Genomic DNA, 144179 nt, shown 5'->3' with positions numbered 1-144179 from the left:
GTCCTAGGGTTCGGTCCATCTGTTATTTTGGGAGTTTTTTTTGTTTCTTTGTTTTAACTCAAAACTTTTTTTTTTTCCATAATTTTTTCTTAATGATTTTTTTCTTATTTACATTTAAAAAAATGAAATACATTTTTTCTTAAGAAGTTTTATTTATTTTTTGTTTTAAACAACTAAAAAAATTTTTTCTACATAATTTCATAATAATATTTTTCTTATATTTATTTGAAACAATTAAAAATCTTTTTTCTCTAATAAATTTTTTTAAATAATTATTTCGTATTCTTTATTTTTAAAAATTTAAAAATTTATTTTAAAAAATTAATAATCTTTTATTAATAATTTTTTAAATAATATTTTTCTTATTTTTATTATACTAAATTTATTTTATTTTCTCTTATTTTATTTTATTTTATCCTCTTTATTTCTTTCTTTCTATTTTTTCTCCCTTTTGTTCTGAGCCGTGTGGATGAAAGGCTCTCGGTGCTCCAACCAGGCATCAGGGATGTGCCTCTGATGTGGGAGGGCCAACTTCAGGTCACGGGTCCACAAGAGACCTCCCCAGCTCCACGTAATACCAAACGGCAAAAATCTCTCAGAGATCTCCGTCTCAACACCAAGACCCAGCTTCACTCAACGACCAGCAAGCTACAGTGCTGGACACCCTATGCCAAACAACTAGCAAGACAGGAACACAGCCCCATCCATTAGCAGAGAGGCTGCCAAAAATCATAATAAGGCCACAGACACCCCAAAACACACCACCAGACGTGGACGTGCCCACCGGAAAGACAAGATCCAGACTCATCCACCAGAACACAGGCACTAGTCCCCTCCACCAGGAAGCCTACACAACCCACTGAGCCAACCTCCGCCACTGGGGACAGATACCAAGATCAACAGGAACTACGAACCTGCAGCCTGTGAAAAGGAGACCCCAAACACAGTCAGATAAGCAAAATGAGAAGACAGAAAAACACACAGCAGATGAAGGAGCAAGATAAAAACACACCAGACCTAACAAATGAAGAGGAAAAAGGCAGTCTACCTGAGAAAGAATTCAGAATAATGATAGTAACGATGATCCAAAATCCTGGACATGGAATAGGCAAAATGCAAGAACCATTTAACAAGGACGTAGAAGAACGAAAGAGGAACCAAGCAACGATGAAAAACACAATAAATGAAATTTAAAATATTCTAGAAGGGATCAATAGCAGAATAACTGAGGCAGAAGAACGGGCAAGTGACCTGGAAGATAAAATAGCGGACATAACGACTGCAGAAGAGAAGAAAGAAAAAAGAATGAAAAGAACTGAGGACAGCCTCAGAGACCTCTGGGACAACATTAAACGCACCAACATTCGAATTATAGGGGTCCCAGAAGAAGAAGAGAAAAAGAAAGGGACTGAGAAAATATTTGAAGAGATTATAGTTGAAAACTTCCCTAATATGGGAAAGGAAATAGTTAGTCAAGTTCTGGAAGCACAGAGAGCCCCATACAGGATAAATCCAAGGAGAAACACGCCAAGACACATATTAATCAAATTATCAAAAATTAAATATAAAGAAAACATGTTAAAAGCAGCGAGGGAAAAACAACAAATAACACACAAGGGAATCCCCATAAGGTTAACAGCTGATCTTTCAGCAGAAACTCTGCAGGCCAGAAGGGAGTGGCAGGATATAGTAAAAGTGATGGAGAAAAACGTACAACCAAGATGACTCTACCCAGCAAGGATCTCATTCAGATCTGATGGAGAAATTAAAACCTTTACGGACAAGCAAAAGCTGAGAGAGCTCAGCACCACCAAACCAGCTTTACAACAAATGCTAAAGGAACTTCTCTAGGCAAGAAACACAAGAGAAGGAAAACACCTACAACAACAAACCCAAAACATTTAAGAAAATGAGAATAGGAACATACATATCCATAGTTACCTGAAATGTAAATGGACTAAATGCTCCCACCAAAAGACACAGACTGGCTGAATGGATACAAAAACAAGACGCGTATATATGCTGTCTACAAGAGACCCACTTCAGACCTAGGGGCACATACAGACGGAAAGTGAGCGGATGGAAAAAGATATTCCACGCAAATGGAAATTAAAAGAAAGCTGGAGTAGCAATTCTCGTATCAGACAAAATTGACTTTAAAATAAAGACTATTTCAAGAGACAAAGAAGGACACCACATAGTGATCAAGGGATCGGCCCAAGAAGAAGGTAGAACAATTGTAACTATTTATGCACCCAACATAGGAGCACCTCAATACATAAGGCAAATACTAACAGCCATAAAAGGGGAAATCGACAGTAACACAATCATAGTAGGGGACTTTAACACCCCACTTTCACCAATGGACAGATCATCCAAAATGATACACTACTTAATACACTAGTTAATAACCAAGTGATCACGAAGAAATCAAAGGGGAAATCAAAAAATACCTAGAAACAAATGACAATGGAGACACGACGACCCAAAACCTGTGGGATGAAGCAAAAGCAGTTCTAAGAGTGAAGTTTATAGCAATACAAGCCTACCTCAGAAAACAGGAAACATCTCGAATAAACAACCTAACCTTGTACCTAAAGCAATAAGTCAAAGAAGAACAAAAATATCCCAAAGATAGCAGAAGCAAAACAATCATAAAGACCAGATCAGAACTACATGAAAAAGAAATGAAGGAAACAATAGCAAAGATCAATAAAACTAAAAGCTGGTTCTTTGAGAAGATAAACCAAATTGATAAACCAGTAGCCAGACTCATCAAGAAAAAAAGGGAGGGGTCTGGGCAAGAGGGCGTAAGAGTAAGACGCAGAGATAACCTTTCTCCCCACAGATACATCAGAAATACATCTACACGGGGAACTGCTCCAATGGAACTCCCACTGAACGCTGGAAGAAGAATTCAGACCACCCAAAAGGCAAGAAACTCCCCACGTACCTGGGTAGGGCAAAAGTAAAAAGAAGTAACAGGTACAAAAGAATAAGGACGGGACCTGCACCAGTGGGAGGGAGATGTGAAGGAGGAAAGGTTTCCACACACTAGGAAGCCCCTTCATGGGCGGACACTGCAGGTGGCAGAGGGGGGAAGCTTCAGAGCCACGGAGGAGAGCGCAGCCACAGGGGTGCAGAAGGCAAAGCGGAGAGATTCCCGAAGAGAGGACCGGTGCTGAGCAGCACTTAACAGCCCGAGAGGCTTGTCTGCTCACCCGCCGGAGCAGGCGGGGGCTGGGAACTGAGGCTCGGGCCTCGGTCGGATCCCAGGGAGAGGACTGGGGTTGGCAGCGTAAACACAGCCTGAAGGGGGCTAGTGAACCACAGCTAGCCGGGAGGGAGTCCGGGAAAAGGTCTGGAGCTGCCGAACAGGCAAGAGCCTTTTTCTTGCCTCTTTGTTTCCCGGTGCATGAGGAGAGGGGATTCAGAGCGCCCGCTAAACGAGCTCCAGAGACGGGCGCAAGCCACGGTTATCAACGCGGACCCCACAGACGGGCATGAGTCGCTAAGCCTGCTGCTGCCGCCACCAAGAAACCTGTGTGCGAGCACAGGTCACTATCCACACGGCCCTTCCCGGGAGCCTGTGCAACCCCCCACTGCCAGGGACCAGTGATCCAGGGACAACTTCCCCGGGAGGACACACGGCGCACCTCAGGCTGCTGCAACCTCACGCCTGCTTCTGCCGCCGGAAGCTCGCCCCGCATCCATACCCCTCCCTCCCCCAGGCCTGAGTGAGCCAGAAGCCCCGAGTCAGCTGCTCCTTTAACCCCGTCCTGTGTGAGCGATGAACAGATGCCCTCAGGGGACCTACACGCAGAGGTGGGTCCAAATCCAAAGCTGAAACCCGGGAGCTGTGCGAACAAAGAAGAGAAAGGGAAATTACTCCCAGCAGCCTCAGAAGAAGTGCATTAAAGCTCCACAAACAACTTGATGTACCTGCCTCTGTTGAATACCTGAATAGACAATGAATCACCCCAAATTGAGGAGGTGGACTTTGGGAGCAGGATATTTTATTTTTTCTCCTTTTGCTCTTTTTGTGAGTGTATATGTGTATGCTTTTGTGTGAGATTTTGTCTGTATAGCTTTGCTTTCACCATTTGTCCTAGGGTTCGGTCCATCTGTTATTTTGGGAGTTTTTTTTGTTTCTTTGTTTTAACTCAAAACTTTTTTTTTTTCCATAATTTTTTCTTAATGATTTTTTTCTTATTTACATTTAAAAAAATGAAATAAATTTTTTCTTAAGAAGTTTTATTTATTTTTTGTTTTAAACAACGAAAAAAATTTTTTCTACATAATTTCATAATAATATTTTTCTTATATTTATTTGAAACAATTAAAAATCTTTTTTCTTAATAATTTTTTTTAAATAATTATTTCGTATTCTTTATTTTTAAAAATTTAAAAATTTATTTTAAACAATTAATAATCTTTTATTAATAATTTTTTAAATAATATTTTTCTTATTTTTATTATACTAAATTTATTTTATTTTCTCTTATTTTATTTTATTTTATCCTCTTTATTTCTTTCTTTCTATTTTTTCTCCCTTTTGTTCTGAGCCGTGTGGATGAAAGGCTCTCGGTGCTCCAGCCAGGCATCAGGGATGTGCCTCTGATGTGGGAGGGCCAACTTCAGGTCACGGGTCCACAAGAGACCTCCCCAGCTCCACGTAATACCAAACGGCAAAAATCTCTCAGAGATCTCCGTCTCAACACCAAGACCCAGCTTCACTCAACGACCAGCAAGCTACAGTGCTGGACACCCTATGCCAAACAACTAGCAAGACAGGAACACAGCCCCATCCATTAGCAGAGAGGCTGCCAAAAATCATAATAAGGCCACAGACACCCCAAAACACACCACCAGACGTGGACGTGCCCACCGGAAAGACAAGATCCAGACTCATCCACCAGAACACAGGCACTAGTCCCCTCCACCAGGAAGCCTACACAACCCACTGAGCCAACCTCCGCCACTGGGGACAGATACCAAGATCAACAGGAACTACGAATCTGCAGCCTGTGAAAAGGAGACCCCAAACACAGTCAGATAAGCAAAATGAGAAGACAGAAAAACACACAGCAGATGAAGGAGCAAGATAAAAACACACCAGACCTAACAAATGAAGAGGAAATAGGCAGTCTACCTGAGAAAGAATTCAGAATAATGATAGTAACGATGATCCAAAATCCTGGACATGGAATAGGCAAAATGCAAGAACCATTTAACAAGGACGTAGAAGAACGAAAGAGGAACCAAGCAACGATGAAAAACACAATAAATGAAATTTAAAATATTCTAGAAGGGATCAATAGCAGAATAACTGAGGCAGAAGAACGGGCAAGTGACCTGGAAGATAAAATAGCGGACATAACGACTGCAGAAGAGAAGAAAGAAAAAAGAATGAAAAGAACTGAGGACAGCCTCAGAGACCTCTGGGACAACATTAAACGCACCAACATTCGAATTATAGGGGTCCCAGAAGAAGAAGAGAAAAAGAAAGGGACTGAGAAAATATTTGAAGAGATTATAGTTGAAAACTTCCCTAATATGGGAAAGGAAATAGTTAGTCAAGTTCTGGAAGCACAGAGAGCCCCATACAGGATAAATCCAAGGAGAAACACGCCAAGACACATATTAATCAAATTATCAAAAATTAAATATAAAGAAAACATGTTAAAAGCAGCGAGGGAAAAACAACAAATAACACACAAGGGAATCCCCATAAGGTTAACAGCTGATCTTTCAGCAGAAACTCTGCAGGCCAGAAGGGAGTGGCAGGATATACTAAAAGTGATGGAGAAAAACGTACAACCAAGATGACTCTACCCAGCAAGGATCTCATTCAGATCTGATGGAGAAATTAAAACCTTTACGGACAAGCAAAAGCTGAGAGAGCTCAGCACCACCAAACCAGCTTTACAACAAATGCTAAAGGAACTTCTCTAGGCAAGAAACACAAGAGAAGGAAAACACCTACAACAACAAACCCAAAACATTTAAGAAAATGGGAATAGGAACATACATATCCATAGTTACCTGAAATGTAAATGGACTAAATGCTCCCACCAAAAGACACAGACTGGCTGAATGGATACAAAAACAAGACGCGTATATATGCTGTCTACAAGAGACCCACTTCAGACCTAGGGGCACATACAGACGGAAAGTGAGCGGATGGAAAAAGATATTCCACGCAAATGGAAATCAAAAGAAAGCTGCAGTAGCAATTCTCGTATCAGACAAAATTGACTTTAAAATAAAGACTATTTCAAGAGACAAAGAAGGACACCACATAGTGATCAAGGGATCGGCCCAAGAAGAAGGTAGAACAATTGTAACTATTTATGCACCCAACATAGGAGCACCTCAATACATAAGGCAAATACTAACAGCCATAAAAGGGGAAATCGACAGTAACACAATCATAGTAGGGGACTTTAACACCCCACTTTCACCAATGGACAGATCATCCAAAATGATACACTACTTAATACACTAGTTAATAACCAAGTGATCACGAAGAAATCAAAGGGGAAATCAAAAAATACCTAGAAACAAATGACAATGGAGACACGACGACCCAAAACCTGTGGGATGAAGCAAAAGCAGTTCTAAGAGTGAAGTTTATAGCAATACAAGCCTACCTCAGAAAACAGGAAACATCTCGAATAAACAACCTAACCTTGTACCTAAAGCAATAAGTCAAAGAAGAACAAAAATATCCCAAAGATAGCAGAAGCAAAACAATCATAAAGACCAGATCAGAACTACATGAAAAAGAAATGAAGGAAACAATAGCAAAGATCAATAAAACTAAAAGCTGGTTCTTTGAGAAGATAAACCAAATTGATAAACCAGTAGCCAGACTCATCAAGAAAAAAAGGGAGGGGTCTGGGCAAGAGGGCGTAAGAGTAAGACGCAGAGATAACCTTTCTCCCCACAGATACATCAGAAATACATCTACACGGGGAACTGCTCCAATGGAACTCCCACTGAACGCTGGCAGAAGAATTCAGACCACCCAAAAGGCAAGAAACTCCCCACGTACCTGGGTAGGGCAAAAGTAAAAAGAAGTAACAGGTACAAAAGAATAAGGACGGGACCTGCACCAGTGGGAGGGAGATGTGAAGGAGGAAAGGTTTCCACACACTAGGAAGCCCCTTCATGGGCGGACACTGCAGGTGGCAGAGGGGGGAAGCTTCAGAGCCACGGAGGAGAGCGCAGCCACAGGGGTGCAGAAGGCAAAGCGGAGAGATTCCCGAAGAGAGGACCGGTGCTGAGCAGCACTTAACAGCCCGAGAGGCTTGTCTGCTCACCCGCCGGAGCAGGCGGGGGCTGGGAACTGAGGCTCGGGCCTCGGTCGGATCCCAGGGAGACGACTGGGGTTGGCGGCGTAAACACAGCCTGAAGGGGGCTAGTGAACCACAGCTAGCCGGGAGGGAGTCCGGGAAAAGGTCTGGAGCTGCCGAACAGGCAAGAGCCTTTTTCTTGCCTCTTTGTTTCCCGGTGCATGAGGAGAGGGGATTCAGAGCGCCCGCTAAACGAGCTCCAGAGACGGGCGTAAGCCACGGTTATCAACGCGGACCCCACAGACGGGCATGAGTCGCTAAGCCTGCTGCTGCCGCCACCAAGAAACCTGTGTGCGAGCACAGGTCACTATCCACACGGCCCTTCCCGGGAGCCTGTGCAACCCCCCACTGCCAGGGACCGGTGATCCAGGGACAACTTCCCCGGGAGAACACACGGCGCACCTCAGACTGCTGCAACCTCACGCCTGCTTCTGCCGCCGGAAGCTCGCCCTGCATCCATACCCCTCCCTCCCCCAGGCCTGAGTGAGCCAGAAGCCCCGAGTCAGCTGCTCCTTTAACCCCGTCCTGTGTGAGCGATGAACAGATGCCCTCAGGGGACCTACACGCAGAGGTGGGTCCAAATCCAAAGCTGAAACCCGGGAGCTGTGCGAACAAAGAAGAGAAAGGGAAATTACTCCCAGCAGCCTCAGAAGAAGTGCATTAAAGCTCCACAAACAACTTGATGTACCTGCATCTGTTGAATACCTGAATAGACAACGAATCACCCCAAATTGAGGAGGTGGACTTTGGGAGCAGGATATGTTATTTTTTCTCCTTTTGCTCTTTTTGTGAGTGTATATGTGTATGCTTTTGTGTGAGATTTTGTCTGTATAGCTTTGCTTTCACCATTTGTCCTAGGGTTCGGTCCATCTGTTATTTTGGGAGTTTTTTTTGTTTCTTTGTTTTAACTCAAAACTTTTTTTTTTTCCATAATTTTTTCTTAATGATTTTTTTCTTATTTACATTTAAAAAAATGAAATACATTTTTTCTTAAGAAGTTTTATTTATTTTTTGTTTTAAAGAACTAAAAAAAATTTTTTCTACATAATTTCATAATAATATTTTTCTTATATTTATTTGAAACAATTAAAAATCTTTTTTCTTAATAAATTTTTATAAATAATTATTTCGTATTCTTTATTTTTAAAAATTTAAAAATTTATTTTAAAAAATTAATAATCTTTTATTAATAATTTTTTAAATAATATTTTTCTTATTTTTATTATACTAACTTTATTTTATTTTCTCTTATTTTATTTTATTTTATCCTCTTTATTTCTTTCTTTCTATTTTTTCTCCCTTTTGTTCTGAGCCGTGTGGATGAAAGGCTCTCGGTGCTCCAGCCAGGCATCAGGGATGTGCCTCTGATGTGGGAGGGCCAACTTCAGGTCACGGGTCCACAAGAGACCTCCCCAGCTCCACGTAATACCAAACGGCAACAATCTCTCAGAGATCTCCGTCTCAACACCAAGACCCAGCTTCACTCAACGACCAGCAAGCTACAGTGCTGGACACCCTATGCCAAACAACTAGCAAGACAGGAACACAGCCCCATCCATTAGCAGAGAGGCTGCCAAAAATCATAATAAGGCCACAGACACCCCAAAACACACTACCAGACGTGGACGTGCCCACCGGAAAGACAAGATCCAGACTCATCCACCAGAACACAGGCACTAGTCCCCTCCACCAGGAAGCCTACACAACCCACTGAGCCAACCTCCGCCACTGGGGACAGATACCAAGACCAACAGGAACTACGAACCTGCAGCCTGTGAAAAGGAGACCCCAAACACAGTCAGATAAGCAAAATGAGAAGACAGAAAAACACACAGCAGATGAAGGAGCAAGGTAAAAACACACCAGACCTAACAAATGAAGAGGAAATAGGCAGTCTACCTGAGAAAGAATTCAGAATAATGATAGTAACGATGATCCAAAATCCTGGACATGGAATAGGCAAAATGCAAGAACCATTTAACAAGGACGTAGAAGAACGAAAGAGGAACCAAGCAACGATGAAAAACACAATAAATGAAATTTAAAATATTCTAGAAGGGATCAATAGCAGAATAACTGAGGCAGAAGAACGGGCAAGTGACCTGGAAGATAAAATAGCGGACATAACGACTGCAGAAGAGAAGAAAGAAAAAAGAATGAAAAGAACTGAGGACAGCCTCAGAGACCTCTGGGACAACATTAAACGCACCAACATTCGAATTATAGGGGTCCCAGAAGAAGAAGAGAAAAAGAAAGGGACTGAGAAAATATTTGAAGAGATTATAGTTGAAAACTTCCCTAATATGGGAAAGGAAATAGTTAGTCAAGTTCTGGAAGCACAGAGAGCCGCATACAGGATAAATCCAAGGAGAAACACGCCAAGACACATATTAATCAAATTATCAAAAATTAAATATAAAGAAAACATGTTAAAAGCAACAAGGGAAAAACAACAAATAACACACAAGGGAATCCCCATAAGGTTAACAGCTGATCTTTCAGCAGAAACTCTGCAAGCCAGAAGGGAGTGGCAGGATATACTAAAAGTGATGGAGAAAAACGTACAACCAAGATGACTCTACCCAGCAAGGATCTCATTCAGATCTGATGGAGAAATTAAAACCTTTACGGACAAGCAAAAGCTGAGAGAGCTCAGCACCACCAAACCAGCTTTACAACAAATGCTAAAGGAACTTCTCTAGGCAAGAAACACAAGAGAAGGAAAACACCTACAATAACAAACCCAAAACATTTAAGAAAATGGGAATAGGAACATACATATCCATAATTACCTGAAATGTAAATGGACTAAATGCTCCCACGAAAAGACACAGACTGGCTGAATGGATACAAAAACAAGACGCGTATATATGCTGTCTACAAGAGACCCACTTCAGACCTAGTGGCTCATACAGACGGAAAGTGAGCGGATGGAAAAAGATATTCCACGCAAATGGAAATCAAAAGAAAGCTGGAGTAGCAATTCTCGTATCAGACAAAATTGACTTTAAAATAAAGACTATTTCAAGAGACAAAGAAGGACACCACATAGTGATCAAGGGATCGATCCAAGAAGAAGGTAGAACAATTGTAACTATTTATGCACCCAACATAGGAGCACCTCAATACATAAGGCAAATACTAACAGCCATAAAAGGGGAAATCGACAGTAACACAATCATAGTAGGGGACTTTAACACCCCACTTTCACCAATGGACAGATCATCCAAAATGATACACTACTTAATACACTAGTTAATAACCAAGTGATCACGAAGAAATCAAAGGGGAAATCAAAAAATACCTAGAAACAAATGACAATGGAGACACGACGACCCAAAACCTGTGGGATGAAGCAAAAGCAGTTCTAAGAGTGAAGTTTATAGCAATACAAGCCTACCTCAGAAAACAGGAAACATCTCGAATAAACAACCTAACCTTGTACCTAAAGCAATAAGTCAAAGAAGAACAAAAATATCCCAAAGATAGCAGAAGCAAAACAATCATAAAGACCAGATCAGAACTACATGAAAAAGAAATGAAGGAAACAATAGCAAAGATCAATAAAACTAAAAGCTGGTTCTTTGAGAAGATAAACCAAATTGATAAACCAGTAGCCAGACTCATCAAGAAAAAAAGGGAGGGGTCTGGGCAAGAGGGCGTAAGAGTAAGACGCAGAGATAACCTTTCTCCCCACAGATACATCAGAAATACATCTACACGGGGAACTGCTCCAATGGAACTCCCACTGAACGCTGGAAGAAGAATTCAGACCACCCAAAAGGCAAGAAACTCCCCACGTACCTGGGTAGGGCAAAAGTAAAAAGAAGTAACAGGTACAAAAGAATAAGGACGGGACCTGCACCAGTGGGAGGGAGATGTGAAGGAGGAAAGGTTTCCACACACTAGGAAGCCCCTTCATGGGCGGACACTGCAGGTGGCAGAGGGGGGAAGCTTCAGAGCCACGGAGGAGAGCGCAGCCACAGGGGTGCAGAAGGCAAAGCAGAGAGATTCCCGAAGAGAGGACCGGTGCTGAGCAGCACTTAACAGCCCGAGAGGCTTGTCTGCTCACCCGCCGGAGCAGGCGGGGGCTGGGAACTGAGGCTCGGGCCTCGGTCGGATCCCAGGGAGAGGACTGGGGTTGGCGGCGTAAACACAGCCTGAAGGGGGCTAGTGAACCACAGCTAGCCGGGAGGGAGTCCGGGAAAAGGTCTGGAGCTGCCGAACAGGCAAGAGCCTTTTTCTTGCCTCTTTGTTTCCCGGTGCATGAGGAGAGGGGATTCAGAGCGCCCGCTAAACGAGCTCCAGAGACGGGCGCAAGCCACGGTTATCAACGCGGACCCCACAGACGGGCATGAGTCGCTAAGCCTGCTGCTGCCGCCACCAAGAAACCTGTGTGCGAGCACAGGTCACTATCCACACGGCCCTTCCCGGGAGCCTGTGCAACCCCCCACTGCCAGGGACCGGTGATCCAGGGACAACTTCCCCGGGAGGACACACGGCGCACCTCAGGCTGCTGCAACCTCACGCCTGCTTCTGCCGCCGGAAGCTCGCCCCGCATCCATACCCCTCCCTCCCCCAGGCCTGAGTGAGCCAGAAGCCCCGAGTCAGCTGCTCCTTTAACCCCGTCCTGTGTGAGCGATGAACAGATGCCCTCAGGGGACCTACACGCAGAGGTGGGTCCAAATCCAAAGCTGAAACCCGGGAGCTGTGCGAACAAAGAAGAGAAAGGGAAATTACTCCCAGCAGCCTCAGAAGAAGTGCATTAAAGCTCCACAAACAACTTGATGTACCTGCATCTGTTGAATACCTGAATAGACAACGAATCACCCCAAATTGAGGAGGTGGACTTTGGGAGCAGGATATTTTATTTTTTCTCCTTTTGCTCTTTTTGTGAGTGTATATGTGTATGCTTTTGTGTGAGATTTTGTCTGTATAGCTTAGCTTTCACCATTTGTCCTAGGGTTCGGTCCATCTGTTATTTTGGGAGTTTTTTTTGTTTCTTTGTTTTAACTCAAAACTTTTTTTTTTTCCATAATTTTTTCTTAATGATTTTTTTCTTATTTACATTTAAAAAAATGAAATACATTTTTTCTTAAGAAGTTTTATTTATTTTTTGTTTTAAACAACTAAAAAAAATTTTTCTACATAATTTCATAATAATATTTTTCTTATATTTATTTGAAACAATTAAAAATCTTTTTTCTTAATAAATTTTTTTAAATAATTATTTCGTATTCTTTATTTTTAAAAATTTAAAAATTTATTTTAAAAAATTAATAATCTTTTATTAATAATTTTTTAAATAATATTTTTCTTATTTTTATTATACTAAATTTATTTTATTTTCTCTTATTTTATTTTATTTTATCCTCTTTATTTCTTTCTTTCTATTTTTTCTCCCTTTTGTTCTGAGCCGTGTGGATGAAAGGCTCTCGGTGCTCCAACCAGGCATCAGGGATGTGCCTCTGATGTGGGAGGGCCAACTTCAGGTCACGGGTCCACAAGAGACCTCCCCAGCTCCACGTAATACCAAACGGCAAAAATCTCTCAGAGATCTCCGTCTCAACACCAAGACCCAGCTTCACTCAACGACCAGCAAGCTACAGTGCTGGACACCCTATGCCAAACAACTAGCAAGACAGGAACACAGCCCCATCCATTAGCAGAGAGGCTGCCAAAAATCATAATAAGGCCACAGACACCCCAAAACACACCACCAGACGTGGACGTGCCCACCGGAAAGACAAGATCCAGACTCATCCACCAGAACACACGCACTAGTCCCCTCCACCAGGAAGCCTACACAACCCACTGAGCCAACCTCCGCCACTGGGGACAGATACCAAGATCAACAGGAACTACGAACCTGCAGCCTGTGAAAAGGAGACCCCAAACACAGTCAGATAAGCAAAATGAGAAGACAGAAAAACACACAGCAGATGAAGGAGCAAGATAAAAACACACCAGACCTAACAAATGAAGAGGAAAAAGGCAGTCTACCTGAGAAAGAATTCAGAATAATGATAGTAACGATGATCCAAAATCCTGGACATGGAATAGGCAAAATGCAAGAACCATTTAACAAGGACGTAGAAGAACGAAAGAGGAACCAAGCAACGATGAAAAACACAATAAATGAAATTTAAAATATTCTAGAAGGGATCAATAGCAGAATAACTGAGGCAGAAGAACGGGCAAGTGACCTGGAAGATAAAATAGCGGACATAACGACTGCAGAAGAGAAGAAAGAAAAAAGAATGAAAAGAACTGAGGACAGCCTCAGAGACCTCTGGGACAACATTAAACGCACCAACATTCGAATTATAGGGGTCCCAGAAGAAGAAGAGAAAAAGAAAGGGACTGAGAAAATATTTGAAGAGATTATAGTTGAAAACTTCCCTAATATGGGAAAGGAAATAGTTAGTCAAGTTCTGGAAGCACAGAGAGCCGCATACAGGATAAATCCAAGGAGAAACACGCCAAGACACATATTAATCAAATTATCAAAAATTAAATATAAAGAAAACATGTTAAAAGCAGCGAGGGAAAAACAACAAATAACACACAAGGGAATCCCCATAAGGTTAACCGCTGATCTTTCAGCAGAAACTCTGCAAGCCAGAAGGGAGTGGCAGGATATACTAAAAGTGATGGAGAAAAACGTACAACCAAGATGACTCTACCCAGCAAGGATCTCATTCAGATTTGATGGAGAAATTAAAACCTTTACGGACAAGCAAAAGCTGAGAGAGCTCAGCACCACCAAACCAGCTTTACAACAAATGCTAAAGGAACTTCTCTAGGCAAGAAACACAAGAGAAGGAAAACACCTACAACAACAAACCCAAAACATTTAAGAAAATGAGAATAGGAACATACATATCCATAGTTACCTGAAATGTAAATGGACTAAATGCTCCCACCAAAAGACACAGACTGGCTGAATGGATACAAAAACAAGACGCGTATATATGCTGTCTACAAGAGACCCACTTCAGACCTAGGGGCACATACAGACGGAAAGTGAGCGGATGGAAAAAGATATTCCACGCAAATGGAAATCAAAAGAAAGCTGGAGTAGCAATTCTCGTATCAGACAAAATTGACTTTAAAATAAAGACTATTTCAAGAGACAAAGAAGGACACCACATAGTGATCAAGGGATCGGCCCAAGAAGAAGGTAGAACAATTGTAACTATTTATGCACCCAACATAGGAGCACCTCAATACATAAGGCAAATACTAACAGCCATAAAAGGGGAAATCGACAGTAACACAATCATAGTAGGGGACTTTAACACCCCACTTTCACCAATGGACAGATCATCCAAAATGATACACTACTTAATACACTAGTTAATAACCAAGTGATCACGAAGAAATCAAAGGGGAAATCAAAAAATACCTAGAAACAAATGACAATGGAGACACGACGACCCAAAACCTGTGGGATGAAGCAAAAGCAGTTCTAAGAGTGAAGTTTATAGCAATACAAGCCTACCTCAGAAAACAGGAAACATCTCGAATGAACAACCTAACCTTGTACCTAAAGCAATAAGTCAAAGAAGAACAAAAATATCCCAAAGATAGCAGAAGCAAAACAATCATAAAGACCAGATCAGAACTACATGAAAAAGAAATGAAGGAAACAATAGCAAAGATCAATAAAACTAAAAGCTGGTTCTTTGAGAAGATAAACCAAATTGATAAACCAGTAGCCAGACTCATCAAGAAAAAAAGGGAGGGGTCTGGGCAAGAGGGCGTAAGAGTAAGACGCAGAGATAACCTTTCTCCCCACAGATACATCAGAAATACATCTACACGGGGAACTGCTCCAATGGAACTCCCACTGAACGCTGGCAGAAGAATTCAGACCACCCAAAAGGCAAGAAACTCCCCACGTACCTGGGTAGGGCAAAAGTAAAAAGAAGTAACAGGTACAAAAGAATAAGGACGGGACCTGCACCAGTGGGAGGGAGATGTGAAGGAGGAAAGGTTTCCACACACTAGGAAGCCCCTTCATGGGCGGACACTGCAGGTGGCAGAGGGGGGAAGCTTCAGAGCCACGGAGGAGAGCGCAGCCACAGGGGTGCAGAAGGCAAAGCGGAGAGATTCCCGAAGAGAGGACCGGTGCTGAGCAGCACTTAACAGCCCGAGAGGCTTGTCTGCTCACCCGCCGGAGCAGGCGGGGGCTGGGAACTGAGGCTCGGGCCTCGGTCGGATCCCAGGGAGAGGACTGGGGTTGGCAGCGTAAACACAGCCTGAAGGGGGCTAGTGAACCACAGCTAGCCGGGAGGGAGTCCGGGAAAAGGTCTGGAGCTGCCGAACAGGCAAGAGCCTTTTTCTTGCCTCTTTGTTTCCCGGTGCATGAGGAGAGGGGATTCAGAGCGCCCGCTAAACGAGCTCCAGAGACGGGCGCAAGCCACGGTTATCAACGCGGACCCCACAGACGGGCATGAGTCGCTAAGCCTGCTGCTGCCGCCACCAAGAAACCTGTGTGCGAGCACAGGTCACTATCCACACGGCCCTTCCCGGGAGCCTGTGCAACCCCCCACTGCCAGGGACCAGTGATCCAGGGACAACTTCCCCGGGAGGACACACGGCGCACCTCAGGCTGCTGCAACCTCACGCCTGCTTCTGCCGCCGGAAGCTCGCCCCGCATCCATACCCCTCCCTCCCCCAGGCCTGAGTGAGCCAGAAGCCCCGAGTCAGCTGCTCCTTTAACCCCGTCCTGTGTGAGCGATGAACAGATGCCCTCAGGGGACCTACACGCAGAGGTGGGTCCAAATCCAAAGCTGAAACCCGGGAGCTGTGCGAACAAAGAAGAGAAAGGGAAATTACTCCCAGCAGCCTCAGAAGAAGTGCATTAAAGCTCCACAAACAACTTGATGTACCTGCCTCTGTTGAATACCTGAATAGACAATGAATCACCCCAAATTGAGGAGGTGGACTTTGGGAGCAGGATATTTTATTTTTTCTCCTTTTGCTCTTTTTGTGAGTGTATATGTGTATGCTTTTGTGTGAGATTTTGTCTGTATAGCTTTGCTTTCACCATTTGTCCTAGGGTTCGGTCCATCTGTTATTTTGGGAGTTTTTTTTGTTTCTTTGTTTTAACTCAAAACTTTTTTTTTTTCCATAATTTTTTCTTAATGATTTTTTTCTTATTTACATTTAAAAAAATGAAATAAATTTTTTCTTAAGAAGTTTTATTTATTTTTTGTTTTAAACAACTAAAAAAATTTTTTCTACATAATTTCATAATAATATTTTTCTTATATTTATTTGAAACAATTAAAAATCTTTTTTCTTAATAATTTTTTTTAAATAATTATTTCGTATTCTTTATTTTTAAAAATTTAAAAATTTATTTTAAAAAATTAATAATCTTTTATTAATAATTTTTTAAATAATATTTTTCTTATTTTTATTATACTAAATTTATTTTATTTTCTCTTATTTTATTTTATTTTATCCTCTTTATTTCTTTCTTTCTATTTTTTCTCCCTTTTGTTCTGAGCCGTGTGGATGAAAGGCTCTCGGTGCTCCAGCCAGGCATCAGGGATGTGCCTCTGATGTGGGAGGGCCAACTTCAGGTCACGGGTCCACAAGAGACCTCCCCAGCTCCACGTAATACCAAACGGCAAAAATCTCTCAGAGATCTCCGTCTCAACACCAAGACCCAGCTTCACTCAACGACCAGCAAGCTACAGTGCTGGACACCCTATGCCAAACAACTAGCAAGACAGGAGCACAGCCCCATCCATTAGCAGAGAGGCTGCCAAAAATCATAATAAGGCCACAGACACCCCAAAACACACCACCAGACGTGGACGTGCCCACCGGAAAGACAAGATCCAGACTCATCCACCAGAACACAGGCACTAGTCCCCTCCACCAGGAAGCCTACACAACCCACTGAGCCAACCTCCGCCACTGGGGACAGATACCAAGATCAACAGGAACTACGAATCTGCAGCCTGTGAAAAGGAGACCCCAAACACAGTCAGATAAGCAAAATGAGAAGACAGAAAAACACACAGCAGATGAAGGAGCAAGATAAAAACACACCAGACCTAACAAATGAAGAGGAAATAGGCAGTCTACCTGAGAAAGAATTCAGAATAATGATAGTAACGATGATCCAAAATCCTGGACATGGAATAGGCAAAATGCAAGAACCATTTAACAAGGACGTAGAAGAACGAAAGAGGAACCAAGCAACGATGAAAAACACAATAAATGAAATTTAAAATATTCTAGAAGGGATCAATAGCAGAATAACTGAGGCAGAAGAACGGGCAAGTGACCTGGAAGATAAAATAGCGGACATAACGACTGCAGAAGAGAAGAAAGAAAAAAGAATGAAAAGAACTGAGGACAGCCTCAGAGACCTCTGGGACAACATTAAACGCACCAACATTCGAATTATAGGGGTCCCAGAAGAAGAAGAGAAAAAGAAAGGGACTGAGAAAATATTTGAAGAGATTATAGTTGAAAACTTCCCTAATATGGGAAAGGAAATAGTTAGTCAAGTTCTGGAAGCACAGAGAGCCCCATACAGGATAAATCCAAGGAGAAACACGCCAAGACACATATTAATCAAATTATCAAAAATTAAATATAAAGAAAACATGTTAAAAGCAGCGAGGGAAAAACAACAAATAACACACAAGGGAATCCCCATAAGGTTAACAGCTGATCTTTCAGCAGAAACTCTGCAGGCCAGAAGGGAGTGGCAGGATATACTAAAAGTGATGGAGAAAAACGTACAACCAAGATGACTCTACCCAGCAAGGATCTCATTCAGATCTGATGGAGAAATTAAAACCTTTACGGACAAGCAAAAGCTGAGAGAGCTCAGCACCACCAAACCAGCTTTACAACAAATGCTAAAGGAACTTCTCTAGGCAAGAAACACAAGAGAAGGAAAACACCTACAACAACAAACCCAAAACATTTAAGAAAATGGGAATAGGAACATACATATCCATAGTTACCTGAAATGTAAATGGACTAAATGCTCCCACCAAAAGACACAGACTGGCTGAAGGGATACAAAAACAAGACGCGTATATATGCTGTCTACAAGAGACCCACTTCAGACCTAGGGGCACATACAGACGGAAAGTGAGCGGATGGAAAAAGATATTCCACGCAAATGGAAATCAAAAGAAAGCTGCAGTAGCAATTCTCGTATCAGACAAAATTGACTTTAAAATAAAGACTATTTCAAGAGACAAAGAAGGACACCACATAGTGATCAAGGGATCGGCCCAAGAAGAAGGTAGAACAATTGTAACTATTTATGCACCCAACATAGGAGCACCTCAATACATAAGGCAAATACTAACAGCCATAAAAGGGGAAATCGACAGTAACACAATCATAGTAGGGGACTTTAACACCCCACTTTCACCAATGGACAGATCATCCAAAATGATACACTACTTAATACACTAGTTAATAACCAAGTGATCACGAAGAAATCAAAGGGGAAATCAAAAAATACCTAGAAACAAATGACAATGGAGACACGACGACCCAAAACCTGTGGGATGAAGCAAAAGCAGTTCTAAGAGTGAAGTTTATAGCAATACAAGCCTACCTCAGAAAACAGGAAACATCTCGAATAAACAACCTAACCTTGTACCTAAAGCAATAAGTCAAAGAAGAACAAAAATATCCCAAAGATAGCAGAAGCAAAACAATCATAAAGACCAGATCAGAACTACATGAAAAAGAAATGAAGGAAACAATAGCAAAGATCAATAAAACTAAAAGCTGGTTCTTTGAGAAGATAAACCAAATTGATAAACCAGTAGCCAGACTCATCAAGAAAAAAAGGGAGGGGTCTGGGCAAGAGGGCGTAAGAGTAAGACGCAGAGATAACCTTTCTCCCCACAGATACATCAGAAATACATCTACACGGGGAACTGCTCCAATGGAACTCCCACTGAACGCTGGCAGAAGAATTCAGACCACCCAAAAGGCAAGAAACTCCCCACGTACCTGGGTAGGGCAAAAGTAAAAAGAAGTAACAGGTACAAAAGAATAAGGACGGGACCTGCACCAGTGGGAGGGAGATGTGAAGGAGGAAAGGTTTCCACACACTAGGAAGCCCCTTCATGGGCGGACACTGCAGGTGGCAGAGGGGGGAAGCTTCAGAGCCACGGAGGAGAGCGCAGCCACAGGGGTGCAGAAGGCAAAGCGGAGAGATTCCCGAAGAGAGGACCGGTGCTGAGCAGCACTTAACAGCCCGAGAGGCTTGTCTGCTCACCCGCCGGAGCAGGCGGGGGCTGGGAACTGAGGCTCGGGCCTCGGTCGGATCCCAGGGAGAGGACTGGGGTTGGCAGCGTAAACACAGCCTGAAGGGGGCTAGTGAACCACAGCTAGCCGGGAGGGAGTCCGGGAAAAGGTCTGGAGCTGCCGAACAGGCAAGAGCCTTTTTCTTGCCTCTTTGTTTCCCGGTGCATGAGGAGAGGGGATTCAGAGCGCCCGCTAAACGAGCTCCAGAGACGGGCGCAAGCCACGGTTATCAACGCGGACCCCACAGACGGGCATGAGTCGCTAAGCCTGCTGCTGCCGCCACCAAGAAACCTGTGTGCGAGCACAGGTCACTATCCACACGGCCCTTCCCGGGAGCCTGTGCAACCCCCCACTGCCAGGGACCAGTGATCCAGGGACAACTTCCCCGGGAGGACACACGGCGCACCTCAGGCTGCTGCAACCTCACGCCTGCTTCTGCCGCCGGAAGCTCGCCCCGCATCCATACCCCTCCCTCCCCCAGGCCTGAGTGAGCCAGAAGCCCCGAGTCAGCTGCTCCTTTAACCCCGTCCTGTGTGAGCGATGAACAGATGCCCTCAGGGGACCTACACGCAGAGGTGGGTCCAAATCCAAAGCTGAAACCCGGGAGCTGTGCGAACAAAGAAGAGAAAGGGAAATTACTCCCAGCAGCCTCAGAAGAAGTGCATTAAAGCTCCACAAACAACTTGATGTACCTGCATCTGTTGAATACCTGAATAGACAACGAATCACCCCAAATTGAGGAGGTGGACTTTGGGAGCAGGATATTTTATTTTTTCTCCTTTTGCTCTTTTTGTGAGTGTATATGTGTATGCTTTTGTGTGAGATTTTGTCTGTATAGCTTTGCTTTCACCATTTGTCCTAGGGTTCGGTCCATCTGTTATTTTGGGAGTTTTTTTAGTTTCTTTGTTTTAACTCAAAACTTTTTTTTTTTCCATAATTTTTTCTTAATGATTTTTTTCTTATTTACATTTAAAAAAATGAAATACATTTTTTCTTAAGAAGTTTTATTTATTTTTTGTTTTAAACAACTAAAAAAATTTTTTCTACATAATTTCATAATAATATTTTCCTTATATTTATTTGAAACAATTAAAAATCTTTTTTCTTAATAATTTTTTTTAAATAATTATTTCGTATTCTTTATTTTTAAAAATTTAAAAATTTATTTTAAAAAATTAATAATCTTTTATTAATAATTTTTTAAATAATATTTTTCTTATTTTTATTATACTAAATTTATTTTATTTTCTCTTATTTTATTTTATTTTATCCTCTTTATTTCTTTCTTTCTATTTTTTCTCCCTTTTGTTCTGAGCCGTGTGGATGAAAGGCTCTCGGTGCTCCAGCCAGGCATCAGGGATGTGCCTCTGATGTGGGAGGGCCAACTTCAGGTCACGGGTCCACAAGAGACCTCCCCAGCTCCACGTAATACCAAACGGCAAAAATCTCTCAGAGATCTCCGTCTCAACACCAAGACCCAGCTTCACTCAACGACCAGCAAGCTACAGTGCTGGACACCCTATGCCAAACAACTAGCAAGACAGGAACACAGCCCCATCCATTAGCAGAGAGGCTGCCAAAAATCATAATAAGGCCACAGACACCCCAAAACACACCACCAGACGTGGACGTGCCCACCGGAAAGACAAGATCCAGACTCATCCACCAGAACACAGGCACTAGTCCCCTCCACCAGGAAGCCTACACAACCCACTGAGCCAACCTCCGCCACTGGGGACAGATACCAAGATCAACAGGAACTACGAATCTGCAGCCTGTGAAAAGGAGACCCCAAACACAGTCAGATAAGCAAAATGAGAAGACAGAAAAACACACAGCAGATGAAGGAGCAAGATAAAAACACACCAGACCTAACAAATGAAGAGGAAATAGGCAGCCTACCTGAGAAAGAATTCAGAATAATGATAGTAACGATGATCCAAAATCCTGGACATGGAATAGGCAAAATGCAAGAACCATTTAACAAGGACGTAGAAGAACGAAAGAGGAACCAAGCAACGATGAAAAACACAATAAATGAAATTTAAAATATTCTAGAAGGGATCAATAGCAGAATAACTGAGGCAGAAGAACGGGCAAGTGACCTGGAAGATAAAATAGCGGACATAACGACTGCAGAAGAGAAGAAAGAAAAAAGAATGAAAAGAACTGAGGACAGCCTCAGAGACCTCTGGGACAACATTAAACGCACCAACATTCGAATTATAGGGGTCCCAGAAGAAGAAGAGAAAAAGAAAGGGACTGAGAAAATATTTGAAGAGATTATAGTTGAAAACTTCCCTAATATGGGAAAGGAAATAGTTAGTCAAGTTCTGGAAGCACAGAGAGCCCCATACAGGATAAATCCAAGGAGAAACACGCCAAGACACATATTAATCAAATTATCAAAAATTAAATATAAAGAAAACATGTTAAAAGCAGCGAGGGAAAAACAACAAATAACACACAAGGGAATCCCCATAAGGTTAACAGCTGATCTTTCAGCAGAAACTCTGCAGGCCAGAAGGGAGTGGCAGGATATACTAAAAGTGATGGAGAAAAACGTACAACCAAGATGACTCTACCCAGCAAGGATCTCATTCAGATCTGATGGAGAAATTAAAACCTTTACGGACAAGCAAAAGCTGAGAGAGCTCAGCACCACCAAACCAGCTTTACAACAAATGCTAAAGGAACTTCTCTAGGCAAGAAACACAAGAGAAGGAAAACACCTACAACAACAAACCCAAAACATTTAAGAAAATGGGAATAGGAACATACATATCCATAGTTACCTGAAATGTAAATGGACTAAATGCTCCCACCAAAAGACACAGACTGGCTGAATGGATACAAAAACAAGACGCGTATATATGCTGTCTACAAGAGACCCACTTCAGACCTAGGGGCTCATACAGACGGAAAGTGAGCGGATGGAAAAAGATATTCCACGCAAATGGAAATCAAAAGAAAGCTGGAGTAGCAATTCTCGTATCAGACAAAATTGACTTTAAAATAAAGACTATTTCAAGAGACAAAGAAGGACACCACATAGTGATCAAGGGATCGATCCAAGAAGAAGGTAGAACAATTGTAACTATTTATGCACCCAACATAGGAGCACCTCAATACATAAGGCAAATACTAACAGCCATAAAAGGGGAAATCGACAGTAACACAATCATAGTAGGGGACTTTAACACCCCACTTTCACCAATGGACAGATCATCCAAAATGATACACTACTTAATACACTAGTTAATAACCAAGTGATCACGAAGAAATCAAAGGGGAAATCAAAAAGTACCTAGAAACAAATGACAATGGAGACACGACGACCCAAAACCTGTGGGATGAAGCAAAAGCAGTTCTAAGAGTGAAGTTTATAGCAATACAAGCCTACCTCAGAAAACAGGAAACATCTCGAATAAACAACCTAACCTTGTACCTAAAGCAATAAGTCAAAGAAGAACAAAAATATCCCAAAGATAGCAGAAGCAAAACAATCATAAAGACCAGATCAGAACTACATGAAAAAGAAATGAAGGAAACAATAGCAAAGATCAATAAAACTAAAAGCTGGTTCTTTGAGAAGATAAACCAAATTGATAAACCAGTAGCCAGACTCATCAAGAAAAAAAGGGAGGGGTCTGGGCAAGAGGGCGTAAGAGTAAGACGCAGAGATAACCTTTCTCCCCACAGATACATCAGAAATATATCTACACGGGGAACTGCTCCAATGGAACTCCCACTGAACGCTGGCAGAAGAATTCAGACCACCCAAAAGGCAAGAAACTCCCCACGTACCTGGGTAGGGCAAAAGTAAAAAGAAGTAACAGGTACAAAAGAATAAGGACGGGACCTGCACCAGTGGGAGGGAGATGTGAAGGAGGAAAGGTTTCCACACACTAGGAAGCCCCTTCATGGGCGGACACTGCAGGTGGCAGAGGGGGGAAGCTTCAGAGCCACGGAGGAGAGCGCAGCCACAGGGGTGCAGAAGGCAAAGCGGAGAGATTCCCGAAGAGAGGACCGGTGCTGAGCAGCACTTAACAGCCCGAGAGGCTTGTCTGCTCACCCGCCGGAGCAGGCGGGGGCTGGGAACTGAGGCTCGGGCCTCGGTCGGATCCCAGGGAGACGACTGGGGTTGGCGGCGTAAACACAGCCTGAAGGGGGCTAGTGAACCACAGCTAGCCGGGAGGGAGTCCGGGAAAAGGTCAGGAGCTGCCGAACAGGCAAGAGCCTTTTTCTTGCCTCTTTGTTTCCCGGTGCATGAGGAGAGGGGATTCAGAGCGCCCGCTAAACGAGCTCCAGAGACGGGCGCAAGCTACGGTTATCAACGCGGACCCCACAGACGGGCATGAGTCGCTAAGCCTGCTGCTGCCGCCACCAAGAAACCTGTGTGCGAGCACAGGTCACTATCCACACGGCCCTTCCCGGGAGCCTGTGCAACCCCCCACTGCCAGGGACCGGTGATCCAGGGACAACTTCCCCGGGAGGACACACGGCGCACCTCAGGCTGCTGCAACCTCACGCCTGCTTCTGCCGCCGGAAGCTCGCCCCGCATCCATACCCCTCCCTCCCCCAGGCCTGAGTGAGCCAGAAGCCCCGAGTCAGCTGCTCCTTTAACCCCGTCCTGTGTGAGCGATGAACAGATGCCCTCAGGGGACCTACACGCAGAGGTGGGTCCAAATCCAAAGCTGAAACCCGGGAGCTGTGCGAACAAAGAAGAGAAAGGGAAATTACTCCCAGCAGCCTCAGAAGAAGTGCATTAAAGCTCCACAAACAACTTGATGTACCTGCATCTGTTGAATACCTGAATAGACAACGAATCACCCCAAATTGAGGAGGTGGACTTTGGGAGCAGGATATGTTATTTTTTCTCCTTTTGCTCTTTTTGTGAGTGTATATGTGTATGCTTTTGTGTGAGATTTTGTCTGTATAGCTTTGCTTTCACCATTTGTCCTAGGGTTCGGTCCATCTGTTATTTTGGGAGTTTTTTTTGTTTCTTTGTTTTAACTCAAAACTTTTTTTTTTCCCATAATTTTTTCTTAATGATTTTTTTCTTATTTACATTTAAAGAAATGAAATACATTTTTTCTTAAGAAGTTTTATTTATTTTTTGTTTTAAAGAACTAAAAAAAATTTTTTCTACATAATTTCATAATAATATTTTCCTTATATTTATTTGAAACAATTAAAAATCTTTTTTCTTAATAAATTTTTTTAAATAATTATTTCGTATTCTTTATTTTTAAAAATTTAAAAATTTATTTTAAAAAATTAATAATCTTTTATTAATAATTTTTTAAATAATATTTTTCTTATTTTTATTATACTAACTTTATTTTATTTTCTCTTATTTTATTTTATTTTATCCTCTTTATTTCTTTCTTTCTATTTTTTCTCCCTTTTGTTCTGAGCCGTGTGGATGAAAGGCTCTCGGTGCTCCAACCAGGCATCAGGGATGTGCCTCTGATGTGGGAGGGCCAACTTCAGGTCACGGGTCCACAAGAGACCTCCCCAGCTCCACGTAATACCAAACGGCAACAATCTCTCAGAGATCTCCGTCTCAACACCAAGACCCAGCTTCACTCAACGACCAGCAAGCTACAGTGCTGGACACCCTATGCCAAACAACTAGCAAGACAGGAACACAGCCCCATCCATTAGCAGAGAGGCTGCCAAAAATCATAATAAGGCCACAGACACCCCAAAACACACTACCAGACGTGGACGTGCCCACCGGAAAGACAAGATCCAGACTCATCCACCAGAACACAGGCACTAGTCCCCTCCACCAGGAAGCCTACACAACCCACTGAGCCAACCTCCGCCACTGGGGACAGATACCAAGACCAACAGGAACTACGAACCTGCAGCCTGTGAAAAGGAGACCCCAAACACAGTCAGATAAGCAAAATGAGAAGACAGAAAAACACACAGCAGATGAAGGAGCAAGGTAAAAACACACCAGACCTAACAAATGAAGAGGAAATAGGCAGTCTACCTGAGAAAGAATTCAGAATAATGATAGTAACGATGATCCAAAATCCTGGACATGGAATAGGCAAAATGCAAGAACCATTTAACAAGGACGTAGAAGAACGAAAGAGGAACCAAGCAACGATGAAAAACACAATAAATGAAATTTAAAATATTCTAGAAGGGATCAATAGCAGAATAACTGAGGCAGAAGAACGGGCAAGTGACCTGGAAGATAAAATAGCGGACATAACGACTGCAGAAGAGAAGAAAGAAAAAAGAATGAAAAGAACTGAGGACAGCCTCAGAGACCTCTGGGACAACATTAAACGCACCAACATTCGAATTATAGGGGTCCCAGAAGAAGAAGAGAAAAAGAAAGGGACTGAGAAAATATTTGAAGAGATTATAGTTGAAAACTTCCCTAATATGGGAAAGGAAATAGTTAGTCAAGTTCTGGAAGCACAGAGAGCCCCATACAGGATAAATCCAAGGAGAAACACGCCAAGACACATATTAATCAAATTATCAAAAATTAAATATAAAGAAAACATGTTAAAAGCAGCAAGGGAAAAACAACAAATAACACACAAGGGAATCCCCATAAGGTTAACAGCTGATCTTTCAGCAGAAACTCTGCAAGCCAGAAGGGAGTGGCAGGATATACTAAAAGTGATGGAGAAAAACGTACAACCAAGATGACTCTACCCAGCAAGGATCTCATTCAGATCTGATGGAGAAATTAAAACCTTTACGGACAAGCAAAAGCTGAGAGAGCTCAGCACCACCAAACCAGCTTTACAACAAATGCTAAAGGAACTTCTCTAGGCAAGAAACACAAGAGAAGGAAAACACCTACAATAACAAACCCAAAACATTTAAGAAAATGGGAATAGGAACATACATATCCATAATTACCTGAAATGTAAATGGACTAAATGCTCCCACCAAAAGACACAGACTGGCTGAATGGATACAAAAACAAGATGCGTATATATGCTGTCTACAAGAGACCCACTTCAGACCTAGGGGCTCATACAGACGGAAAGTGAGCGGATGGTAAAAGATATTCCACGCAAATGGAAATCAAAAGAAAGCTGGAGTAGCAATTCTCGTATCAGACAAAATTGACTTTAAAATAAAGACTATTTCAAGAGACAAAGAAGGACACCACATAGTGATCAAGGGATCGATCCAAGAAGAAGGTAGAACAATTGTAACTATTTATGCACCCAACATAGGAGCACCTCAATACATAAGGCAAATACTAACAGCCATAAAAGGGGAAATCGACAGTAACACAATCATAGTAGGGGACTTTAACACCCCACTTTCACCAATGGACAGATCATCCAAAATGATACACTACTTAATACACTAGTTAATAACCAAGTGATCACGAAGAAATCAAAGGGGAAATCAAAAAATACCTAGAAACAAATGACAATGGAGACACGACGACCCAAAACCTGTGGGATGAAGCAAAAGCAGTTCTAAGAGTGAAGTTTATAGCAATACAAGCCTACCTCAGAAAACAGGAAACATCTCGAATAAACAACCTAACCTTGTACCTAAAGCAATAAGTCAAAGAAGAACAAAAATATCCCAAAGATAGCAGAAGCAAAACAATCATAAAGACCAGATCAGAACTACATGAAAAAGAAATGAAGGAAACAATAGCAAAGATCAATAAAACTAAAAGCTGGTTCTTTGAGAAGATAAACCAAATTGATAAACCAGTAGCCAGACTCATCAAGAAAAAAAGGGAAGGGTCTGGGCAAGAGGGCGTAAGAGTAAGACGCAGAGATAACCTTTCTCCCCACAGATACATCAGAAATACATCTACACGGGGAACTGCTCCAATGGAACTCCCACTGAACGCTGGCAGAAGAATTCAGACCACCCAAAAGGCAAGAAACTCCCCACGTACCTGGGTAGGGCAAAAGTAAAAAGAAGTAACAGGTACAAAAGAATAAGGACGGGACCTGCACCAGTGGGAGGGAGATGTGAAGGAGGAAAGGTTTCCACACACTAGGAAGCCCCTTCATGGGCGGACACTGCAGGTGGCAGAGGGGGGAAGCTTCAGAGCCACGGAGGAGAGCGCAGCCACAGGGGTGCAGAAGGCAAAGCGGAGAGATTCCCGAAGAGAGGACCGGTGCTGAGCAGCACTTAACAGCCCGAGAGGCTTGTCTGCTCACCCGCCGGAGCAGGCGGGGGCTGGGAACTGAGGCTCGGGCCTCGGTCGGATCCCAGGGAGAGGACTGGGGTTGGCGGCGTAAACACAGCCTGAAGGGGGCTAGTGAACCACAGCTGGCCGGGAGGGAGTCCGGGAAAAGGTCTGGAGCTGCCGAACAGGCAAGAGCCTTTTTCTTGCCTCTTTGTTTCCCGGTAAACCAGTAGCCAGACTCATCAAGAAAAAAAGGGAGGGTTCTGGCCAAGAGGGCGTAAGAGTAAGACGCAGAGATAACCTTTCTCCCCACAGATACATCAGAAATACATCTACACGGGGAACTGCTCCAATGGAACACCCACTGAACGCTGGCAGAAGAATTCAGACCACCCAAAAGGCAAGAAACTCCCCACGTACCTGGGTAGGGCAAAAGTAAAAAGAAGTAACAGGTACAAAAGAATAAGGACGGGACCTGCACCAGTGGGAGGGAGATGTGAAGGAGGAAAGGTTTCCACACACTAGGAAGCCCCTTCATGGGCGGACACTGCAGGTGGCAGAGGGGTTAAGCTTCAGAGCCACGGAGGAGAGCGCAGCCACAGGGGTGCAGAAGGCAAAGCGGAGAGATTCCCGAAGAGAGGACCGGTGCTGAGCAGCACTTAACAGCCCGAGAGGCTTGTCTGCTGACCCGCCGGAGCAGGCGGGGGCTGGGAACTGAGGCTCGGGCCTCGGTCGGATCCCAGGGAGAGGATTGGGGTTGGCGGCGTAAACACAGGCTGAAGGGGGCTAGTGAACCACAGCTGGCCGGGAGGGAGTCCGGGAAAAGATCTGGAGCTGCCGAACAGGCAAGAGCCTTTTTCTTGCCTCTTTGTTTCCCGGTGCATGAGGAGAGGGGATTGAGAGCGCCCGCTAAACGAGCTCCAGAGACGGGCGCAAGTCACGGTTATCAACGCGGACCCCACAGACGGGCATGAGTCGCTAAGCCTGCTGCTGCCGCCACCAAGAAACCTGTGTGCGAGCACAGGTCACTATCCACACGGCCCTTCCCGGGAGCCTGTGCAACCTGCCACTTCCAGGGACCGGTGATCCAGGGACAACTTCCCCGGGAGAACACACGGAGCACCTCAGGCTGCTGCAACCTCACGCCTGCTTTTGCCGCCGGAAGCTCGCCCCGCATCCATACCCCTCCCTCCCCCAGGCCTGAGTGAGCCAGAAGCCCCGAGTCAGCTGCTCCTTTAACCCCGTCCTGTGTGAGCGATGAACAGATGCCCTCAGGGGACCTACACGCAGAGGTGGGTCCAAATCCAAAGCTGAAACCCGGGAGCTGTGCGAACAAAGAAGAGAAAGGGAAATTTCTCCCAGCAGCCTCAGAAGAAGTGCATTAAAGCTCCACAAACAACTTGATGTACCTGCATCTGTTGAATACCTGAATAGACAACGAATCACCCCAAATTGAGGAGGTGGACTTTGGGAGCAGGATATGTTATTTTTTCTCCTTTTCCTCTTTTTGTGAGTGTATATGTGTATGCTTTTGTGTGAGATTTTGTCTGTATAGCTTTGCTTTCACCATTTGTCCTAGGGTTCGGTCCATCTGTTATTTTGGGAGTTTTTTTTGTTTCTTTGTTTTAACTCAAAACTTTTTTTTTTTCCATAATTTTTTCTTAATGATTTTTTTCTTATTTTCATTTAAAAAAATGAAATACATTTTTTCGTAAGAAGTTTTTATTATTTTTTGTTTTAAAGAACTAAAAAAAATTTTTTCTACATAATTTCATAATAATATTTTTCTTATATTTATTTGAAACAATTAAAAATCTTTTTTCTTAATAAATTTTTTTAAATAATTATTTCATATTCTTTATTTTAAAAAATTTAAAAATTTATTTTAAAAAATTAATAATCTTTTATTAATAATTTCTTTAATAATATTTTTCTTATTTTTATTATACTAACTTTATTTTATTTTCTCTTATTTTATTTTATTTTATCCTCTTAATTTCTTTCTTTCTATTTTTTCTCCCTTTTGTTCTGAGCCGTGTGGATGAAAGGCCCTCGGTGCTCCAGCCAGGCATCAGGGATGTGCCTCTGAGGTGGGAGGGCCAACTTCAGGACACGGGTCCACAGGAGACCTGCCAAGCTCCACGTAATACCAAACGGCAAAAATCTCTCAGAGATCTCCGTCTCAACACCAAGCCCCAGCTTCACTCAACGACCAGCAAGCTACAGTGCTGGACACCCTATGCCAAACAACTAGCAAGACAGGAACACAGCCCCATCCATTAGCAGAGAGGCTGCCGAAAATCCTAATAAGGACACAGACACCCCAAAACCCACCACCAGACGTGGACGTGCCCACCGGAAAGACAAGATCCAGACTCATCCACCAGAACACAGGCACTAGTCCCCTCCACCAGGAAGCCTACACAACCCACTGAGCCAACCTTAGCCACTGGGGACAGATACCAAAACCAACAGGAACTACGAACCTGCAGCCTGTGAAAAGGAGACCCCAAACACAATCAGATAAGCAAAATGAGAAGACAGAAAAACACACAGCAGATGAAGGAGCAAGGTAAAAACACACCAGACCTAACAAATGAAGAGGAAATAGGCAGTCTACCTGAGAAAGAATTCAGAATAATGATAGTAATGATGATCCAAAATCCTGGACATGGAATAGGCAAAATGCAAGAACCATTTAACAAGGACGTAGAAGAACGAAAGAGGAACCAAGCAACGATGAAAAACACAATAAATGAAATTTAAAATATTCTAGAAGGGATCAATAGCAGAATAACTGAGGCAGAAGAACGGGCAAGTGACCTGGAAGATAAAATAGCGGACATAACGACTGCAGAAGAGAAGAAAGAAAAAAGAATGAAAAGAACTGAGGACAGCCTCAGAGACCTCTGGGACAACATTAAACGCACCAACATTCGAATTATAGGGGTCCCAGAAGAAGAAGAGAAAAAGAAAGGGACTGAGAAAATATTTGAAGAGATTATAGTTGAAAACTTCCCTAATATGGGAAAGGAAATAGTTAGTCAAGTTCTGGAAGCACAGAGAGCCCCATACAGGATAAATCCAAGGAGAAACACGCCAAGACACATATTAATCAAATTATCAAAAATTAAATATAAAGAAAACATGTTAAAAGCAGCAAGGGAAAAACAACAAATAACACACAAGGGAATCCCCATAAGGTTAACAGCTGATCTTTCAGCAGAAACTCTGCAAGCCAGAAGGGAGTGGCAGGATATACTAAAAGTGATGGAGAAAAACGTACAACCAAGATGACTCTACCCAGCAAGGATCTCATTCAGATCTGATGGAGAAATTAAAACCTTTACGGACAAGCAAAAGCTGAGAGAGCTCAGCACCACCAAACCAGCTTTACAACAAATGCTAAAGGAACTTCTCTAGGCAAGAAACACAAGAGAAGGAAAACACCTACAACAACAAACCCAAAACATTTAAGAAAATGGGAATAGGAACATACATATCCATAATTACCTGAAATGTAAATGGACTAAGTGCTCCCACCAAAAGACACCGACTGGCTGAATGGATACAAAAACAAGACGCGTATATATGCTGTCTACAAGAGACCCACTTCAGACCTAGGGGCTCATACAGACGGAAAGTGAGCGGATGGAAAATTATATTCCACGCAAATGGAAATCAAAAGAAAGCTGCAGTAGCAATTCTCGTATCAGACAAAATTGACTTTAAAATAAAGACTATTTCAAGAGACAAAGAAGGACACCACATAGTGATCAAGGGATCGGTCCAAGAAGAAGGTAGAACAATTGTAACTATTTATGCACCCAACATAGGAGCACCTCAATACATAAGGCAAATACTAACAGCCATAAAAGGGGAAATCAACAGTAACACAATCATAGTAGGGGACTTTAACACCCCACTTTCACCAATGGACAGATCATCCAAAATGATACACTACTTAATACACTAGTTAATAACCAAGTGATCATGAAGAAATCAAAGGGGAAATCAAAAAATACCTAGAAACAAATGACAATGGAGACACGACGACCCAAAACCTGTGGGATGAAGCAAAAGCAGTTCTAAGAGTGAAGTTTATAGCAATGCAAGCCTACCTCAGAAAACAGGAAACATCTCGAATAAACAACCTAACCTTGTACCTAAAGCAATAAGTCAAAGAAGAACAAAAATATCCCAAAGATAGCAGAAGGAAAACAATCATAAAGAACAGATCAGAACTACATGAAAAAGAAATGAAGGAAACAATAGCAAAGATCAATAAAACTAAAAGCTGGTTCTTTGAGAAGATAAACCAAATTGATAAACCAGTAGCCAGACTCATCAAGAAAAAAAGGGAGGGGTCTGGGCAAGAGGGCGTAAGGGTAAGACGCAGAGATAACCTTTCTCCCCACAGATACATCAGAAATACATCTACACGGGGAACTGCTCCAATGGAACACCCACTGAACGCTGGCAGAAGAATTCAGACCACTCAAAAGGCAAGAAACTCCCCACGTACCTGGGTAGGGCAAAAGTAAAAAGAAGTAACAGGTACAAAAGAATAAGGACGGGACCTGCACCAGTGGGAGGGAGATGTGAAGGAGGAAAGGTTTCCACACACTAGGAAGCCCCTTCATGGGCGGACACTGCAGGTGGCAGAGGGGGGAAGCTTCAGAGCCACGGAGGAGAGCGCAGCCACAGGGGTGCAGAAGGCAAAGCGGAGAGATTCCCAAAGAGAGGACCGGTGCTGAGCAGCACTTAACAGCCCGAGAGGCTTGTCTGCTGACCCGCCGGAGCAGGCGGGGGCTGGGAACTGAGGCTCGGGCCTCGGTCGGATCCCAGGGAGAGGACTGGGGTTGGCGGCGTAAACACAGCCTGAAGGGGGCTAGTGAACCACAGCTGGCCGGGAGGGAGTCCGGGAAAAGGTCTGGAGCTGCCGAACAGGCAAGAGCCTTTTTCTTGCCTCTTTGTTTCCCGGTGCATGAGGAGAGGGGATTCAGAGCGCCCGCTAAACGAGCTCCAGAGACGGGCGCAAGTCACGGTAATCAACGCGGACCCCACAGACGGGCATGAGTCGCTAAGCCTGCTGCTGCCGCCACCAAGAAACCTGTGTGCGAGCACAGGTCACTATCCACACGGCCCTTCCCGGGAGCCTGTGCAACCCCCCACTGCCAGGGACCGGTGATCCAGGGACAACTTCCCCGGGAGAACACACGGCGCACCTCAGGCTGCTGCAACCTCACGCCTGCTTCTGCCGCCGGAAGCTCGCCCCGCATCCATACCCCTCCCTCCCCCAGGCCTGAGTGAGCCAGAAGCCCCGAGTCAGCTGCTCCTTTAACCCCGTCCTGTGTGAGCGATGAACAGATGCCCTCAGGGGACCTACACGCAGAGGTGGGTCCAAATCCAAAGCTGAAACCCGGGAGCTGTGCGAACAAAGAAGAGAAAGGGAAATTTCTCCCAGCAGCCTCAGAAGAAGTGCATTAAAGCTCCACAAACAACTTGATGTACCTGCATCTGTTGAATACCTGAATAGACAACGAATCACCCCAAATTGAGGAGGTGGACTTTGGGAGCAGGATATGTTATTTTTTCTCCTTTTCCTCTTTTTGTGAGTGTATATGTGTATGCTTTTGTGTGAGATTTTGTCTGTATAGCTTTGCTTTCACCATTTGTCCTAGGGTTCGGTCCATCTGTTATTTTGGGAGTTTTTTTTGTTTCTTTGTTTTAACTCAAAACTTTTTTTTTTCCATAATTTTTTCTTAATGATTTTTTTCTTATTTTCATTTAAAAAAATGAAATACAATTTTTCTTAAGAAGTTTTTTTTATTTTTTGTTTTAAAGAACTAAAAAAAAACTTTTTCTACGTAATTTCATAATAATATTTTTCTTATATTTATTTGAAACAATTAAAAATCTTTTTTCGTAATACATTTTTTTAAAATAATTATTTCGTATTCTTTATTTTAAAAAATTTAAAAATTTATTTTAAAAAATTAATAATCTTTTATTAATAATTTTTTTAATAATATTTTTCTTATTTTTATTATACTAACTTTATTTTATTTTCTCTTATTTTATTTTATTTTATCCTCTTTATTTCTTTCTTTCTATTTTTTCTCCCTTTTGTTCTGAGCCGTGTGGTGAAAGGCTCTCGGTGCTCCAGCCAGGCATCAGGGATGTGCCTCTGATGTGGGAGGGCCAACTTCAGGACACGGGTCCACAAGAGACCTCCCCAGCTCCACGTAATACCAAACGGCAAAAATCTCTCAGAGATCTCCGTCTCAACACCAAGACCCAGCTTCACTCAACGACCAGCAAGCTACAGTGCTGGACACCCTATGCCAAACAACTAGCAAGACAGGAACACAGCCCCATCCATTAGCAGAGAGGCTGCCAAAAATCATAATAAGGCCACAGACACCCCAAAACACACCACCAAACGTGGACGTGCCCACCGGAAAGACAAGATCCAGACTCATCCACCAGAACACACGCACTAGTCCCCTCCTCCAGGAAGCCTACACAACCCACTGAGCCAACCTTAGCCAGTGGGGACAGATACCAAAACCAACAGGAACTACGAACCTGCAGCCTGTGAAAAGGAGACCCCAAACACACTCAGATAAGCAAAATGAGAAGACAGAAAAACACACAGCAGATGAAGGAGCAAGGTAAAAACACACCAGACCTAACAAATGAAGAGGAAATAGGCAGTCTACCTGAAAAAGAATTCAGAATAATGATAGTAACGATGATCCAAAATCCTGGATATGGAATAGGCAAAATGCAAGAACCATTTAACAAGGACGTAGAAGAACGAAAGAAGAACCAAGCAACGATGAAAAACCCAATAAATGAAATTTAAATTATTCTAGAAGGGATCAATAGCAGAATAACTGAGGCAGAAGAACGGGCAAGTGACCTGGAAGATAAAATAGCGGAAATAACGACTGCAGAAGAGAAGAAAGAAAAAAGAATGAAAAGAACTGAGGACAGCCTCAGAGACCTCTGGGACAACATTAAACGCACCAACATTCGAATTATAGGGGTCCCAGAAGAAGAAGAGAAAAAGAAAGGGACTGAGAAAATATTTGAAGAGATTATAGTTGAAAACTTCCCTAATATGGGAAAGGAAATAGTTAGTCAAGTTCTGGAAGCACAGAGAGCCCCATACAGGATAAATCCAAGGAGAAACATGCCAAGACACATATTAATCAAATTATCAAAAATTAAATATAAAGAAAACATGTTAAAAGCAGCAAGGGAAAAACAACAAATAACACACAAGGGAATCCCCATAAGGTTAACAGCTGATCTTTCAGCAGAAACTCTGCAAGCCAGAAGGGAGTGGCAGGATATACTAAAAGTGATGGAGAAAAACGTACAACCAACATGACTCTACCCAGCAAGGATCTCATTCAGATCTGATGGAGAAATTAAAACCTTTACGGACAAGCAAAAGCTGAGAGAGCTCAGCACCACCAAACCAGCTTTACAACAAATGCTCAAGGAACTTCTCTAGGCAAGAAACACAAGAGAAGGTAAACACCTACAATAACAAACCCAAAACATTTAAGAAAATGGGAATAGGAACATACATATCCATAATTACCTGAAATGTAAATGGACTAAATGCTCCCACAAAAAGACACAGACTGGCTGAATGGATACAAAAACAAGACGCGTATATATGCTGTCTACAAGAGACCCACTTCAGACCTAGGGGCTCATACAGACGGAAAGTGAGCGGATGGAAAAAGATATTCCACGCAAATGGAAATCAAAAGAAAGCTGGAGTAGCAATTCTCGTATCAGACAAAATTGACTTTAAAATAAAGACTATTTCAAGAGACAAAGAAGGACACCACATAGTGATCAAGGGATCGATCCAAGAAGAAGGTAGAACAATTGTAACTATTTATGCACCCAACATAGGAGCACCTCAATACATAAGGCAAATACTAACAGCCATAAAAGGGGAAATCGACAGTAACACAATCATAGTAGGGGACGTTAACACCCCACTTTCACCAATGGACAGATCATCCAAAATGATACACTACCTAATACACTAGTTAATAACCAAGTGATCACGAAGAAATCAAAGGGGAAATCAAAAAATACCTAGAAACAAATGACAATGGAGACACGACGACCCAAAACCTGTGAGGTGAAGCAAAAGCAGTTCTAAGAGGGAAGTTTATAGCAATACAAGCCTACCTCAGAAAACAGGAAACATCTCGAATAAACAACCTAACCTTGTACCTAAAGCAATAAGTCAAAGAAGAACAAAAATACCCCAAAGATAGCAGAAGGAAAACAATCATAAAGACCAGATCAGAACTACATGAAAAAGAAATGAAGGAAACGATAGCAAAGATCAATAAAACTAAAAGCTGGTTCTTTGAGAAGATAAACAAAATTGATAAACCATTAGCCAGACTCATCAAGAAAAAAAGGGAGGGGTCTGGCCAAGAGGGCGTAAGAGTAAGACGCAGAGATAACCTTCCTCCCCACAGATACATCAGAAATACATCTACACGGGGAACTGCTCCAATGGAACACCCACTGAACGCTGGCAGAAGACGTCAGACCTCCCAAAAGGCAAGAAACTCCCCACGTACCTGGGTAGGGCAAAAGAAAAAAGAAGTAACAGGTACAAAAGAATACGGACGGGACCTGCACCAGTGGGAGGGAGATGTGAAGGAGGAAAGGTTTCCACACACTAGGAAGCCCCTTCGTGGGCGGACACTGCAGGTGGCAGAGGGGGGAAGCTTCAGAGCCACGGAGGAGAGCGCAGCCACAGGGGTGCAGAGGGCAAAGCGGAGAGATTCCCGAACAGAGGACCGGTGCTGAGCAGCACTTAACAGCCCGAGAGGCTTGTCTGCTCACCCGCCGGAGCGGGTGGGGGCTGGGAACTGAGGCTCGGGCCTCGGTCGGATCCCAGGGAGAGGACTGGGGTTGGCGGCATAAACACAGCCTGAAGGGGGCTAGTGAACCACAGCTAGCCGGGAGGGAGTCCGGGAAAAGGTCTGGAGCTGCCGAACAGGCAAGAGCCTTTTTCTTGCCTCTTTGTTTCCCGGTGCATGAGGAGAGGGGATTGAGAGCGCCCGCTAAACGAGCTCCAGAGACGGGTGCAAGCCACGCTTATCAACGCGGACCCCAGAGACGGGCATGAGACGTTAAGGCTGCTGCTGCCGCCACCAAGAAACCTGTGTGCGAGCACAGGTCACTATCCACACGGCCCCTCCCGGCAGACTGGGCAACCCCCCACTGCCAGAGACCGGTGATCCAGGGACAACTTCCCCGGGAGAACACACGGCGCACCTCATGCTGCTGCAACCTCACGCCTGCTTCTGCCGCCGGAAGCTCGGCCCGCCTCCGTACCCCTCCCTCCTCCAGGCCTGAGTGAGCCAGAACCCCCGAGTCAGCTGCTCCTTTAACCCCGTCCTGTGTGAGCGAAGAACAGATGCCCTCAGGGGACCTACACGCAGAGGTGGGTCCAAATCCAAAGCTGAAACCCGGGAGCTGTGCGAACAAAGAAGAGAAAGGGAAATTTCTCCCAGCAGCCTCAGAAGAAGTGCATTAAAGCTCCACAAACAACTTGATGTACCTGCATCTGTTGAATACCTGAATAGACAACGAATCATCCCAAATTGAGGAGGGGGACTTTGGGAGAAGGATATGTTATTTTTTCTCCTTTTGCTCTTTTTGTGAGTGTATAGGTGTATGCTTTTGTGTGAGATTTTGTCTGTATAGCTTTGATTTCACCATTTGTCCTCGGGTTCGGTCCATCTGTTATTTTGGGGGGTTTTTTTGTTTCTTTGTTTTAACTGAAAACTTTTTTTTTCATAATTTTTTCTTAATAATTTTTTTCTTATTTTATTTAAAAAAATTAAATACATTTTTTTTGAAGAAGTTTTTTTTTATTTTTTGTTTTAAAGAATTAAAAAAAACATTTTCTACATAATTTCATAATAATATTTTCCTTATTTTTTGTTTGAAACAATTAAAAATCTTTTTGCTTAATAAATTTTTTAAATAATTATTTCGTATTCTTTATTTTAAAAAATTTAAAAATTTATTTTAAAAAGTTAATAATCTTTTATTAATAAATTTTTTTAAATAATTTTTTTCTTATTTTTTATTATACTAACTTTTTTATTTTCTCTTATTTTATTTTATTTAATTTTATTTTATCCTCTTTATTTCTTTCTTTCTACTTTTTCTCCCTTTTGTTCTGAGCCGTGTGGATGAAAGGCTCTCGGTGCTCCAGCCAGGCATCAGGGATGTGCCTCTGAGGTGGGAGGGCCAACTTCAGGACACGGGTCCACAAGAGACCTCCCCAGCTCCACGTAATACCAAACGCCAAAAATCTCTCAGAGATCTCCGTCTCAACACCAAGACCCAGCTTCACTCAACGACCAGCAAGCTACAGTGCTGGACACCCTATGCCAAACAACTAGCAAGACAGGAGCACAGCCCCATCCATTAGCAGAGAGGCTGCCAAAAATCATAATAAGGCCACAGACACCCCAAAACACACCACCAGACGTGGACGTGCCCACCAGAAAAACAAGATCCAGACTCATCCACCAGAACACAGGCACTAGTCCCCTCCACCAGGAAGCCTACACAACCCACTGAACCAACCTCAGCCACTGGGGACAGATACCAAAACCAAAAGGAACTACGAACCTGCAGCCTGTGAAAAGGAGACCCCAAACACAGTCAGATAAGCAAAATGAGAAGACAGAAAAACACACAGCAGATGAAGGAGCAAGGTAAAAACACACCAGACCTAACAAATGAAGAGGAAATAGGCAGTCTACCTGAGAAAGTATTCAGAATAATGATAGTAACGATGATCCAAAATCCTGGACATGGAATAGGCAAAATGCAAGAACCATTTAACAAGGGCGTAGAAGAACGAAAGAGGAACCAAGCAACGATGAAAAACACAATAAATGAAATTTAAAATATTCTAGAAGGGATCAATAGCAGAATAACTGAGGCAGAAGAACGGGCAAGTGACCTGGAAGATAAAATAGCGGAAATAACGACTGCAGAAGAGAAGAAAGAAAAAAGAATGAAAAGAACTGAGGACAGCCTCAGAGACCTCTGGGACAACATTAAACGCACCAACATTCGAATTATAGGGGTCCCAGAAGAAGAAGAGAAAAAGAAAGGGACTGAGAAAATATTTGAAGAGATTATAGTTGAAAACTTCCCTAATATGGGAAAGGAAATAGTTAGTCAAGTTCTGGAAGCACAGAGAGCCCCATACAGGATAAATCCAAGGAGAAACACGCCAAGACACATATTAATCAAATTATCAAAAATTAAATATAAAGAAAACATGTTAAAAGCAGCAAGGGAAAAACAACAAATAACACACAAGGGAATCCCCATAAGGTTAACAGCTGATCTTTCAGCAGAAACTCTGCAAGCCAGAAGGGAGTGGCAGGATATACTAAAAGTGATGGAGAAAAACGTACAACCAAGATGACTCTACCCAGCAAGGATCTCATTCAGATCTGATGGAGAAATTAAAAACTTTACGGACAAGCAAAAGCTGAGAGAGCTCAGCACCACCAAACCAGCTTTACAACAAATGCTAAAGGAACTTCTCTAGGCAAGAAACACAAGAGAAGGAAAACACCTACAACAACAAACCCAAAACATTTAAGAAAATGGGAATAGGAACATACATATCCATAATTACCTGAAATGTAAATGGACTAAGTGCTCCCACCAAAAGACACCGACTGGCTGAATGGATACAAAAACAAGACGCGTATATATGCTGTCTACAAGAGACCCACTTCAGACCTAGGGGCTCATACAGACGGAAAGTGAGCGGATGGAAAATGATATTCCACGCAAATGGAAATCAAAAGAAAGCTGCAGTAGCAATTCTCGTATCAGACAAAATTGACTTTAAAATAAAGACTATTTCAAGAGACAAAGAAGGACACCACATAGTGATCAAGGGATCGGTCCAAGAAGAAGGTAGAACAATTGTAACTATTTATGCACCCAACATAGGAGCACCTCAATACATAAGGCAAATACTAACAGCCATAAAAGGGGAAATCGACAGTAACACAATCATAGTAGGGGACTTTAACACCCCACTTTCACCAATGGACAGATCATCCAAAATGATACACTACTTAATACACTAGTTAATAACCAAGTGATCATGAAGAAATCAAAGGGGAAATCAAAAAATACCTAGAAACAAATGACAATGGAGACACGACGACCCAAAACCTGTGGGATGAAGCAAAAGCAGTTCTAAGAGTGAAGTTTATAGCAATACAAGCCTACCTCAGAAAACAGGAAACATCTCGAATAAACAACCTAACCTTGTACCTAAAGCAATAAGTCAAAGAAGAACAAAAATATCCCAAAGATAGCAGAAGGAAAACAATCATAAAGAACAGATCAGAACTACATGAAAAAGAAATGAAGGAAACAATAGCAAAGATCAATAAAACTAAAAGCTGGTTCTTTGAGAAGATAAACCAAATTGATAAACCAGTAGCCAGACTCATCAAGAAAAAAAGGGAGGGGTCTGGGCAAGAGGGCGTAAGGGTAAGACGCAGAGATAACCTTTCTCCCCACAGATACATCAGAAATACATCTACACGGGGAACTGCTCCAATGGAACACCCACTGAACGCTGGCAGAAGAATTCAGACCACCCAAAAGGCAAGAAACTCCCCACGTACCTGGGTAGGGCAAAAGTAAAAAGAAGTAACAGGTACAAAAGAATAAGGACGGGACCTGCACCAGTGGGAGGGAGATGTGAAGGAGGAAAGGTTTCCACACACTAGGAAGCCCCTTCATGGGCGGACACTGCAGGTGGCAGAGGGGGGAAGCTTCAGAGCCACGGAGGAGAGCGCAGCCACAGGGGTGCAGAAGGCAAAGCGGAGAGATTCCCAAAGAGAGGACCGGTGCTGAGCAGCACTTAACAGCCCGAGAGGCTTGTCTGCTGACCCGCCGGAGCAGGCGGGGGCTGGGAACTGAGGCTCGGGCCTCGGTCGGATCCCAGGGAGAGGACTGGGGTTGGCGGCGTAAACACAGCCTGAAGGGGGCTAGTGAACCACAGCTGGCCGGGAGGGAGTCCGGGAAAAGGTCTGGAGCTGCCGAACAGGCAAGAGCCTTTTTCTTGCCTCTTTGTTTCCCGGTGCATGAGGAGAGGGGATTCAGAGCGCCCGCTAAACGAGCTCCAGAGACGGGCGCAAGCCACGGTTATCAACGTGGACCCCACAGACGGGCATGAGTCGCTAAGCCTGCTGCTGCCGCCACCAAGAAACCTGTGTGCGAGCACAGGTCACTATCCACACGGCCCTTCCCGGGAGCCTGTGCAACCCCCCACTGCCAGGGACCGGTGATCCAGGGACAACTTCCCCGGGAGAACACACGGCGCACCTCAGGCTGCTGCAACCTCACGCCTGCTTCTGCCGCCGGAAGCTCGCCCCGCATCCGTACCCCTCCCTCCCCCAGGCCTGAGTGAGCCAGAACCCCCGAGTCAGCTGCTCCTTTAACCCCGTCCTGTGTGAGCGATGAACAGATGCCCTCAGGGGACCTACACGCAGAGGTGGGTCCAAATCCAAAGCTGAAACCCGGGAGCTGTGCGAACAAAGAAGAGAAAGGGAAATTTCTCCCAGCAGCCTCAGAAGAAGTGCATTAAAGCTCCACAAACAACTTGATGTACCTGCATCTGTTGAATACCTGAATAGACAACGAATCACCCCAAATTGAGGAGGTGGACTTTGGGAGCAGGATATGTTATTTTTTCTCCTTTTCCTCTTTTTGTGAGTGTATATGTGTATGCTTTTGTGTGAGATTTTGTCTGTATAGTTTTGCTTTCACCATTTGTCCTAGGGTTCGGTCCATCTGTTATTTTGGGAGTTTTTTTTGTTTCTTTGTTTTAACTCAAAACTTTTTTTTTTTCCATAATTTTTTCTTAATGATTTTTTTCTTATTTTCATTTAAAAAAATGAAATACATTTTTTCGTAAGAAGTTTTTATTATTTTTTGTTTTAAAGAACTAAAAAAAATTTTTTCTACATAATTTCATAATAATATTTTTCTTATATTTATTTGAAACAATTAAAAATCTTTTTTCTTAATAAATTTTTTTAAATAATTATTTCGTATTCTTTATTTTAAAAAATTTAAAAATTTATTTTAAAAAATTAATAATCTTTTATTAATAATTTTTTTAATAATATTTTTCTTATTTTTATTATACTAACTTTATTTTATTTTCTCTTATTTTATTTTATTTTATCCTCTTAATTTCTTTCTTTCTATTTTTTCTCCCTTTTGTTCTGAGGCGTGTGGATGAAAGGCCCTCGGTGCTCCAGCCAGGCATCAGGGATGTGCCTCTGATGTGGGAGGGCCAACTTCAGGACACGGGTCCACAGGAGACCTGCCAAGCTCCACGTAATACCAAACGGCAAAAATCTCTCAGAGATCTCCGTCTCAACACCAAGCCCCAGCTTCACTCAACGACCAGCAAGCTACAGTGCTGGACACCCTATGCCAAACAACTAGCAAGACAGGAACACAGCCCCATCCATTAGCAGAGAGGCTGCCGAAAATCCTAATAAGGACACAGACACCCCAAAACCCACCACCAGACGTGGACGTGCCCACCGGAAAGACAAGATCCAGACTCATCCACCAGAACACAGGCACTAGTCCCCTCCCCCAAGAAGCCTACACAACCCACTGAGCCAACCTTAGCCACTGGGGACAGATACCAAAACCAACAGGAACTACGAACCTGCAGCCTGTGAAAAGGAGACCCCAAACACAGTCAGATAAGCAAAATGAGAAGACAGAAAAACACACAGCAGATGAAGGAGCAAGGTAAAAACACACCAGACCTAACAAATGAAGAGGAAATAGGCAGTCTACCTGAGAAAGAATTCAGAATAATGATAGTAATGATGATCCAAAATCCTGGACATGGAATAGGCAAAATGCAAGAACCATTTAACAAGGACGTAGAAGAACGAAAGAGGAACCAAGCAACGATGAAAAACACAATAAATGAAATTTAAAATATTCTAGAAGGGATCAATAGCAGAATAACTGAGGCAGAAGAACGGGCAAGTGACCTGGAAGATAAAATAGCGGACATAACGACTGCAGAAGAGAAGAAAGAAAAAAGAATGAAAAGAACTGAGGACAGCCTCAGAGACCTCTGGGACAACATTAAACGCACCAACATTCGAATTATAGGGGTCCCAGAAGAAGAAGAGAAAAAGAAAGGGACTGAGAAAATATTTGAAGAGATTATAGTTGAAAACTTCCCTAATATGGGAAAGGAAATAGTTAGTCAAGTTCTGGAAGAACAGAGAGCCCCATACAGGATAAATCCAAGGAGAAACACGCCAAGACACATATTAATCAAATTATCAAAAATTAAATATAAAGAAAACATGTTAAAAGCAGCAAGGGAAAAACAACAAATAACACACAAGGGAATCCCCATAAGGTTAACAGCTGATCTTTCAGCAGAAACTCTGCAAGCCAGAAGGGAGTGGCAGGATATACTAAAAGTGATGGAGAAAAACGTACAACCAAGATGACTCTACCCAGCAAGGATCTCATTCAGATCTGATGGAGAAATTAAAACCTTTACGGACAAGCAAAAGCTGAGAGAGCTCAGCACCACCAAACCAGCTTTACAACAAATGCTAAAGGAACTTCTCTAGGCAAGAAACACAAGAGAAGGAAAACACCTACAACAACAAACCCAAAACATTTAAGAAAATGGGAATAGGAACATACATATCCATAATTACCTGAAATGTAAATGGACTAAGTGCTCCCACCAAAAGACACCGACTGGCTGAATGGATACAAAAACAAGACGCGTATATATGCTGTCTACAAGAGACCCACTTCAGACCTAGGGGCTCATACAGACGGAAAGTGAGCGGATGGAAAATGATATTCCACGCAAATGGAAATCAAAAGAAAGCTGCAGTAGCAATTCTCGTATCAGACAAAATTGACTTTAAAATAAAGACTATTTCAAGAGACAAAGAAGGACACCACATAGTGATCAAGGGATCGATCCAAGAAGAAGGTAGAACAATTGTAACTATTTATGCACCCAACATAGGAGCACCTCAATACATAAGGCAAATACTAACAGCCATAAAAGGGGAAATCAACAGTAACACAATCATAGTAGGGGACTTTAACACCCCACTTTCACCAATGGACAGATCATCCAAAATGATACACTACTTAATACACTAGTTAATAACCAAGTGATCATGAAGAAATCAAAGGGGAAATCAAAAAATACCTAGAAACAAATGACAATGGAGACACGACGACCCAAAACCTGTGGGATGAAGCAAAAGCAGTTCTAAGAGTGAAGTTTATAGCAATACAAGCCTACCTCAGAAAACAGGAAACATCTCGAATAAACAACCTAACCTTGTACCTAAAGCAATAAGTCAAAGAAGAACAAAAATATCCCAAAGATAGCAGAAGGAAAACAATCATAAAGAACAGATCAGAACTACATGAAAAAGAAATGAAGGAAACAATAGCAAAGATCAATAAAACTAAAAACTGGTTCTTTGAGAAGATAAACCAAATTGATAAACCAGTAGCCAGACTCATCAAGAAAAAAAGGGAGGGGTCTGGGCAAGAGGGCGTAAGGGTAAGACGCAGAGATAACCTTTCTCCCCACAGATACATCAGAAATACATCTACACGGGGAACTGCTCCAATGGAACACCCACTGAACGCTGGCAGAAGAATTCAGACCACCCAAAAGGCAAGAAACTCCCCACGTACCTGGGTAGGGCAAAAGTAAAAAGAAGTAACAGGTACAAAAGAATAAGGACGGGACCTGCACCAGTGGGAGGGAGATGTGAAGGAGGAAAGGTTTCCACACACTAGGAAGCCCCTTCATGGGCGGACACTGCAGGTGGCAGAGGGGGGAAGCTTCAGAGCCACGGAGGAGAGCGCAGCCACAGGGGTGCAGAAGGCAAAGCGGAGAGATTCCCAAAGAGAGGACCGGTGCTGAGCAGCACTTAACAGCCCGAGAGGCTTGTCTGCTGACCCGCCGGAGCAGGCGGGGGCTGGGAACTGAGGCTCGGGCCTCGGTCGGATCCCAGGGAGAGGACTGGGGTTGGCGGCGTAAACACAGCCTGAAGGGGGCTAGTGAACCACAGCTGGCCGGGAGGGAGTCCGGGAAAAGGTCTGGAGCTGCCGAACAGGCAAGAGCCTTTTTCTTGCCTCTTTGTTTCCCGGTGCATGAGGAGAGGGGATTCAGAGCGCCCGCTAAACGAGCTCCAGAGACGTGCGCAAGTCACGGTAATCAACGCGGACCCCACAGACGGGCATGAGTCGCTAAGCCTGCTGCTGCCGCCACCAAGAAACCTGTGTGCGAGCACAGGTCACTATCCACACGGCCCTTCCCGGGAGCCTGTGCAACCCCCCACTGCCAGGGACCGGTGATCCAGGGACAACTTCCCCGGGAGAACACACGGCGCACCTCAGGCTGCTGCAACCTCACACCTGCTTCTGCCGCCGGAAGCTCGCCCCGCATCCATACCCCTCCCTCCCCCAGGCCTGAGTGAGCCAGAACCCCCGAGTCAGCTGCTCCTTTAACCCCGTCCTGTGTGAGCGAAGAACAGATGCCCTCAGGGGACCTACACGCAGAGGTGGGTCCAAATCCAAAGCTGAAACCCGGGAGCTGTGCGAACAAAGAAGAGAAAGGGAAATTTCTCCCAGCAGCCTCAGAAGAAGTGCATTAAAGCTCCACAAACAACTTGATGTACCTGCATCTGTTGAATACCTGAATAGACAACGAATCACCCCAAATTGAGGAGGTGGACTTTGGGAGCAGGATATGTTATTTTTTCTCCTTTTCCTCTTTTTGTGAGTGTATATGTGTATGCTTTTGTGTGAGATTTTGTCTGTATAGCTTTGCTTTCACCATTTGTCCTAGGGTTCGGTCCATCTGTTATTTTGGGAGTTTTTTTGTTTCTTTGTTTTAACTCAAAACTTTTTTTTTTCCATAATTTTTTCTTAATGATTTTTTTCTTATTTTCATTTAAAAAAATGAAATACAATTTTTCTTAAGAAGTTTTTTTTATTTTTTGTTTTAAATAACTAAAAAAAAACTTTTTCTACGTAATTTCATAATAATATTTTTCTTATATTTATTTGAAACAATTAAAAATCTTTTTTCGTAATACATTTTTTTAAAATAATTATTTCGTATTCTTTATTTTAAAAAATTTAAAAATTTATTTTAAAAAATTAATAATCTTTTATTAATAATTTTTTTAATAATATTTTTCTTATTTTTATTATACTAACTTTATTTTATTTTCTCTTATTTTATTTTATTTTATCCTCTTTATTTCTTTCTTTCTATTTTTTCTCCCTTTTGTTCTGAGCCGTGTGGTGAAAGGCTCTCGGTGCTCCAGCCAGGCATCAGGGATGTGCCTCTGATGTGGGAGGGCCAACTTCAGGACACGGGTCCACAAGAGTCCTCCCCAGCTCCACGTAATATCAAACGGCAACAATCTCTCAGAAATCTCCGTCTCAACACCAAGACCCAGCTTCACTCAACGACCAGCAAGCTACAGTGCTGGACACCCTATGCCAAACAACTAGCAAGACAGGAACACAGCCCCATCCATTAGCAGAGAGGCTGCCAAAAATCATAATAAGGCCACAGACACCCCAAAACACACCACCAAACGTGGACGTGCCCACCGGAAAGACAAGATCCAGACTCATCCACCAGAACACACGCACTAGTCCCCTCCTCCAGGAAGCCTACACAACCCACTGAGCCAACCTTAGCCAGTGGGGACAGATACCAAAACCAACAGGAACTACGAACCTGCAGCCTGTGAAAAGGAGACCCCAAACACACTCAGATAAGCAAAATGAGAAGACAGAAAAACACACAGCAGATGAAGGAGCAAGGTAAAAACACACCAGACCTAACAAATGAAGAGGAAATAGGCAGTCTACCTGAAAAAGAATTCAGAATAATGATAGTAACGATGATCCAAAATCCTGGATATGGAATAGGCAAAATGCAAGAACCATTTAACAAGGACGTAGAAGAACGAAAGAAGAACCAAGCAACGATGAAAAACCCAATAAATGAAATTTAAATTATTCTAGAAGGGATCAATAGCAGAATAACTGAGGCAGAAGAACGGGCAAGTGACCTGGAAGATAAAATAGCGGAAATAACGACTGCAGAAGAGAAGAAAGAAAAAAGAATGAAAAGAACTGAGGACAGCCTCAGAGACCTCTGGGACAACATTAAACGCACCAACATTCGAATTATAGGGGTCCCAGAAGAAGAAGAGAAAAAGAAAGGGACTGAGAAAATATTTGAAGAGATTATAGTTGAAAACTTCCCTAATATGGGAAAGGAAATAGTTAGTCAAGTTCTGGAAGCACAGAGAGCCCCATACAGGATAAATCCAAGGAGAAACACGCCAAGACACATATTAATCAAATTATCAAAAATTAAATATAAAGAAAACATGTTAAAAGCAGCAAGGGAAAAACAACAAATAACACACAAGGGAATCCCCATAAGGTTAACAGCTGATCTTTCAGCAGAAACTCTGCAAGCCAGAAGGGAGTGGCAGGATATACTAAAAGTGATGGAGAAAAACGTACAACCAACATGACTCTACCCAGCAAGGATCTCATTCAGATCTGATGGAGAAATTAAAACCTTTACGGACAAGCAAAAGCTGAGAGAGCTCAGCACCACCAAACCAGCTTTACAACAAATGCTCAAGGAACTTCTCTAGGCAAGAAACACAAGAGAAGGTAAACACCTACAATAACAAACCCAAAACATTTAAGAAAATGGGAATAGGAACATACATATCCATAATTACCTGAAATGTAAATGGACTAAATGCTCCCACAAAAAGACACAGACTGGCTGAATGGATACAAAAACAAGACGCGTATATATGCTGTCTACAAGAGACCCACTTCAGACCTAGGGGCTCATACAGACGGAAAGTGAGCGGATGGAAAAAGATATTCCACGCAAATGGAAATCAAAAGAAAGCTGGAGTAGCAATTCTCGTATCAGACAAAATTGACTTTAAAATAAAGACTATTTCAAGAGACAAAGAAGGACACCACATAGTGATCAAGGGATCGATCCAAGAAGAAGGTAGAACAATTGTAACTATTTATGCACCCAACATAGGAGCACCTCAATACATAAGGCAAATACTAACAGCCATAAAAGGGGAAATCGACAGTAACACAATCATAGTAGGGGACGTTAACACCCCACTTTCACCAATGGACAGATCATCCAAAATGATACACTACCTAATACACTAGTTAATAACCAAGTGATCACGAAGAAATCAAAGGGGAAATCAAAAAATACCTAGAAACAAATGACAATGGAGACACGACGACCCAAAACCTGTGAGGTGAAGCAAAAGCAGTTCTAAGAGGGAAGTTTATAGCAATACAAGCCTACCTCAGAAAACAGGAAACATCTCGAATAAACAACCTAACCTTGTACCTAAAGCAATAAGTCAAAGAAGAACAAAAATACCCCAAAGATAGCAGAAGGAAAACAATCATAAAGACCAGATCAGAACTACATGAAAAAGAAATGAAGGAAACAATAGCAAAGATCAATAAAACTAAAAGCTGGTTCTTTGAGAAGATAAACAAAATTGATAAACCATTAGCCAGACTCATCAAGAAAAAAAGGGAGGGGTCTGGCCAAGAGGGCGTAAGAGTAAGACGCAGAGATAACCTTCCTCCCCACAGATACATCAGAAATACATCTACACGGGGAACTGCTCCAATGGAACACCCACTGAACGCTGGCAGAAAACATCAGACCTCCCAAAAGGCAAGAAACTCCCCACGTACCTGGGTAGGGCAAAAGAAAAAAGAAGTAACAGGTACAAAAGAATAAGGACGGGACCTGCACCAGTGGGAGGGAGATGTGAAGGAGGAAAGGTTTCCACACACTAGGAAGCCCCTTCGTGGGCGGACACTGCAGGTGGCAGAGGGGGGAAGCTTCAGAGCCACGGAGGAGAGCGCAGCCACAGGGGTGCAGAGGGCAAAGCGGAGAGATTCCCGAACAGAGGACCGGTGCTGAGCAGCACTTAACAGCCGGAGAGGCTTGTCTGCTCTCCCGCCGGAGCGGGCGGGGGCTGGGAACTGAGGCTCGGGCCTCGGTCGGATTCCAGGGAGAGGACTGGGGTTGGCGGCGTAAACACAGCCTGAAGGGGGCTAGTGAACCACAGCTAGCCGGGAGTGAGTCCGGGAAAAGGTCTGGAGCTGCCGAACAGGCAAGAGCCTTTTTCTTGCCTCTTTGTTTCCCGGTGCATGAGGAGAGGGGATTGAGAGCGCCCGCTAAACGAGCTCCAGAGACGGGCGCAAGCCACGCTTATCAACGCGGACCCCAGAGACGGGCATGAGACGCTAAGGCTGCTGCTGCCGCCACCAAGAAACCTGTGTGCGAGCACAGGTCACTATCCACACGGCCCCTCCCGGGATCCTGGGCAACCCCCCACTGCCAGGGACCGGTGATCCAAGGACAACTTCCCCGGGAGAACACACGGCGCACCTCAGGCTGCTGCAACCTCACGCCTGCTTCTGCCGCCAGAAGGTCGCCCCGCATCCGTACCCCTCCCTCCTCCAGGCCTGAGTGAGCCAGAACCCCCGAGTCAGCTGATCTTTAACCCCGTCCTGTGTGAGCGAAGAACAGATGCCCTCAGGGGACCTACACGCAGAGGTGGGTCCAAATCCAAAGCTGAAACCCGGGAGCTGTGCGAACAAAGAAGAGAAAGGGAAATTTCTCCAGGCAGCCTCAGAAGAAGTGCATTAAAGCTCCACAAATAACTTGATGTACCTGCCTCTGTTGAATACCTGAATAGACAACGAATCACCCCAAATTGAGGAGGTGGACTTTGGGAGCAGGATATGTTATTTTTTCTCCTTTTCCTCTTTTTGTGAGTGTATATGTGTATGCTTTTGTGTGAGATTTTGTCTGTATAGCTTTGCTTTCACCATTTGTCCTAGGGTTCGGTCCATCTGTTATTTTGGGAGTTTTTTTTGTTTCTTTGTTTTAACTCAAAACTTTTTTTTTTCCATAATTTTTTCTTAATGATTTTTTTCTTATTTTCATTTAAAAAAATGAAATACAATTTTTCTTAAGAAGTTTTTTTTATTTTTTGTTTTAAAGAACTAAAAAAAAACTTTTTCTACGTAATTTCATAATAATATTTTTCTTATATTTATTTGAAACAATTAAAAATCTTTTTTCGTAATACATTTTTTTAAAATAATTATTTCGTATTCTTTATTTTAAAAAATTTAAAAATTTATTTTAAAAAATTAATAATCTTTTATTAATAATTTTTTTAATAATATTTTTCTTATTTTTATTATACTAACTTTATTTTATTTTCTCTTATTTTATTTTATTTTATCCTCTTTATTTCTTTCTTTCTATTTTTTCTCCCTTTTGTTCTGAGCCGTGTGGTGAAAGGCTCTCGGTGCTCCAGCCAGGCATCAGGGATGTGCCTCTGATGTGGGAGGGCCAACTTCAGGACACGGGTCCACAAGAGACCTCCCCAGCTCCACGTAATATCAAACGGCAACAATCTCTCAGAGATCTCCGTCTCAACACCAAGACCCAGCTTCACTCAACGACCAGCAAGCTACAGTGCTGGACACCCTATGCCAAACAACTAGCAAGACAGGAACACAGCCCCATCCATTAGCAGAGAGGCTGCCAAAAATCATAATAAGGCCACAGACACCCCAAAACACACCACCAAACGTGGACGTGCCCACCGGAAAGACAAGATCCAGACTCATCCACCAGAACACACGCACTAGTCCCCTCCTCCAGGAAGCCTACACAACCCACTGAGCCAACCTTAGCCAGTGGGGACAGATACCAAAACCAACAGGAACTACGAACCTGCAGCCTGTGAAAAGGAGACCCCAAACACACTCAGATAAGCAAAATGAGAAGACAGAAAAACACACAGCAGATGAAGGAGCAAGGTAAAAACACACCAGACCTAACAAATGAAGAGGAAATAGGCAGTCTACCTGAAAAAGAATTCAGAATAATGATAGTAACGATGATCCAAAATCCTGGATATGGAATAGGCAAAATGCAAGAACCATTTAACAAGGACGTAGAAGAACGAAAGAAGAACCAAGCAACGATGAAAAACCCAATAAATGAAATTTAAATTATTCTAGAAGGGATCAATAGCAGAATAACTGAGGCAGAAGAACGGGCAAGTGACCTGGAAGATAAAATAGCGGAAATAACGACTGCAGAAGAGAAGAAAGAAAAAAGAATGAAAAGAACTGAGGACAGCCTCAGAGACCTCTGGGACAACATTAAACGCACCAACATTCGAATTATAGGGGTCCCAGAAGAAGAAGAGAAAAAGAAAGGGACTGAGAAAATATTTGAAGAGATTATAGTTGAAAACTTCCCTAATATGGGAAAGGAAATAGTTAGTCAAGTTCTGGAAGCACAGAGAGCCCCATACAGGATAAATCCAAGGAGAAACACGCCAAGACACATATTAATCAAATTATCAAAAATTAAATATAAAGAAAACATGTTAAAAGCAGCAAGGGAAAAACAACAAATAACACACAAGGGAATCCCCATAAGGTTAACAGCTGATCTTTCAGCAGAAACTCTGCAAGCCAGAAGGGAGTGGCAGGATATACTAAAAGTGATGGAGAAAAACGTACAACCAACATGACTCTACCCAGCAAGGATCTCATTCAGATCTGATGGAGAAATTAAAACCTTTACGGACAAGCAAAAGCTGAGAGAGCTCAGCACCACCAAACCAGCTTTACAACAAATGCTCAAGGAACTTCTCTAGGCAAGAAACACAAGAGAAGGTAAACACCTACAATAACAAACCCAAAACATTTAAGAAAATGGGAATAGGAACATACATATCCATAATTACCTGAAATGTAAATGGACTAAATGCTCCCACAAAAAGACACAGACTGGCTGAATGGATACAAAAACAAGACGCGTATATATGCTGTCTACAAGAGACCCACTTCAGACCTAGGGGCTCATACAGACGGAAAGTGAGCGGATGGAAAAAGATATTCCACGCAAATGGAAATCAAAAGAAAGCTGGAGTAGCAATTCTCGTATCAGACAAAATTGACTTTAAAATAAAGACTATTTCAAGAGACAAAGAAGGACACCACATAGTGATCAAGGGATCGATCCAAGAAGAAGGTAGAACAATTGTAACTATTTATGCACCCAACATAGGAGCACCTCAATACATAAGGCAAATACTAACAGCCATAAAAGGGGAAATCGACAGTAACACAATCATAGTAGGGGACGTTAACACCCCACTTTCACCAATGGACAGATCATCCAAAATGATACACTACCTAATACACTAGTTAATAACCAAGTGATCACGAAGAAATCAAAGGGGAAATCAAAAAATACCTAGAAACAAATGACAATGGAGACACGACGACCCAAAACCTGTGAGGTGAAGCAAAAGCAGTTCTAAGAGGGAAGTTTATAGCAATACAAGCCTACCTCAGAAAACAGGAAACATCTCGAATAAACAACCTAACCTTGTACCTAAAGCAATAAGTCAAAGAAGAACAAAAATACCCCAAAGATAGCAGAAGGAAAACAATCATAAAGACCAGATCAGAACTACATGAAAAAGAAATGAAGGAAACGATAGCAAAGATCAATAAAACTAAAAGCTGGTTCTTTGAGAAGATAAACAAAATTGATAAACCATTAGCCAGACTCATCAAGAAAAAAAGGGAGGGGTCTGGCCAAGAGGGCGTAAGAGTAAGACGCAGAGATAACCTTCCTCCCCACAGATACATCAGAAATACATCTACACGGGGAACTGCTCCAATGGAACACCCACTGAACGCTGGCAGAAGACGTCAGACCTCCCAAAAGGCAAGAAACTCCCCACGTACCTGGGTAGGGCAAAAGAAAAAAGAAGTAACAGGTACAAAAGAATACGGACGGGACCTGCACCAGTGGGAGGGAGATGTGAAGGAGGAAAGGTTTCCACACACTAGGAAGCCCCTTCGTGGGCGGACACTGCAGGTGGCAGAGGGGGGAAGCTTCAGAGCCACGGAGGAGAGCGCAGCCACAGGGGTGCAGAGGGCAAAGCGGAGAGATTCCCGAACAGAGGACCGGTGCTGAGCAGCACTTAACAGCCCGAGAGGCTTGTCTGCTCACCCGCCGGAGCGGGTGGGGGCTGGGAACTGAGGCTCGGGCCTCGGTCGGATCCCAGGGAGAGGACTGGGGTTGGCGGCATAAACACAGCCTGAAGGGGGCTAGTGAACCACAGCTAGCCGGGAGGGAGTCCGGGAAAAGGTCTGGAGCTGCCGAACAGGCAAGAGCCTTTTTCTTGCCTCTTTGTTTCCCGGTGCATGAGGAGAGGGGATTGAGAGCGCCCGCTAAACGAGCTCCAGAGACGGGTGCAAGCCACGCTTATCAACGCGGACCCCAGAGACGGGCATGAGACGTTAAGGCTGCTGCTGCCGCCACCAAGAAACCTGTGTGCGAGCACAGGTCACTATCCACACGGCCCCTCCCGGGAGACTGGGCAACCCCCCACTGCCAGAGACCGGTGATCCAGGGACAACTTCCCCGGGAGAACACACGGCGCACCTCAGGCTGCTGCAACCTCACGCCTGCTTCTGCCGCCGGAAGCTCGGCCCGCCTCCGTACCCCTCCCTCCTCCAGGCCTGAGTGAGCCAGAACCCCCGAGTCAGCTGCTCCTCTAACCCCGTCCTGTGTGAGCGAAGAACAGATGCCCTCAGGGGACCTACACGCAGAGGTGGGTCCAAATCCAAAGCTGAAACCCGGGAGCTGTGCGAACAAAGAAGAGAAAGGGAAATTTCTCCCAGCAGCCTCAGAAGAAGTGCATTAAAGCTCCACAAACAACTTGATGTACCTGCATCTGTTGAATACCTGAATAGACAACGAATCATCCCAAATTGAGGAGGGGGACTTTGGGAGAAGGATATGTTATTTTTTCTCCTTTTGCTCTTTTTGTGAGTGTATAGGTGTATGCTTTTGTGTGAGATTTTGTCTGTATAGCTTTGATTTCACCATTTGTCCTCGGGTTCGGTCCATCTGTTATTTTGGGGGGGTTTTTTGTTTCTTTGTTTTAACTGAAAACTTTTTTTTTCATAATTTTTTCTTAATAATTTTTTTCTTATTTTATTTAAAAAAATTAAATACATTTTTTTTGAAGGAGTTTTTTTTATTTTTTGTTTTAAAGAATTAAAAAAAAACATTTTCTACATAATTTCATAATAATATTTTCCTTATTTTTTGTTTGAAACAATTAAAAATCTTTTTGCTTAATAAATTTTTAAATAATTATTTCGTATTCTTTATTTTAAAAAATTTAAAAATTTATTTTAAAAAGTTAATAATCTTTTATTAATAAATTTTTTTAAATAATTTTTTTCTTATTTTTTATTATACTAACTTTTTTATTTTCTCTTATTTTATTTTATTTAATTTTATTTTATCCTCTTTATTTCTTTCTTTCTACTTTTTCTCCCTTTTGTTCTGAGCCGTGTGGATGAAAGGCTCTCGGTGCTCCAGCCAGGCATCAGGGATGTGCCTCTGAGGTGGGAGGGCCAACTTCAGGACACGGGTCCACAAGAGACCTCCCCAGCTCCACGTAATACCAAACGGCAAAAATCTCTCAGAGATCTCCGTCTCAACACCAAGACCCAGCTTCACTCAACGACCAGCAAGCTACAGTGCTGGACACCCTATGCCAAACAACTAGCAAGACAGGAGCACAGCCCCATCCATTAGCAGAGAGGCTGCCAAAAATCATAATAAGGCCACAGACACCCCAAAACACACCACCAGACGTGGACGTGCCCACCAGAAAGACAAGATCCAGACTCATCCACCAGAACACAGGCACTAGTCCCCTCCACCAGGAAGCCTACACAACCCACTGAACCAACCTCAGCCACTGGGGACAGATACCAAAACCAACAGGAACTACGAACCTGCAGCCTGTGAAAAGGAGACCCCAAACACAGTCAGATAAGCAAAATGAGAAGACAGAAAAACACACAGCAGATGAAGGAGCAAGGTAAAAACACACCAGACCTAACAAATGAAGAGGAAATTGGCAGTCTACCTGAAAAAGAATTCAGAATAATGATAGTAACGATGATCCAAAATCCTGGACATGGAATAGGCAAAATGCAAGAACCATTTAACAAGGGCGTAGAAGAACGAAAGAGGAACCAAGCAACGAGGAAAAACACAATAAATGAAATTTAAAATATTCTAGAAGGGATCAATAGCAGAATAACTGAGGCAGAAGAACGGGCAAGTGACCTGGAAGATAAAATAGCGGACATAACGACTGCAGAAGAGAATAAAGAAAAAAGAATGAAAAGAACTGAGGACAGCCTCAGAGACCTCTGGGACAACATTAAACGCACCAACATTCGAATTATAGGGGTCCCAGAAGAAGAAGAGAAAAAGAAAGGGACTGAGAAAATATTTGAAGAGATTATAGTTGAAAACTTCCCTAATATGGGAAAGGAAATAGTTAGTCAAGTTCTGGAAGCACAGAGAGCCCCATACAGGATAAATCCAAGGAGAAACACGCCAAGACACATATTAATCAAATTATCAAAAATTAAATATAAAGAAAACATATTAAAAGCAGCAAGGGAAAAACAACAAATAACACACAAGGGAATCCCCATAAGGTTAACCGCTGATCTTTCAGCAGAAACTCTGCAAGCCAGAAGGGAGTGGCAGGATATACTAAAAGTGATGGAGAAAAACGTACAACCAAGATGCCTCTACCCAGCAAGGATCTCATTCAGATTTGATGGAGAAATTAAAACCTTTACGGACAAGCAAAAGCTGAGAGAGCTCAGCACCACCAAACCAGCTTTACAACAAATGCTCAAGGAACTTCTCTAGGCAAGAAACACAAGAGAAGGAAAACACCTACAATAACAAACCCAAAACATTTAAGAAAATGGGAATAGGAACATACATATCCATAATTACCTGAAATGTAAATGGATTAAATGCTCCCACCAGAAGACACAGACTGGCTGAATGGATACAAAAACAAGACGCGTATATATGCTGTCTACAAGAGACCCACTTCAGACCTAGGGGCACATACAGACGGAAAGTGAGCGGATGGAAAAAGATATTCCACGCAAATGGAAATCAAAAGAAAGCTGGAGTAGCAATTCTCATATCAGACAAAATTGACTTTAAAATAAAGACTATTACAAGAGACAAAGAAGGACACCACATAGTGATCAAGGGATCGATCCAAGAAGAAGGTAGAGCAATTGTAACTATGTATGCACCCACCATAGGAGCACCTCAATACATAAGGCAAATACTAACAGCCATAAAAGGGGAAATCGACAGTAACACAATCATAGTAGGGGACTTTAACACCCCACTTTCACCAATGGACAGATCATCCAAAATGATACACTAGTTAATAACCAAGTGATCACGAAGAAATCAAAGGGGAAATCAAAAAATACCTAGAAACAAATGACAATGGAGACACGACGACCCAAAACCTGTGAGGTGAAGCAAAAGCAGTTCTAAGAGGGAAGTTTATAGCAATACAAGCCTACCTCAGAAAACAGGAAACATCTCGAATAAACAACCTAACCTTGTACCTAAAGCAATAAGTCAAAGAAGAACAAAAATACCCCAAAGATAGCAGAAGGAAAACAATCATAAAGACCAGATCAGAACTACATGAAAAAGAAATGAAGGAAACGATAGCAAAGATCAATAAAACTAAAAGCTGGTTCTTTGAGAAGATAAACAAAATTGATAAACCATTAGCCAGACTCATCAAGAAAAAAAGGGAGGGGTCTGGCCAAGAGGGCGTAAGAGTAAGACGCAGAAATAACCTTCCTCCCCACAGATACATCAGAAATACATCTACACGGGGAACTGCTCCAATGGAACACCCACTGAACGCTGGCAGAAGACGTCAGACCTCCCAAAAGGCAAGAAACTCCCCACGTACCTGGGTAGGGCAAAAGAAAAAAGAAGTAACAGGTACAAAAGAATAAGGACGGGACCTGCACCAGTGGGAGGGAGATGTGAAGGAGGAAAGGTTTCCACACACTAGGAAGCCCCTTCGTGGGCGGACACTGCAGGTGGCAGAGGGGGGAAGCTTCAGAGCCACGGAGGAGAGCGCAGCCACAGGGGTGCAGAGGGCAAAGCGGAGAGATTCCCGAACAGAGGACCGGTGCTGAGCAGCACTTAACAGCCCGAGAGGCTTGTCTGCTCACCCGCCGGAGCGGGTGGGGGCTGGGAACTGAGGCTCGGGCCTCGGTCGGATCCCAGGGAGAGGACTGGGGTTGGCGGCATAAACACAGCCTGAAGGGGGCTAGTGAACCACAGCTAGCCGGGAGGGAGTCCGGGAAAAGGTCTGGAGCTGCCGAACAGGCAAGAGCCTTTTTCTTGCCTCTTTGTTTCCCGGTGCATGAGGAGAGGGGATTGAGAGCGCCCGCTAAACGAGCTCCAGAGACGGGCGCAAGCCACGCTTATCAACGCGGACCCCAGAGACGGGCATGAGACGCTAAGGCTGCTGCTGCCGCCACCAAGAAACCTGTGTGCGAGCACAGGTCACTATCCACACGGCCCCTCCCGGGAGCCTGGGCAACCCCCCACTGCCAGGGACCGGTGATCCAGGGACAACTTCCCCGGGAGAACACACGGCGCACCTCAGGCTGCTGCAACCTCACGCCTGCTTCTGCCGCCGGAAGCTCGGCCCGCCTCCGTACCCCTCCCTCCTCCAGGCCTGAGTGAGCCAGAACCCCCGAGTCAGCTGCTCCTTTAACCCCGTCCTGTGTGAGCGAAGAACAGATGCCCTCAGGGGACCTACACGCAGAGGTGGGTCCAAATCCAAAGCTGAAACCCGGGAGCTGTGCGAACAAAGAAGAGAAAGGGAAATTTCTCCCAGCAGCCTCAGAAGAAGTGCATTAAAGCTCCACAAACAACTTGATGTACCTGCCTCTGTTGAATACCTGAATAGACAACGAATCATCCCAAATTGAGGAGGTGGACTTTGGGAGCAGGATATGTTATTTTTTCTCCTTTTGCTCTTTTTGTGAGTGTATAGGTGTATGCTTTTGTGTGAGATTTTGTCTGTATAGCTTTGATTTCACCATTTGTCCTAGGGTTCGGTCCATCTGTTATTTTGGGGGGGTTTTTTGTTTCTTTGTTTTAACTCAAAACTTTTTTTTTTCTTAATTTTTTCTTAATAATTTTTTTCTTATTTTTATTTAAAAAAATTAAATACATTTTTTCTGAAGAAGTTTTTTTTTATTTTTTGTTTTAAAGAATTAAAAAAAACATTTTCTACATAATTTCATAATAATATTTTCCTTATTTTTTTTTGAAACAATTAAAAATCTTTTTGCTTTATAAATTTTTTAAATAATTATTTCGTATTCTTTACTTTAAAAAATTTAAAAATTTATTTTAAAAAGTTAATAATCTTTTATTAATAAATTTTTTTAAATAATTTTTTTCTTATTTTTTATTATACTAACTTTTTTATTTTCTCTTATTTTATTTTATTTAATTTAATTTTATCCCCTTTATTTCTTTCTTTCTATTTTTTCTCCCTTTTGTTCTGAGCCGTGTGGATGAAAGGCTCTCGGTGCTCCAGCCAGGCATCAGGGATGTGCCTCTGAGGTGGGAGGGCCAACTTCAGGACACGGGTCCACAAGAGACCTCCCCAGCTCCACGTAATACCAAACGGCAAAAATCTCTCAGAGATCTCCGTCTCAACACCAAGACCCAGCTTCACTCAACGACCAGCAAGCTACAGTGCTGAACACCCTATGCCAAACAACTAGCAAGACAGGAGCACAGCCCCATCCATTAGCAGAGAGGCTGCCAAAAATCATAATAAGGCCACAGACACCCCAAAACACACCACCAGACGTGGACGTGCCCACCAGAAAGACAAGATCCAGACTCATCCACCAGAACACAGGCACTAGTCCCCTCCACCAGGAAGCCTACACAACCCACTGAACCAACCTCAGCCACTGGGGACAGATACCAAAACCAACAGGAACTACGAACCTGCAGCCTGTGAAAAGGAGACCCCAAACACAGTCAGATAAGCAAAATGAGAAGACAGAAAAACACACAGCAGATGAAGGAGCAAGGTAAAAACACACCAGACCTAACAAATGAAGAGGAAATAGGCAGTCCACCTGAAAAAGAATTCAGAATAATGATAGTAACGATGATCCAAAATCCTGGACATGGAATAGGCAAAATGCAAGAACCATTTAACAAGGGCGTAGAAGAACGAAAGAGGAACCAAGCAACGATGAAAAACACAATAAATGAAATTTAAAATATTCTAGAAGGGATCAATAGCAGAATAACTGAGGCAGAAGAACGGGCAAGTGACCTGGAAGATAAAATAGCGGACATAACGACTGCAGAAGAGAATAAAGAAAAAAGAATGAAAAGAACTGAGGACAGCCTCAGAGACCTCTGGGACAACATTAAACGCACCAACATTCGAATTATAGGGGTCCCAGAAGAAGAAGAGAAAAAGAAAGGGACTGAGAAAATATTTGAAGAGATTATAGTTGAAAACTTCCCTAATATGGGAAAGGAAATAGTTAGTCAAGTTCTGGAAGCACAGAGAGCCCCATACAGGATAAATCCAAGGAGAAACAAGCCAAGACACATATTAATCAAATTATCAAAAATTAAATATAAAGAAAACATATTAAAAGCAGCAAGGGAAAAACAACAAATAACACACAAGGGAATCCCCATAAGGTTAACCGCTGATCTTTCAGCAGAAACTCTGCAAGCCAGAAGGGAGTGGCAGGATATACTAAAAGTGATGGAGAAAAACGTACAACCAAGATGACTCTACCCAGCAAGGATCTCATTCAGATTTGATGGAGAAATTAAAACCTTTACGGACAAGCAAAAGCTGAGAGAGCTCAGCACCACCAAACCAGCTTTACAACAAATGCTCAAGGAACTTCTCTAGGCAAGAAACACAAGAGAAGGAAAACACCTACAATAACAAACCCAAAACATTTAAGAAAATGGGAATAGGAACATACATATCCATAATTACCTGAAATGTAAATGGATTAAATGCTCCCACCAGAAGACACAGACTGGCTGAATGGATACAAAAACAAGACGCGTATATATGCTGTCTACAAGAGACCCACTTCAGACCTAGGGGCACATACAGACGGAAAGTGAGCGGATGGAAAAAGATATTCCACGCAAATGGAAATCAAAAGAAAGCTGGAGTAGCAATTCTCATATCAGACAAAATTGACTTTAAAATAAAGACTATTACAAGAGACAAAGAAGGACACCACATAGTGATCAAGGGATCGATCCAAGAAGAAGGTAGAGCAATTGTAACTATGTATGCACCCAACATAGGAGCACCTCAATACATAAGGCAAATACTAACAGCCATAAAAGGGGAAATCGACAGTAACACAATCATAGTAGGGGACTTTAACACCCCACTTTCACCAATGGACAGATCATCCAAAATGATACACTAGTTAATAACCAAGTGATCACGAAGAAATCAAAGGGGAAATCAAAAAATACCTAGAAACAAATGACAATGGAGACACGACGACCCAAAACCTGTGAGGTGAAGCAAAAGCAGTTCTAAGAGGGAAGTTTATAGCAATACAAGCCTACCTCAGAAAACAGGAAACATCTCGAATAAACAACCTAACCTTGTACCTAAAGCAATAAGTCAAAGAAGAACAAAAATACCCCAAAGATAGCAGAAGGAAAACAATCATAAAGACCAGATCAGAACTACATGAAAAAGAAATGAAGGAAACGATAGCAAAGATCAATAAAACTAAAAGCTGGTTCTTTGAGAAGATAAACAAAATTGATAAACCATTAGCCAGACTCATCAAGAAAAAAAGGGAGGGGTCTGGCCAAGAGGGCGTAAGAGTAAGACGCAGAGATAACCTTCCTCCCCACAGATACATCAGAAATACATCTACACGGGGAACTGCTCCAATGGAACACCCACTGAACGCTGGCAGAAGACGTCAGACCTCCCAAAAGGCAAGAAACTCCCCACGTACCTGGGTAGGGCAAAAGAAAAAAGAAGTAACAGGTACAAAAGAATAAGGACGGGACCTGCACCAGTGGGAGGGAGATTTGAAGGAGGAAAGGTTTCCACACACTAGGAAGCCCCTTCGTGGGCGGACACTGCAGGTGGCAGAGGGGGGAAGCTTCAGAGCCACGGAGGAGAGCGCAGCCACAGGGGTGCAGAGGGCAAAGCGGAGAGATTCCCGAACAGAGGACCGGTGCTGAGCAGCACTTAACAGCCCGAGAGGCTTGTCTGCTCACCCGCCGGAGCGGGTGGGGGCTGGGAACTGAGGCTCGGGCCTCGGTCGGATCCCAGGGAGAGGACTGGGGTTGGCGGCATAAACACAGCCTGAAGGGGGCTAGTGAACCACAGCTAGCCGGGAGGGAGTCCGGGAAAAGGTCTGGAGCTGCCGAACAGGCAAGAGCCTTTTTCTTGCCTCTTTGTTTCCCGGTGCATGAGGAGAGGGGATTGAGAGCGCCCGCTAAACGAGCTCCAGAGACGGGCGCAAGCCACGCTTATCAACGCGGACCCCAGAGACGGGCATGAGACGCTAAGGCTGCTGCTGCCGCCACCAAGAAACCTGTGTGCGAGCACAGGTCACTATCCACACGGCCCCTCCCGGGAGCCTGGGCAACCCCCCACTGCCAGGGACCGGTGATCCAGGGACAACTTCCCCGGGAGAACACACGGCGCACCTCAGGCTGCTGCAACCTCACGCCTGCTTCTGCCGCCGGAAGCTCGGCCCGCCTCCGTACCCCTCCCTCCTCCAGGCCTGAGTGAGCCAGAACCCCCGAGTCAGCTGCTCCTTTAACCCCGTCCTGTGTGAGCGAAGAACAGATGCCCTCAGGGGACCTACACGCAGAGGTGGGTCCAAATCCAAAGCTGAAACCCGGGAGCTGTGCGAACAAAGAAGAGAAAGGGAAATTTCTCCCAGCAGCCTCAGAAGAAGTGCATTAAAGCTCCACAAACAACTTGATGTACCTGCCTCTGTTGAATACCTGAATAGACAACGAATCATCCCAAATTGAGGAGGTGGACTTTGGGAGCAGGATATGTTATTTTTTCTCCTTTTGCTCTTTTTGTGAGTGTATAGGTGTATGCTTTTGTGTGAGATTTTGTCTGTATAGCTTTGATTTCACCATTTGTCCTAGGGTTCGGTCCATCTGTTATTTTGGGGGGGTTTTTTGTTTCTTTGTTTTAACTCAAAACTTTTTTTTTTCTTAATTTTTTCTTAATAATTTTTTTCTTATTTTTATTTAAAAAAATTAAATACATTTTTTCTGAAGAAGTTTTTTTTTATTTTTTGTTTTAAAGAATTAAAAAAAACATTTTCTACATAATTTCATAATAATATTTTCCTTATTTTTTTTTGAAACAATTAAAAATCTTTTTGCTTTATAAATTTTTTAAATAATTATTTCGTATTCTTTACTTTAAAAAATTTAAAAATTTATTTTAAAAAGTTAATAATCTTTTATTAATAAATTTTTTTAAATAATTTTTTTCTTATTTTTTATTATACTAACTTTTTTATTTTCTCTTATTTTATTTTATTTAATTTAATTTTATCCCCTTTATTTCTTTCTTTCTATTTTTTCTCCCTTTTGTTCTGAGCCGTGTGGATGAAAGGCTCTCGGTGCTCCAGCCAGGCATCAGGGATGTGCCTCTGAGGTGGGAGGGCCAACTTCAGGACACGGGTCCACAAGAGACCTCCCCAGCTCCACGTAATACCAAACGGCAAAAATCTCTCAGAGATCTCCGTCTCAACACCAAGACCCAGCTTCACTCAACGACCAGCAAGCTACAGTGCTGAACACCCTATGCCAAACAACTAGCAAGACAGGAGCACAGCCCCATCCATTAGCAGAGAGGCTGCCAAAAATCATAATAAGGCCACAGACACCCCAAAACACACCACCAGACGTGGACGTGCCCACCAGAAAGACAAGATCCAGACTCATCCACCAGAACACAGGCACTAGTCCCCTCCACCAGGAAGCCTACACAACCCACTGAACCAACCTCAGCCACTGGGGACAGATACCAAAACCAACAGGAACTACGAACCTGCAGCCTGTGAAAAGGAGACCCCAAACACAGTCAGATAAGCAAAATGAGAAGACAGAAAAACACACAGCAGATGAAGGAGCAAGGTAAAAACACACCAGACCTAACAAATGAAGAGGAAATAGGCAGTCCACCTGAAAAAGAATTCAGAATAATGATAGTAACGATGATCCAAAATCCTGGACATGGAATAGGCAAAATGCAAGAACCATTTAACAAGGGCGTAGAAGAACGAAAGAGGAACCAAGCAACGATGAAAAACACAATAAATGAAATTTAAAATATTCTAGAAGGGATCAATAGCAGAATAACTGAGGCAGAAGAACGGGCAAGTGACCTGGAAGATAAAATAGCGGACATAACGACTGCAGAAGAGAATAAAGAAAAAAGAATGAAAAGAACTGAGGACAGCCTCAGAGACCTCTGGGACAACATTAAACGCACCAACATTCGAATTATAGGGGTCCCAGAAGAAGAAGAGAAAAAGAAAGGGACTGAGAAAATATTTGAAGAGATTATAGTTGAAAACTTCCCTAATATGGGAAAGGAAATAGTTAGTCAAGTTCTGGAAGCACAGAGAGCCCCATACAGGATAAATCCAAGGAGAAACAAGCCAAGACACATATTAATCAAATTATCAAAAATTAAATATAAAGAAAACATATTAAAAGCAGCAAGGGAAAAACAACAAATAACACACAAGGGAATCCCCATAAGGTTAACCGCTGATCTTTCAGCAGAAACTCTGCAAGCCAGAAGGGAGTGGCAGGATATACTAAAAGTGATGGAGAAAAACGTACAACCAAGATGACTCTACCCAGCAAGGATCTCATTCAGATTTGATGGAGAAATTAAAACCTTTACGGACAAGCAAAAGCTGAGAGAGCTCAGCACCACCAAACCAGCTTTACAACAAATGCTCAAGGAACTTCTCTAGGCAAGAAACACAAGAGAAGGAAAACACCTACAATAACAAACCCAAAACATTTAAGAAAATGGGAATAGGAACATACATATCCATAATTACCTGAAATGTAAATGGATTAAATGCTCCCACCAGAAGACACAGACTGGCTGAATGGATACAAAAACAAGACGCGTATATATGCTGTCTACAAGAGACCCACTTCAGACCTAGGGGCACATACAGACGGAAAGTGAGCGGATGGAAAAAGATATTCCACGCAAATGGAAATCAAAAGAAAGCTGGAGTAGCAATTCTCATATCAGACAAAATTGACTTTAAAATAAAGACTATTACAAGAGACAAAGAAGGACACCACATAGTGATCAAGGGATCGATCCAAGAAGAAGGTAGAGCAATTGTAACTATGTATGCACCCAACATAGGAGCACCTCAATACATAAGGCAAATACTAACAGCCATAAAAGGGGAAATCGACAGTAACACAATCATAGTAGGGGACTTTAACACCCCACTTTCACCAATGGACAGATCATCCAAAATGATACACTAGTTAATAACCAAGTGATCACGAAGAAATCAAAGGGGAAATCAAAAAATACCTAGAAACAAATGACAATGGAGACACGACGACCCAAAACCTGTGAGGTGAAGCAAAAGCAGTTCTAAGAGGGAAGTTTATAGCAATACAAGCCTACCTCAGAAAACAGGAAACATCTCGAATAAACAACCTAACCTTGTACCTAAAGCAATAAGTCAAAGAAGAACAAAAATACCCCAAAGATAGCAGAAGGAAAACAATCATAAAGACCAGATCAGAACTACATGAAAAAGAAATGAAGGAAACGATAGCAAAGATCAATAAAACTAAAAGCTGGTTCTTTGAGAAGATAAACAAAATTGATAAACCATTAGCCAGACTCATCAAGAAAAAAAGGGAGGGGTCTGGCCAAGAGGGCGTAAGAGTAAGACGCAGAGATAACCTTCCTCCCCACAGATACATCAGAAATACATCTACACGGGGAACTGCTCCAATGGAACACCCACTGAACGCTGGCAGAAGACGTCAGACCTCCCAAAAGGCAAGAAACTCCCCACGTACCTGGGTAGGGCAAAAGAAAAAAGAAGTAACAGGTACAAAAGAATAAGGACGGGACCTGCACCAGTGGGAGGGAGATTTGAAGGAGGAAAGGTTTCCACACACTAGGAAGCCCCTTCGTGGGCGGACACTGCAGGTGGCAGAGGGGGGAAGCTTCAGAGCCACGGAGGAGAGCGCAGCCACAGGGGTGCAGAGGGCAAAGCGGAGAGATTCCCGAACAGAGGACCGGTGCTGAGCAGCACTTAACAGCCCGAGAGGCTTGTCTGCTCACCCGCCGGAGCGGGTGGGGGCTGGGAACTGAGGCTCGGGCCTCGGTCGGATCCCAGGGAGAGGACTGGGGTTGGCGGCATAAACACAGCCTGAAGGGGGCTAGTGAACCACAGCTAGCCGGGAGGGAGTCCGGGAAAAGGTCTGGAGCTGCCGAACAGGCAAGAGCCTTTTTCTTGCCTCTTTGTTTCCCGGTGCATGAGGAGAGGGGATTGAGAGCGCCCGCTAAACGAGCTCCAGAGACGGGCGCAAGCCACGCTTATCAACGCGGACCCCAGAGACGGGCATGAGACGCTAAGGCTGCTGCTGCCGCCACCAAGAAACCTGTGTGCGAGCACAGGTCACTATCCACACGGCCCCTCCCGGGAGCCTGGGCAACCCCCCACTGCCAGGGACCGGTGATCCAGGGACAACTTCCCCGGGAGAACACACGGCGCACCTCAGGCTGCTGCAACCTCACGCCTGCTTCTGCCGCCGGAAGCTCGGCCCGCCTCCGTACCCCTCCCTCCTCCAGGCCTGAGTGAGCCAGAACCCCCGAGTCAGCTGCTCCTTTAACCCCGTCCTGTGTGAGCGAAGAACAGATGCCCTCAGGGGACCTACACGCAGAGGTGGGTCCAAATCCAAAGCTGAAACCCGGGAGCTGTGCGAACAAAGAAGAGAAAGGGAAATTTCTCCCAGCAGCCTCAGAAGAAGTGCATTAAAGCTCCACAAACAACTTGATGCACCTGCCTCTGTTGAATACCTGAATAGACAACGAATCATCCCAAATTGAGGAGGTGGACTTTGGGAGCAGGATATGTTATTTTTTCTCCTTTTGCTCTTTTTGTGAGTGTATAGGTGTATGCTTTTGTGTGAGATTTTGTCTGTATAGCTTTGATTTCACCATTTGTCCTAGGGTTCGGTCCATCTGTTATTTTGGGGGGGTTTTTTGTTTCTTTGTTTTAACTCAAAACTTTTTTTTTTCATAATTTTTTCTTAATAATTTTTTTCTTATTTTTATTTAAAAAAATTAAATACATTTTTTCTGAAGAAGTTTTTTTTTATTTTTTGTTTTAAAGAATTAAAAAAAACATTTTCTACATAATTTCATAATAATATTTTCCTTATTTTTTGTTTGAAACAATTAAAAATCTTTTTGCTTAATAAATTTTTTAAATAATTATTTCGTATTCTTTACTTTAAAAAATTTAAAAATTTATTTTAAAAAGTTAATAATCTTTTATTAATAAATTTTTTTAAATAATTTTTTTCTTATTTTTTATTATACTAACTTTTTTATTTTCTCTTATTTTATTTTATTTAATTTTATTTTATCCTCTTTATTTCTTTCTTTCTACTTTTTCTCCCTTTTGTTCTGAGCCGTGTGGATGAAAGGCTCTCGGTGCTCCAGCCAGGCATCAGGGATGTGCCTCTGAGGTGGGAGGGCCAACTTCAGGACACGGGTCCACAAGAGACCTCCCCAGCTCCACGTAATACCAAACGGCAAAAATCTCTCAGAGATCTCCGTCTCAACACCAAGACCCAGCTTCACTCAACGACCAGCAAGCTACAGTGCTGGACACCCTATGCCAAACAACTAGCAAGACAGGAGCACAGCCCCATCCATTAGCAGAGAGGCTGCCAAAAATCATAATAAGGCCACAGACACCCCAAAACACACCACCAGACGTGGACGTGCCCACCAGAAAGACAAGATCCAGACTCATCCACCAGAACACAGGCACTAGTCCCCTCCACCAGGAAGCCTACACAACCCACTGAACCAACCTCAGCCACTGGGGACAGATACCAAAACCAACAGGAACTACGAACCTGCAGCCTGTGAAAAGGAGACCCCAAACACAGTCAGATAAGCAAAATGAGAAGACAGAAAAACACACAGCAGATGAAGGAGCAAGGTAAAAACACACCAGACCTAACAAATGAAGAGGAAATTGGCAGTCTACCTGAAAAAGAATTCAGAATAATGATAGTAACGATGATCCAAAATCCTGGACATGGAATAGGCAAAATGCAAGAACCATTTAACAAGGGCGTAGAAGAACGAAAGAGGAACCAAGCAACGAGGAAAAACACAATAAATGAAATTTAAAATATTCTAGAAGGGATCAATAGCAGAATAACTGAGGCAGAAGAACGGGCAAGTGACCTGGAAGATAAAATAGCGGACATAACGACTGCAGAAGAGAATAAAGAAAAAAGAATGAAAAGAACTGAGGACAGCCTCAGAGACCTCTGGGACAACATTAAACGCACCAACATTCGAATTATAGGGGTCCCAGAAGAAGAAGAGAAAAAGAAAGGGACTGAGAAAATATTTGAAGAGATTATAGTTGAAAACTTCCCTAATATGGGAAAGGAAATAGTTAGTCAAGTTCTGGAAGCACAGAGAGCCCCATACAGGATAAATCCAAGGAGAAACACGCCAAGACACATATTAATCAAATTATCAAAAATTAAATATAAAGAAAACATATTAAAAGCAGCAAGGGAAAAACAACAAATAACACACAAGGGAATCCCCATAAGGTTAACCGCTGATCTTTCAGCAGAAACTCTGCAAGCCAGAAGGGAGTGGCAGGATATACTAAAAGTGATGGAGAAAAACGTACAACCAAGATGCCTCTACCCAGCAAGGATCTCATTCAGATTTGATGGAGAAATTAAAACCTTTACGGACAAGCAAAAGCTGAGAGAGCTCAGCACCACCAAACCAGCTTTACAACAAATGCTCAAGGAACTTCTCTAGGCAAGAAACACAAGAGAAGGAAAACACCTACAATAACAAACCCAAAACATTTAAGAAAATGGGAATAGGAACATACATATCCATAATTACCTGAAATGTAAATGGATTAAATGCTCCCACCAGAAGACACAGACTGGCTGAATGGATACAAAAACAAGACGCGTATATATGCTGTCTACAAGAGACCCACTTCAGACCTAGGGGCACATACAGACGGAAAGTGAGCGGATGGAAAAAGATATTCCACGCAAATGGAAATCAAAAGAAAGCTGGAGTAGCAATTCTCATATCAGACAAAATTGACTTTAAAATAAAGACTATTACAAGAGACAAAGAAGGACACCACATAGTGATCAAGGGATCGATCCAAGAAGAAGGTAGAGCAATTGTAACTATGTATGCACCCACCATAGGAGCACCTCAATACATAAGGCAAATACTAACAGCCATAAAAGGGGAAATCGACAGTAACACAATCATAGTAGGGGACTTTAACACCCCACTTTCACCAATGGACAGATCATCCAAAATGATACACTAGTTAATAACCAAGTGATCACGAAGAAATCAAAGGGGAAATCAAAAAATACCTAGAAACAAATGACAATGGAGACACGACGACCCAAAACCTGTGAGGTGAAGCAAAAGCAGTTCTAAGAGGGAAGTTTATAGCAATACAAGCCTACCTCAGAAAACAGGAAACATCTCGAATAAACAACCTAACCTTGTACCTAAAGCAATAAGTCAAAGAAGAACAAAAATACCCCAAAGATAGCAGAAGGAAAACAATCATAAAGACCAGATCAGAACTACATGAAAAAGAAATGAAGGAAACAATAGCAAAGATCAATAAAACTAAAAGCTGGTTCTTTGAGAAGATAAACAAAATTGATAAACCATTAGCCAGACTCATCAAGAAAAAAAGGGAGGGGTCTGGCCAAGAGGGCGTAAGAGTAGGACGCAGAGATAACCTTCCTCCCCACAGATACATCAGAAATACATCTACACGGGGAACTGCTCCAATGGAACACCCACTGAACGCTGGCAGAAGACGTCAGACCTCCCAAAAGGCAAGAAACTCCCCACATACCTGGGTAGGGCAAAAGAAAAAAGAAGTAACAGGTACAAAAGAATAAGGACGGGACCTGCACCAGTGGGAGGGAGATGTGAAGGAGGAAAGGTTTCCACACACTAGGAAGCCCCTTCGTGGGCGGACACTGCAGGTGGCAGAGGGGGGAAGCTTCAGAGCCACGGAGGAGAGCGCAGCCACAGGGGTGCAGAGGGCAAAGCGGAGAGATTCCCGAACAGAGGACCGGTGCTGAGCAGCACTTAACAGCCCGAGAGGCTTGTCTGCTCACCCGCCGGAGCGGGTGGGGGCTGGGAACTGAGGCTCGGGCCTCGGTCGGATCCCAGGGAGAGGACTGGGGTTGGCGGCATAAACACAGCCTGAAGGGGGCTAGTGAACCACAGCTAGCCGGGAGGGAGTCCGGGAAAAGGTCTGGAGCTGCCGAACAGGCAAGAGCCTTTTTCTTGCCTCTTTGTTTCCCGGTGCATGAGGAGAGGGGATTGAGAGCGCCCGCTAAACGAGCTCCAGAGACGGGCGCAAGCCACGCTTATCAACGCGGACCCCAGAGACGGGCATGAGACGCTAAGGCTGCTGCTGCCGCCACCAAGAAACCTGTGTGCGAGCACAGGTCACTATCCACACGGCCCCTCCCGGGAGCCTGGGCAACCCCCCACTGCCAGGGACCGGTGATCCAGGGACAACTTCCCCGGGAGAACACACGGCGCACCTCAGGCTGCTGCAACCTCACGCCTGCTTCTGCCGCCGGAAGCTCGGCCCGCCTCCGTACCCCTCCCTCCTCCAGGCCTGAGTGAGCCAGAACCCCCGAGTCAGCTGCTCCTTTAACCCCGTCCTGTGTGAGCGAAGAACAGATGCCCTCAGGGGACCTACACGCAGAGGTGGGTCCAAATCCAAAGCTGAAACCCGGGAGCTGTGCGAACAAAGAAGAGAAAGGGAAATTTCTCCCAGCAGCCTCAGAAGAAGTGCATTAAAGCTCCACAAACAACTTGATGTACCTGCCTCTGTTGAATACCTGAATAGACAACGAATCATCCCAAATTGAGGAGGTGGACTTTGGGAGCAGGATATGTTATTTTTTCTCCTTTTGCTCTTTTTGTGAGTGTATAGGTGTATGCTTTTGTGTGAGATTTTGTCTGTATAGCTTTGATTTCACCATTTGTCCTAGGGTTCGGTCCATCTGTTATTTTGGGGGGGTTTTTTGTTTCTTTGTTTTAACTCAAAACTTTTTTTTTTCTTAATTTTTTCTTAATAATTTTTTTCTTATTTTTATTTAAAAAAATTAAATACATTTTTTCTGAAGAAGTTTTTTTTTATTTTTTGTTTTAAAGAATTAAAAAAAACATTTTCTACATAATTTCATAATAATATTTTCCTTATTTTTTGTTTGAAACAATTAAAAATCTTTTTGCTTTATAAATTTTTTAAATAATTATTTCGTATTCTTTACTTTAAAAAATTTAAAAATTTATTTTAAAAAGTTAATAATCTTTTATTAATAAATTTTTTTAAATAATTTTTTTCTTATTTTTTATTATACTAACTTTTTTATTTTCTCTTATTTTATTTTATTTAATTTTATTTTATCCCCTTTATTTCTTTCTTTCTATTTTTTCTCCCTTTTGTTCTGAGCCGTGTGGATGAAAGGCTCTCGGTGCTCCAGCCAGGCATCAGGGATGTGCCTCTGAGGTGGGAGGGCCAACTTCAGGACACGGGTCCACAAGAGACCTCCCCAGCTCCACGTAATACCAAACGGCAAAAATCTCTCAGAGATCTCCGTCTCAACACCAAGACCCAGCTTCACTCAACGACCAGCAAGCTACAGTGCTGAACACCCTATGCCAAACAACTAGCAAGACAGGAGCACAGCCCCATCCATTAGCAGAGAGGCTGCCAAAAATCATAATAAGGCCACAGACACCCCAAAACACACCACCAGACGTGGACGTGCCCACCAGAAAGACAAGATCCAGACTCATCCACCAGAACACAGGCACTAGTCCCCTCCACCAGGAAGCCTACACAACCCACTGAACCAACCTCAGCCACTGGGGACAGATACCAAAACCAACAGGAACTACGAACCTGCAGCCTGTGAAAAGGAGACCCCAAACACAGTCAGATAAGCAAAATGAGAAGACAGAAAAACACACAGCAGATGAAGGAGCAAGGTAAAAACACACCAGACCTAACAAATGAAGAGGAAATAGGCAGTCCACCTGAAAAAGAATTCAGAATAATGATAGTAACAATGATCCAAAATCCTGGACATGGAATAGGCAAAATGCAAGAACCATTTAACAAGGGCGTAGAAGAACGAAAGAGGAACCAAGCAACGATGAAAAACACAATAAATGAAATTTAAAATATTCTAGAAGGGATCAATAGCAGAATAACTGAGGCAGAAGAACGGGCAAGTGACCTGGAAGATAAAATAGCGGACATAACGACTGCAGAAGAGAATAAAGAAAAAAGAATGAAAAGAACTGAGGACAGCCTCAGAGACCTCTGGGACAACATTAAACGCACCAACATTCGAATTATAGGGGTCCCAGAAGAAGAAGAGAAAAAGAAAGGGACTGAGAAAATATTTGAAGAGATTATAGTTGAAAACTTCCCTAATATGGGAAAGGAAATAGTTAGTCAAGTTCTGGAAGCACAGAGAGCCCCATACAGGATAAATCCAAGGAGAAACAAGCCAAGACACATATTAATCAAATTATCAAAAATTAAATATAAAGAAAACATATTAAAAGCAGCAAGGGAAAAACAACAAATAACACACAAGGGAATCCCCATAAGGTTAACCGCTGATCTTTCAGCAGAAACTCTGCAAGCCAGAAGGGAGTGGCAGGATATACTAAAAGTGATGGAGAAAAACGTACAACCAAGATGACTCTACCCAGCAAGGATCTCATTCAGATTTGATGGAGAAATTAAAACCTTTACGGACAAGCAAAAGCTGAGAGAGCTCAGCACCACCAAACCAGCTTTACAACAAATGCTCAAGGAACTTCTCTAGGCAAGAAACACAAGAGAAGGAAAACACCTACAATAACAAACCCAAAACATTTAAGAAAATGGGAATAGGAACATACATATCCATAATTACCTGAAATGTAAATGGATTAAATGCTCCCACCAGAAGACACAGACTGGCTGAATGGATACAAAAACAAGACGCGTATATATGCTGTCTACAAGAGACCCACTTCAGACCTAGGGGCACATACAGACGGAAAGTGAGCGGATGGAAAAAGATATTCCACGCAAATGGAAATCAAAAGAAAGCTGGAGTAGCAATTCTCATATCAGACAAAATTGACTTTAAAATAAAGACTATTACAAGAGACAAAGAAGGACACCACATAGTGATCAAGGGATCGATCCAAGAAGAAGGTAGAGCAATTGTAACTATGTATGCACCCAACATAGGAGCACCTCAATACATAAGGCAAATACTAACAGCCATAAAAGGGGAAATCGACAGTAACACAATCATAGTAGGGGACTTTAACACCCCACTTTCACCAATGGACAGATCATCCAAAATGATACACTAGTTAATAACCAAGTGATCACGAAGAAATCAAAGGGGAAATCAAAAAATACCTAGAAACAAATGACAATGGAGACACGACGACCCAAAACCTGTGAGGTGAAGCAAAAGCAGTTCTAAGAGGGAAGTTTATAGCAATACAAGCCTACCTCAGAAAACAGGAAACATCTCGAATAAACAACCTAACCTTGTACCTAAAGCAATAAGTCAAAGAAGAACAAAAATACCCCAAAGATAGCAGAAGGAAAACAATCATAAAGACCAGATCAGAACTACATGAAAAAGAAATGAAGGAAACGATAGCAAAGATCAATAAAACTAAAAGCTGGTTCTTTGAGAAGATAAACAAAATTGATAAACCATTAGCCAGACTCATCAAGAAAAAAAGGGAGGGGTCTGGCCAAGAGGGCGTAAGAGTAAGACGCAGAGATAACCTTCCTCCCCACAGATACATCAGAAATACATCTACACGGGGAACTGCTCCAATGGAACACCCACTGAACGCTGGCAGAAGACGTCAGACCTCCCAAAAGGCAAGAAACTCCCCACGTACCTGGGTAGGGCAAAAGAAAAAAGAAGTAACAGGTACAAAAGAATAAGGACGGGACCTGCACCAGTGGGAGGGAGATTTGAAGGAGGAAAGGTTTCCACACACTAGGAAGCCCCTTCGTGGGCGGACACTGCAGGTGGCAGAGGGGGGAAGCTTCAGAGCCACGGAGGAGAGCGCAGCCACAGGGGTGCAGAGGGCAAAGCGGAGAGATTCCCGAACAGAGGACCGGTGCTGAGCAGCACTTAACAGCCCGAGAGGCTTGTCTGCTCACCCGCCGGAGCGGGTGGGGGCTGGGAACTGAGGCTCGGGCCTCGGTCGGATCCCAGGGAGAGGACTGGGGTTGGCGGCATAAACACAGCCTGAAGGGGGCTAGTGAACCACAGCTAGCCGGGAGGGAGTCCGGGAAAAGGTCTGGAGCTGCCAAACAGGCAAGAGCCTTTTTCTTGCCTCTTTGTTTCCCGGTGCATGAGGAGAGGGGATTGAGAGCGCCCGCTAAACGAGCTCCAGAGACGGGCGCAAGCCACGCTTATCAACGCGGACCCCAGAGACGGGCATGAGACGCTAAGGCTGCTGCTGCCGCCACCAAGAAACCTGTGTGCGAGCACAGGTCACTATCCACACGGCCCCTCCCGGGAGCCTGGGCAACCCCCCACTGCCAGGGACCGGTGATCCAGGGACAACTTCCCCGGGAGAACACACGGCGCACCTCAGGCTGCTGCAACCTCACGCCTGCTTCTGCCGCCGGAAGCTCGGCCCGCCTCCGTACCCCTCCCTCCTCCAGGCCTGAGTGAGCCAGAACCCCCGAGTCAGCTGCTCCTTTAACCCCGTCCTGTGTGAGCGAAGAACAGATGCCCTCAGGGGACCTACACGCAGAGGTGGGTCCAAATCCAAAGCTGAAACCCGGGAGCTGTGCGAACAAAGAAGAGAAAGGGAAATTTCTCCCAGCAGCCTCAGAAGAAGTGCATTAAAGCTCCACAAACAACTTGATGCACCTGCCTCTGTTGAATACCTGAATAGACAACGAATCATCCCAAATTGAGGAGGTGGACTTTGGGAGCAGGATATGTTATTTTTTCTCCTTTTGCTCTTTTTGTGAGTGTATAGGTGTATGCTTTTGTGTGAGATTTTGTCTGTATAGCTTTGATTTCACCATTTGTCCTAGGGTTCGGTCCATCTGTTATTTTGGGGGGGTTTTTTGTTTCTTTGTTTTAACTCAAAACTTTTTTTTTCATAATTTTTTCTTAATAATTTTTTTCTTATTTTTATTTAAAAAAATTAAATACATTTTTTCTGAAGAAGTTTTTTTTTATTTTTTGTTTTAAAGAATTAAAAAAAACATTTTCTACATAATTTCATAATAATATTTTCCTTATTTTTTGTTTGAAACAATTAAAAATCTTTTTGCTTAATAAATTTTTTAAATAATTATTTCATATTCTTTACTTTAAAAAATTTAAAAATTTATTTTAAAAAGTTAATAATCTTTTATTAATAAATTTTTTTAAATAATTTTTTCTTATTTTTTATTATACTAACTTTTTTATTTTCACTTATTTTATTTTATTTAATTTTATTTTATCCACTTTATTTCTTTCTTTCTATTTTTTCTCCCTTTTGTTCTGAGCCGTGTGGATGAAAGGCTCTCGGTGCTCCAGCCAGGCATCAGGGATGTGCCTCTGAGGTGGGAGGGCCAACTTCACGACACGGGTCCACAAGAGACCTCCCCAGCTCCACGTAATACCAAACGGCAAAAATCTCTCAGAGATCTCCGTCTCAACACCAAGACCCAGCTTCACTGAACGACCAGCAAGCTACAGTGCTGGACACCCTATGCCAAACAACTAGCAAGACAGGAGCACAGCCCCATCCATTAGCAGAGAGGCTGCCAAAAATCATAATAAGGCCACAGACACCCCAAAACACACCACCAGACGTGGACGTGCCCACCAGAAAGACAAGATCCAGACTCATCCACCAGAACACAGGCACTAGTCCCCTCCACCAGGAAGCCTACACAACCCACTGAACCAACCTCAGCCACTGGGGACAGATACCAAAACCAACAGGAACTACGAACCTGCAGCCTGTGAAAAGGAGACCCCAAACACAGTCAGATAAGCAAAATGAGAAGACAGAAAAACACACAGCAGATGAAGGAGCAAGGTAAAAACACACCAGACCTAACAAATGAAGAGGAAATAGGCAGTCCACCTGAAAAAGAATTCAGAATAATGATAGTAACGATGATCCAAAATCCTGGACATGGAATAGGCAAAATGCAAGAACCATTTAACAAGGGCGTAGAAGAACGAAAGAGGAACCAAGCAACGAGGAAAAACACAATAAATGAAATTTAAAATATTCTAGAAGGGATCAATAGCAGAATAACTGAGGCAGAAGAACGGGCAAGTGACCTGGAAGATAAAATAGCGGACATAACGACTGCAGAAGAGAATAAAGAAAAAAGAATGAAAAGAACTGAGGACAGCCTCAGAGACCCCTGGGACAACATTAAACGCACCAACATTCGAATTATAGGGGTCCCAGAAGAAGAAGAGAAAAAGAAAGGGACTGAGAAAATATTTGAAGAGATTATAGTTGAAAACTTCCCTAATATGCGAAAGGAAATAGTCAAGTTCTGGAAGCACAGAGAGCCCCATACAGGATAAATCCAAGGAGAAACACGCCAAGACACATATTAATCAAATTATCAAAAATTAAATATAAAGAAAACATATTAAAAGCAGCAAGGGAAAAACAACAAATAACACACAAGGGAATCCCCATAAGGTTAACCGCTGACCTTTCAGCAGAAACTCTGCAAGCCAGAAGGGAGTGGCAGGATATACTAAAAGTGATGGAGAAAAACGTACAACCAAGATGACTCTACCCAGCAAGGATCTCATTCAGATTTGATGGAGAAATTAAAACCTTTACGGACAAGCAAAAGCTGAGAGAGCTCAGCACCACCAAACCAGCTTTACAACAAATGCTCAAGGAACTTCTCTAGGCAAGAAACACAAGAGAAGGAAAACACCTACAATAACAAACCCAAAACATTTAAGAAAATGGGAATAGGAACATACATATCCATAATTACCTGAAATGTAAATGGATTAAATGCTCCCACCAGAAGACACAGACTGGCTGAATGGATACAAAAACAAGACGCGTATATATGCTGTCTACAAGAGACCCACTTCAGACCTAGGGGCACATACAGACGGAAAGTGAGCGGATGGTAAAAGATATTCCACGCAAATGGAAATCAAAAGAAAGCTGGAGTAGCAATTCTCATATCAGACAAAATTGACTTTAAAATAAAGACTATTACAAGAGACAAAGAAGGACACCACATAGTGATCAAGGGATCGATCCAAGAAGAAGGTAGAGCAATTGTAACTATGTATGCACCCAACATAGGAGCACCTCAATACATAAGGCAAATACTAACAGCCATAAAAGGGGAAATCGACAGTAACACAATCATAGTAGGGGACTTTAACACCCCACTTTCACCAATGGACAGATCATCCAAAATGATACACTAGTTAATAACCAAGTGATCACGAAGAAATCAAAGGGGAAATCAAAAAATACCTAGAAACAAATGACAATGGAGACACGACGACCCAAAACCTGTGAGGTGAAGCAAAAGCAGTTCTAAGAGGGAAGTTTATAGCAATACAAGCCTACCTCAGAAAACAGGAAACATCTCGAATAAACAACCTAACCTTGTACCTAAAGCAATAAGTCAAAGAAGAACAAAAATACCCCAAAGATAGCAGAAGGAAAACAATCATAAAGACCAGATCAGAACTACATGAAAAAGAAATGAAGGAAACGATAGCAAAGATCAATAAAACTAAAAGCTGGTTCTTTGAGAAGATAAACAAAATTGATAAACCATTAGCCAGACTCATCAAGAAAAAAAGGGAGGGGTCTGGCCAAGAGGGCGTAAGTGTAAGACGCAGAGATAACCTTCCTCCCCACAGATACATCAGAAATACATCTACACGGGGAACTGCTCCAATGGAACACCCACTGAACGCTGGCAGAAGACGTCAGACCTCCCAAAAGGCAAGAAACTCCCCACGTACCTGGGTAGGGCAAAAGAAAAAAGAAGTAACAGGTACAAAAGAATAAGGACGGGACCTGCACCAGTGGGAGGGAGATGTGAAGGAGGAAAGGTTTCCACACACTAGGAAGCCCCTTCGTGGGCGGACACTGCAGGTGGCAGAGGGGGGAAGCTTCAGAGCCACGGAGGAGAGCGCAGCCACAGGGGTGCAGAGGGCAAAGCAGAGAGATTCCCGAACAGAGGACCGGTGCTGAGCAGCACTTAACAGCCCGAGAGGCTTGTCTGCTCACCCGCCGGAGCGGGTGGGGGCTGGGAACTGAGGCTCGGGCCTCGGTCGGATCCCAGGGAGAGGACTGGGGTTGGCGGCATAAACACAGCCTGAAGGGGGCTAGTGAACCACAGCTAGCCGGGAGGGAGTCCGGGAAAAGGTCTGGAGCTGCCGAACAGGCAAGAGCCTTTTTCTTGCCTCTTTGTTTCCCGGTGCATGAGGAGAGGGGATTGAGAGCGCCCGCTAAACGAGCTCCAGAGACGGGCGCAAGCCACGCTTATCAACGCGGACCCCAGAGACGGGCATGAGACGCTAAGGCTGCTGCTGCCGCCACCAAGAAACCTGTGTGCGAGCACAGGTCACTATCCACACGGCCCCTCCCGGGAGCCTGGGCAACCCCCCACTGCCAGGGACCGGTGATCCAGGGACAACTTCCCCGGGAGAACACACGGCGCACCTCAGGCTGCTGCAACCTCACGCCTGCTTCTGCCGCCGGAAGCTCGGCCCGCCTCCGTACCCCTCCCTCCTCCAGGCCTGAGTGAGCCAGAACCCCCGAGTCAGCTGCTCCTTTAACCCCGTCCTGTGTGAGCGAAGAACAGATGCCCTCAGGGGACCTACACGCAGAGGTGGGTCCAAATCCAAAGCTGAAACCCGGGAGCTGTGCGAACAAAGAAGAGAAAGGGAAATTTCTCCCAGCAGCCTCAGAAGAAGTGCATTAAAGCTCCACAAACAACTTGATGCACCTGCCTCTGTTGAATACCTGAATAGACAACGAATCATCCCAAATTGAGGAGGTGGACTTTGGGAGCAGGATATGTTATTTTTTCTCCTTTTGCTCTTTTTGTGAGTGTATAGGTGTATGCTTTTGTGTGAGATTTTGTCTGTATAGCTTTGATTTCACCATTTGTCCTAGGGTTCGGTCCATCTGTTATTTTGGGGGGGTTTTTTGTTTCTTTGTTTTAACTCAAAAATTTTTTTTTCATAATTTTTTCTTAATAATTTTTTTCTTATTTTTATTTAAAAAAATTAAATACATTTTTTCTGAAGAAGTTTTTTTTTTTATTTTTTGTTTTAAAGAATTAACAAAAACATTTTCTACATAATTACATAATAATATTTTCCTTATTTTTTGTTTGAAACAATTAAAAATCTTTTTGCTTAATAAATTTTTTAAATAATTATTTCGTATTCTTTACTTTAAAAAATTTAAATATTTATTTTAAAAAGTTAATAATCTTTTATTAATAAATTTTTTTAAATATTTTTTTTCTTATTTTTTATTATACTAACTTTTTTATTTTCTCTTATTTTATTTTATTTAATTTTATTTTATCCCCTTTATTTCTTTCTTTCTATTTTTTCTCCCTTTTGTTCTGAGCCGTGTGGATGAAAGGCTCTCGGTGCTCCAGCCAGGCATCAGGGATGTGCCTCTGAGGTGGGAGGGCCAACTTCAGGACACGGGTCCACAAGAGACCTCCCCAGCTCCACGTAATACCAAACGGCAAAAATCTCTCAGAGATCTCCGTCTCAACACCAAGACCCAGCTTCACTCAACGACCAGCAAGCTACAGTGCTGGACACCCTATGCCAAACAACTAGCAAGACAGGAGCACAGCCCCATCCATTAGCAGAGAGGCTGCCAAAAATCATAATAAGGCCACAGACACCCCAAAACACACCACCAGACGTGGACGTGCCCACCAGAAAGACAAGATCCAGACTCATCCACCAGAACACAGGCACTAGTCCCCTCCACCAGGAAGCCTACACAACCCACTGAACCAACCTCAGCCACTGGGGACAGATACCAAAACCAACAGGAACTACGAACCTGCAGCCTGTGAAAAGGAGACCCCAAACACAGTCAGATAAGCAAAATGAGAAGACAGAAAAACACACAGCAGATGAAGGAGCAAGGTAAAAACACACCAGACCTAACAAATGAAGAGGAAATTGGCAGTCTACCTGAAAAAGAATTCAGAATAATGATAGTAACGATGATCCAAAATCCTGGACATGGAATAGGCAAAATGCAAGAACCATTTAACAAGGGCGTAGAAGAACGAAAGAGGAACCAAGCAACGAGGAAAAACACAATAAATGAAATTTAAAATATTCTAGAAGGGATCAATAGCAGAATAACTGAGGCAGAAGAACGGGCAAGTGACCTGGAAGATAAAATAGCGGACATAACGACTGCAGAAGAGAATAAAGAAAAAAGAATGAAAAGAACTGAGGACAGCCTCAGAGACCTCTGGGACAACATTAAACGCACCAACATTCGAATTATAGGGGTCCCAGAAGAAGAAGAGAAAAAGAAAGGGACTGAGAAAATATTTGAAGAGATTATAGTTGAAAACTTCCCTAATATGGGAAAGGAAATAGTTAGTCAAGTTCTGGAAGCACAGAGAGCCCCATACAGGATAAATCCAAGGAGAAACACGCCAAGACACATATTAATCAAATTATCAAAAATTAAATATAAAGAAAACATATTAAAAGCAGCAAGGGAAAAACAACAAATAACACACAAGGGAATCCCCATAAGGTTAACCGCTGATCTTTCAGCAGAAACTCTGCAAGCCAGAAGGGAGTGGCAGGATATACTAAAAGTGATGGAGAAAAACGTACAACCAAGATGCCTCTACCCAGCAAGGATCTCATTCAGATTTGATGGAGAAATTAAAACCTTTACGGACAAGCAAAAGCTGAGAGAGCTCAGCACCACCAAACCAGCTTTACAACAAATGCTCAAGGAACTTCTCTAGGCAAGAAACACAAGAGAAGGAAAACACCTACAATAACAAACCCAAAACATTTAAGAAAATGGGAATAGGAACATACATATCCATAATTACCTGAAATGTAAATGGATTAAATGCTCCCACCAGAAGACACAGACTGGCTGAATGGATACAAAAACAAGACGCGTATATATGCTGTCTACAAGAGACCCACTTCAGACCTAGGGGCACATACAGACGGAAAGTGAGCGGATGGAAAAAGATATTCCACGCAAATGGAAATCAAAAGAAAGCTGGAGTAGCAATTCTCATATCAGACAAAATTGACTTTAAAATAAAGACTATTACAAGAGACAAAGAAGGACACCACATAGTGATCAAGGGATCGATCCAAGAAGAAGGTAGAGCAATTGTAACTATGTATGCACCCACCATAGGAGCACCTCAATACATAAGGCAAATACTAACAGCCATAAAAGGGGAAATCGACAGTAACACAATCATAGTAGGGGACTTTAACACCCCACTTTCACCAATGGACAGATCATCCAAAATGATACACTAGTTAATAACCAAGTGATCACGAAGAAATCAAAGGGGAAATCAAAAAATACCTAGAAACAAATGACAATGGAGACACGACGACCCAAAACCTGTGAGGTGAAGCAAAAGCAGTTCTAAGAGGGAAGTTTATAGCAATACAAGCCTACCTCAGAAAACAGGAAACATCTCGAATAAACAACCTAACCTTGTACCTAAAGCAATAAGTCAAAGAAGAACAAAAATACCCCAAAGATAGCAGAAGGAAAACAATCATAAAGACCAGATCAGAACTACATGAAAAAGAAATGAAGGAAACAATAGCAAAGATCAATAAAACTAAAAGCTGGTTCTTTGAGAAGATAAACCAAATTGATAAACCAGTAGCCAGACTCATCAAGAAAAAAAGGGAGGGGTCTGGGCAAGAGGGCGTAAGAGTAGGACGCAGAGATAACCTTCCTCCCCACAGATACATCAGAAATACATCTACACGGGGAACTGCTCCAATGGAACACCCACTGAACGCTGGCAGAAGACGTCAGACCTCCCAAAAGGCAAGAAACTCCCCACATACCTGGGTAGGGCAAAAGAAAAAAGAAGTAACAGGTACAAAAGAATAAGGACGGGACCTGCACCAGTGGGAGGGAGATGTGAAGGAGGAAAGGTTTCCACACACTAGGAAGCCCCTTCGTGGGCGGACACTGCAGGTGGCAGAGGGGGGAAGCTTCAGAGCCACGGAGGAGAGCGCAGCCACAGGGGTGCAGAGGGCAAAGCGGAGAGATTCCCGAACAGAGGACCGGTGCTGAGCAGCACTTAACAGCCCGAGAGGCTTGTCTGCTCACCCGCCGGAGCGGGTGGGGGCTGGGAACTGAGGCTCGGGCCTCGGTCGGATCCCAGGGAGAGGACTGGGGTTGGCGGCATAAACACAGCCTGAAGGGGGCTAGTGAACCACAGCTAGCCGGGAGGGAGTCCGGGAAAAGGTCTGGAGCTGCCGAACAGGCAAGAGCCTTTTTCTTGCCTCTTTGTTTCCCGGTGCATGAGGAGAGGGGATTGAGAGCGCCCGCTAAACGAGCTCCAGAGACGGGCGCAAGCCACGCTTATCAACGCGGACCCCAGAGACGGGCATGAGACGCTAAGGCTGCTGCTGCCGCCACCAAGAAACCTGTGTGCGAGCACAGGTCACTATCCACACGGCCCCTCCCGGGAGCCTGGGCAACCCCCCACTGCCAGGGACCGGTGATCCAGGGACAACTTCCCCGGGAGAACACACGGCGCACCTCAGGCTGCTGCAACCTCACGCCTGCTTCTGCCGCCGGAAGCTCGGCCCGCCTCCGTACCCCTCCCTCCTCCAGGCCTGAGTGAGCCAGAACCCCCGAGTCAGCTGCTCCTTTAACCCCGTCCTGTGTGAGCGAAGAACAGATGCCCTCAGGGGACCTACACGCAGAGGTGGGTCCAAATCCAAAGCTGAAACCCGGGAGCTGTGCGAACAAAGAAGAGAAAGGGAAATTTCTCCCAGCAGCCTCAGAAGAAGTGCATTAAAGCTCCACAAACAACTTGATGTACCTGCCTCTGTTGAATACCTGAATAGACAACGAATCATCCCAAATTGAGGAGGTGGACTTTGGGAGCAGGATATGTTATTTTTTCTCCTTTTGCTCTTTTTGTGAGTGTATAGGTGTATGCTTTTGTGTGAGATTTTGTCTGTATAGCTTTGATTTCACCATTTGTCCTAGGGTTCGGTCAATCTGTTATTTTGGGGGGGGGTTTGTTTCTTTGTTTTAACTCAAAACTTTTTTTTTTCATAATTTTTTCTTAATAATGTTTTTCTTATTTTTATTTAAAAAAATTAAATACATTTTTTCTGAAGAAGTTTTTTTTTATTTTTTGTTTTAAAGAATTAAAAAAAACATTTTCTACATAATTTCATAATAATATTTTCCTTATTTTTTGTTTGAAACAATTAAAAATCTTTTTGCTTAATAAATTTTTTAAATAATTATTTCGTATTCTTTACTTTAAAAAATTTAAAAATTTATTTTAAAAAGTTAATAATCTTTTATTAATAAATTTTTTTAAATAATTTTTTTCTTATTTTTTATTATACTAACTTTTTTATTTTCTCTTATTTTATATTATTTAATTTTATTTTATCCCCTTTATTTCTTTCTTTCTATTTTTTCTCCCTTTTGTTCTGAGCCATGTGGATGAAAGGCTCTCGGTGCTCCAGCCAGGCATCAGGGATGTGCCTCTGAGGTGGGAGGGCCAACTTCAGGACACGGGTCCACAAGAGACCTCCCCAGCTCCACGTAATACCAAACGGCAAAAATCTCTCAGAGATCTCCGTCTCAACACCAAGACCCAGCTTCACTCAACGACCAGCAAGCTACAGTGCTGGACACCCTATGCCAAACAACTAGCAAGACAGGAGCACAGCCCCATCCATTAGCAGAGAGGCTGCCAAAAATCATAATAAGGCCACAGACACCCCAAAACACACCACCAGACGTGGACGTGCCCACCAGAAAGACAAGATCCAGACTCATCCACCAGAACACAGGCACTAGTCCCCTCCACCAGGAAGCCTACACAACCCACTGAACCAACCTCAGCCACTGGGGACAGATACCAAAACCAACAGGAACTACGAACCTGCAGCCTGTGAAAAGGAGACCCCAAACACAGTCAGATAAGCAAAATGAGAAGACAGAAAAACACACAGCAGATGAAGGAGCAAGGTAAAAACACACCAGACCTAACAAATGAAGAGGAAATAGGCAGTCTACCTGAAAAAGAATTCAGAATATTGATCGTAACGATGATCCAAAATCCTGGACATGGAATAGGCAAAATGCAAGAACCATTTAACAAGGGCGTAGAAGAACGAAAGAGGAACCAAGCAACGATGAAAAACACAATAAATGAAATTTAAAATATTCTAGAAGGGATCAATAGCAGAATAACTGAGGCAGAAGAACGGGCAAGTGACCTGGAAGATAAAATAGCGGACATAACGACTGCAGAGGAGAAGAAAGAAAAAAGAATGAAAAGAACTGAGGACAGCCTCAGAGACCTCTGGGACAACATTAAACGCACCAACATTCGAATTATAGGGGTCCCAGAAGAAGAAGAGAAAAAGAAAGGGACTGAGAAAATATTTGAAGAGATTATAGTTGAAAACTTCCCTAATATGGGAAAGGAAATAGTTAGTCAAGTTCTGGAAGCACAGAGAGTCCCATACAGGATAAATCCAAGGAGAAACACGCCAAGACACATATTAATCAAATTATCAAAAATTAAATATAAAGAAAACATATTAAAAGCAGCAAGGGAAAAACAACAAATAACACACAAGGGAATCCCCATAAGGTTAACCGCTGACCTTTCAGCAGAAACTCTGCAAGCCAGAAGGGAGTGGCAGGATATACTAAAAGTGATGGAGAAAAACGTACAACCAAGATGACTCTACCCAGCAAGGATCTCACTCAGATTTGATGGAGAAATTAAAACCTTTACGGACAAGCAAAAGCTGAGAGAGCTCAGCACCACCAAACCAGCTTTACAACAAATGCTCAAGGAACTTCTCTAGGCAAGAAACACAAGAGAAGGAAAACACCTACAATAACAAACCCAAAACATTTAAGAAAATGGGAATAGGAACATACATATCCATAATTACCTGAAATGTAAATGGATTAAATGCTCCCACCAGAAGACACAGACTGGCTGAATGGATACAAAAACAAGACGCGTATATATGCTGTCTACAAGAGACCCACTTCAGACCTAGGGGCTCATACAGACGGAAAGTGAGCGGATGGAAAAAGATATTCCACGCAAATGGAAATCAAAAGAAAGCTGGAGTAGCAATTCTCGTATCAGACAAAATTGACTTTAAAATAAAGACTATTTCAAGAGACAAAGAAGGACACCACATAGTGATCAAGGGATCGATCCAAGAAGAAGGTAGAACAATTGTAACTATTTATGCACCCAACATAGGAGCACCTCAATACATAAGGCAAATACTAACAGCCATAAAAGGGGAAATCGACAGCAATCATAGTAGGGGACTTTAACACCCCACTTTCACCAATGGACAGATCATCCAAAATGATACACTACGTAATACACTAGTTAATAACCAAGTGATCACGAAGAAATCAAAGGGGAAATCAAAAAATACCTAGAAACAAATGACAATGGAGACACGACGACCCAAAACCTGTGAGGTGAAGCAAAAGCAGTTCTAAGAGGGAAGTTTATAGCAATACAAGCCTACCTCAGAAAACAGGAAACATCTCGAATAAACAACCTAACCTTGTACCTAAAGCAATAAGTCAAAGAAGAACAAAAATACCCCAAAGATAGCAGAAGGAAAACAATCATAAAGACCAGATCAGAACTACATGAAAAAGAAATGAAGGAAACGATAGCAAAGATCAATAAAACTAAAAGCTGGTTCTTTGAGAAGATAAACAAAATTGATAAACCATTAGCCAGACTCATCAAGAAAAAAAGGGAGGGGTCTGGCCAAGAGGGCGTAAGAGTAGGACGCAGAGATAAACTTCCTCCCCACAGATACATCAGAAATACATCTACACGGGGAACTGCTCCAATGGAACACCCACTGAATGCTGGCAGAAGACGTCAGACCTCCCAAAAGGCAAGAAACTCCCCACGTACCTGGGTAGGGCAAAAGAAAAAAGAAGTAACAGGTACAAAAGAATACGGACGGGACCTGCACCAGTGGGAGGGAGATGTGAAGGAGGAAAGGTTTCCACACACTAGGAAGCCCCTTCGTGGGCGGACACTGCAGGTGGCAGAGGGGGGAAGCTTCAGAGCCACGGAGGAGAGCGCAGCCACAGGGGTGCAGAGGGCAAAGCGGAGAGATTCCCGAACAGAGGACCGGTGCTGAGCAGCACTTAACAGCCCGAGAGGCTTGTCTGCTCACCCGCCGGAGCGGGTGGGGGCTGGGAACTGAGGCTCGGGCCTCGGTCGGATCCCAGGGAGAGGACTGGGGTTGGCGGCATAAACACAGCCTGAAGGGGGCTAGTGAACCACAGCTAGCCGGGAGGGAGTCCGGGAAAAGGTCTGGAGCTGCCGAACAGGCAAGAGCCTTTTTCTTGCCTCTTTGTTTCCCGGTGCATGAGGAGAGGGGATTGAGAGCGCCCGCTAAACGAGCTCCAGAGACGGGCGCAAGCCACGCTTATCAACGCGGACCCCAGAGACGGGCATGAGACGCTAAGGCTGCTGCTGCCGCCACCAAGAAACCTGTGTGCGAGCACAGGTCACTATCCACACGGCCCCTCCCGGGAGCCTGGGCAACCCCCCACTGCCAGGGACCGGTGATCCAGGGACAACTTCCCCGGGAGAACACACGGCGCACCTCAGGCTGCTGCAACCTCACGCCTGCTTCTGCCGCCGGAAGCTCGGCCCGCCTCCGTACCCCTCCCTCCTCCAGGCCTGAGTGAGCCAGAACCCCCGAGTCAGCTGCTCCTTTAACCCCGTCCTGTGTGAGCGAAGAACAGATGCCCTCAGGGGACCTACACGCAGAGGTGGGTCCAAATCCAAAGCTGAAACCCGGGAGCTGTGCGAACAAAGAAGAGAAAGGGAAATTTCTCCCAGCAGCCTCAGAAGAAGTGCATTAAAGCTCCACAAACAACTTGATGCACCTGCCTCTGTTGAATACCTGAATAGACAACGAATCATCCCAAATTGAGGAGGTGGACTTTGGGAGCAGGATATGTTATTTTTTCTCCTTTTGCTCTTTTTGTGAGTGTATAGGTGTATGCTTTTGTGTGAGATTTTGTCTGTATAGCTTTGATTTCACCATTTGTCCTAGGGTTCGGTCCATCTGTTATTTTGGGGGGGTTTTTTGTTTCTTTGTTTTAACTCAAAACTATTTTTTTTTCATAATTTTTTCTTAATAATTTTTTTCTTATTTTTATTTAAAAAAATTAAATACATTTTTTCTGAAGAAGTTTTTTTTTATTTTTTGTTTTAAAGAATTAAAAAAAACATTTTCTACATAATTTCATAATAATATTTTCCTTATTTTTTGTTTGAAACAATTAAAAATCTTTTTGCTTAATAAATTTTTTAAATAATTATTTCGTATTCTTTACTTTAAAAAATTTAAAAATTTATTTTAAAAAGTTAATAATCTTTTATTAATAAATTTTTTTAAATAATTTTTTTCTTATTTTTTATTATACTAACTTTTTTATTTTCTCTTATTTTATTTTATTTAATTTTATTTTATCCCCTTTATTTCTTTCTTTCTATTTTTTCTCCCTTTTGTTCTGAGCCGTGTGGATGAAAGGCTCTCGGTGCTCCAGCCAGGCATCAGGGATGTGCCTCTGAGGTGGGAGGGCCAACTTCACGACACGGGTCCACAAGAGACCTCCCCAGCTCCATGTAATACCAAACGGCAAAAATCTCTCAGAGATCTCCGTCTCAACACCAAGACCCAGCTTCACTCAACGACCAGCAAGCTACAGTGCTGGACACCCTATGCCAAACAACTAGCAAGACAGGAGCACAGCCCCATCCATTAGCAGAGAGGCTGCCAAAAATCATAATAAGGCCACAGACACCCCAAAACACACCACCAGACGTGGACGTGCCCACCAGAAAGACAAGATCCAGACTCATCCACCAGAACACAGGCACTAGTCCCCTCCACCAGGAAGCCTACACAACCCACTGAACCAACCTCAGCCACTGGGGACAGATACCAAAACCAACAGGAACTACGAACCTGCAGCCTGTGAAAAGGAGACCCCAAACACAGTCAGATAAGCAAAATGAGAAGACAGAAAAACACACAGCAGATGAAGGAGCAAGGTAAAAACACACCAGACCTAACAAATGAAGAGGAAATAGGCAGTCCACCTGAAAAAGAATTCAGAATAATGATAGTAACGATGATCCAAAATCCTGGACATGGAATAGGCAAAATGCAAGAACCATTTAACAAGGGCGTAGAAGAACGAAAGAGGAACCAAGCAACGATGAAAAACACAATAAATGAAATTTAAAATATTCTAGAAGGGATCAATAGCAGAATAACTGAGGCAGAAGAACGGGCAAGTGACCTGGAAGATAAAATAGCGGACATAACGACTGCAGAAGAGAAGAAAGAAAAAAGAATGAAAAGAACTGAGGACAGCCTCAGAGACCTCTGGGACAACATTAAACGCACCAACATTCGAATTATAGGGGTCCCAGAAGAAGAAGAGAAAAAGAAAGGGACTGAGAAAATATTTGAAGAGATTATAGTTGAAAACTTCCCTAATATGGGAAAGGAAATAGTCAAGTTCTGGAAGCACAGAGAACCCCATACAGGATAAATCCAAGGAGAAACACGCCAAGACACATATTAATCAAATTATCAAAAATTAAATATAAAGAAAACATATTAAAAGCAGCAAGGGAAAAACAACAAATAACACACAAGGGAATCCCCATAAGGTTAACCGCTGATCTTTCAGCAGAAACTCTGCAAGCCAGAAGGGAGTGGCAGGATATACTAAAAGTGATGGAGAAAAACGTACAACCAAGATGACTCTACCCAGCAAGGATCTCATTCAGATTTGATGGAGAAATTAAAACCTTTACGGACAAGCAAAAGCTGAGAGAGCTCAGCACCACCAAACCAGCTTTACAACAAATGCTCAAGGAACTTCTCTAGGCAAGAAACACAAGAGAAGGAAAACACCTACAATAACAAACCCAAAACATTTAAGAAAATGGGAATAGGAACATACATATCCATAATTACCTGAAATGTAAATGGATTAAATGCTCCCACCAGAAGACACAGATTGGCTGAATGGATACAAAAACAAGACGCGTATATATGCTGTCTACAAGAGACCCACTTCAGACCTAGGGGCACATACAGACGGAAAGTGAGCGGATGGAAAAAGATATTCCACGCAAATGGAAATCAAAAGAAAGCTGGAGTAGCAATTCTCATATCAGACAAAATTGACTTTAAAATAAAGACTATTACAAGAGACAAAGAAGGACACCACATAGTGATCAAGGGATCGATCCAAGAAGAAGGTAGAGCAATTGTAACTATGTATGCACCCAACATAGGAGCACCTCAATACATAAGGCAAATACTAACAGCCATAAAAGGGGAAATCGACAGTAACACAATCATAGTAGGGGACTTTAACACCCCACTTTCACCAATGGACAGATCATCCAAAATGATACACTAGTTAATAACCAAGTGATCACGAAGAAATCAAAGGGGAAATCAAAAAATACCTAGAAACAAATGACAATGGAGACACGACGACCCAAAACCTGTGAGGTGAAGCAAAAGCAGTTCTAAGAGGGAAGTTTATAGCAATACAAGCCTACCTCAGAAAACAGGAAACATCTCGAATAAACAACCTAACCTTGTACCTAAAGCAATAAGTCAAAGAAGAACAAAAATACCCCAAAGATAGCAGAAGGAAAACAATCATAAAGACCAGATCAGAACTACATGAAAAAGAAATGAAGGAAACGATAGCAAAGATCAATAAAACTAAAAGCTGGTTCTTTGAGAAGATAAACAAAATTGATAAACCATTAGCCAGACTCATCAAGAAAAAAAGGGAGGGGTCTGGCCAAGAGGGCGTAAGAGTAAGACGCAGAGATAACCTTCCTCCCCACAGATACATCAGAAATACATCTACACGGGGAACTGCTCCAATGGAACACCCACTGAACGCTGGCAGAAGACGTCAGACCTCCCAAAAGGCAAGAAACTCCCCACGTACCTGGGTAGGGCAAAAGAAAAAAGAAGTAACAGGTACAAAAGAATAAGGACGGGACCTGCACCAGTGGGAGGGAGATTTGAAGGAGGAAAGGTTTCCACACACTAGGAAGCCCCTTCGTGGGCGGACACTGCAGGTGGCAGAGGGGGGAAGCTTCAGAGCCACGGAGGAGAGCGCAGCCACAGGGGTGCAGAGGGCAAAGCGGAGAGATTCCCGAACAGAGGACCGGTGCTGAGCAGCACTTAACAGCCCGAGAGGCTTGTCTGCTCACCCGCCGGAGCGGGTGGGGGCTGGGAACTGAGGCTCGGGCCTCGGTCGGATCCCAGGGAGAGGACTGGGGTTGGCGGCATAAACACAGCCTGAAGGGGGCTAGTGAACCACAGCTAGCCGGGAGGGAGTCCGGGAAAAGGTCTGGAGCTGCCGAACAGGCAAGAGCCTTTTTCTTGCCTCTTTGTTTCCCGGTGCATGAGGAGAGGGGATTGAGAGCGCCCGCTAAACGAGCTCCAGAGACGGGCGCAAGCCACGCTTATCAACGCGGACCCCAGAGACGGGCATGAGACGCTAAGGCTGCTGCTGCCGCCACCAAGAAACCTGTGTGCGAGCACAGGTCACTATCCACACGGCCCCTCCCGGGAGCCTGGGCAACCCCCCACTGCCAGGGACCGGTGATCCAGGGACAACTTCCCCGGGAGAACACACGGCGCACCTCAGGCTGCTGCAACCTCACGCCTGCTTCTGCCGCCGGAAGCTCGGCCCGCCTCCGTACCCCTCCCTCCTCCAGGCCTGAGTGAGCCAGAACCCCCGAGTCAGCTGCTCCTTTAACCCCGTCCTGTGTGAGCGAAGAACAGATGCCCTCAGGGGACCTATACGCAGAGGTGGGTCCAAATCCAAAGCTGAAACCCGGGAGCTGTGCGAACAAAGAAGAGAAAGGGAAATTTTTCCAGCAGCCTCAGAAGAAGTGCATTAAAGCTCCACAAACAACTTGATGTACCTGCCTCTGTTGAATACCTGAATAGACAACGAATCATCCCAAATTGAGGAGGTGGACTTTGGGAGCAGGATATGTTATTTTTTCTCCTTTTGCTCTTTTTGTGAGTGTATAGGTGTATGCTTTTGTGTGAGATTTTGTCTGTATAGCTTTGATTTCACCATTTGTCCTAGGGTTCGGTCCATCTGTTATTTTGGGGGGGTTTTTTGTTTCTTTGTTTTAACTCAAAACTTTTTTTTTTCTTAATTTTTTCTTAATAATTTTTTTCTTATTTTTATTTAAAAAAATTAAATACATTTTTTCTGAAGAAGTTTTTTTTTATTTTTTGTTTTAAAGAATTAAAAAAAACATTTTCTACATAATTTCATAATAATATTTTCCTTATTTTTTGTTTGAAACAATTAAAAATCTTTTTGCTTTATAAATTTTTTAAATAATTATTTCGTATTCTTTACTTTAAAAAATTTAAAAATTTATTTTAAAAAGTTAATAATCTTTTATTAATAAATTTTTTTAAATAATTTTTTTCTTATTTTTTATTATACTAACTTTTTTATTTTCTCTTATTTTATTTTATTTAATTTTATTTTATCCCCTTTATTTCTTTCTTTCTATTTTTTCTCCCTTTTGTTCTGAGCCGTGTGGATGAAAGGCTCTCGGTGCTCCAGCCAGGCATCAGGGATGTGCCTCTGAGGTGGGAGGGCCAACTTCAGGACACGGGTCCACAAGAGACCTCCCCAGCTCCACGTAATACCAAACGGCAAAAATCTCTCAGAGATCTCCGTCTCAACACCAAGACCCAGCTTCACTCAACGACCAGCAAGCTACAGTGCTGAACACCCTATGCCAAACAACTAGCAAGACAGGAGCACAGCCCCATCCATTAGCAGAGAGGCTGCCAAAAATCATAATAAGGCCACAGACACCCCAAAACACACCACCAGACGTGGACGTGCCCACCAGAAAGACAAGATCCAGACTCATCCACCAGAACACAGGCACTAGTCCCCTCCACCAGGAAGCCTACACAACCCACTGAACCAACCTCAGCCACTGGGGACAGATACCAAAACCAACAGGAACTACGAACCTGCAGCCTGTGAAAAGGAGACCCCAAACACAGTCAGATAAGCAAAATGAGAAGACAGAAAAACACACAGCAGATGAAGGAGCAAGGTAAAAACACACCAGACCTAACAAATGAAGAGGAAATAGGCAGTCCACCTGAAAAAGAATTCAGAATAATGATAGTAACAATGATCCAAAATCCTGGACATGGAATAGGCAAAATGCAAGAACCATTTAACAAGGGCGTAGAAGAACGAAAGAGGAACCAAGCAACGATGAAAAACACAATAAATGAAATTTAAAATATTCTAGAAGGGATCAATAGCAGAATAACTGAGGCAGAAGAACGGGCAAGTGACCTGGAAGATAAAATAGCGGACATAACGACTGCAGAAGAGAATAAAGAAAAAAGAATGAAAAGAACTGAGGACAGCCTCAGAGACCTCTGGGACAACATTAAACGCACCAACATTCGAATTATAGGGGTCCCAGAAGAAGAAGAGAAAAAGAAAGGGACTGAGAAAATATTTGAAGAGATTATAGTTGAAAACTTCCCTAATATGGGAAAGGAAATAGTTAGTCAAGTTCTGGAAGCACAGAGAGCCCCATACAGGATAAATCCAAGGAGAAACAAGCCAAGACACATATTAATCAAATTATCAAAAATTAAATATAAAGAAAACATATTAAAAGCAGCAAGGGAAAAACAACAAATAACACACAAGGGAATCCCCATAAGGTTAACCGCTGATCTTTCAGCAGAAACTCTGCAAGCCAGAAGGGAGTGGCAGGATATACTAAAAGTGATGGAGAAAAACGTACAACCAAGATGACTCTACCCAGCAAGGATCTCATTCAGATTTGATGGAGAAATTAAAACCTTTACGGACAAGCAAAAGCTGAGAGAGCTCAGCACCACCAAACCAGCTTTACAACAAATGCTCAAGGAACTTCTCTAGGCAAGAAACACAAGAGAAGGAAAACACCTACAATAACAAACCCAAAACATTTAAGAAAATGGGAATAGGAACATACATATCCATAATTACCTGAAATGTAAATGGATTAAATGCTCCCACCAGAAGACACAGACTGGCTGAATGGATACAAAAACAAGACGCGTATATATGCTGTCTACAAGAGACCCACTTCAGACCTAGGGGCACATACAGACGGAAAGTGAGCGGATGGAAAAAGATATTCCACGCAAATGGAAATCAAAAGAAAGCTGGAGTAGCAATTCTCATATCAGACAAAATTGACTTTAAAATAAAGACTATTACAAGAGACAAAGAAGGACACCACATAGTGATCAAGGGATCGATCCAAGAAGAAGGTAGAGCAATTGTAACTATGTATGCACCCAACATAGGAGCACCTCAATACATAAGGCAAATACTAACAGCCATAAAAGGGGAAATCGACAGTAACACAATCATAGTAGGGGACTTTAACACCCCACTTTCACCAATGGACAGATCATCCAAAATGATACACTAGTTAATAACCAAGTGATCACGAAGAAATCAAAGGGGAAATCAAAAAATACCTAGAAACAAATGACAATGGAGACACGACGACCCAAAACCTGTGAGGTGAAGCAAAAGCAGTTCTAAGAGGGAAGTTTATAGCAATACAAGCCTACCTCAGAAAACAGGAAACATCTCGAATAAACAACCTAACCTTGTACCTAAAGCAATAAGTCAAAGAAGAACAAAAATACCCCAAAGATAGCAGAAGGAAAACAATCATAAAGACCAGATCAGAACTACATGAAAAAGAAATGAAGGAAACGATAGCAAAGATCAATAAAACTAAAAGCTGGTTCTTTGAGAAGATAAACAAAATTGATAAACCATTAGCCAGACTCATCAAGAAAAAAAGGGAGGGGTCTGGCCAAGAGGGCGTAAGAGTAAGACGCAGAGATAACCTTCCTCCCCACAGATACATCAGAAATACATCTACACGGGGAACTGCTCCAATGGAACACCCACTGAACGCTGGCAGAAGACGTCAGACCTCCCAAAAGGCAAGAAACTCCCCACGTACCTGGGTAGGGCAAAAGAAAAAAGAAGTAACAGGTACAAAAGAATAAGGACGGGACCTGCACCAGTGGGAGGGAGATTTGAAGGAGGAAAGGTTTCCACACACTAGGAAGCCCCTTCGTGGGCGGACACTGCAGGTGGCAGAGGGGGGAAGCTTCAGAGCCACGGAGGAGAGCGCAGCCACAGGGGTGCAGAGGGCAAAGCGGAGAGATTCCCGAACAGAGGACCGGTGCTGAGCAGCACTTAACAGCCCGAGAGGCTTGTCTGCTCACCCGCCGGAGCGGGTGGGGGCTGGGAACTGAGGCTCGGGCCTCGGTCGGATCCCAGGGAGAGGACTGGGGTTGGCGGCATAAACACAGCCTGAAGGGGGCTAGTGAACCACAGCTAGCCGGGAGGGAGTCCGGGAAAAGGTCTGGAGCTGCCAAACAGGCAAGAGCCTTTTTCTTGCCTCTTTGTTTCCCGGTGCATGAGGAGAGGGGATTGAGAGCGCCCGCTAAACGAGCTCCAGAGACGGGCGCAAGCCACGCTTATCAACGCGGACCCCAGAGACGGGCATGAGACGCTAAGGCTGCTGCTGCCGCCACCAAGAAACCTGTGTGCGAGCACAGGTCACTATCCACACGGCCCCTCCCGGGAGCCTGGGCAACCCCCCACTGCCAGGGACCGGTGATCCAGGGACAACTTCCCCGGGAGAACACACGGCGCACCTCAGGCTGCTGCAACCTCACGCCTGCTTCTGCCGCCGGAAGCTCGGCCCGCCTCCGTACCCCTCCCTCCTCCAGGCCTGAGTGAGCCAGAACCCCCGAGTCAGCTGCTCCTTTAACCCCGTCCTGTGTGAGCGAAGAACAGATGCCCTCAGGGGACCTACACGCAGAGGTGGGTCCAAATCCAAAGCTGAAACCCGGGAGCTGTGCGAACAAAGAAGAGAAAGGGAAATTTCTCCCAGCAGCCTCAGAAGAAGTGCATTAAAGCTCCACAAACAACTTGATGCACCTGCCTCTGTTGAATACCTGAATAGACAACGAATCATCCCAAATTGAGGAGGTGGACTTTGGGAGCAGGATATGTTATTTTTTCTCCTTTTGCTCTTTTTGTGAGTGTATAGGTGTATGCTTTTGTGTGAGATTTTGTCTGTATAGCTTTGATTTCACCATTTGTCCTAGGGTTCGGTCCATCTGTTATTTTGGGGGGGTTTTTTGTTTCTTTGTTTTAACTCAAAACTTTTTTTTTCATAATTTTTTCTTAATAATTTTTTTCTTATTTTTATTTAAAAAAATTAAATACATTTTTTCTGAAGAAGTTTTTTTTTATTTTTTGTTTTAAAGAATTAAAAAAAACATTTTCTACATAATTTCATAATAATATTTTCCTTATTTTTTGTTTGAAACAATTAAAAATCTTTTTGCTTAATAAATTTTTTAAATAATTATTTCATATTCTTTACTTTAAAAAATTTAAAAATTTATTTTAAAAAGTTAATAATCTTTTATTAATAAATTTTTTTAAATAATTTTTTCTTATTTTTTATTATACTAACTTTTTTATTTTCACTTATTTTATTTTATTTAATTTTATTTTATCCACTTTATTTCTTTCTTTCTATTTTTTCTCCCTTTTGTTCTGAGCCGTGTGGATGAAAGGCTCTCGGTGCTCCAGCCAGGCATCAGGGATGTGCCTCTGAGGTGGGAGGGCCAACTTCACGACACGGGTCCACAAGAGACCTCCCCAGCTCCACGTAATACCAAACGGCAAAAATCTCTCAGAGATCTCCGTCTCAACACCAAGACCCAGCTTCACTGAACGACCAGCAAGCTACAGTGCTGGACACCCTATGCCAAACAACTAGCAAGACAGGAGCACAGCCCCATCCATTAGCAGAGAGGCTGCCAAAAATCATAATAAGGCCACAGACACCCCAAAACACACCACCAGACGTGGACGTGCCCACCAGAAAGACAAGATCCAGACTCATCCACCAGAACACAGGCACTAGTCCCCTCCACCAGGAAGCCTACACAACCCACTGAACCAACCTCAGCCACTGGGGACAGATACCAAAACCAACAGGAACTACGAACCTGCAGCCTGTGAAAAGGAGACCCCAAACACAGTCAGATAAGCAAAATGAGAAGACAGAAAAACACACAGCAGATGAAGGAGCAAGGTAAAAACACACCAGACCTAACAAATGAAGAGGAAATAGGCAGTCCACCTGAAAAAGAATTCAGAATAATGATAGTAACGATGATCCAAAATCCTGGACATGGAATAGGCAAAATGCAAGAACCATTTAACAAGGGCGTAGAAGAACGAAAGAGGAACCAAGCAACGAGGAAAAACACAATAAATGAAATTTAAAATATTCTAGAAGGGATCAATAGCAGAATAACTGAGGCAGAAGAACGGGCAAGTGACCTGGAAGATAAAATAGCGGACATAACGACTGCAGAAGAGAATAAAGAAAAAAGAATGAAAAGAACTGAGGACAGCCTCAGAGACCCCTGGGACAACATTAAACGCACCAACATTCGAATTATAGGGGTCCCAGAAGAAGAAGAGAAAAAGAAAGGGACTGAGAAAATATTTGAAGAGATTATAGTTGAAAACTTCCCTAATATGCGAAAGGAAATAGTCAAGTTCTGGAAGCACAGAGAGCCCCATACAGGATAAATCCAAGGAGAAACACGCCAAGACACATATTAATCAAATTATCAAAAATTAAATATAAAGAAAACATATTAAAAGCAGCAAGGGAAAAACAACAAATAACACACAAGGGAATCCCCATAAGGTTAACCGCTGATCTTTCAGCAGAAACTCTGCAAGCCAGAAGGGAGTGGCAGGATATACTAAAAGTGATGGAGAAAAACGTACAACCAAGATGACTCTACCCAGCAAGGATCTCATTCAGATTTGATGGAGAAATTAAAACCTTTACGGACAAGCAAAAGCTGAGAGAGCTCAGCACCACCAAACCAGCTTTACAACAAATGCTCAAGGAACTTCTCTAGGCAAGAAACACAAGAGAAGGAAAACACCTACAATAACAAACCCAAAACATTTAAGAAAATGGGAATAGGAACATACATATCCATAATTACCTGAAATGTAAATGGATTAAATGCTCCCACCAGAAGACACAGACTGGCTGAATGGATACAAAAACAAGACGCGTATATATGCTGTCTACAAGAGACCCACTTCAGACCTAGGGGCACATACAGACGGAAAGTGAGCGGATGGTAAAAGATATTCCACGCAAATGGAAATCAAAAGAAAGCTGGAGTAGCAATTCTCATATCAGACAAAATTGACTTTAAAATAAAGACTATTACAAGAGACAAAGAAGGACACCACATAGTGATCAAGGGATCGATCCAAGAAGAAGGTAGAGCAATTGTAACTATGTATGCACCCAACATAGGAGCACCTCAATACATAAGGCAAATACTAACAGCCATAAAAGGGGAAATCGACAGTAACACAATCATAGTAGGGGACTTTAACACCCCACTTTCACCAATGGACAGATCATCCAAAATGATACACTAGTTAATAACCAAGTGATCACGAAGAAATCAAAGGGGAAATCAAAAAATACCTAGAAACAAATGACAATGGAGACACGACGACCCAAAACCTGTGAGGTGAAGCAAAAGCAGTTCTAAGAGGGAAGTTTATAGCAATACAAGCCTACCTCAGAAAACAGGAAACATCTCGAATAAACAACCTAACCTTGTACCTAAAGCAATAAGTCAAAGAAGAACAAAAATACCCCAAAGATAGCAGAAGGAAAACAATCATAAAGACCAGATCAGAACTACATGAAAAAGAAATGAAGGAAACGATAGCAAAGATCAATAAAACTAAAAGCTGGTTCTTTGAGAAGATAAACAAAATTGATAAACCATTAGCCAGACTCATCAAGAAAAAAAGGGAGGGGTCTGGCCAAGAGGGCGTAAGTGTAAGACGCAGAGATAACCTTCCTCCCCACAGATACATCAGAAATACATCTACACGGGGAACTGCTCCAATGGAACACCCACTGAACGCTGGCAGAAGACGTCAGACCTCCCAAAAGGCAAGAAACTCCCCACGTACCTGGGTAGGGCAAAAGAAAAAAGAAGTAACAGGTACAAAAGAATAAGGACGGGACCTGCACCAGTGGGAGGGAGATGTGAAGGAGGAAAGGTTTCCACACACTAGGAAGCCCCTTCGTGGGCGGACACTGCAGGTGGCAGAGGGGGGAAGCTTCAGAGCCACGGAGGAGAGCGCAGCCACAGGGGTGCAGAGGGCAAAGCGGAGAGATTCCCGAACAGAGGACCGGTGCTGAGCAGCACTTAACAGCCCGAGAGGCTTGTCTGCTCACCCGCCGGAGCGGGTGGGGGCTGGGAACTGAGGCTCGGGCCTCGGTCGGATCCCAGGGAGAGGACTGGGGTTGGCGGCATAAACACAGCCTGAAGGGGGCTAGTGAACCACAGCTAGCCGGGAGGGAGTCCGGGAAAAGGTCTGGAGCTGCCGAACAGGCAAGAGCCTTTTTCTTGCCTCTTTGTTTCCCGGTGCATGAGGAGAGGGGATTGAGAGCGCCCGCTAAACGAGCTCCAGAGACGGGCGCAAGCCACGCTTATCAACGCGGACCCCAGAGACGGGCATGAGACGCTAAGGCTGCTGCTGCCGCCACCAAGAAACCTGTGTGCGAGCACAGGTCACTATCCACACGGCCCCTCCCGGGAGCCTGGGCAACCCCCCACTGCCAGGGACCGGTGATCCAGGGACAACTTCCCCGGGAGAACACACGGCGCACCTCAGGCTGCTGCAACCTCACGCCTGCTTCTGCCGCCGGAAGCTCGGCCCGCCTCCGTACCCCTCCCTCCTCCAGGCCTGAGTGAGCCAGAACCCCCGAGTCAGCTGCTCCTTTAACCCCGTCCTGTGTGAGCGAAGAACAGATGCCCTCAGGGGACCTACACGCAGAGGTGGGTCCAAATCCAAAGCTGAAACCCGGGAGCTGTGCGAACAAAGAAGAGAAAGGGAAATTTCTCCCAGCAGCCTCAGAAGAAGTGCATTAAAGCTCCACAAACAACTTGATGCACCTGCCTCTGTTGAATACCTGAATAGACAACGAATCATCCCAAATTGAGGAGGTGGACTTTGGGAGCAGGATATGTTATTTTTTCTCCTTTTGCTCTTTTTGTGAGTGTATAGGTGTATGCTTTTGTGTGAGATTTTGTCTGTATAGCTTTGATTTCACCATTTGTCCTAGGGTTCGGTCCATCTGTTATTTTGGGGGGGTTTTTTGTTTCTTTGTTTTAACTCAAAAATTTTTTTTTCATAATTTTTTCTTAATAATTTTTTTCTTATTTTTATTTAAAAAAATTAAATACATTTTTTCTGAAGAAGTTTTTTTTTTTATTTTTTGTTTTAAAGAATTAACAAAAACATTTTCTACATAATTACATAATAATATTTTCCTTATTTTTTGTTTGAAACAATTAAAAATCTTTTTGCTTAATAAATTTTTTAAATAATTATTTCGTATTCTTTACTTTAAAAAATTTAAAAATTTATTTTAAAAAGTTAATAATCTTTTATTAATAAATTTTTTAAATAATTTTTTTCTTAATTTTTATTATACTAACTTTTTTATTTTCTCTTATTTAATTTTATTTAATTTTATTTTATCCTCTTTATTTCTTTCTTTCTATTTTTTCTCCCTTTTGTTCTGAGCCGTGTGGATGAAAGGCTCTCGGTGCTCCAGCCAGGCATCAGGGATGTGCCTCTGAGGTGGGAGGGCCAACTTCAGGACACGGGTCCACAAGAGACCTCCCCAGCTCCACGTAATACCAAACGGCAAAAATCTCTCAGAGATCTCCGTCTCAACACCAAGACCCAGCTTCACTCAACGACCAGCAAGCTACAGTGCTGGACACCCTATGCCAAACAACTAGCAAGACAGGAGCACAGCCCCATCCATTAGCAGAGAGGCTGCCAAAAATCATAATAAGGCCACAGACACCCCAAAACACACCACCAGACGTGGACGTGCCCACCAGAAAGACAAGATCCAGACTCATCCACCAGAACACAGGCACTAGTCCCCTCCACCAGGAAGCCTACACAACCCACTGAACCAACCTCAGCCACTGGGGACAGATACCAAAACCAACAGGAACTACGAACCTGCAGCCTGTGAAAAGGAGACCCCAAACACAGTCAGATAAGCAAAATGAGAAGACAGAAAAACACACAGCAGATGAAGGAGCAAGGTAAAAACACACCAGACCTAACAAATGAAGAGGAAATTGGCAGTCTACCTGAAAAAGAATTCAGAATAATGATAGTAACGATGATCCAAAATCCTGGACATGGAATAGGCAAAATGCAAGAACCATTTAACAAGGGCGTAGAAGAACGAAAGAGGAACCAAGCAACGAGGAAAAACACAATAAATGAAATTTAAAATATTCTAGAAGGGATCAATAGCAGAATAACTGAGGCAGAAGAACGGGCAAGTGACCTGGAAGATAAAATAGCGGACATAACGACTGCAGAAGAGAATAAAGAAAAAAGAATGAAAAGAACTGAGGACAGCCTCAGAGACCTCTGGGACAACATTAAACGCACCAACATTCGAATTATAGGGGTCCCAGAAGAAGAAGAGAAAAAGAAAGGGACTGAGAAAATATTTGAAGAGATTATAGTTGAAAACTTCCCTAATATGGGAAAGGAAATAGTTAGTCAAGTTCTGGAAGCACAGAGAGCCCCATACAGGATAAATCCAAGGAGAAACACGCCAAGACACATATTAATCAAATTATCAAAAATTAAATATAAAGAAAACATATTAAAAGCAGCAAGGGAAAAACAACAAATAACACACAAGGGAATCCCCATAAGGTTAACCGCTGATCTTTCAGCAGAAACTCTGCAAGCCAGAAGGGAGTGGCAGGATATACTAAAAGTGATGGAGAAAAACGTACAACCAAGATGCCTCTACCCAGCAAGGATCTCATTCAGATTTGATGGAGAAATTAAAACCTTTACGGACAAGCAAAAGCTGAGAGAGCTCAGCACCACCAAACCAGCTTTACAACAAATGCTCAAGGAACTTCTCTAGGCAAGAAACACAAGAGAAGGAAAACACCTACAATAACAAACCCAAAACATTTAAGAAAATGGGAATAGGAACATACATATCCATAATTACCTGAAATGTAAATGGATTAAATGCTCCCACCAGAAGACACAGACTGGCTGAATGGATACAAAAACAAGACGCGTATATATGCTGTCTACAAGAGACCCACTTCAGACCTAGGGGCACATACAGACGGAAAGTGAGCGGATGGAAAAAGATATTCCACGCAAATGGAAATCAAAAGAAAGCTGGAGTAGCAATTCTCATATCAGACAAAATTGACTTTAAAATAAAGACTATTACAAGAGACAAAGAAGGACACCACATAGTGATCAAGGGATCGATCCAAGAAGAAGGTAGAGCAATTGTAACTATGTATGCACCCAACATAGGAGCACCTCAATACATAAGGCAAATACTAACAGCCATAAAAGGGGAAATCGACAGTAACACAATCATAGTAGGGGACTTTAACACCCCACTTTCACCAATGGACAGATCATCCAAAATGATACACTAGTTAATAACCAAGTGATCACGAAGAAATCAAAGGGGAAATCAAAAAATACCTAGAAACAAATGACAATGGAGACACGACGACCCAAAACCTGTGAGGTGAAGCAAAAGCAGTTCTAAGAGGGAAGTTTATAGCAATACAAGCCTACCTCAGAAAACAGGAAACATCTCGAATAAACAACCTAACCTTGTACCTAAAGCAATAAGTCAAAGAAGAACAAAAATACCCCAAAGATAGCAGAAGGAAAACAATCATAAAGACCAGATCAGAACTACATGAAAAAGAAATGAAGGAAACAATAGCAAAGATCAATAAAACTAAAAGCTGGTTCTTTGAGAAGATAAACAAAATTGATAAACCATTAGCCAGACTCATCAAGAAAAAAAGGGAGGGGTCTGGCCAAGAGGGCGTAAGAGTAGGACGCAGAGATAACCTTCCTCCCCACAGATACATCAGAAATACATCTACACGGGGAACTGCTCCAATGGAACACCCACTGAACGCTGGCAGAAGACGTCAGACCTCCCAAAAGGCAAGAAACTCCCCACATACCTGGGTAGGGCAAAAGAAAAAAGAAGTAACAGGTACAAAAGAATAAGGACGGGACCTGCACCAGTGGGAGGGAGATGTGAAGGAGGAAAGGTTTCCACACACTAGGAAGCCCCTTCGTGGGCGGACACTGCAGGTGGCAGAGGGGGGAAGCTTCAGAGCCACGGAGGAGAGCGCAGCCACAGGGGTGCAGAGGGCAAAGCGGAGAGATTCCCGAACAGAGGACCGGTGCTGAGCAGCACTTAACAGCCCGAGAGGCTTGTCTGCTCACCCGCCGGAGCGGGTGGGGGCTGGGAACTGAGGCTCGGGCCTCGGTCGGATCCCAGGGAGAGGACTGGGGTTGGCGGCATAAACACAGCCTGAAGGGGGCTAGTGAACCACAGCTAGCCGGGAGGGAGTCCGGGAAAAGGTCTGGAGCTGCCGAACAGGCAAGAGCCTTTTTCTTGCCTCTTTGTTTCCCGGTGCATGAGGAGAGGGGATTGAGAGCGCCCGCTAAACGAGCTCCAGAGACGGGCGCAAGCCACGCTTATCAACGCGGACCCCAGAGACGGGCATGAGACGCTAAGGCTGCTGCTGCCGCCACCAAGAAACCTGTGTGCGAGCACAGGTCACTATCCACACGGCCCCTCCCGGGAGCCTGGGCAACCCCCCACTGCCAGGGACCGGTGATCCAGGGACAACTTCCCCGGGAGAACACACGGCGCACCTCAGGCTGCTGCAACCTCACGCCTGCTTCTGCCGCCGGAAGCTCGGCCCGCCTCCGTACCCCTCCCTCCTCCAGGCCTGAGTGAGCCAGAACCCCCGAGTCAGCTGCTCCTTTAACCCCGTCCTGTGTGAGCGAAGAACAGATGCCCTCAGGGGACCTACACGCAGAGGTGGGTCCAAATCCAAAGCTGAAACCCGGGAGCTGTGCGAACAAAGAAGAGAAAGGGAAATTTCTCCCAGCAGCCTCAGAAGAAGTGCATTAAAGCTCCACAAACAACTTGATGTACCTGCCTCTGTTGAATACCTGAATAGACAACGAATCATCCCAAATTGAGGAGGTGGACTTTGGGAGCAGGATATGTTATTTTTTCTCCTTTTGCTCTTTTTGTGAGTGTATAGGTGTATGCTTTTGTGTGAGATTTTGTCTGTATAGCTTTGATTTCACCATTTGTCCTAGGGTTCGGTCAATCTGTTATTTTGGGGGGGGGTTTGTTTCTTTGTTTTAACTCAAAACTTTTTTTTTTCATAATTTTTTCTTAATAATGTTTTTCTTATTTTTATTTAAAAAAATTAAATACATTTTTTCTGAAGAAGTTTTTTTTTATTTTTTGTTTTAAAGAATTAAAAAAAACATTTTCTACATAATTTCATAATAATATTTTCCTTATTTTTTGTTTGAAACAATTAAAAATCTTTTTGCTTAATAAATTTTTTAAATAATTATTTCGTATTCTTTACTTTAAAAAATTTAAAAATTTATTTTAAAAAGTTAATAATCTTTTATTAATAAATTTTTTTAAATAATTTTTTTCTTATTTTTTATTATACTAACTTTTTTATTTTCTCTTATTTTATATTATTTAATTTTATTTTATCCCCTTTATTTCTTTCTTTCTATTTTTTCTCCCTTTTGTTCTGAGCCATGTGGATGAAAGGCTCTCGGTGCTCCAGCCAGGCATCAGGGATGTGCCTCTGAGGTGGGAGGGCCAACTTCAGGACACGGGTCCACAAGAGACCTCCCCAGCTCCACGTAATACCAAACGGCAAAAATCTCTCAGAGATCTCCGTCTCAACACCAAGACCCAGCTTCACTCAACGACCAGCAAGCTACAGTGCTGGACACCCTATGCCAAACAACTAGCAAGACAGGAGCACAGCCCCATCCATTAGCAGAGAGGCTGCCAAAAATCATAATAAGGCCACAGACACCCCAAAACACACCACCAGACGTGGACGTGCCCACCAGAAAGACAAGATCCAGACTCATCCACCAGAACACAGGCACTAGTCCCCTCCACCAGGAAGCCTACACAACCCACTGAACCAACCTCAGCCACTGGGGACAGATACCAAAACCAACAGGAACTACGAACCTGCAGCCTGTGAAAAGGAGACCCCAAACACAGTCAGATAAGCAAAATGAGAAGACAGAAAAACACACAGCAGATGAAGGAGCAAGGTAAAAACACACCAGACCTAACAAATGAAGAGGAAATAGGCAGTCTACCTGAAAAAGAATTCAGAATATTGATCGTAACGATGATCCAAAATCCTGGACATGGAATAGGCAAAATGCAAGAACAATTTAACAAGGGCGTAGAAGAACGAAAGAGGAACCAAGCAACGATGAAAAACACAATAAATGAAATTTAAAATATTCTAGAAGGGATCAATAGCAGAATAACTGAGGCAGAAGAACGGGCAAGTGACCTGGAAGATAAAATAGCGGACATAACGACTGCAGAGGAGAAGAAAGAAAAAAGAATGAAAAGAACTGAGGACAGCCTCAGAGACCTCTGGGACAACATTAAACGCACCAACATTCGAATTATAGGGGTCCCAGAAGAAGAAGAGAAAAAGAAAGGGACTGAGAAAATATTTGAAGAGATTATAGTTGAAAACTTCCCTAATATGGGAAAGGAAATAGTTAGTCAAGTTCTGGAAGCACAGAGAGTCCCATACAGGATAAATCCAAGGAGAAACACGCCAAGACACATATTAATCAAATTATCAAAAATTAAATATAAAGAAAACATATTAAAAGCAGCAAGGGAAAAACAACAAATAACACACAAGGGAATCCCCATAAGGTTAACCGCTGACCTTTCAGCAGAAACTCTGCAAGCCAGAAGGGAGTGGCAGGATATACTAAAAGTGATGGAGAAAAACGTACAACCAAGATGACTCTACCCAGCAAGGATCTCACTCAGATTTGATGGAGAAATTAAAACCTTTACGGACAAGCAAAAGCTGAGAGAGCTCAGCACCACCAAACCAGCTTTACAACAAATGCTCAAGGAACTTCTCTAGGCAAGAAACACAAGAGAAGGAAAACACCTACAATAACAAACCCAAAACATTTAAGAAAATGGGAATAGGAACATACATATCCATAATTACCTGAAATGTAAATGGATTAAATGCTCCCACCAGAAGACACAGACTGGCTGAATGGATACAAAAACAAGACGCGTATATATGCTGTCTACAAGAGACCCACTTCAGACCTAGGGGCTCATACAGACGGAAAGTGAGCGGATGGAAAAAGATATTCCACGCAAATGGAAATCAAAAGAAAGCTGGAGTAGCAATTCTCGTATCAGACAAAATTGACTTTAAAATAAAGACTATTTCAAGAGACAAAGAAGGACACCACATAGTGATCAAGGGATCGATCCAAGAAGAAGGTAGAACAATTGTAACTATTTATGCACCCAACATAGGAGCACCTCAATACATAAGGCAAATACTAACAGCCATAAAAGGGGAAATCGACAGCAATCATAGTAGGGGACTTTAACACCCCACTTTCACCAATGGACAGATCATCCAAAATGATACACTACGTAATACACTAGTTAATAACCAAGTGATCACGAAGAAATCAAAGGGGAAATCAAAAAATACCTAGAAACAAATGACAATGGAGACACGACGACCCAAAACCTGTGAGGTGAAGCAAAAGCAGTTCTAAGAGGGAAGTTTATAGCAATACAAGCCTACCTCAGAAAACAGGAAACATCTCGAATAAACAACCTAACCTTGTACCTAAAGCAATAAGTCAAAGAAGAACAAAAATACCCCAAAGATAGCAGAAGGAAAACAATCATAAAGACCAGATCAGAACTACATGAAAAAGAAATGAAGGAAACGATAGCAAAGATCAATAAAACTAAAAGCTGGTTCTTTGAGAAGATAAACAAAATTGATAAACCATTAGCCAGACTCATCAAGAAAAAAAGGGAGGGGTCTGGCCAAGAGGGCGTAAGAGTAGGACGCAGAGATAACCTTCCTCCCCACAGATACATCAGAAATACATCTACACGGGGAACTGCTCCAATGGAACACCCACTGAATGCTGGCAGAAGACGTCAGACCTCCCAAAAGGCAAGAAACTCCCCACGTACCTGGGTAGGGCAAAAGAAAAAAGAAGTAACAGGTACAAAAGAATACGGACGGGACCTGCACCAGTGGGAGGGAGATGTGAAGGAGGAAAGGTTTCCACACACTAGGAAGCCCCTTCGTGGGCGGACACTGCAGGTGGCAGAGGGGGGAAGCTTCAGAGCCACGGAGGAGAGCGCAGCCACAGGGGTGCAGAGGGCAAAGCGGAGAGATTCCCGAACAGAGGACCGGTGCTGAGCAGCACTTAACAGCCCGAGAGGCTTGTCTGCTCACCCGCCGGAGCGGGTGGGGGCTGGGAACTGAGGCTCGGGCCTCGGTCGGATCCCAGGGAGAGGACTGGGGTTGGCGGCATAAACACAGCCTGAAGGGGGCTAGTGAACCACAGCTAGCCGGGAGGGAGTCCGGGAAAAGGTCTGGAGCTGCCGAACAGGCAAGAGCCTTTTTCTTGCCTCTTTGTTTCCCGGTGCATGAGGAGAGGGGATTGAGAGCGCCCGCTAAACGAGCTCCAGAGACGGGCGCAAGCCACGCTTATCAACGCGGACCCCAGAGACGGGCATGAGACGCTAAGGCTGCTGCTGCCGCCACCAAGAAACCTGTGTGCGAGCACAGGTCACTATCCACACGGCCCCTCCCGGGAGCCTGGGCAACCCCCCACTGCCAGGGACCGGTGATCCAGGGACAACTTCCCCGGGAGAACACACGGCGCACCTCAGGCTGCTGCAACCTCACGCCTGCTTCTGCCGCCGGAAGCTCGGCCCGCCTCCGTACCCCTCCCTCCTCCAGGCCTGAGTGAGCCAGAACCCCCGAGTCAGCTGCTCCTTTAACCCCGTCCTGTGTGAGCGAAGAACAGATGCCCTCAGGGGACCTACACGCAGAGGTGGGTCCAAATCCAAAGCTGAAACCCGGGAGCTGTGCGAACAAAGAAGAGAAAGGGAAATTTCTCCCAGCAGCCTCAGAAGAAGTGCATTAAAGCTCCACAAACAACTTGATGCACCTGCCTCTGTTGAATACCTGAATAGACAACGAATCATCCCAAATTGAGGAGGTGGACTTTGGGAGCAGGATATGTTATTTTTTCTCCTTTTGCTCTTTTTGTGAGTGTATAGGTGTATGCTTTTGTGTGAGATTTTGTCTGTATAGCTTTGATTTCACCATTTGTCCTAGGGTTCGGTCCATCTGTTATTTTGGGGGGGTTTTTTGTTTCTTTGTTTTAACTCAAAACTATTTTTTTTTCATAATTTTTTCTTAATAATTTTTTTCTTATTTTTATTTAAAAAAATTAAATACATTTTTTCTGAAGAAGTTTTTTTTTATTTTTTGTTTTAAAGAATTAAAAAAAACATTTTCTACATAATTTCATAATAATATTTTCCTTATTTTTTGTTTGAAACAATTAAAAATCTTTTTGCTTAATAAATTTTTTAAATAATTATTTCGTATTCTTTACTTTAAAAAATTTAAAAATTTATTTTAAAAAGTTAATAATCTTTTATTAATAAATTTTTTTAAATAATTTTTTTCTTATTTTTTATTATACTAACTTTTTTATTTTCTCTTATTTTATTTTATTTAATTTTATTTTATCCCCTTTATTTCTTTCTTTCTATTTTTTCTCCCTTTTGTTCTGAGCCGTGTGGATGAAAGGCTCTCGGTGCTCCAGCCAGGCATCAGGGATGTGCCTCTGAGGTGGGAGGGCCAACTTCACGACACGGGTCCACAAGAGACCTCCCCAGCTCCATGTAATACCAAACGGCAAAAATCTCTCAGAGATCTCCGTCTCAACACCAAGACCCAGCTTCACTCAACGACCAGCAAGCTACAGTGCTGGACACCCTATGCCAAACAACTAGCAAGACAGGAGCACAGCCCCATCCATTAGCAGAGAGGCTGCCAAAAATCATAATAAGGCCACAGACACCCCAAAACACACCACCAGACGTGGACGTGCCCACCAGAAAGACAAGATCCAGACTCATCCACCAGAACACAGGCACTAGTCCCCTCCACCAGGAAGCCTACACAACCCACTGAACCAACCTCAGCCACTGGGGACAGATACCAAAACCAACAGGAACTACGAACCTGCAGCCTGTGAAAAGGAGACCCCAAACACAGTCAGATAAGCAAAATGAGAAGACAGAAAAACACACAGCAGATGAAGGAGCAAGGTAAAAACACACCAGACCTAACAAATGAAGAGGAAATAGGCAGTCCACCTGAAAAAGAATTCAGAATAATGATAGTAACGATGATCCAAAATCCTGGACATGGAATAGGCAAAATGCAAGAACCATTTAACAAGGGCGTAGAAGAACGAAAGAGGAACCAAGCAACGATGAAAAACACAATAAATGAAATTTAAAATATTCTAGAAGGGATCAATAGCAGAATAACTGAGGCAGAAGAACGGGCAAGTGACCTGGAAGATAAAATAGCGGACATAACGACTGCAGAAGAGAAGAAAGAAAAAAGAATGAAAAGAACTGAGGACAGCCTCAGAGACCTCTGGGACAACATTAAACGCACCAACATTCGAATTATAGGGGTCCCAGAAGAAGAAGAGAAAAAGAAAGGGACTGAGAAAATATTTGAAGAGATTATAGTTGAAAACTTCCCTAATATGGGAAAGGAAATAGTCAAGTTCTGGAAGCACAGAGAACCCCATACAGGATAAATCCAAGGAGAAACACGCCAAGACACATATTAATCAAATTATCAAAAATTAAATATAAAGAAAACATATTAAAAGCAGCAAGGGAAAAACAACAAATAACACACAAGGGAATCCCCATAAGGTTAACCGCTGATCTTTCAGCAGAAACTCTGCAAGCCAGAAGGGAGTGGCAGGATATACTAAAAGTGACGAAGAAAAACGTACAACCAAGATGACTCTACCCAGCAAGGATCTCATTCAGATTTGATGGAGAAATTAAAATCTTTACGGACAAGCAAAAGCTGAGAGAGCTCAGCACCACCAAACCAGCTTTACAACAAATGCTCAAGGAACTTCTCTAGGCAAGAAACACAAGAGAAGGAAAACACCTACAATAACAAACCCAAAACATTTAAGAAAATGGGAATAGGAACATACATATCCATAATTACCTGAAATGTAAATGGATTAAATGCTCCCACCAGAAGACACAGACTGGCTGAATGGATACAAAAACAAGACGCGTATATATGCTGTCTACAAGAGACCCACTTCAGACCTAGGGGCACATACAGACGGAAAGTGAGCGGATGGAAAAAGATATTCCACGCAAATGGAAATCAAAAGAAAGCTGGAGTAGCAATTCTCATATCAGACAAAATTGACTTTAAAATAAAGACTATTACAAGAGACAAAGAAGGACACCACATAGTGATCAAGGGATCGATCCAAGAAGAAGGTAGAGCAATTGTAACTATGTATGCACCCACCATAGGAGCACCTCAATACATAAGGCAAATACTAACAGCCATAAAAGGGGAAATCGACAGTAACACAATCATAGTAGGGGACTTTAACACCCCACTTTCACCAATGGACAGATCATCCAAAATGATACACTAGTTAATAACCAAGTGATCACGAAGAAATCAAAGGGGAAATCAAAAAATACCTAGAAACAAATGACAATGGAGACACGACGACCCAAAACCTGTGAGGTGAAGCAAAAGCAGTTCTAAGAGGGAAGTTTATAGCAATACAAGCCTACCTCAGCAAACAGGAAACATCTCGAATAAACAACCTAACCTTGTACCTAAAGCAATAAGTCAAAGAAGAACAAAAATACCCCAAAGATAGCAGAAGGAAAACAATCATAAAGACCAGATCAGAACTACATGAAAAAGAAATGAAGGAAACGATAGCAAAGATCAATAAAACTAAAAGCTGGTTCTTTGAGAAGATAAACAAAATTGATAAACCATTAGCCAGACTCATCAAGAAAAAAAGGGAGGGGTCTGGCCAAGAGGGCGTAAGAGTAAGACGCAGAGATAACCTTCCTCCCCACAGATACATCAGAAATACATCTACACGGGGAACTGCTCCAATGGAACACCCACTGAACGCTGGCAGAAGACGTCAGACCTCCCAAAAGGCAAGAAACTCCCCACGTACCTGGGTAGGGCAAAAGAAAAAAGAAGTAACAGGTACAAAAGAATAAGGACGGGACCTGCACCAGTGGGAGGGAGATGTGAAGGAGGAAAGGTTTCCACACACTAGGAAGCCCCTTCGTGGGCGGACACTGCAGGTGGCAGAGGGGGGAAGCTTCAGAGCCACGGAGGAGAGCGCAGCCACAGGGGTGCAGAGGGCAAAGCGGAGAGATTCCCGAACAGAGGACCGGTGCTGATCAGCACTTAACAGCCCGAGAGGCTTGTCTGCTCACCCGCCGGAGCGGGTGGGGGCTGGGAACTGAGGCTCGGGCCTCGGTCGGATCCCAGGGAGAGGACTGGGGTTGGCGGCATAAACACAGCCTGAAGGGGGCTAGTGAACCACAGCTAGCCGGGAGGGAGTCCGGGAAAAGGTCTGGAGCTGCCGAACAGGCAAGAGCCTTTTTCTTGCCTCTTTGTTTCCCGGTGCATGAGGAGAGGGGATTGAGAGTGCCCGCTAAACGAGCTCCAGAGACGGGCGCAAGCCACGCTTATCAACGCGGACCCCAGAGACGGGCATGAGACGCTAAGGCTGCTGCTGCCGCCACCAAGAAACCTGTGTGCGAGCACAGGTCACTATCCACACGGCCCCTCCCGGGAGCCTGGGCAACCCCCCACTGCCAGGGACCGGTGATCCAGGGACAACTTCCCCGGGAGAACACACGGCGCACCTCAGGCTGCTGCAACCTCACGCCTGCTTCTGCCGCCGGAAGCTCGGCCCGCCTCCGTACCCCTCCCTCCTCCAGGCCTGAGTGAGCCAGAACCCCCGAGTCAGCTGCTCCTTTAACCCCGTCCTGTGTGAGCGAAGAACAGATGCCCTCAGGGGACCTACACGCAGAGGTGGGTCCAAATCCAAAGCTGAAACCCGGGAGCTGTGCGAACAAAGAAGAGAAAGGGAAATTTCTCCCAGCAGCCTCAGAAGAAGTGCATTAAAGCTCCACAAACAAATTGATGCACCTGCCTCTGTTGAATACCTGAATAGACAACGAATCATCCCAAATTGAGGAGGTGGACTTTGGGAGCAGGATATGTTATTTTTTCTCCTTTTGCTCTTTTTGTGAGTGTATAGGTGTATGCTTTTGTGTGAGATTTTGTCTGTATAGCTTTGATTTCACCATTTGTCCTAGGGTTCGGTCCATCTGTTATTTTGGGGGGGTTTTTTGTTTCTTTGTTTTAACTAAAAACTTTTTTTTTTCATAATTTTTTCTTAATAATTTTTTTCTTATTTTTATTTAAAAAAATTAAATACATTTTTTCTGAAGAAGTTTTTTTTTATTTTTTGTTTTAAAGAATTAAAAAAAAAATTTCTACATAATTTCATAATAATATTTTCCTTATTTTTTGTTTGAAACAATTAAAAATCTTTTTGCTTAATAAATTTTTTAAATAATTATTTCGTATTCTTTACTTTAAAAAATTTAAAAATTTATTTTAAAAAGTTAATAATCTTTTATTAATAAATTTTTTTAAATAATTTTTTTCTTATTTTTTATTATACTAACTTTTTTATTTTCTCTTATTTTATTTTATTTAATTTTATTTTATCCCCTTTATTTCTTTCTTTCTATTTTTTCTCCCTTTTGTTCTGAGCCGTGTGGATGAAAGGCTCTCGGTGCTCCAGCCAGGCATCAGGGATGTGCCTCTGAGGTGGGAGGGCCAACTTCAGGACACGGGTCCACAAGAGACCTCCCCAGCTCCACGTAATACCAAACGGCAAAAATCTCTCAGAGATCTCCGTCTCAACACCAAGACCCAGCTTCACTCAACGACCAGCAAGCTACAGTGCTGGACACCCTATGCCAAACAACTAGCAAGACAGGAGCACAGCCCCATCCATTAGCAGAGAGGCTGCCAAAAATCATAATAAGGCCACAGACACCCCAAAACACACCACCAGACGTGGACGTGCCCACCAGAAAGACAAGATCCAGACTCATCCACCAGAACACAGGCACTAGTCCCCTCCACCAGGAAGCCTACACAACCCACTGAACCAACCTCAGCCACTGGGGACAGATACCAAAACCAACAGGAACTACGAACCTGCAGCCTGTGAAAAGGAGACCCCAAACACAGTCAGATAAGCAAAATGAGAAGACAGAAAAACACACAGCAGATGAAGGAGCAAGGTAAAAACACACCAGACCTAACAAATGAAGAGGAAATAGGCAGTCTACCTGAAAAAGAATTCAGAATATTGATCGTAACGATGATCCAAAATCCTGGACATGGAATAGGCAAAATGCAAGAACCATTTAACAAGGGCGTAGAAGAACGAAAGAGGAACCAAGCAACGATGAAAAACACAATAAATGAAATTTAAATTATTCTAGAAGGGATCAATAGCAGAATAACTGAGGCAGAAGAACGGGCAAGTGACCTGGAAGATAAAATAGCGGACATAACGACTGCAGAGGAGAAGAAAGAAAAAAGAATGAAAAGAACTGAGGACAGCCTCAGAGACCTCTGGGACAACATTAAACGCACCAACATTCGAATTATAGGGGTCCCAGAAGAAGAAGAGAAAAAGAAAGGGACTGAGAAAATATTTGAAGAGATTATAGTTGAAAACTTCCCTAATATGGGAAAGGAAATAGTTAGTCAAGTTCTGGAAGCACAGAGAGTCCCATACAGGATAAATCCAAGGAGAAACACGCCAAGACACATATTAATCAAATTATCAAAAATTAAATATAAAGAAAACATATTAAAAGCAGCAAGGGAAAAACAACAAATAACACACAAGGGAATCCCCATAAGGTTAACCGCTGACCTTTCAGCAGAAACTCTGCAAGCCAGAAGGGAGTGGCAGGATATACTAAAAGTGATGGAGAAAAACGTACAACCAAGATGACTCTACCCAGCAAGGATCTCACTCAGATTTGATGGAGAAATTAAAACCTTTACGGACAAGCAAAAGCTGAGAGAGCTCAGCACCACCAAACCAGCTTTACAACAAATGCTCAAGGAACTTCTCTAGGCAAGAAACACAAGAGAAGGAAAACACCTACAATAACAAACCCAAAACATTTAAGAAAATGGGAATAGGAACATACATATCCATAATTACCTGAAATGTAAATGGATTAAATGCTCCCACCAGAAGACACAGACTGGCTGAATGGATACAAAAACAAGACGCGTATATATGCTGTCTACAAGAGACCCACTTCAGACCTAGGGGCTCATACAGACGGAAAGTGAGCGGATGGAAAAAGATATTCCACGCAAATGGAAATCAAAAGAAAGCTGGAGTAGCAATTCTCGTATCAGACAAAATTGACTTTAAAATAAAGACTATTTCAAGAGACAAAGAAGGACACCACATAGTGATCAAGGGATCGATCCAAGAAGAAGGTAGAACAATTGTAACTATTTATGCACCCAACATAGGAGCACCTCAATACATAAGGCAAATACTAACAGCCATAAAAGGGGAAATCGACAGCAATCATAGTAGGGGACTTTAACACCCCACTTTCACCAATGGACAGATCATCCAAAATGATACACTACGTAATACACTAGTTAATAACCAAGTGATCACGAAGAAATCAAAGGGGAAATCAAAAAATACCTAGAAACAAATGACAATGGAGACACGACGACCCAAAACCTGTGAGGTGAAGCAAAAGCAGTTCTAAGAGGGAAGTTTATAGCAATACAAGCCTACCTCAGAAAACAGGAAACATCTCGAATAAACAACCTAACCTTGTACCTAAAGCAATAAGTCAAAGAAGAACAAAAATACCCCAAAGATAGCAGAAGGAAAACAATCATAAAGACCAGATCAGAACTACATGAAAAAGAAATGAAGGAAACGATAGCAAAGATCAATAAAACTAAAAGCTGGTTCTTTGAGAAGATAAACAAAATTGATAAACCATTAGCCAGACTCATCAAGAAAAAAAGGGAGGGGTCTGGCCAAGAGGGCGTAAGAGTAGGACGCAGAGATAACCTTCCTCCCCACAGATACATCAGAAATACATCTACACGGGGAACTGCTCCAATGGAACACCCACTGAATGCTGGCAGAAGACGTCAGACCTCCCAAAAGGCAAGAAACTCCCCACGTACCTGGGTAGGGCAAAAGAAAAAAGAAGTAACAGGTACAAAAGAATACGGACGGGACCTGCACCAGTGGGAGGGAGATGTGAAGGAGGAAAGGTTTCCACACACTAGGAAGCCCCTTCGTGGGCGGACACTGCAGGTGGCAGAGGGGGGAAGCTTCAGAGCCACGGAGGAGAGCGCAGCCACAGGGGTGCAGAGGGCAAAGCGGAGAGATTCCCGAACAGAGGACCGGTGCTGAGCAGCACTTAACAGCCCGAGAGGCTTGTCTGCTCACCCGCCGGAGCGGGTGGGGGCTGGGAACTGAGGCTCGGGCCTCGGTCGGATCCCAGGGAGAGGACTGGGGTTGGCGGCATAAACACAGCCTGAAGGGGGCTAGTGAACCACAGCTAGCCGGGAGGGAGTCCGGGAAAAGGTCTGGAGCTGCCGAACAGGCAAGAGCCTTTTTCTTGCCTCTTTGTTTCCCGGTGCATGAGGAGAGGGGATTGAGAGCGCCCGCTAAACGAGCTCCAGAGACGGGCGCAAGCCACGCTTATCAACGCGGACCCCAGAGACGGGCATGAGACGCTAAGGCTGCTGCTGCCGCCACCAAGAAACCTGTGTGCGAGCACAGGTCACTATCCACACGGCCCCTCCCGGGAGCCTGGGCAACCCCCCACTGCCAGGGACCGGTGATCCAGGGACAACTTCCCCGGGAGAACACACGGCGCACCTCAGGCTGCTGCAACCTCACGCCTGCTTCTGCCGCCGGAAGCTCGGCCCGCCTCCGTACCCCTCCCTCCTCCAGGCCTGAGTGAGCCAGAACCCCCGAGTCAGCTGCTCCTTTAACCCCGTCCTGTGTGAGCGAAGAACAGATGCCCTCAGGGGACCTACACGCAGAGGTGGGTCCAAATCCAAAGCTGAAACCCGGGAGCTGTGCGAACAAAGAAGAGAAAGGGAAATTTCTCCCAGCAGCCTCAGAAGAAGTGCATTAAAGCTCCACAAACAACTTGATGCACCTGCCTCTGTTGAATACCTGAATAGACAACGAATCATCCCAAATTGAGGAGGTGGACTTTGGGAGCAGGATATGTTATTTTTTCTCCTTTTGCTCTTTTTGTGAGTGTATAGGTGTATGCTTTTGTGTGAGATTTTGTCTGTATAGCTTTGATTTCACCATTTGTCCTAGGGTTCGGTCCATCTGTTATTTTGGGGGGGTTTTTTGTTTCTTTGTTTTAACTCAAAACTATTTTTTTTTCATAATTTTTTCTTAATAATTTTTTTCTTATTTTTATTTAAAAAAATTAAATACATTTTTTCTGAAGAAGTTTTTTTTTATTTTTTGTTTTAAAGAATTAAAAAAAACATTTTCTACATAATTTCATAATAATATTTTCCTTATTTTTTGTTTGAAACAATTAAAAATCTTTTTGCTTAATAAATTTTTTAAATAATTATTTCGTATTCTTTACTTTAAAAAATTTAAAAATTTATTTTAAAAAGTTAATAATCTTTTATTAATAAATTTTTTTAAATAATTTTTTTCTTATTTTTTATTATACTAACTTTTTTATTTTCTCTTATTTTATTTTATTTAATTTTATTTTATCCCCTTTATTTCTTTCTTTCTATTTTTTCTCCCTTTTGTTCTGAGCCGTGTGGATGAAAGGCTCTCGGTGCTCCAGCCAGGCATCAGGGATGTGCCTCTGAGGTGGGAGGGCCAACTTCACGACACGGGTCCACAAGAGACCTCCCCAGCTCCATGTAATACCAAACGGCAAAAATCTCTCAGAGATCTCCGTCTCAACACCAAGACCCAGCTTCACTCAACGACCAGCAAGCTACAGTGCTGGACACCCTATGCCAAACAACTAGCAAGACAGGAGCACAGCCCCATCCATTAGCAGAGAGGCTGCCAAAAATCATAATAAGGCCACAGACACCCCAAAACACACCACCAGACGTGGACGTGCCCACCAGAAAGACAAGATCCAGACTCATCCACCAGAACACAGGCACTAGTCCCCTCCACCAGGAAGCCTACACAACCCACTGAACCAACCTCAGCCACTGGGGACAGATACCAAAACCAACAGGAACTACGAACCTGCAGCCTGTGAAAAGGAGACCCCAAACACAGTCAGATAAGCAAAATGAGAAGACAGAAAAACACACAGCAGATGAAGGAGCAAGGTAAAAACACACCAGACCTAACAAATGAAGAGGAAATAGGCAGTCCACCTGAAAAAGAATTCAGAATAATGATAGTAACGATGATCCAAAATCCTGGACATGGAATAGGCAAAATGCAAGAACCATTTAACAAGGGCGTAGAAGAACGAAAGAGGAACCAAGCAACGATGAAAAACACAATAAATGAAATTTAAAATATTCTAGAAGGGATCAATAGCAGAATAACTGAGGCAGAAGAACGGGCAAGTGACCTGGAAGATAAAATAGCGGACATAACGACTGCAGAAGAGAATAAAGAAAAAAGAATGAAAAGAACTGAGGACAGCCTCAGAGACCTCTGGGACAACATTAAACGCACCAACATTCGAATTATAGGGGTCCCAGAAGAAGAAGAGAAAAAGAAAGGGACTGAGAAAATATTTGAAGAGATTATAGTTGAAAACTTCCCTAATATGGGAAAGGAAATAGTCAAGTTCTGGAAGCACAGAGAACCCCATACAGGATAAATCCAAGGAGAAACACGCCAAGACACATATTAATCAAATTATCAAAAATTAAATATAAAGAAAACATATTAAAAGCAGCAAGGGAAAAACAACAAATAACACACAAGGGAATCCCCATAAGGTTAACCGCTGATCTTTCAGCAGAAACTCTGCAAGCCAGAAGGGAGTGGCAGGATATACTAAAAGTGACGAAGAAAAACGTACAACCAAGATGACTCTACCCAGCAAGGATCTCATTCAGATTTGATGGAGAAATTAAAATCTTTACGGACAAGCAAAAGCTGAGAGAGCTCAGCACCACCAAACCAGCTTTACAACAAATGCTCAAGGAACTTCTCTAGGCAAGAAACACAAGAGAAGGAAAACACCTACAATAACAAACCCAAAACATTTAAGAAAATGGGAATAGGAACATACATATCCATAATTACCTGAAATGTAAATGGATTAAATGCTCCCACCAGAAGACACAGACTGGCTGAATGGATACAAAAACAAGACGCGTATATATGCTGTCTACAAGAGACCCACTTCAGACCTAGGGGCACATACAGACGGAAAGTGAGCGGATGGAAAAAGATATTCCACGCAAATGGAAATCAAAAGAAAGCTGGAGTAGCAATTCTCATATCAGACAAAATTGACTTTAAAATAAAGACTATTACAAGAGACAAAGAAGGACACCACATAGTGATCAAGGGATCGATCCAAGAAGAAGGTAGAGCAATTGTAACTATGTATGCACCCACCATAGGAGCACCTCAATACATAAGGCAAATACTAACAGCCATAAAAGGGGAAATCGACAGTAACACAATCATAGTAGGGGACTTTAACACCCCACTTTCACCAATGGACAGATCATCCAAAATGATACACTAGTTAATAACCAAGTGATCACGAAGAAATCAAAGGGGAAATCAAAAAATACCTAGAAACAAATGACAATGGAGACACGACGACCCAAAACCTGTGAGGTGAAGCAAAAGCAGTTCTAAGAGGGAAGTTTATAGCAATACAAGCCTACCTCAGCAAACAGGAAACATCTCGAATAAACAACCTAACCTTGTACCTAAAGCAATAAGTCAAAGAAGAACAAAAATACCCCAAAGATAGCAGAAGGAAAACAATCATAAAGACCAGATCAGAACTACATGAAAAAGAAATGAAGGAAACGATAGCAAAGATCAATAAAACTAAAAGCTGGTTCTTTGAGAAGATAAACAAAATTGATAAACCATTAGCCAGACTCATCAAGAAAAAAAGGGAGGGGTCTGGCCAAGAGGGCGTAAGAGTAAGACGCAGAGATAACCTTCCTCCCCACAGATACATCAGAAATACATCTACACGGGGAACTGCTCCAATGGAACACCCACTGAACGCTGGCAGAAGACGTCAGACCTCCCAAAAGGCAAGAAACTCCCCACGTACCTGGGTAGGGCAAAAGAAAAAAGAAGTAACAGGTACAAAAGAATAAGGACGGGACCTGCACCAGTGGGAGGGAGATGTGAAGGAGGAAAGGTTTCCACACACTAGGAAGCCCCTTCGTGGGCGGCCACTGCAGGTGGCAGAGGGGGGAATCTTCAGAGCCACGGAGGAGAGCGCAGCCACAGGGGTGCAGAGGGCAAAGCGGAGAGATTCCCGAACAGAGGACCGGTGCTGAGCAGCACTTAACAGCCCGAGAGGCTTGTCTGCTCACCCGCCGGAGCGGGTGGGGGCTGGGAACTGAGGCTCGGGCCTCGGTCGGATCCCAGGGAGAGGACTGGGGTTGGCGGCATAAACACAGCCTGAAGGGGGCTAGTGAACCACAGCTAGCCGGGAGGGAGTCCGGGAAAAGGTCTGGAGCTGCCGAACAGGCAAGAGCCTTTTTCTTGCCTCTTTGTTTCCCGGTGCATGAGGAGAGGGGATTGAGAGTGCCCGCTAAACGAGCTCCAGAGACGGGCGCAAGCCACGCTTATCAACGCGGACCCCAGAGACGGGCATGAGACGCTAAGGCTGCTGCTGCCGCCACCAAGAAACCTGTGTGCGAGCACAGGTCACTATCCACACGGCCCCTCCCGGGAGCCTGGGCAACCCCCCACTGCCAGGGACCGGTGATCCAGGGACAACTTCCCCGGGAGAACACACGGCGCACCTCAGGCTGCTGCAACCTCACGCCTGCTTCTGCCGCCGGAAGCTCGGCCCGCCTCCGTACCCCTCCCTCCTCCAGGCCTGAGTGAGCCAGAACCCCCGAGTCAGCTGCTCCTTTAACCCCGTCCTGTGTGAGCGAAGAACAGATGCCCTCAGGGGACCTACACGCAGAGGTGGGTCCAAATCCAAAGCTGAAACCCGGGAGCTGTGCGAACAAAGAAGAGAAAGGGAAATTTCTCCCAGCAGCCTCAGAAGAAGTGCATTAAAGCTCCACAAACAAATTGATGCACCTGCCTCTGTTGAATACCTGAATAGACAACGAATCATCCCAAATTGAGGAGGTGGACTTTGGGAGCAGGATATGTTATTTTTTCTCCTTTTGCTCTTTTTGTGAGTGTATAGGTGTATGCTTTTGTGTGAGATTTTGTCTGTATAGCTTTGATTTCACCATTTGTCCTAGGGTTCGGTCCATCTGTTATTTTGGGGGGGTTTTTTGTTTCTTTGTTTTAACTAAAAACTTTTTTTTTTCATAATTTTTTCTTAATAATTTTTTTCTTATTTTTATTTAAAAAAATTAAATACATTTTTTCTGAAGAAGTTTTTTTTTATTTTTTGTTTTAAAGAATTAAAAAAAAAATTTCTACATAATTTCATAATAATATTTTCCTTATTTTTTGTTTGAAACAATTAAAAATCTTTTTGCTTAATAAATTTTTTAAATAATTATTTCGTATTCTTTACTTTAAAAAATTTAAAAATTTATTTTAAAAAGTTAATAATCTTTTATTAATAAATTTTTTTAAATAATTTTTTTCTTATTTTTTATTATACTAACTTTTTTATTTTCTCTTATTTTATTTTATTTAATTTTATTTTATCCCCTTTATTTCTTTCTTTCTATTTTTTCTCCCTTTTGTTCTGAGCCGTGTGGATGAAAGGCTCTCGGTGCTCCAGCCAGGCATCAGGGATGTGCCTCTGAGGTGGGAGGGCCAACTTCAGGACACGGGTCCACAAGAGACCTCCCCAGCTCCACGTAATACCAAACGGCAAAAATCTCTCAGAGATCTCCGTCTCAACACCAAGACCCAGCTTCACTCAACGACCAGCAAGCTACAGTGCTGGACACCCTATGCCAAACAACTAGCAAGACAGGAGCACAGCCCCATCCATTAGCAGAGAGGCTGCCAAAAATCATAATAAGGCCACAGACACCCCAAAACACACCACCAGACGTGGACGTGCCCACCAGAAAGACAAGATCCAGACTCATCCACCAGAACACAGGCACTAGTCCCCTCCACCAGGAAGCCTACACAACCCACTGAACCAACCTCAGCCACTGGGGACAGATACCAAAACCAACAGGAACTACGAACCTGCAGCCTGTGAAAAGGAGACCCCAAACACAGTCAGATAAGCAAAATGAGAAGACAGAAAAACACACAGCAGATGAAGGAGCAAGGTAAAAACACACCAGACCTAACAAATGAAGAGGAAATAGGCAGTCCACCTGAAAAAGAATTCAGAATAATGATAGTAACGATGATCCAAAATCCTGGACATGGAATAGGCAAAATGCAAGAACCATTTAACAAGGGCGTAGAAGAACGAAAGAGGAACCAAGCAACGATGAAAAACACAAAAAATGAAATTTAAAATATTCTAGAAGGGATCAATAGCAGAATAACTGAGGCAGAAGAACGGGCAAGTGACCTGGAAGATAAAATAGCGGACATAACGACTGCAGAAGAGAATAAAGAAAAAAGAATGAAAAGAACTGAGGACAGCCTCAGAGACCTCTGGGACAACATTAAACGCACCAACATTCGAATTATAGGGGTCCCAGAAGAAGAAGAGAAAAAGAAAGGGACTGAGAAAATATTTGAAGAGATTATAGTTGAAAACTTCCCTAATATGGGAAAGGAAATAGTTAGTCAAGTTCTGGAAGCACAGAGAGCCCCATACAGGATAAATCCAAGGAGAAACACGCCAAGACACATATTAATCAAATTATCAAAAATTAAATATAAAGAAAACATATTAAAAGCAGCAAGGGAAAAACAACAAATAACACACAAGGGAATCCCCATAAGGTTAACCGCTGATCTTTCAGCAGAAACTCTGCAAGCCAGAAGGGAGTGGCAGGATATACTAAAAGTGATGGAGAAAAACGTACAACCAAGATGCCTCTACCCAGCAAGGATCTCATTCAGATTTGATGGAGAAATTAAAACCTTTACGGACAAGCAAAAGCTGAGAGAGCTCAGCACCACCAAACCAGCTTTACAACAAATGCTCAAGGAACTTCTCTAGGCAAGAAACACAAGAGAAGGAAAACACCTACAATAACAAACCCAAAACATTTAAGAAAATGGGAATAGGAACATACATATCCATAATTACCTGAAATGTAAATGGATTAAATGCTCCCACCAGAAGACACAGACTGGCTGAATGGATACAAAAACAAGACGCGTATATATGCTGTCTACAAGAGACCCACTTCAGACCTAGGGGCACATACAGACGGAAAGTGAGCGGATGGAAAAAGATATTCCACGCAAATGGAAATCAAAAGAAAGCTGGAGTAGCAATTCTCATATCAGACAAAATTGACTTTAAAATAAAGACTATTACAAGAGACAAAGAAGGACACCACATAGTGATCAAGGGATCGATCCAAGAAGAAGGTAGAGCAATTGTAACTATGTATGCACCCACCATAGGAGCACCTCAATACATAAGGCAAATACTAACAGCCATAAAAGGGGAAATCGACAGTAACACAATCATAGTAGGGGACTTTAACACCCCACTTTCACCAATGGACAGATCATCCAAAATGATACACTAGTTAATAACCAAGTGATCACGAAGAAATCAAAGGGGAAATCAAAAAATACCTAGAAACAAATGACAATGGAGACACGACGACCCAAAACCTGTGAGGTGAAGCAAAAGCAGTTGTAAGAGGGAAGTTTATAGCAATACAAGCCTACCTCAGAAAACAGGAAACATCTCGAATAAACAACCTAACCTTGTACCTAAAGCAATAAGTCAAAGAAGAACAAAAATACCCCAAAGATAGCAGAAGGAAAACAATCATAAAGACCAGATCAGAACTACATGAAAAAGAAATGAAGGAAACGATAGCAAAGATCAATAAAACTAAAAGCTGGTTCTTTGAGAAGATAAACAAAATTGATAAACCATTAGCCAGACTCATCAAGAAAAAAAGGGAGGGGTCTGGCCAAGAGGGCGTAAGAGTAAGACGCAGAGATAACCTTCCTCCCCACAGATACATCAGAAATACATCTACACGGGGAACTGCTCCAATGGAACACGCACTGAACGCTGGCAGAAGACGTCAGACCTCCCAAAAGGCAAGAAACTCCCCACGTACCTGGGTAGGGCAAAAGAAAAAAGAAGTAACAGGTACAAAAGAATAAGGACGGGACCTGCACCAGTGGGAGGGAGATTTGAAGGAGGAAAGGTTTCCACACACTAGGAAGCCCCTTCGTGGGCGGACACTGCAGGTGGCAGAGGGGGGAAGCTTCAGAGCCACGGAGGAGAGCGCAGCCACAGGGGTGCAGAGGGCAAAGCGGAGAGATTCCCGAACAGAGGACCGGTGCTGAGCAGCACTTAACAGCCCGAGAGGCTTGTCTGCTCACCCGCCGGAGCGGGTGGGGGCTGGGAACTGAGGCTCGGGCCTCGGTCGGATCCCAGGGAGAGGACTGGGGTTGGCGGCATAAACACAGCCTGAAGGGGGCTAGTGAACCACAGCTAGCCGGGAGGGAGTCCGGGAAAAGGTCTGGAGCTGCCGAACAGGCAAGAGCCTTTTTCTTGCCTCTTTGTTTCCCGGTGCATGAGGAGAGGGGATTGAGAGCGCCCGCTAAACGAGCTCCAGAGACGGGCGCAAGCCACGCTTATCAACGCGGACCCCAGAGACGGGCATGAGACGCTAAGGCTGCTGCTGCCGCCACCAAGAAACCTGTGTGCGAGCACAGGTCACTATCCACACGGCCCCTCCCGGGAGCCTGGGCAACCCCCCACTGCCAGGGACCGGTGATCCAGGGACAACTTCCCCGGGAGAACACACGGCGCACCTCAGGCTGCTGCAACCTCACGCCTGCTTCTGCCGCCGGAAGCTCGGCCCGCCTCCGTACCCCTCCCTCCTCCAGGCCTGAGTGAGCCAGAACCCCCGAGTCAGCTGCTCCTTTAACCCCGTCCTGTGTGAGCGAAGAACAGATGCCCTCAGGGGACCTACACGCAGAGGTGGGTCCAAATCCAAAGCTGAAACCCGGGAGCTGTGCGAACAAAGAAGAGAAAGGGAAATTTCTCCCAGCAGCCTCAGAAGAAGTGCATTAAAGCTCCACAAACAAATTGATGCACCTGCCTCTGTTGAATACCTGAATAGACAACGAATCATCCCAAATTGAGGAGGTGGACTTTGGGAGCAGGATATGTTATTTTTTCTCCTTTTGCTCTTTTTGTGAGTGTATAGGTGTATGCTTTTGTGTGAGATTTTGTCTGTATAGCTTTGATTTCACCATTTGTCCTAGGGTTCGGTCCATCTGTTATTTTGGGGGGTTTTTTTGTTTCTTTGTTTTAACTAAAAACTTTTTTTTTACATAATTTTTTCTTAATAATTTTTTTCTTATTTTTATTTAAAAAAATTAAATACATTTTTTCTGAAGAAGTTTTTTTTTATTTTTTGTTTTAAAGAATTAAAAAAAAAATTTCTACATAATTTCATAATAATATTTTCCTTATTTTTTGTTTGAAACAATTAAAAATCTTTTTGCTTAATAAATTTTTTAAATAATTATTTCGTATTCTTTACTTTAAAAAATTTAAAAATTTATTTTAAAAAGTTAATAATCTTTTATTAATAAATTTTTTTAAATAATTTTTTTCTTATTTTTTATTATACTAACTTTTTTATTTTCTCTTATTTTATTTTATTTAATTTTATTTTATCCCCTTTATTTCTTTCTTTCTATTTTTTCTCCCTTTTGTTCTGAGCCGTGTGGATGAAAGGCTCTCGGTGCTCCAGCCAGGCATCAGGGATGTGCCTCTGAGGTGGGAGGGCCAACTTCAGGACACGGGTCCACAAGAGACCTCCCCAGCTCCACGTAATACCAAACGGCAAAAATCTCTCAGAGATCTCCGTCTCAACACCAAGACCCAGCTTCACTCAACGACCAGCAAGCTACAGTGCTGGACACCCTATGCCAAACAACTAGCAAGACAGGAGCACAGCCCCATCCATTAGCAGAGAGGCTGCCAAAAATCATAATAAGGCCACAGACACCCCAAAACACACCACCAGACGTGGACGTGCCCACCAGAAAGACAAGATCCAGACTCATCCACCAGAACACAGGCACTAGTCCCCTCCACCAGGAAGCCTACACAACCCACTGAACCAACCTCAGCCACTGGGGACAGATACCAAAACCAACAGGAACTACGAACCTGCAGCCTGTGAAAAGGAGACCCCAAACACAGTCAGATAAGCAAAATGAGAAGACAGAAAAACACACAGCAGATGAAGGAGCAAGGTAAAAACACACCAGACCTAACAAATGAAGAGGAAATAGGCAGTCCACCTGAAAAAGAATTCAGAATAATGATAGTAACGATGATCCAAAATCCTGGACATGGAATAGGCAAAATGCAAGAACCATTTAACAAGGGCGTAGAAGAACGAAAGAGGAACCAAGCAACGAGGAAAAACACAATAAATGAAATTTAAAATATTCTAGAAGGGATCAATAGCAGAATAACTGAGGCAGAAGAACGGGCAAGTGACCTGGAAGATAAAATAGCGGACATAACGACTGCAGAAGAGAATAAAGAAAAAAGAATGAAAAGAACTGAGGACAGCCTCAGAGACCTCTGGGACAACATTAAACGCACCAACATTCGAATTATAGGGGTCCCAGAAGAAGAAGAGAAAAAGAAAGGGACTGAGAAAATATTTGAAGAGATTATAGTTGAAAACTTCCCTAATATGGGAAAGGAAATAGTTAGTCAAGTTCTGGAAGCACAGAGAGCCCCATACAGGATAAATCCAAGGAGAAACACGCCAAGACACATATTAATCAAATTATCAAAAATTAAATATAAAGAAAACATATTAAAAGCAGCAAGGGAAAAACAACAAATAACACACAAGGGAATCCCCATAAGGTTAACCGCTGATCTTTCAGCAGAAACTCTGCAAGCCAGAAGGGAGTGGCAGGATATACTAAAAGTGATGGAGAAAAACGTACAACCAAGATGCCTCTACCCAGCAAGGATCTCATTCAGATTTGATGGAGAAATTAAAACCTTTACGGACAAGCAAAAGCTGAGAGAGCTCAGCACCACCAAACCAGCTTTACAACAAATGCTCAAGGAACTTCTCTAGGCAAGAAACACAAGAGAAGGAAAACACCTACAATAACAAACCCAAAACATTTAAGAAAATGGGAATAGGAACATACATATCCATAATTACCTGAAATGTAAATGGATTAAATGCTCCCACCAGAAGACACAGACTGGCTGAATGGATACAAAAACAAGACGCGTATATATGCTGTCTACAAGAGACCCACTTCAGACCTAGGGGCACATACAGACGGAAAGTGAGCGGATGGAAAAAGATATTCCACGCAAATGGAAATCAAAAGAAAGCTGGAGTAGCAATTCTCATATCAGACAAAATTGACTTTAAAATAAAGACTATTACAAGAGACAAAGAAGGACACCACATAGTGATCAAGGGATCGATCCAAGAAGAAGGTAGAGCAATTGTAACTATGTATGCACCCACCATAGGAGCACCTCAATACATAAGGCAAATACTAACAGCCATAAAAGGGGAAATCGACAGTAACACAATCATAGTAGGGGACTTTAACACCCCACTTTCACCAATGGACAGATCATCCAAAATGATACACTAGTTAATAACCAAGTGATCACGAAGAAATCAAAGGGGAAATCAAAAAATACCTAGAAACAAATGACAATGGAGACACGACGACCCAAAACCTGTGAGGTGAAGCAAAAGCAGTTCTAAGAGGGAAGTTTATAGCAATACAAGCCTACCTCAGAAAACAGGAAACATCTCGAATAAACAACCTAACCTTGTACCTAAAGCAATAAGTCAAAGAAGAACAAAAATACCCCAAAGATAGCAGAAGGAAAACAATCATAAAGACCAGATCAGAACTACATGAAAAAGAAATGAAGGAAACGATAGCAAAGATCAATAAAACTAAAAGCTGGTTCTTTGAGAAGATAAACAAAATTGATAAACCATTAGCCAGACTCATCAAGAAAAAAAGGGAGGGGTCTGGCCAAGAGGGCGTAAGAGTAAGACGCAGAGATAACCTTCCTCCCCACAGATACATCAGAAATACATCTACACGGGGAACTGCTCCAATGGAACACCCACTGAACGCTGGCAGAAGACGTCAGACCTCCCAAAAGGCAAGAAACTCCCCACGTACCTGGGTAGGGCAAAAGAAAAAAGAAGTAACAGGTACAAAAGAATAAGGACGGGACCTGCACCAGTGGGAGGGAGATGTGAAGGAGGAAAGGTTTCCACACACTAGGAAGCCCCTTCGTGGGCGGACACTGCAGGTGGCAGAGGGGGGAAGCTTCAGAGCCACGGAGGAGAGCGCAGCCACAGGGGTGCAGAGGGCAAAGCGGAGAGATTCCCGAACAGAGGACCGGTGCTGAGCAGCACTTAACAGCCCGAGAGGCTTGTCTGCTCACCCGCCGGAGCGGGTGGGGGCTGGGAACTGAGGCTCGGGCCTCGGTCGGATCCCAGGGAGAGGACTGGGGTTGGCGGCATAAACACAGCCTGAAGGGGGCTAGTGAACCACAGCTAGCCGGGAGGGAGTCCGGGAAAAGGTCTGGAGCTGCCGAACAGGCAAGAGCCTTTTTCTTGCCTCTTTGTTTCCCGGTGCATGAGGAGAGGGGATTGAGAGCGCCCGCTAAACGAGCTCCAGAGACGGGCGCAAGCCACGCTTATCAACGCGGACCCCAGAGACGGGCATGAGACGCTAAGGCTGCTGCTGCCGCCACCAAGAAACCTGTGTGCGAGCACAGGTCACTATCCACACGGCCCCTCCCGGGAGCCTGGGCAACCCCCCACTGCCAGGGACCGGTGATCCAGGGACAACTTCCCCGGGAGAACACACGGCGCACCTCAGGCTGCTGCAACCTCACGCCTGCTTCTGCCGCCGGAAGCTCGGCCCGCCTCCGTACCCCTCCCTCCTCCAGGCCTGAGTGAGCCAGAACCCCCGAGTCAGCTGCTCCTTTAACCCCGTCCTGTGTGAGCGAAGAACAGATGCCCTCAGGGGACCTACACGCAGAGGTGGGTCCAAATCCAAAGCTGAAACCCGGGAGCTGTGCGAACAAAGAAGAGAAAGGGAAATTTCTCCCAGCAGCCTCAGAAGAAGTGCATTAAAGCTCCACAAACAACTTGATGCACCTGCCTCTGTTGAATACCTGAATAGACAACGAATCATCCCAAATTGAGGAGGTGGACTTTGGGAGCAGGATATGTTATTTTTTCTCCTTTTGCTCTTTTTGTGAGTGTATAGGTGTATGCTTTTGTGTGAGATTTTGTCTGTATAGCTTTGATTTCACCATTTGTCCTAGGGTTCGGTCCATCTGTTATTTTGGGGGGGTTTTTTGTTTCTTTGTTTTAACTCAAAACTTTTTTTTTTCATAATTTTTTCTTAATAATTTTTTTCTTATTTTTATTTAAAAAAATTAAATACATTTTTTCTGAAGAAGTTTTTTTTTATTTTTTGTTTTAAAGAATTAAAAAAAACATTTTCTACATAATTTCATAATAATATTTTCCTTATTTTTTGTTTGAAACAATTAAAAATCTTTTTGCTTAATAAATTTTTTAAATAATTATTTCGTATTCTTTACTTTAAAAAATTTAAAAATTTATTTTAAAAAGTTAATAATCTTTTATTAATAAATTTTTTTAAATATTTTTTTTCTTATTTTTTATTATACTAACTTTTTTATTTTCTCTTATTTTATTTTATTTAATTTTATTTTATCCCCTTTATTTCTTTCTTTCTATTTTTTCTCCCTTTTGTTCTGAGCCGTGTGGATGAAAGGCTCTCGGTGCTCCAGCCAGGCATCAGGGATGTGCCTCTGAGGTGGGAGGGCCAACTTCACGACACGGATCCACAAGAGACCTCCCCAGCTCCATGTAATACCAAACGGCAAAAATCTCTCAGAGATCTCCGTCTCAACACCAAGACCCAGCTTCACTCAACGACCAGCAAGCTACAGTGCTGGACACCCTATGCCAAACAACTAGCAAGACAGGAGCACAGCCCCATCCATTAGCAGAGAGGCTGCCAAAAATCATAATAAGGCCACAGACACCCCAAAACACACCACCAGACGTGGACGTGCCCACCAGAAAGACAAGATCCAGACTCATCCACCAGAACACAGGCACTAGTCCCCTCCACCAGGAAGCCTACACAACCCACTGAACCAACCTCAGCCACTGGGGACAGATACCAAAACCAACAGGAACTACGAACCTGCAGCCTGTGAAAAGTTGACCCCAAACACAGTCAGATAAGCAAAATGAGAAGACAGAAAAACACACAGCAGATGAAGGAGCAAGGTAAAAACACACCAGACCTAACAAATGAAGAGGAAATAGGCAGTCCACCTGAAAAAGAATTCAGAATAATGATAGTAACGATGATCCAAAATCCTGGACATGGAATAGGCAAAATGCAAGAACCATTTAACAAGGGCGTAGAAGAACGAAAGAGGAACCAAGCAACGATGAAAAACACAATAAATGAAATTTAAAATATTCTAGAAGGGATCAATAGCAGAATAACTGAGGCAGAAGAACGGGCAAGTGACCTGGAAGATAAAATAGCGGACATAACGACTGCAGAAGAGAATAAAGAAAAAAGAATGAAAAGAACTGAGGACAGCCTCAGAGACCTCTGGGACAACATTAAACGCACCAACATTCGAATTATAGGGGTCCCAGAAGAAGAAGAGAAAAAGAAAGGGACTAAGAAAATATTTGAAGAGATTATAGTTGAAAACTTCCCTAATATGGGAAAGGAAATAGTCAAGTTCTGGAAGCACAGAGAACCCCATACAGGATAAATCCAAGGAGAAACACGCCAAGACACATATTAATCAAATTATCAAAAATTAAATATAAAGAAAACATATTAAAAGCAGCAAGGGAAAAACAACAAATAACACACAAGGGAATCCCCATAAGGTTAACCGCTGATCTTTCAGCAGAAACTCTGCAAGCCAGAAGGGAGTGGCAGGATATACTAAAAGTGATGAAGAAAAACGTACAACCAAGATGACTCTACCCAGCAAGGATCTCATTCAGATTTGATGGAGAAATTAAAACCTTTACGGACAAGCAAAAGCTGAGAGAGCTCAGCACCACCAAACCAGCTTTACAACAAATGCTCAAGGAACTTCTCTAGGCAAGAAACACAAGAGAAGGAAAACACCTACAATAACAAACCCAAAACATTTAAGAAAATGGGAATAGGAACATACATATCCATAATTACCTGAAATGTAAATGGATTAAATGCTCCCACCAGAAGACACAGACTGGCTGAATGGATACAAAAACAAGACGCGTATATATGCTGTCTACAAGAGACCCACTTCAGACCTAGGGGCACATACAGACGGAAAGTGAGCGGATGGAAAAAGATATTCCACGCAAATGGAAATCAAAAGAAAGCTGGAGTAGCAATTCTCATATCAGACAAAATTGACTTTAAAATAAAGACTATTACAAGAGACAAAGAAGGACACCACATAGTGATCAAGGGATCGATCCAAGAAGAAGGTAGAGCAATTGTAACTATGTATGCACCCACCATAGGAGCACCTCAATACATAAGGCAAATACTAACAGCCATAAAAGGGGAAATCGACAGTAACACAATCATAGTAGGGGACTTTAACACCCCACTTTCACCAATGGACAGATCATCCAAAATGATACACTAGTTAATAACCAAGTGATCACGAAGAAATCAAAGGGGAAATCAAAAAATACCTAGAAACAAATGACAATGGAGACACGACGACCCAAAACCTGTGAGGTGAAGCAAAAGCAGTTGTAAGAGGGAAGTTTATAGCAATACAAGCCTACCTCAGAAAACAGGAAACATCTCGAATAAACAACCTAACCTTGTACCTAAAGCAATAAGTCAAAGAAGAACAAAAATACCCCAAAGATAGCAGAAGGAAAACAATCATAAAGACCAGATCAGAACTACATGAAAAAGAAATGAAGGAAACGATAGCAAAGATCAATAAAACTAAAAGCTGGTTCTTTGAGAAGATAAACAAAATTGATAAACCATTAGCCAGACTCATCAAGAAAAAAAGGGAGGGGTCTGGCCAAGAGGGCGTAAGAGTAAGACGCAGAGATAACCTTCCTCCCCACAGATACATCAGAAATACATCTACACGGGGAACTGCTCCAATGGAACACCCACTGAACGCTGGCAGAAGACGTCAGACCTCCCAAAAGGCAAGAAACTCCCCACGTACCTGGGTAGGGCAAAAGAAAAAAGAAGTAACAGGTACAAAAGAATAAGGACGGGACCTGCACCAGTGGGAGGGAGATGTGAAGGAGGAAAGGTTTCCACACACTAGGAAGCCCCTTCGTGGGCGGACACTGCAGGTGGCAGAGGGGGGAAGCTTCAGAGCCACGGAGGAGAGCGCAGCCACAGGGTTGCAGAGGGCAAAGCGGAGAGATTCCCGAACAGAGGACCGGTGCTGAGCAGCACTTAACAGCCCGAGAGGCTTGTCTGCTCACCCGCCGGAGCGGGTGGGGGCTGGGAACTGAGGCTCGGGCCTCGGTCGGATCCCAGGGAGAGGACTGGGGTTGGCGGCATAAACACAGCCTGAAGGGGGCTAGTGAACCACAGCTAGCCGGGAGGGAGTCCGGGAAAAGGTCTGGAGCTGCCGAACAGGCAAGAGCCTTTTTCTTGCCTCTTTGTTTCCCGGTGCATGAGGAGAGGGGATTGAGAGCGCCCGCTAAACGAGCTCCAGAGACGGGCGCAAGCCACGCTTATCAACGCGGACCCCAGAGACGGGCATGAGACGCTAAGGCTGCTGCTGCCGCCACCAAGAAACCTGTTTGCGAGCACAGGTCACTATCCACACGGCCCCTCCCGGGAGCCTGGGCAACCCCCCACTGCCAGGGACCGGTGATCCAGGGACAACTTCCCCGGGAGAACACACGGCGCACCTCAGGCTGCTGCAACCTCACGCCTGCTTCTGCCGCCGGAAGCTCGGCCCGCCTCCGTACCCCTCCCTCCTCCAGGCCTGAGTGAGCCAGAACCCCCGAGTCAGCTGCTCCTTTAACCCCGTCCTGTGTGAGCGAAGAACAGATGCCCTCAGGGGACCTACACGCAGAGGTGGGTCCAAATCCAAAGCTGAAACCCGGGAGCTGTGCGAACAAAGAAGAGAAAGGGAAATTTCTCCCAGCAGCCTCAGAAGAAGTGCATTAAAGCTCCACAAACAAATTGATGCACCTGCCTCTGTTGAATACCTGAATAGACAACGAATCATCCCAAATTGAGGAGGTGGACTTTGGGAGAAGGATATGTTATTTTTTCTCCTTTTGCTCTTTTTGTGAGTGTATAGGTGAATGCTTTTGTGTGAGATTTTGTCTGTATAGCTTTGATTTCACCATTTGTCCTAGGGTTCGGTCCATCTGTTATTTTGGGGGGGTTTTTTGTTTCTTTGTTTTAACTCAAAACTTTTTTTTTTCATAATTTTTTCTTAATAATTTTTTTCTTATTTTTATTTAAAAAAATTAAATACATTTTTTCTGAAGAAGTTTTTTTTTATTTTTTGTTTTAAAGAATTAAAAAAAAAATTTCTACATAATTTCATAATAATATTTTCCTTATATTTTGTTTGAAACAATTAAAAATCTTTTTGCTTAATAAATTTTTTAAATAATTATTTCGTATTCTTTACTTTAAAAAATTTAAAAATTTATTTTAAAAAGTTAATAATCTTTTATTAATAAATTTTTTTAAATAATTTTTTTCTTATTTTTTATTATACTAACTTTTTTATTTTCTCTTATTTTATTTTATTTAATTTTATTTTATCCCCTTTATTTCTTTCTTTCTATTTTTTCTCCCTTTTGTTCTGAGCCGTGTGGATGAAAGGCTCTCGGTGCTCCAGCCAGGCATCAGGGATGTGCCTCTAATGTGGGAGGGCCAACTTCAGGTCACGGGTCCACAAGAGACCTCCCCAGCTCCACGTAATACCAAACGGCAACAATCTCTCAGAGATCTCCGTCTCAACACCAAGACCCAGCTTCACTCAACGACCAGCAAGCTACAGTGCTGGACACCCTATGCCAAACAACTAGCAAGACAGGAGCACAGCCCCATCCATTAGCAGAGAGGCTGCCAAAAATCATAATAAGGCCACAGACACCCCAAAACACACCACCAGACGTGGACGTGCCCACCAGAAAGACAAGATCCAGACTCATCCACCAGAACACAGGCACTAGTCCCCTCCACCAGGAAGCCTACACAACCCACTGAACCAACCTCAGCCACTGGGGACAGATACCAAAACCAACAGGAACTACGAACCTGCAGCCTGTGAAAAGGAGACCCCAAACACAGTCACATAAGCAAAATGAGAAGACAGAAAAACACACAGCAGATGAAGGAGCAAGGTAAAAACACACCAGACCTAACAAATGAAGAGGAAATAGGCAGTCCACCTGAAAAAGAATTTAGAATAATGATAGTAACGATGATCCAAAATCCTGGACATGGAATAGGCAAAATGCAAGAACCATTTAACAAGGGCGTAGAAGAACGAAAGAGGAACCAAGCAACGATGAAAAACACAAAAAATGAAATTTAAAATATTCTAGAAGGGATCAATAGCAGAATAACTGAGGCAGAAGAACGGGCAAGTGACCTGGAAGATAAAATAGCGGACATAACGACTGCAGAAGAGAATAAAGAAAAAAGAATGAAAAGAACTGAGGACAGCCTCAGAGACCTCTGGGACAACATTAAACGCACCAACATTCGAATTATAGGGGTCCCAGAAGAAGAAGAGAAAAAGAAAGGGACTGAGAAAATATTTGAAGAGATTATAGTTGAAAACTTCCCTAATATGGGAAAGGAAATAGTTAGTCAAGTTCTGGAAGCACAGAGAGCCCCATACAGGATAAATCCAAGGAGAAACACGCCAAGACACATATTAATCAAATTATCAAAAATTAAATATAAAGAAAACATATTAAAAGCAGCAAGGGAAAAACAACAAATAACACACAAGGGAATCCCCATAAGGTTAACCGCTGATCTTTCAGCAGAAACTCTGCAAGCCAGAAGGGAGTGGCAGGATATACTAAAAGTGATGGAGAAAAACGTACAACCAAGATGCCTCTACCCAGCAAGGATCTCATTCAGATTTGATGGAGAAATTAAAACCTTTACGGACAAGCAAAAGCTGAGAGAGCTCAGCACCACCAAACCAGCTTTACAACAAATGCTCAAGGAACTTCTCTAGGCAAGAAACACAAGAGAAGGAAAACACCTACAATAACAAACCCAAAACATTTAAGAAAATGGGAATAGGAACATACATATCCATAATTACCTGAAATGTAAATGGATTAAATGCTCCCACCAGAAGACACAGACTGGCTGAATGGATACAAAAACAAGACGCGTATATATGCTGTCTACAAGAGACCCACTTCAGACCTAGGGGCACATACAGACGGAAAGTGAGCGGATGGAAAAAGATATTCCACGCAAATGGAAATCAAAAGAAAGCTGGAGTAGCAATTCTCATATCAGACAAAATTGACTTTAAAATAAAGACTATTACAAGAGACAAAGAAGGACACCACATAGTGATCAAGGGATCGATCCAAGAAGAAGGTAGAGCAATTGTAACTATGTATGCACCCACCATAGGAGCACCTCAATACATAAGGCAAATACTAACAGCCATAAAAGGGGAAATCGACAGTAACACAATCATAGTAGGGGACTTTAACACCCCACTTTCACCAATGGACAGATCATCCAAAATGATACACTAGTTAATAACCAAGTGATCACGAAGAAATCAAAGGGGAAATCAAAAAATACCTAGAAACAAATGACAATGGAGACACGACGACCCAAAACCTGTGAGGTGAAGCAAAAGCAGTTCTAAGAGGGAAGTTTATAGCAATACAAGCCTACCTCAGAAAACAGGAAACATCTCGAATAAACAACCTAACCTTGTACCTAAAGCAATAAGTCAAAGAAGAACAAAAATACCCCAAAGATAGCAGAAGGAAAACAATCATAAAGACCAGATCAGAACTACATGAAAAAGAAATGAAGGAAACGATAGCAAAGATCAATAAAACTAAAAGCTGGTTCTTTGAGAAGATAAACAAAATTGATAAACCATTAGCCAGACTCATCAAGAAAAAAAGGGAGGGGTCTGGCCAAGAGGGCGTAAGAGTAAGACGCAGAGATAACCTTCCTCCCCACAGATACATCAGAAATACATCTACACGGGGAACTGCTCCAATGGAACACCCACTGAACGCTGGCAGAAGACGTCAGACCTCCCAAAAGGCAAGAAACTCCCCACGTACCTGGGTAGGGCAAAAGAAAAAAGAAGTAACAGGTACAAAAGAATAAGGACGGGACCTGCACCAGTGGGAGGGAGATGTGAAGGAGGAAAGGTTTCCACACACTAGGAAGCCCCTTCGTGGGCGGACACTGCAGGTGGCAGAGGGGGGAAGCTTCAGAGCCACGGAGGAGAGCGCAGCCACAGGGGTGCAGAGGGCAAAGCGGAGAGATTCCCGAACAGAGGACCGGTGCTGAGCAGCACTTAACAGCCCGAGAGGCTTGTCTGCTCACCCGCCGGAGCGGGTGGGGGCTGGGAACTGAGGCTCGGGCCTCGGTCGGATCCCAGGGAGAGGACTGGGGTTGGCGGCATAAACACAGCCTGAAGGGGGCTAGTGAACCACAGCTAGCCGGGAGGGAGTCCGGGAAAAGGTCTGGAGCTGCCGAACAGGCAAGAGCCTTTTTCTTGCCTCTTTGTTTCCCGGTGCATGAGGAGAGGGGATTGAGAGCGCCCGCTAAACGAGCTCCAGAGACGGGCGCAAGCCACGCTTATCAACGCGGACCCCAGAGACGGGCATGAGACGCTAAGGCTGCTGCTGCCGCCACCAAGAAACCTGTGTGCGAGCACAGGTCACTATCCACACGGCCCCTCCCGGGAGCCTGGGCAACCCCCCACTGCCAGGGACCGGTGATCCAGGGACAACTTCCCCGGGAGAACACACGGCGCACCTCAGGCTGCTGCAACCTCACGCCTGCTTCTGCCGCCGGAAGCTCGGCCCGCCTCCGTACCCCTCCCTCCTCCAGGCCTGAGTGAGCCAGAACCCCCGAGTCAGCTGCTCCTTTAACCCCGTCCTGTGTGAGCGAAGAACAGATGCCCTCAGGGGACCTACACGCAGAGGTGGGTCCAAATCCAAAGCTGAAACCCGGGAGCTGTGCGAACAAAGAAGAGAAAGGGAAATTTCTCCCAGCAGCCTCAGAAGAAGTGCATTAAAGCTCCACAAACAAATTGATGCACCTGCCTCTGTTGAATACCTGAATAGACAACGAATCATCCCAAATTGAGGAGGTGGACTTTGGGAGAAGGATATGTTATTTTTTCTCCTTTTGCTCTTTTTGTGAGTGTATAGGTGTATGCTTTTGTGTGAGATTTTGTCTGTATAGCTTTGATTTCACCATTTGTCCTAGGGTTCGGTCCATCTGTTATTTTGGGGGGTTTTTTGTTTCTTTGTTTTAACTCAAAACTTTTTTTTTTCATAATTTTTTCTTAATAATTTTTTTCTTATTTTTATTTAAAAAAATTAAATACATTTTTTCTGAAGAAGTTTTTTTTTATTTTTTGTTTTAAAGAATTAAAAAAAAAATTTCTACATAATTTCATAATAATATTTTCCTTATATTTTGTTTGAAACAATTAAAAATCTTTTTGCTTAATAAATTTTTTAAATAATTATTTCGTATTCTTTACTTTAAAAAATTTAAAAATTTATTTTAAAAAGTTAATAATCTTTTATTAATAAATTTTTTTAAATAATTTTTTTCTTATTTTTTATTATACTAACTTTTTTATTTTCTCTTATTTTATTTTATTTAATTTTATTTTATCCCCTTTATTTCTTTCTTTCTATTTTTTCTCCCTTTTGTTCTGAGCCGTGTGGATGAAAGGCTCTCGGTGCTCCAGCCAGGCATCAGGGATGTGCCTCTAATGTGGGAGGGCCAACTTCAGGTCACGGGTCCACAAGAGACCTCCCCAGCTCCACGTAATACCAAACGGCAACAATCTCTCAGAGATCTCCGTCTCAACACCAAGACCCAGCTTCACTCAACGACCAGCAAGCTACAGTGCTGGACACCCTATGCCAAACAACTAGCAAGACAGGAGCACAGCCCCATCCATTAGCAGAGAGGCTGCCAAAAATCATAATAAGGCCACAGACACCCCAAAACACACCACCAGACGTGGACGTGCCCACCAGAAAGACAAGATCCAGACTCATCCACCAGAACACAGGCACTAGTCCCCTCCACCAGGAAGCCTACACAACCCACTGAACCAACCTCAGCCACTGGGGACAGATACCAAAACCAACAGGAACTACGAACCTGCAGCCTGTGAAAAGGAGACCCCAAACACAGTCAGATAAGCAAAATGAGAAGACAGAAAAACACACAGCAGATGAAGGAGCAAGGTAAAAACACACCAGACCTAACAAATGAAGAGGAAATAGGCAGTCCACCTGAAAAAGAATTTAGAATAATGATAGTAACGATGATCCAAAATCCTGGACATGGAATAGGCAAAATGCAAGAACCATTTAACAAGGGCGTAGAAGAACGAAAGAGGAACCAAGCAACAATGAAAAACACAAAAAATGAAATTTAAAATATTCTAGAAGGGATCAATAGCAGAATAACTGAGGCAGAAGAACGGGCAAGTGACCTGGAAGATAAAATAGCGGACATAACGACTGCAGAAGAGAATAAAGAAAAAAGAATGAAAAGAACTGAGGACAGCCTCAGAGACCTCTGGGACAACATTAAACGCACCAACATTCGAATTATAGGGGTCCCAGAAGAAGAAGAGAAAAAGAAAGGGACTGAGAAAATATTTGAAGAGATTATAGTTGAAAACTTCCCTAATATGGGAAAGGAAATAGTTAGTCAAGTTCTGGAAGCACAGAGAGCCCCATACAGGATAAATCCAAGGAGAAACACGCCAAGACACATATTAATCAAATTATCAAAAATTAAATATAAAGAAAACATATTAAAAGCAGCAAGGGAAAAACAACAAATAACACACAAGGGAATCCCCATAAGGTTAACCGCTGATCTTTCAGCAGAAACTCTGCAAGCCAGAAGGGAGTGGCAGGATATACTAAAAGTGATGGAGAAAAACGTACAACCAAGATGCCTCTACCCAGCAAGGATCTCATTCAGATTTGATGGAGAAATTAAAACCTTTACGGACAAGCAAAAGCTGAGAGAGCTCAGCACCACCAAACCAGCTTTACAACAAATGCTCAAGGAACTTCTCTAGGCAAGAAACACAAGAGAAGGAAAACACCTACAATAACAAACCCAAAACATTTAAGAAAATGGGAATAGGAACATACATATCCATAATTACCTGAAATGTAAATGGATTAAATGCTCCCACCAGAAGACACAGACTGGCTGAATGGATACAAAAACAAGACGCGTATATATGCTGTCTACAAGAGACCCACTTCAGACCTAGGGGCACATACAGACGGAAAGTGAGCGGATGGAAAAAGATATTCCACGCAAATGGAAATCAAAAGAAAGCTGGAGTAGCAATTCTCATATCAGACAAAATTGACTTTAAAATAAAGACTATTACAAGAGACAAAGAAGGACACCACATAGTGATCAAGGGATCGATCCAAGAAGAAGGTAGAGCAATTGTAACTATGTATGCACCCACCATAGGAGCACCTCAATACATAAGGCAAATACTAACAGCCATAAAAGGGGAAATCGACAGTAACACAATCATAGTAGGGGACTTTAACACCCCACTTTCACCAATGGACAGATCATCCAAAATGATACACTAGTTAATAACCAAGTGATCACGAAGAAATCAAAGGGGAAATCAAAAAATACCTAGAAACAAATGACAATGGAGACACGACGACCCAAAACCTGTGAGGTGAAGCAAAAGCAGTTCTAAGAGGGAAGTTTATAGCAATACAAGCCTACCTCAGAAAACAGGAAACATCTCGAATAAACAACCTAACCTTGTACCTAAAGCAATAAGTCAAAGAAGAACAAAAATACCCCAAAGATAGCAGAAGGAAAACAATCATAAAGACCAGATCAGAACTACATGAAAAAGAAATGAAGGAAACGATAGCAAAGATCAATAAAACTAAAAGCTGGTTCTTTGAGAAGATAAACAAAATTGATAAACCATTAGCCAGACTCATCAAGAAAAAAAGGGAGGGGTCTGGCCAAGAGGGCGTAAGAGTAAGACGCAGAGATAACCTTCCTCCCCACAGATACATCAGAAATACATCTACACGGGGAACTGCTCCAATGGAACACCCACTGAACGCTGGCAGAAGACGTCAGACCTCCCAAAAGGCAAGAAACTCCCCACGTACCTGGGTAGGGCAAAAGAAAAAAGAAGTAACAGGTACAAAAGAATAAGGACGGGACCTGCACCAGTGGGAGGGAGATGTGAAGGAGGAAAGGTTTCCACACACTAGGAAGCCCCTTCGTGGGCGGACACTGCAGGTGGCAGAGGGGGGAAGCTTCAGAGCCACGGAGGAGAGCGCAGCCACAGGGGTGCAGAGGGCAAAGCGGAGAGATTCCCGAACAGAGGACCGGTGCTGAGCAGCACTTAACAGCCCGAGAGGCTTGTCTGCTCACCCGCCGGAGCGGGTGGGGGCTGGGAACTGAGGCTCGGGCCTCGGTCGGATCCCAGGGAGAGGACTGGGGTTGGCGGCATAAACACAGCCTGAAGGGGGCTAGTGAACCACAGCTAGCCGGGAGGGAGTCCGGGAAAAGGTCTGGAGCTGCCGAACAGGCAAGAGCCTTTTTCTTGCCTCTTTGTTTCCCGGTGCATGAGGAGAGGGGATTGAGAGCGCCCGCTAAACGAGCTCCAGAGACGGGCGCAAGCCACGCTTATCAACGCGGACCCCAGAGACGGGCATGAGACGCTAAGGCTGCTGCTGCCGCCACCAAGAAACCTGTGTGCGAGCACAGGTCACTATCCACACGGCCCCTCCCGGGAGCCTGGGCAACCCCCCACTGCCAGGGACCGGTGATCCAGGGACAACTTCCCCGGGAGAACACACGGCGCACCTCAGGCTGCTGCAACCTCACGCCTGCTTCTGCCGCCGGAAGCTCGGCCCGCCTCCGTACCCCTCCCTCCTCCAGGCCTGAGTGAGCCAGAACCCCCGAGTCAGCTGCTCCTTTAACCCCGTCCTGTGTGAGCGAAGAACAGATGCCCTCAGGGGACCTACACGCAGAGGTGGGTCCAAATCCAAAGCTGAAACCCGGGAGCTGTGCGAACAAAGAAGAGAAAGGGAAATTTCTCCCAGCAGCCTCAGAAGAAGTGCATTAAAGCTCCACAAACAACTTGATGCACCTGCCTCTGTTGAATACCTGAATAGACAACGAATCATCCCAAATTGAGGAGGTGGACTTTGGGAGCAGGATATGTTATTTTTTCTCCTTTTGCTCTTTTTGTGAGTGTATAGGTGTATGCTTTTGTGTGACATTTTGTCTGTATAGCTTTGATTTCACCATTTGTCCTAGGGTTCGGTCCATCTGTTATTTTGGGGGGGTTTTTTGTTTCTTTGTTTTAACTCAAAACTTTTTTTTTTCACAATTTTTTCTTAATAATTTTTTTCTTATTTTTATTTAAAAATATTAAATACATTTTTTCTGAAGAAGTTTTTTTTTATTTTTTGTTTTAAAGAATTAAAAAAAACATTTTCTACATAATTTCATAATAATAGTTTCCTTATTTTTTGTTTGAAACAATTAAAAATCTTTTTGCTTAATAAATTTTTTAAATAATTATTTCGTATTCTTTACTTTAAAAAATTTAAAAATTTATTTTAAAAAGTTAATAATCTTTTATTAATAAATTTTTTTAAATAATTTTTTTCTTATTTTTTATTATACTAACTTTTTTATTTTCTCTTATTTTATTTTATTTAATTTTATTTTATCCCCTTTATTTCTTTCTTTCTATTTTTTCTCCCTTTTGTTCTGAGCCGTGTGGATGAAAGGCTCTCGGTGCTCCAGCCAGGCATCAGGGATGTGCCTCTGAGGTGGGAGGGCCAACTTCAGGACACGGGTCCACAAGAGACCTCCCCAGCTCCATGTAATACCAAACGGCAAAAATCTCTCAGAGATCTCCGTCTCAACACCAAGACCCAGCTTCACTCAACGACCAGCAAGCTACAGTGCTGGACACCCTATGCCAAACAACTAGCAAGACAGGAGCACAGCCCCATCCATTAGCAGAGAGGCTGCCAAAAATCATAATAAGGCCACAGACACCCCAAAACACACCACCAGACGTGGACGTGCCCACCAGAAAGACAAGATCCAGACTCATCCACCAGAACACAGGCACTAGTCCCCTCCACCAGGAAGCCTACACAACCCACTGAACCAACCTCAGCCACTGGGGACAGATACCAAAACCAACAGGAACTACGAACCTGCAGCCTGTGAAAAGGAGACCCCAAACACAGTCACATAAGCAAAATGAGAAGACAGAAAAACACACAGCAGATGAAGGAGCAAGGTAAAAACACACCAGACCTAACAAATGAAGAGGAAATAGGCAGTCCACCTGAAAAAGAATTCAGAATAATGATAGTAACGATGATCCAAAATCCTGGACATGGAATAGGCAAAATGCAAGAACCATTTAACAAGGGCGTAGAAGAACGAAAGAGGAACCAAGCAACGATGAAAAACACAATAAATGAAATTTAAAATATTCTAGAAGGGATCAATAGCAGAATAACTGAGGCAGAAGAACGGGCAAGTGACCTGGAAGATAAAATAGCGGACATAACGACTGCAGAAGAGAATAAAGAAAAAAGAATGAAAAGAACTGAGGACAGCCTCAGAGACCTCTGGGACAACATTAAACGCACCAACATTCGAATTATAGGGGTCCCAGAAGAAGAAGAGAAAAAGAAAGGGACTGAGAAAATATTTGAAGAGATTATAGTTGAAAACTTCCCTAATATGGGAAAGGAAATAGTCAAGTTCTGGAAGCACAGAGAACCCCATACAGGATAAATCCAAGGAGAAACACGCCAAGACACATATTAATCAAATTATCAAAAATTAAATATAAAGAAAACATATTAAAAGCAGCAAGGGAAAAACAACAAATAACACACAAGGGAATCCCCATAAGGTTAACCGCTGATCTTTCAGCAGAAACTCTGCAAGCCAGAAGGGAGTGGCAGGATATACTAAAAGTGATGGAGAAAAACGTACAACCAAGATGACTCTACCCAGCAAGGATCTCATTCAGATTTGATGGAGAAATTAAAACCTTTACGGACAAGCAAAAGCTGAGAGAGCTCAGCACCACCAAACCAGCTTTACAACAAATGCTAAAGGAACTTCTCTAGGCAAGAAACACAAGAGAAGGAAAACACCTACAATAACAAACCCAAAACATTTAAGAAAATGGGAATAGGAACATACATATCCATAATTACCTGAAATGTAAATGGATTAAATGCTCCCACCAGAAGACACAGACTGGCTGAATGGATACAAAAACAAGACGCGTATATATGCTGTCTACAAGAGACCCACTTCAGACCTAGGGGCACATACAGACGGAAAGTGAGCGGATGGAAAAAGATATTCCACGCAAATGGAAATCAAAAGAAAGCTGGAGTAGCAATTCTCATATCAGACAAAATTGACTTTAAAATAAAGACTATTACAAGAGACAAAGAAGGACACCACATAGTGATCAAGGGATCGATCCAAGAAGAAGGTAGAGCAATTGTAACTATGTATGCACCCACCATAGGAGCACCTCAATACATAAGGCAAATACTAACAGCCATAAAAGGGGAAATCGACAGTAACACAATCATAGTAGGGGACTTTAACACCCCACTTTCACCAATGGACAGATCATCCAAAATGATACACTAGTTAATAACCAAGTGATCACGAAGAAATCAAAGGGGAAATCAAAAAATACCTAGAAACAAATGACAATGGAGACACGACGACCCAAAACCTGTGAGGTGAAGCAAAAGCAGTTCTAAGAGGGAAGTTTATAGCAATACAAGCCTACCTCAGAAAACAGGAAACATCTCGAATAAACAACCTAACCTTGTACCTAAAGCAATAAGTCAAAGAAGAACAAAAATACCCCAAAGATAGCAGAAGGAAAACAATCATAAAGACCAGATCAGAACTACATGAAAAAGAAATGAAGGAAACGATAGCAAAGATCAATAAAACTAAAAGCTGGTTCTTTGAGAAGATAAACAAAATTGATAAACCATTAGCCAGACTCATCAAGAAAAAAAGGGAGGGGTCTGGCCAAGAGGGCGTAAGAGTAAGACGCAGAGATAACCTTCCTCCCCACAGATACATCAGAAATACATCTACACGGGGAACTGCTCCAATGGAACACCCACTGAACGCTGGCAGAAGACGTCAGACCTCCCAAAAGGCAAGAAACTCCCCACGTACCTGGGTAGGGCAAAAGAAAAAAGAAGTAACAGGTACAAAAGAATAAGGACGGGACCTGCACCAGTGGGAGGGAGATGTGAAGGAGGAAAGGTTTCCACACACTAGGAAGCCCCTTCGTGGGCGGACACTGCAGGTGGCAGAGGGGGGAAGCTTCAGAGCCACGGAGGAGAGCGCAGCCACAGGGGTGCAGAGGGCAAAGCGGAGAGATTCCCGAACAGAGGACCGGTGCTGAGCAGCACTTAACAGCCCGAGAGGCTTGTCTGCTCACCCGCCGGAGCGGGTGGGGGCTGGGAACTGAGGCTCGGGCCTCGGTCGGATCCCAGGGAGAGGACTGGGGTTGGCGGCATAAACACAGCCTGAAGGGGGCTAGTGAACCACAGCTAGCCGGGAGGGAGTCCGGGAAAAGGTCTGGAGCTGCCGAACAGGCAAGAGCCTTTTTCTTGCCTCTTTGTTTCCCGGTGCATGAGGAGAGGGGATTGAGAGCGCCCGCTAAACGAGCTCCAGAGACGGGCGCAAGCCACGCTTATCAACGCGGACCCCAGAGACGGGCATGAGACGCTAAGGCTGCTGCTGCCGCCACCAAGAAACCTGTGTGCGAGCACAGGTCACTATCCACACGGCCCCTCCCGGGAGCCTGGGCAACCCCCCACTGCCAGGGACCGGTGATCCAGGGACAACTTCCCCGGGAGAACACACGGCGCACCTCAGGCTGCTGCAACCTCACGCCTGCTTCTGCCGCCGGAAGCTCGGCCCGCCTCCGTACCCCTCCCTCCTCCAGGCCTGAGTGAGCCAGAACCCCCGAGTCAGCTGCTCCTTTAACCCCGTCCTGTGTGAGCGAAGAACAGATGCCCTCAGGGGACCTACACGCAGAGGTGGGTCCAAATCCAAAGCTGAAACCCGGGAGCTGTGCGAACAAAGAAGAGAAAGGGAAATTTCTCCCAGCAGCCTCAGAAGAAGTGCATTAAAGCTCCACAAACAACTTGATGCACCTGCCTCTGTTGAATAACTGAATAGACAACGAATCATCCCAAATTGAGGAGGTGGACTTTGGGAGCAGGATAT

The sequence above is a fragment of the Eschrichtius robustus genome, chromosome 1, assembly GCF_028021215.1.
Source record: "Eschrichtius robustus isolate mEscRob2 chromosome 1, mEscRob2.pri, whole genome shotgun sequence".
NCBI lineage: Eukaryota > Metazoa > Chordata > Mammalia > Artiodactyla > Eschrichtiidae > Eschrichtius > Eschrichtius robustus.
The sequence above is the reverse complement of the archived record's forward strand: the minus strand, read 5'-3'. Positions refer to the sequence as shown.